The sequence below is a fragment of the Ammospiza nelsoni genome, chromosome 26 (assembly GCF_027579445.1).
Source record: "Ammospiza nelsoni isolate bAmmNel1 chromosome 26, bAmmNel1.pri, whole genome shotgun sequence".
Classification (NCBI taxonomy): domain Eukaryota; kingdom Metazoa; phylum Chordata; class Aves; order Passeriformes; family Passerellidae; genus Ammospiza; species Ammospiza nelsoni.
Window position 1 is genome coordinate 5,187,330 of NC_080658.1, and position 131,538 is coordinate 5,318,867.

At 54.0% G+C, this 131,538-nt stretch overlaps 5 protein-coding genes across 5 annotated transcripts; 1 reads left to right on the forward strand and 4 right to left on the reverse strand.

The window, feature by feature from the left end:
* Positions 1 to 22,577: 22,577 nt before the first annotated feature.
* LOC132084334 (somatotropin) lies at positions 22,578 to 27,634 on the reverse strand. Its single transcript, XM_059489404.1, has 5 exons — positions 27,625 to 27,634; positions 26,624 to 26,787; positions 25,659 to 25,775; positions 25,152 to 25,313; positions 22,578 to 22,831 (listed from the first exon to the last, which is right to left on the reverse strand). The coding sequence occupies exons 1-5, from the start codon at positions 27,632 to 27,634 to the stop codon at positions 22,631 to 22,633; spliced, it is 654 nt and encodes a 217-aa protein (XP_059345387.1). The 3' UTR covers positions 22,578 to 22,630.
* Positions 27,635 to 30,602: 2,968 nt separating this feature from the next.
* Positions 30,603 to 38,540, reverse strand: CD79B (CD79b molecule). Its single transcript, XM_059489394.1, has 6 exons — positions 38,401 to 38,540; positions 36,579 to 36,620; positions 34,628 to 34,936; positions 33,257 to 33,375; positions 32,975 to 33,016; positions 30,603 to 32,654 (listed from the first exon to the last, which is right to left on the reverse strand). The coding sequence occupies exons 1-6, from the start codon at positions 38,465 to 38,467 to the stop codon at positions 32,556 to 32,558; spliced, it is 678 nt and encodes a 225-aa protein (XP_059345377.1). The 5' UTR covers positions 38,468 to 38,540; the 3' UTR covers positions 30,603 to 32,555.
* Positions 38,541 to 41,021: 2,481 nt separating this feature from the next.
* Positions 41,022 to 83,601, reverse strand: SCN4A (sodium voltage-gated channel alpha subunit 4). The gene is made up of 25 exons (XM_059489135.1): positions 83,338 to 83,601; positions 81,904 to 82,022; positions 80,539 to 80,628; positions 78,940 to 79,068; positions 78,770 to 78,861; positions 76,554 to 76,880; positions 74,837 to 74,900; positions 73,917 to 74,058; positions 72,966 to 73,178; positions 70,461 to 70,616; positions 70,138 to 70,261; positions 68,937 to 69,175; positions 65,901 to 66,074; positions 64,151 to 64,507; positions 59,599 to 60,030; positions 54,342 to 54,471; positions 53,497 to 53,651; positions 51,076 to 51,249; positions 50,305 to 50,427; positions 49,804 to 50,082; positions 48,031 to 48,084; positions 46,424 to 46,561; positions 45,801 to 45,905; positions 44,837 to 45,107; positions 41,022 to 44,054 (listed from the first exon to the last, which is right to left on the reverse strand). Exons 1-25 carry the CDS (start codon positions 83,599 to 83,601, stop codon positions 42,865 to 42,867), a joined length of 5,541 nt encoding a protein of 1,846 aa, XP_059345118.1. The 3' UTR covers positions 41,022 to 42,864.
* Positions 83,602 to 103,107: 19,506 nt separating this feature from the next.
* Positions 103,108 to 115,435, reverse strand: LOC132084260 (vasoactive intestinal polypeptide receptor 1-like). Its single transcript, XM_059489329.1, has 13 exons — positions 115,367 to 115,435; positions 112,351 to 112,462; positions 108,517 to 108,624; positions 107,680 to 107,789; positions 106,947 to 107,044; positions 105,793 to 105,925; positions 105,051 to 105,204; positions 104,545 to 104,605; positions 104,184 to 104,250; positions 103,985 to 104,076; positions 103,645 to 103,774; positions 103,373 to 103,414; positions 103,108 to 103,200 (listed from the first exon to the last, which is right to left on the reverse strand). The coding sequence occupies exons 1-13, from the start codon at positions 115,433 to 115,435 to the stop codon at positions 103,108 to 103,110; spliced, it is 1,269 nt and encodes a 422-aa protein (XP_059345312.1).
* Positions 115,436 to 119,689: 4,254 nt separating this feature from the next.
* PRR29 (proline rich 29) lies at positions 119,690 to 129,018 on the forward strand. The gene is made up of 6 exons (XM_059489330.1): positions 119,690 to 119,761; positions 120,565 to 120,832; positions 124,372 to 124,481; positions 126,701 to 126,834; positions 126,928 to 126,995; positions 128,909 to 129,018. The coding sequence occupies exons 1-6, from the start codon at positions 119,690 to 119,692 to the stop codon at positions 129,016 to 129,018; spliced, it is 762 nt and encodes a 253-aa protein (XP_059345313.1).
* The last annotated feature ends 2,520 nt before the right edge of the window (positions 129,019 to 131,538 follow it).

Genomic DNA, 131,538 nt, shown 5'->3' on the forward strand with positions numbered 1-131,538 from the left:
TTGGAAACACTACCCATGGACTGAGACCTTGTAAGTGCCCTGCAGCATTTCACATGTCAGGAGTGTGGGGAGTTTGCATCCTTTGGTTTGGGCTTGGAGCAGCAGCTCCCACACCACCCGCTTCCACTGGAATTCCAAGCTTGGCTGCTCTGCCAGGAGGGGTGTGAATCACCACAGCTTCCCAGCATGGCAAGAATTGCCTTGAATCTCTTGCAGCCAGGGCACCATCCCCATGTCTGTCTGCCCAGGGATCAAGCTGTGGTCAGCGTCAGCCGGCCAGGAGCAAGGGCCTGCTCTGGCCAGGAGTGGGGAAGGTCCCTGCAGCGGTGCCCCAAAGAGATGCTTCAGTCAATCTGCTGCAGGAGATTTTCCCATGACAATGCCATTTGCTGCTGGGCTGTGGGCGCTGTCACAATGTCCCTGTGTCCCCTTGCAGAGCGCTCAGGGACAATGAGCTGCGGGCAGTGAAGAGGCATTCCCTGGAGGGGCTGTTCCTGCTGAAGCACCTGTAAGCACCGTGCCCTGCCCACGGCGGGGGGGCTCCTGCCTGCCCCTGCCTGGGGCCCTGCTGCTCAGGCCAGGCATGGGCACGTGGCCTTTGTCCCTCCTGGGATCCAGGCTGCAGAGGCAGGTAAACTGAATAGGGCAAATCGAAGTGACATTTTTTGTACTGCCTGGAACAGGGATTTGTCCTGCAATGAGATCATGTCCATTGAGGAACGGGCATTTGAGCCACTGCCTTTCCTGAAGTTTCTGTGAGTGATCAAGTTTCTCTCTGGTGGTTTTAGCTTAGTCTGTGCCTGGGCACCCTTCCTGTATAGGCAAAGGTTGCTGTTGTTTTCCCCACAGTCCCTAAATCTGCCCTGCCCAGAGCCCAGCTGAGCTGCAGAGGTCAATGCCGATGGCTGGGCGGCCACGCCAGGGGACAGAGCCCAGCGGGGTTGTCCACACACAGCCATCAGAACAGCCACTTCTTGCAGCCTTGGCTGCATCCTGGAACAGAAATAGAGTCAGCACGTGTGCCCTTCTCTTGCCCTCCTGGGCAGGCTACAAACAATAGGAAGCAGCAGTTTCCTCCCTCTTCCACCGTGGATTGTCAGCCTTCCTGCAAAGGGCTCCTTCTTTGCCCCCTCTCTCTGTAGGGCAGGCCTGATTTCTTTGTGTGACCTCCTCTTTCCCCAGAAATCTCTCCTGGAATGGCCTCACAAAGATCGGCAGTGACACTTTCCAGGCCTGGCATGGGATGCAGTTCCTCCAGGAGCTGTAAGTGGCACCAGGGCTAAAGGCACGGCAGGGCGAGTCTCTGCAGGGTCTCTGCAGGGTCAGTGGGCAAGAGCAGATTTGCCCTTGGCAAAGTCCTGATTCCAACTGTGGATGTCAGCCAGGGAGCACCAGGAGTGTGCAGCTGCAAAGGCCCTTTCCCCTGCCCTGCTCCTCCTCAGCAAGGCTTCCTTCAATGGGGCCAAGCCTTGTCAACGTACCCGGCACAGCCAGCTCACATCCTTGCCATGAGCCCTGACAGAGATCTGTTGTTTCTCAGGATCCTCAGCCACAACCCGCTGGCTGTCATTGATGATGCTGCCTTCTTCAAGCTGCCCTCAGTGAGCTCTCTGTAAGTATTGGCTCATTTGGAGCAGATGCACAGAGAGCTGTGTCTCTCTGGAGTGGCCTGTTCTCAGGAAAGCAGCACAAGTGGTGCAGGAGCAAATCTCCCTCTTAGCCAGCCTGAGTCTGCTGGAGCCACAACTTCTCTTGGAGCAGGCAGAAGTGGATGCCTCTGCCAATAGCAGCACCTTCATCAGGGCCCTGAGCTTGCTCTGAGAGCAGAGTTGTGGCAATGTCACCACAGAGTTTCATCAGCTCTTTCCAATGTTTGCAGAGACCTGAGTGCCACCCAAGTGAACTCGCAGACGCTGCTGCAGCTGCTGCAGACCACAGTGAGCTTGGAAACCCTGTGAGTGTGTGGGACTGGGCCCCCGCCACCAGCAGGGCCAGAGTGCTGGGACAGTGGCTCTGCTTGGGAAACAAATCCGTGTGCCACAAAACCAGAACAAGCCCAGTAAGCTCAAGAGCTGCTGTTTCCTCCTGGGCAAAGTGCCAAAGCTCAGCAGCTCAGAGGCAGAATGTCACCTTTGGGGTGACTTGCTTCAGGCTTCTCCAAGAGGAGTTTGAACTACTGGCGGGTGCATTTCTGTGTCATGTGGAATTTTGGGAGCAGTTCTACTTTCCAGGATAAAATCCCCTTTTTAATGTTTTGCCTTGGGAGTCAGGGCCCTTTCCCAGAGCTGTGGCACACAATGAGGCACAAGCCCCAGGCGTGGTATGGGTGTGTTCCCTGAGTTGGGCTCTGAGCCATGCACTGGGTGGCCAGGTGTTCCTCCAAGAATCCCCTCTTGTCTGCAGCCAAGTGCCCAAGGAGGCGGCCTGCTGCCTGTGCCAGGAGCGTCCCCTGCCCGAGAGCCCCTGCAGGACCATCCAGTTCCTGTGCCAGAAGCTGTGCAGCACCAGCGCCCCGCAGTGCGGTGAGTGTGCGGAGCGGCTGGGGGAGCTCCAATCTGCCCCTTCTCCTGAGCCTGGGCAGATGCTGCAGCACTGCCCCGTGCTGGGGCGTGCTGACCTGCCCTTGCAGTACAGGCCTTGGACACAACACCTTGGGATGGAAAGTTCCTGGTGATTGTACATATCTTGTGTGTCACATACTGTCTGGAGAAGGAACAGCTCACTGGGCCCACCAAACCTACCCATTTCCTGCCCACACCATGGCCCCAGGCAAGGAAAGCAGGAATGCCCCGTGCCCTTCCCTGGTGCTGGAAGGCAAGGTCTGCCCATAAAGGCCCCAAATTGCCCTAACAGCCTGGTTTCTGTGCCACCCCAGTGCCCACTGCAGGGCAAAGGGCAGGGCCCCTGATGTGCTCTGCAGGGTGAACACCAAGCACTGTCATGCCCCGGTTGGCCTGTGCGGGGGCAGCAAAGCCCCGTCCTGCTCTAGCTGGGCACAGGGCACAGCACATGCTGTGCACAGCAGGGCCAGGCTGCCCTTCTGCAAACAGAGACAGCCAGGTTTGCAAGGGCCCCAGGGAGCTCGCTTCTCTCACTGCCTCAGCCCCAGGTTTCCCACAGCACAGTCCCACAGCTCTGGTGCCCTTGAGGAAGTTTTTCATGCTCTGACAGCTTCAGCTGCTGCTCTTGGCAATGGCCCTGAAGCAAAGGAGTCCCTGGGCATTCCTCCCCTGCCAGTGTGTGCCCCCCTTGCAGTGCTGATTTTTCCTCTGGGGTCTCTGCCTCTTCACTGGCTCCTGCAGAGCAAGCCAGGCCTGCTCATCTGGAGCTGTGGGAACGTCTCTGACAGCAATCCCATTCCCCTGCGATGTTTCCGTCCCATCCAAAGAGAGCCCCAGGAGACACCAGGAAAGAGCCAGCTCTCTGCTCTGCCCCAAGGGGATAATGGCATGGATTGAAGGGTTCTCCTCCTCACCACAACACATCCTCCACTCTTCTCTTGCGCTCCCTGGCCTTGAGATGAGCTCCAGCTGCTTGGGGTAACCTCTGAGCCTGTGTTTGTGCCCAGCTGCTGATATGCTCTCTTGCTGTTCACCAGCTTACACAACTCTTCTACAGAGTCAGGGAGAAATAATGGACATGGAACAAGGCAGAGAGCTGAACAGCATCCCAGTGCTGAGCGTCGAGGCCAATGAACCTTCAGTGGGTGATGGTGAAAGTGTAACGCTTGTGGTTGCCCTGACCCTGAGCACTGAGGGTGATGTCAGCAGCCTGGACAGTTCCAGAACAAATTCACATCCCCCTCAGCATCTCTTGGGTCATGAAGGCAAAAGAAGCGCTCATGACCTGAGGGCCAAGGTCAAGAAGAAGCTGCACAAGGCTAAAAGCATCAAGACTGCCAAAAGCAATGTGGTGAAAAAGACACCCTCAAGCTGGCAGCAGGAGAAAATGGAGCCACGTTTCTACCAACAAGGATCAAAGCATTCAGCGGTAGCTGATCGATTAAAACGTGCTGACGATACCTCCATGTCTGCACAGCACAGAGATGAGGAGGAGGAAGATCCAGCTGCCAGCAAGTACTACAGCAAGAGACACAAATGGCACAAGAAGCAGGACAGCCAGTATGGGGTTGGATATAATCATCTTTTCTACCAGGTTTCACAACCTGTGAAAGTGGAGCAAAGGTCCAGATCTGACCAGGGTCTAAACAAGAATCTGGATTTCCTCTCTGACCTCTTGATTGGGAGCCGCCCCGCTGCGAGCAGGAGAGGAACAGCCACAGTTGAAGAGAAGCACTCCTCTATAGGCAGGCACCTCCTGATGATGCCTGACACCACACAGGAGGAAGACTCCGTGTTCCTCAACAAACCAGGGAGGCCCCTAAGTCCAGACCTTGCGCCAGTTCCAAAAGGACGGGAAACCAACGTTGATCATCACCGGCCGCTGCAGGAGGCACACAAAGGCCTGCGAGCATTCACGGCCCACATGGAGCGAGCCCTGAACAGGGACTGCAGCCTGCCCCAGCTCAAGCACGCCTGTGCCAGGATGGTCATGAAGACCAGGCTGCTTCTAAAGCTGCTCACTGAGAGGCAAGAGAACCAGGGAGCCTATGATCCCATGGGCCAGTGTCGTCTGCAAGAGAGGATGATCATTCATATGGCCGTGGGGAATGGCAAGGGACACACACGGAAGGTAGGAGAGCTGCTGGGCACAGCTGCACATGTCCTTGTGGGCAAAGGAGAATGGAAGGATCAATCTTTTTACCTGCGTGATCTTCGTTTCCTCACAGCGCAAATTAGGAGTTGTGTTGTTCATGGTCAAGTTTGTGCTATTGCTGCTTTTCTTCATCTTCGTTTTCCTGATCCTGAAGTGCATCTTCCACGTAAGCCAATTTCTTGTTTGACACAGAGCTGTCTGCCTTGTGGCTGGAGTGCCCAGGTGACAAGCCCCACGTGCCACTGCAGATGGCCCTGCATGTGCTGGCTACCACAGGAGATGTTGTTCCAAGCCTGGAGCTTGTGGCAGCATCCCCAGCAGCCAGCTCAGCAGGGTCCAGCCTGCCTGAGGGAAGCTTGTCCTGCCTCCTGTCCCAGCTCTCCCCAGCTTTGCTTTGCTCTCCTGCCTTCAGCCACACAGCAATGAGAGCTTTTGCCCTCTCCTGTTTGGCGAATATGACAGGAAAACTGATGTTACAAATCTCCCATTTTCCTTCCCCAGAAGTGCTCTCAACGTTGTGAACTTGAGTCCAAACTCCGCGACACCGGGAATTTGTGTCTGAGAAGGTAACTGCTCCCTGCCCCTGCCACTGCTGTGCCACCAAGAGTCTTTCCCGGGCAGAGCAGCTCCTCCTGGAGCCCCGCAGCCGTGCAGGAGCCGCTGCCCAGGACTCTCCCGGCTGCGTTTCCAACACGTCGCGTTTGGGGCAGTCCCGGGCGAGTGGCTCCTGAGCGGCAGCGCTGGGCACGACCGGGGGCTCCCAGCCCAACCAGCCCTTGCCACGCCGGCGCTGGGATGGATGTCCTGGGCCCTGGTGTGCTCCCGAGTTTCTGTGAGCACCAGCAATGCCTCTGTGTTCCCACAACAGTCTCCTCTGCTGATGGCTCTGCCCTATTTCTCACCGCTCCCTCCCCACAGTGGCTGCTGAAGAACTCACTCCCATCCTCTCCACTTGCCTTTTGCATGCAGGGCTCATTCTCTGCATTGCCAGCCATTGCCATCCCTGCTGGGGCTCCCCATCTTCCTTGGGCTCTGCTGGCACAGCCCCGAGCAGGGAGAGGTGCTGGCACCTGTTGCAGCCCTCCCTGGCCAGACCTCCCTCCCTGCTCACGGAGCGGGAGCTGGGAGCTCTGGGCATGGGATGGCCAGAAGCCTTTTTGTCCCCATTCACCTCGCTCACTCCATTGCTTTGCAGCGTTGGAAATGCCCCTTCCCAACTCCTCCAGCGGCTGCTGCCCACACAGGGCAGAGCACAGGCAGCCCGGTTGCCCACAGCCTCCATCACCAGCTGCCTTCTCTCTTTAACCCTATTTTCCCTTTCTGATTTTTTCAGGCTCTGTGTAATACTGCGGCAGAGATGGAGGAAGGATAGTGAGATACTGAGTGTAGAAGAGAAAAGGGCAGACAGCTCCCTTGTGACTTGCTCCTGTTCCCAGTCCGGTCAAGATGCTTCTCCAAGCTGTTCCCCGTGCTATTCTCTGTTCAGGAAGTCGGAATTGCCATGGCTTCAGAGCCTCAGGGATTCCTATCGATCCCATAGATAAGCATCCCAGCAAGAGACATAGTGTGAAGAACTAAGGTGGAAGACTCCGAAAAATTTACTGGGATGCCAGCAATTTTTCACTTCCCATTTTAGCTGAGGCTCTCCTTGGATGCCGTTTGATTGGTTGCTGTTATTTCCATGGATGCTGTTTCCTTGGTTGTTGTTATTTCCATGGATGCTGTTTCATTGGTTGTGGTTGTTTCCTTGGATGCTTTTTCCTTGGCTGTTATTTTCTTGCTGCCCCTGCTGAGGGAAGGCCGGAGGGTGCTGCAGGCAAGCACAAGCTCTGGACACCCAGAGGAGGCATCTCAGGGTTTTCCTCTTCCCTTGAGGCAATGTTTCCCCCTGCATTCAGTAGAAATAAAGTTTCTTCTTCTTCCTCCTGGTGTTGCTGTTGTATTTGTAAAAGCAGTTTCTGATGCCCCTTATGGATTTGGCCAAATTCAGATTGAGATTGATGTGGGTTGACCCCAGCCAGATGCCGGTCACTCCCAAAGCTGCTCATTCACTCCTCTCTGCAGCTGGACAGAGGGGAGGAATATTAACAAAGGTTCATGAGTTAGGGACCAGGAGAAAACACTCATCAAATACCATCAAGTACAAAACCGGTTCGACTTAATGATATTAAATGAATTTATTACTAACACAACCAGAGCAGGATAATGAGAAATAAAAGAAGCCCTTAAAAACACCTTTCCCTCACCCCTCCCTCCTTCCCAGCACTATTGCCTACACCAGCAGCACAAGGAGACAGGGAATGGGAGTAATTCCCCTGCACTCAGAGAGCAGATCTATCACCCTGCTGCACCACGGGGTTCCTCCCATGGGAGACAGTTCTCCAGGAACTTCTCCAATGTGGCTCCATCCCACCAACAGCAGCTCACTGCAAACTTCTGCAGCATCAGTCCGTCCCACAGGCAACGTTCCTCCCAGAGCTGCTGCGGCATGGGTCACTCTCCCACAGGTGCAGTCCTGCAAGGACAGGCTGCTCCAGCCTGGGAGCAGGGCCCCTCTCTCCACAGGTCTCCCACAGGATCACAGCCTCCTGCAGGCATCCAGCTGCTCTGGTGCAGGGCTCCTCCACAGCATGCAGGCGAATCTCTGCTTCCCCGTGCATCCCTGCAGGCTGCAGCCACACTGCTGCCCCACCATGGTCTCTCCACTGCCTGCAGAGGAATCTCGGCTCTGGAGCCTGGAGCATCTCCTCAGCCTCAGTCTGCACTGCCCGTGGAGCCTGCAGGTGGTTCTCTTCACATGTGCTCACTCCTGCTTTTCTCTAGTCCAAATTAAAATTGTGTCACAACTTGATTTTGCTTTCTTCTGAAATCTGTTACCACAGAGGTGTAATGGCCATTTCTAATTGGGCCAGCCTTGAGAAGGTGCCAGAACCTTCCATCATGTCTGGCAGAGCCAATGCCAGTGGGCTCCAGGGTGGACAAGCACCTTCAGGAGCCATCAGGGATTGGTTCTGGTGGAATTTTTGTGGAAGCTGGAAGCTTCCAGCAGCTTATAAAAGAAGGAATTGTTATGAACAAAAATTCGGTTAATGTTTTTTTTATGAGAAAAAGTTTCAAAAAGGCAGCCAGACCACTGGCCCTGCCCACGTTCTGTTTGTTTTGTTATTGTAATCACTGGTCGTTGAGGCTAATCGCTCCTTTTGTATCAGCAGAGCCTTGCCCGAGGCTAAGTTGTACCTTTCTCATAGTGAAGACATCTGAGAAGGTGGGGGGGTTATGCAAAGTGACTCCAAGACCAATGCAGCATGGTCTTCCACTGTACTGAGAAGACCCCAAAAACAACGAGCCAAATAAGAGTTGAGAGACTGGAGTGATGACGGGATGTGAGGAGCAGGGCGCTGGGCCTGCAGAGATACGGGAAACCTTCGTCGTTCCTCACCCTGTCCTTGAGATCTCCCGGGCCAGGACTGGGAGGTCTGGGAGACCCGGGCCGAAGTACCATTTGACAGGGTTCAGGAGAAGGCCCTAAAGGCTCCCAAGAGGATCTCATCCCCAGCTCTGCCCCTGGTGGAGAGAGCTGTGCATATCCTCCTCTGAGTCGCCCTGGGAGAGAGACGACGGACGCTGCAGACCGTCGAACCGCCCAATCCTGAGCTGATCACTTTTAATAAAGGCATTAAAAAGGAGAAGAAGTCTCCTGGCCCTTGTTTATTTCAGGAATCTTCTTGAGTCCGTGCCCAGGACTGGAGGCCGCCCTGGCCCAAGCGCTGCCGCAGCCGCCCCGGCCCGAGCTGTTGTCCCGCGCGTTTCCCCTCAGGCCGGGGCGGCCCCTGCCGGTGCCGCTGCCCGGAGCCGGAGCTGCCCGTGCGGCGGAGCGGCCGCGCTTCCCGGCCGGGCCGGGCCGCCTCTCTGGCCGCTGCTTGCGGCGCCGTGCCGGCCTTGCCCGAGCTGCCCGCGGCTCCCTTTGCACGGCGCTCGCTGCCGGGGCCGGCGCGCTCAGGCGGAGCTGCCGCCCCTCAGGCTCCCGGCGCTTCCCGCCGTTGCCGCTGGGGCTCCCTCAGCCTCTGCCGGCGGCCGTGCCGACACTGCCCGCCTTTCGGCAAGCTCCCCGCGCCCTCCCAGCGCCAGGCGGCCTTTGGCCCTGCCTGCCTGCCGCCTGCCCGCCAAAGGCGCTCTCAGCGCTCCGCACAAGTGGAGAGGAGAAAAAGGACAGCGAAAGGCTCATGAGTTTACAGTAAGGGAGGGAGAGATCACTCCACGGTCACGGTCAGGCAGGCAATGGACGGATCTTGGGGATATTCATTACATTTATTACCCATAAAATCAGAGCAGAATAATGATAGGGAAAGGAAATTTCAACAGCACCTGTGGCCCCAAAGCCATGCAAAGCCAGGCCACACCAACCCAATACAGATGGGAATGGCTTCACAGTGACACAGGGCAGGCTTAGATCTTGTCCTCAGGAGAAATTCCTTCCCTGGGAGGGTGGGCAGGCCCTGGCACAGGGTGCCCAGAGCAGCTGGGGCAGGCCCTGGATCCCTGGCACTGTCCAAGGCCGGATTGGATGCGGCATGGAGCAGCCTGGAACAGTGGAAGGTGTCCCTGCTGCCATGGCAGGGGTGAAACCGGACGGGCTTTAAGGCCCCTTGCAAGCCCATCCATTCCATGACTCTGCAGATTGATGGCTCTGAGACAGAGTCATTTGGTGACAGCATGGTCTGAAGTGCGGTTTGCTGCAAGCTCTGATGCCAAGCACCCTCACAGTGACAAGAGCATTGCTAGAGTGTCATCACAAGGACCATTGTGACATTGGCAGCAGCACTGTGACACAGGAGCTGCCACAGCTGCAGCTCAGGTCAGCGTCCCAGGTGACTGCAGCCAGTCCTGCCTCGCCATGGACATGGTGATGCGTCTGGTGCGTGCTCTGCTCCTGTTGGCCCTGCTGCTGGCAGGGGCCCCCTCGCCAGCTGTGGGCAAGGAGTTCTGCCCAGAGCCCTGCCACTGCCCAGGCCGTGGGCGGCTGAACTGCGGCCACGCCGGCCTGGCCACCGTGCCCCCGGGCAGCCGCCGCCGAGCCCTGACCTTCCTGTGAGTGCCGCGGCCCCTCAGAGCCCTGCAGCTGCCCCTCCCTGGCTCCCTGGCTCTGCAAACCCCACCTGGGACACCCGGGGCACTCCCTGGCCGGAGACAGGGGGGGTTTGGGGGCCTGAGCTCAGTGTGAGCCAGGTGAAGCCAGGCTGGGCACGCTGCACCTTCTGCAGGCAAAGCCCAATTCCAGCTCAGCAGCTGAAATGCAGCGAAACGGGTTTTCCTGACGGGGACTGGGTGTTTTGTTTCTTTGCAGAGATTTCACTGGCAATTCCATTGCGGATATTCGAAAACGAACCTGGAAGCACTACCCATGGACTGAGACCTTGTAAGTGCCCTGGCACATTTTAAATGTCGGGAGTGTGGGGAGTGTCCATCCTTTGATTTGTGGTGTGAGCAGCAGCCCCCACACCACCTGCTTCCATTGGAATTCCAAGCTTGGCTGCTCTGCCAGGAGGGGTGTGAATCACCACAGCTTCCCAGCATGGCAAGAATTGCCACGAGTCTCTCGCAGCCAGGGCACCATCCCCATGTCTGTCTGCCCAGGGATCAAGCTGTGGTCAGCGTCAGCCGGCCAGGAGCAAGGGCCTGCTCTGGCCAGGAGTGGGGACGGTCCCTGCAGCGGTGCCCCAAAGAGATGCTTCAGTCAAGCTGCTGCAGGAGATTTTCCCATGACAATGCCATTTGCTGCTGGGCTGTGGGCGCTGTCACAATGTCCCTGTGTCCCCTTGCAGAGTGCTCAGGGACAATGAGCTGCGGGCAGTGAAGAGGCATTCCCTGGAGGGGCTGTTCCTGCTGAAGCACCTGTAAGCACCTTGCCCTGCCAACGGCAGGGGGGCTCCTGCCTGCCTCTGCCTGGGGCCCTGCTGCTCAGCCCAGGCACGGGCACGTGGCCTTTGTCCCTCCTGGGATCCAGGCTGCAGAGGCAGGTAAAAGCAACAGGGCAAATGGAAGTGACATTTGTTGTTGTACCTGGAACAGGGATTTGTCCTGCAATGAGATCCTGTCCATTGAGGAACGGGCATTTGAGCCACTGCCTTTCCTGAAGTCTCTGTGAGTGATCAAGTTTGTCTCTGGTGGTTTTAGCTCAGTCTTTGCATGGGCACCCTGCCTGTGTAGGCAAATGCTGCTGTTGTTTTCCCCTAAATCTGCCCTGCCCAGAGCCCAGCTGAGCTGCAGAGGTCAATGCCGATGGCTGGGCGGCCACGCCAGGGGACAGAGCCCAGCGGGGTTGTCCACACACAGCCATCAGAGCAGCCACTTCTTGCAGCCTTGGCTGCATCCTGGAACAGAAATAGAGTCAGCACGTGTGCCCTTCTCTTGCCCTCCTGGGCAGGCTACAAACAATAGGAAGCAGCAGTTTCCTCCCTCTTCCACCGTGGATTGTCAGCCTTCCTGCAAAGGGCTCCTTCTTTGCCCCCTCTCTCTGTAGGGCAGGACTGATTTCTTTGTGTGACCTCCTCTTTCCCCAGAAATCTCTCCTGGAATGGCCTCACACAGATCCGCAGCGACACTTTCCAGGCCTGGCATGGGATGCAGTTCCTCCAGGAGCTGTAAGTGGCACCAGGGCTAAAGGCACGGCAGGGCGAGTCTCTGCAGGGTCTCTGCAGGGTCAGTGGGCAAGAGCAGATTTGCCCTTGGCAAAGTCCTGATTCCAACTGTGGATGTCAGCCAGGGAGCACCAGGAGTGTGCAGCTGCAAAGGCCCTTTCCCCTGCCCTGCTCCTCCCCAGAAAGGCTTCCTTGAATGGGGCCAGGCCTTGCCCACGTACCTGGCACAGCCAGCTCACATCCTTGCCACCAGCCCTGACAGAGCTCTGTTGTTTCTCAGGATCCTCAGCCACAACCCGCTGGCTGTCATTGATGATGCTGCCTTCTTCAAGCTGCCCTCAGTGAGCTCTCTGTAAGTATTGGCTCATTTGGAGCAGATGCACAGAGAGCTGTGTCTCTCTGGAGTGGCCTGTTCTCAGGAAAGCAGCACAAGTGGTGCAGGAGCAAATCTCCCTCTTGGCCAGCCTGGGTCTACTGGAGACACAACTTGCCTGGCTTCTCTTGGAGCAGGCAGAAGTGGAAGCCTCTGCCAACAGCACCACCATGATCAGGGCCCAGAGCTTGCTCTGAGAGCAGAGTTGTGGCAATGTCACCACAGAGTTTCATCAGCTCTTTCCGATGTTTGCAGAGACCTGAGTGCCACCCAAGTGAACTCGCAGACGCTGCTGCAGCTGCTGCAGACCACAGTGAGCTTGGAAACCCTGTGAGTGTGTGGGACTGAGCCCCAGCCACCAGCAGGGCCAGAGTGGTGGGACAGGGGCTCTGCTTGGGAAACAAATCCGTGTGCCACAAAACCAGAACAAGCCCAGTAAGCTCAAGAGCTGCTGTTTCCTCCTGGGCAAAGTGCCAAAGCTCAGCAGCTCAGAGGCAGAATGTCACCTTTGGGGTGACTTGCTGCAGGCTGCTCAAAGGGAGTTTGAACTCCAGGCGGGTGCATTTCTGTGTCATGTGGAATTTTGGGAGCAGTTCTACTTTCCAGGATAAAATCCCCTTTTTAATGTTTTGCCTTGGGAGTCAGGGCCCTTTCCCAGAGCTGTGGCACACAATGAGGCACAAGCCCCAGGCGTGGTATGGGTGTGTTCCCTGAGTTGGGCTCTGAGCCATGCACTGGGTGGCCAGGTGTTCCTCCAAGAATCCCCTCTTGTCTGCAGCCAAGTGCCCAAGGAGGCGGCCTGCTGCCTGTGCCAGGAGCGTCCCCTGCCCGAGAGCCCCTGCAGGACCATCCAGTTCCTGTGCCAGAAGCTGTGCAGCACCAGCGCCCCGCAGTGCGGTGAGTGTGCGGAGCGGCTGGGGGAGCTCCAATCTGCCCCTTCTCCTGAGCCTGGGCAGATGCTGCAGCACTGCCCCGTGCTGGGGCGTGCTGACCTGCCCTTGCAGTACAGGCCTTGGACACAACACCTTGGGAAGGAAAGTTCCTGGTGATTGTACATATCTTGTGTGTCACATACTGTCTGGAGAAGGAACAGCTCACTGGGCCCACCAAACCTACCCATTTCCTGCCCACACCATGGCCCCAGGCAAGGAAAGCAGGAATGCCCCGTGCCCTTCCCTGGTGCTGGAAGGCAAGGTCTGCCCATAAAGGCCCCAAATTGCCCTAACAGCCTGGTTTCTGTGCCACCCCAGTGCCCACTGCAGGGCAAAGGGCAGGGCCCCTGATGTGCTCTGCAGGGTGAACACCAAGCACCGTCATGCCCCGGTTGGCCTGTGCGGGGGCAGCAAAGCCCCGTCCTGCTCTAGCTGGGCACAGGGCACAGCACATGCTGTGCACAGCAGGGCCAGGCTGCCCTTCTGCAAACAGAGACAGCCAGGTTTGCAAGGGCCCCAGGGAGCTCGCTTCTCTCACTGCCTCAGCCCCAGGTTTCCCACAGCACAGTCCCACAGCTCTGGTGCCCTTGAGGAAGTTTTTCATGCTCTGACAGCTTCAGCTGCTGCTCTTGGCAATGGCCCTGAAGCAAAGGAGTCCCTGGGCATTCCTCCCCTGCCAGTGTGTGCCCCCCTTGCAGTGCTGATTTTTCCTCTGGGGTCTCTGCCTCTTCACTGGCTCCTGCAGAGCAAGCCAGGCCTGCTCATCTGGAGCTGTGGGAACGTCTCTGACAGCAATCCCATTCCCCTGCGATGTTTCCGTCCCATCCAAAGAGAGTCCCAGGAGACACCAGGAAAGAGCCTGCTCTCTGCTCTGCCCCAAGGGGATAATGGCATGGACTGAAGGGCTCTTCTCCTCACAATAGCACATCCACCACTGAGTTCTTGTACTCCGTGGCCTGGAGATGAACTCCTGCTGCTTGGGGTAACCTCTGAGCCTGTGTTTGTGCCCAGCTGCTGATCTGTTCTCTTGCTTTTCTCCAGCTCACACAACTCTTCTACAGAGTCGAGGAGAAATAATGGACATGGAACAAGGCAGAGAGCTGAACAGCATCCCAGTGCTGAGCGTCGAGCCCAAGGAGCCTTCAGTGGGAGATGGTGAAAGTGTAACGCTTGTGGTTGCCCTGACCCTGAGCACTGAGGGTGATGTCAGCAGCCTGGACAGTTCCAGAACAAGTTCACATCCCCCTCAGAATCTCTTGGGTCATGAAGGCAAAAGAAGCACTCATGACCTGAGGGCCAAGGTCAAGAAGAAGCTGCACAAGGCTAAAAGCATCAAGACTGCCAAAAGCAATGTGGTGAAAAAGACACCCTCAAGCTGGCAGCAGGAGAAAATGGAGCCACGTTTATACTGGCAAGGATCAAAGCCTTCAGCGGTAGCTGGTGGTTTAAAAGGTGGTGATGATACTTTCATGTCTGCCCCACACAGAGATGAGGAGGAAGATCCAGTTGCCAGCAAGTACTACAGCAAGACACACAAATGGCACAAGAAGCAGGACAGCCAGTATGGGGTTGGATATAATCATCTTTTCTACCAGGTTTCACAACCTGTGAAAGTGGAGCAAAGGTCCAGATCTGACCAGGGTCTAAACAAGAATCTGGATTTTCTCTCTGACCTCTTGATTGGGAGCCGCCCCGCTGCGAGCAGGAGAGGAACAGCCACAGCTGAAGAGAAGCATTCCTCTATAGGCAGGCACCTCCTGATGATGCCTGACACCACACAGGAGGAAGACTCCATGTTCCTCAACAAACCTCTGAGCCCCCAAAATCCACACCTTGCGCCAGTTCCAAAAGGACGGGAAACCAACGTTGATCATCACCGGCCGCTGCAGGAGGCACACAAAGGCCTGCGAGCATTTACGGCCCACATGGAGCGAGCCCTGAACAGGGACTGCAGCCTGCCCCAGCTCAAGCACGCCTGTGCCAGGATGGTCATGAAGACCAGGCTGCTTCTAAAGCTGCTCACTGAGAGGCAAGAGAACCAGGGAGCCTATGATCCCATGGCCCGGTGTCGTCGGCAAGAGAACATGATCACTTATATGGCCTTGGACAATGGCAAGGGACAAACATGGAAGGTAGGAGAGCTGCTGGGCACTGCTGCACAAGTCCTTCTGGGCAAAGGAGAATGGAAGGATCAGTCCTCATACCTCCGTGATCTTCCTTTCCTCACAGCGCAAACTGGAAGTTGTGGTGTACGTGGTCACGTTTGTGCTTTTGCTGATTTTCTTCATCTTCGTTTTCCTGATCCTGAAGTGCATCTTCCACGTAAGCCAATTTCTTGTTTGACACAGAGCTGTCTGCCTTTTAGCTGGAGTGCCCAGGTGACAAGCCTCATGTGCCACTGCAGATGGCCCTGCATGTGCTGGCTACCACAGGAGATGTTGTTCCAAGCCTGGAGCTTGTGGCAGCATCCCCAGCAGCCAGCTCAGCAGGGTCCAGCCTGCCTGAGGGAAGCTTGTCCTGCCTCCTGTCCCAGCTCTCCCCAGCTTTGCTTTGCTCTCCTGCCTTCAGCCACACAGCAATGAGAGCTTTTGCCCTCTCCTGTTTGGCTGAATATTACAGGAAAACTGATGTTGCATATCTCCGATTTCCCTTCCCCAGAATCGCTCTCAACATTGTGAACTTGACTCCCAACCCCGCGACACCGTGAATTTGTGTCTGAGAAGGTAACTGCTCCCTGCCCCTGCCACTGCTGTGCCACCAAGAGTCTTTGCCGTGCAGAGCAGCTCCTCCTGGAGCCCCGCAGCCGTGCAGGAGCCGCTGCCCAGGACTCTCCCGGCTGCGTTTCCAACACGTCGCGTTTGGGGCAGCCCCAGGCGAGTGGCTCCTGAGCGGCAGCGCTGGGCACGACCGGGGGCTCCCAGCCCTACCAGCCCTTGCCACACCGGCGCTGGGATGGATGTCCTGGGCCCCGGTGTGCTCCCGAGTTTCTGTGAGCACCAGCAATGCCTCTGTGTTCCCAGAACAGTCTCCTCTGCTGATGGCTCTGCCCTATTTCTCCCCGCTCCCTCCCCACGGTGGCTGCTGAAGAACTCACTCCCATCCTCTCCACTTGCCTTTTGCATGCAGGGCTCATTCTCTGCATTGCCAGCCATTGCCATCCCTGCTGGGGCTCCCCATCTTCCTTGGGCCCGGCTGGCACAGCCCCGAGCAGGGAGAGGTGCTGGCACCTGCTGCAGCCCTCCCTGGCCAGACCTCCCTCCCTGCTCACGGAGCGGGAGCTGGGAGCTCTGGGCATGGGATGGCCAGAAGCCTTTTTGTCCCCATTCACCTCGCTCACTCCATTGCTTTGCAGCATTGGAAATGCCCCTTCCCAACTCCTCCAGCGGCTGCTGCCCACACAGGGCAGAGCACAGGCAGCCCGGTTGCCCACAGCCTCCATCACCAGCTGCCTTCTCTCTTTAACCCTAATTTCCTTCTCTGGCTTTTTCAGGTTCTGTGTCATACTGCCACAGATTGGGAGGAAGCATAACAAGAAGGCACAGCATGTAGAACAGAAAAGTGCAGATAGCTCCTTCGATTGTTTTCCCTGTTTCCTGCCCATTCAAGGTGCTTTCCCGTGCTTTTCCCTATTCAAGAAGTCTGAATTGCCATGGATTCGACGCATTAGGGTTGTCTATGAATCCGAGAGACAGGCATCCCAGGAAGAGATATAGTTTGAAGAAGTATGGTGGAAGAGTTTTAAGAAGTTAATAGGATGCCCGCGATTCTTCCCATTTTAGCTGAGGCTCTTCTTGGATGCCGTTTGATTGGTTGCTGTTATTTCCATGGATGCTTTTTCCGTGGTTGTTGTTATTTCCATGGATGCTGTTTCTTTGGTTGTGGTTGTTTCCTTGGATGCTTTTTCTTTGACTGTTATTTTCTTGCTGCCCTTGCTTAAGGAAGGCCAGAGGGTGCTGCAGACACACACAAGCTTTGGACACCCTGAGGAGGCATCTCAGGGTTTTCCTCATCCCTTGTGGTAATTGTTCCCCTTGCATTAGTATAAATAAAGTTTGTTCTTGTTCTTCCTGGTGTTGCTGATGTCTTTGTAAAATCAGTTTCTGTTCTCCCATATGGAATTCGCCAAATTCAGTTCCAGCTGGGCCTTTGCTTTTCTAACTTTCTCCCTGCATGCCCCAACAATATTCTCGCCATCTTCCTGTGGTGCTGCCCTTCTTCCACAGCTGTCAATTCCGTGTTTTCCCCGAGTCCCAGGCAGAGCTCCCTGCTCAGCCGCTCTGCTTCCCCACCAGCTCATCTTTGGGCACACGAGCATGGCCTGTTCCTGCCTGTGCCTTCAAGGATTTCTCCCTGCACAATGTGCAGCCTCCCTGGACTCCTCTGCCCCTCAGCACAGCGTCCCCAGGGAGCCTCTCAAACAGCGTGGCTGGACTGACTCCCCTGGGCAGCCCCTCCAGCCTGGATGCAGCTAGTCCACACCGTGATTGTCCCGGCCCCAGAGGCCCAGAGCCACCACCTGTTGTGCAGAGGGAGCTGGGAAGGTGAGATGGGCCAGGAGGGGATTCCCCTGCTGTACCCCCAGCAGGGACCTGTTTCCATTCCCCCTGCTTTTTGGGTCCCCTCCTTCTGCCTGCTGTCACACCCTTGGTGATCCTCAGCTTCTTGGCAGGTGTCTGTCTGGGACATTTGTCCAATGGGTGCTTCAGAGTGGCTCCAGCAGTCCCTCTTCCTCTCCTAAACCCTGACACTCCTTATCTTTCCACTTCCCCGTTTAGTATTACTTCTTTCACAGTTCTTTCCTTGGAGGTTATTTGCTAGTTAATGTTGGTTTTGTGCAGCCAGAGTGTGCTGTGAGCTGTGAGAAATATCTGTGTATGTTCAGGGCTGTGGATGTGGTTTTTTGTGAATGTGTGCGTGCTCGTTTGTCTGGTGCCAGAAGCAGGACTCACATTTGACCTGGCAGGGATTAAACCCCTGGGATGGAGTTGGTGGATCAAACTCCACTGATTATGAAAACCCCATTGAACTAAAATTTTCCCTGTTAGTCCCCATTTTGCTGGTATGTTTGTGAAAGCAGTCTCCTCTCCTCTCCTCTCCTCTCCTCTCCTCTCCTCTCCTCTCCTCTCCTCTCCTCTCCTCTCCTCTCCTCTCCTCTCCTCTCCTCTCCTCTCCTCTCCTCTCCTCTCCTCTCCTCTCCTCTCCTCTCCTCTCCTCTCCTCTCCTCTCCTCTCCTCTCCTCTCCTCTCCTCTCCTCTCCTCTCCTCTCCTCTCCTCTCCTCTCCTCTCCTCTCCTCTCCTCTCCTCTCCTCTCCTCTCCTCTCCTCTCCTCTCCTCTCCTCTCCTCTCCTCTCCTCTCCTCTCCTCTCCTCTCCTCTCCTCTCCTCTCCTCTCCTCTCCCTCTTGCTGAGCTGTTTAGCCTGAACAGAAGGAGGCTCAGGGGGCACCTTCTGGCTCTCCCTGACATGAGGGACTGCCTGGAGGGACGAGAGGAAATGGCTTGAGTTGTGCCAGAGAAGTTTAGGTTGGGCTTTAGGAAGAATTTCTTCACAGAGAGGAGGATTAAACATTGGAATAGACTGCTCAAGCAGTGGAATCACTGTCTGTGGAGGTGCTTGAGATCTGGCTGCCTGTGGCACTCAGTGCTCTGGGCTGGGGGACAAGGTGGGGATTGTGGGGGTACCACTTGTTAGTTTCTGTGGGTCTGGATGGATGGCACTTGAGGCAGTAATTAATGTTTGGACTCAGGTGTTTATTATTTCTTATCAGTAAAACATCTCATTATTATGAGTTCTGCAGCTTTTCTTTAGAAGGCACAAAATGGCCAACAATCTCTTGGTACAAGGTCTTTTAAGGCTAAACTATCCAATTAAGAACTGACACCTAGATTATTTTCTCTTTTAACCCAAGAACTGATCCCACAGAGCCGACAATGCAGACTTTTCTGTCCAATTGCAAAATGCCACCCAAACCCACGAAGAAGAAGGAAGAAGAAGAAACCCAGGATGACACCCTGTGCCCTCCATCTTGCTTCCATCCACAACATACTAAAAATCCCAAAACCTCAATTTCTCACCCAGTGATCCACCTACACTATTCTCTATAATCCATTTCACACTTTTGTGGATTCCAGTCTAGCTTGAAGTCTGGGAAACTTTCTCCTTGAATGAGGGTCAAACTCAGTGCTGCCATGGGGGTCAGGGCACCCCAGAGCAGAGAGAGAAATATTCCCTGTGGTGCCCTGGGTTTCCACAGGGATGGACACAGGTTGGACTCGATCTGGGAGGGCTTTTCTGACCTCACTGACTCTGTGATTCTGTTACCATGACAGGAGCTAGCCCTGCCCCTACTGCTCAGTCCTCTGCCAGGGCCTCCCCACCCTCACATGGAATTTTGGGAATATTCCTTCCCAATGTCCCATCTAACCCCGGGGAAGCTACTCCCCCTTGTCCTGTCCCTCCATCCCTTGTCCCAAATCCCTCTCCTCTCCTGGAGCCCCTTTAGGCCCTGAAGGGGCTCTGAGCTCTCCCTGGTTCCTTCTCTTCTCCAGGTGAGCACCCCCAGCTGTCCCAGCCTGGCTCCAGAGGGGCTCCAGCCCTCAGAGCAGCTCCGTGGCCTTCTCTGGACTCACTCCAGCAGCTCCACGTCTTTCCTGTGTTGGGGACCCCAGGGCTGGAGGCAGCTCTGCAGGTGGGGTCTCACCTGAGCAGGGCAGAATTCCCCCCTCACCCTCTGGTGACACTGCTGGGGATGGTGATAATTTCATATTTTGATGCATTTATAAGCCAATAGACTATAGAAATTGCCCCAGCAGGGACATACCTTCACAGATACCAGGCTCCCTGGTTACTCCCTTATGAATCACCACATCTTCCCACTTGGAGTTCCCCAAGTTCTGTGTCCACACACTGGATTTTGCTTTATCTTTGCCTTTGCAGTTCAAGCTCAGCCAGGGCCAGGTGATTTCTCCTGTAGCAAATCACCCCTTTGCTCTCTATATTTGTTAAACAGGTTACATTTCTCTAATTTCAAGAAGGATTTCACATCATTCCTGTGGCTCATCCCTGAGCTTTTCTTTATGCAAAGCGAGGTCAAAATACCTGGGCAGGAGTTTGTTATGAATTAAGACACCCCCCTCCCTTCATGATTTGGTGAGCTTGGTGTCCCTTCCCATTGCTTGAGCTGCCTCAGATGGTTATTCATTACCAGGTTACACAATCTCATTTCATTTAATGGAAAACATGTTTGAAAGTAGAAGGAACCTTTGTTTTACGTAATGTTAATGCCCCAAATACTTGGGGTTCAACACCTGTGGTTCACAGGACTCTTGTGGCTCAACACATTTATTACAAGGCTTTTTTTTTTTCTCTTCTTAGAGAAATACTTTTTCTGTGCCTGTGCAAATAAGTCCCACAGCTACTCCTGCTGGTAAGACACCTTCCCCCTCCAGTTTTCTCAGAGCAGCTCTGGGCTTTACGTGGGCTCCTGCAGGGAGGGTTTGTTCCTTTTGTTGTTCTGGAAGTGCTGCACACGTCTGATATTCTGTCTAAATAATCCTGCAGCTCTGCTGGTTCCAGATATAGCTGACCTCAATAAGTTGACAGGAAAATACCTCCTTTCTAAAACCAGCATTTATTTGGGGGCTTAATTTTAGTAGCATTTAGGTTTATTGCCCATTTCTGTTGCTGTTACATATTTGGAGGAGAAGCAGACATTGGATGTGACGCACATGGTGTCTCAGAACATTAAACTTTCATCCCTAATAAAACACTGCAAAACTCTTGGAAACGATGAAGACAGAGCTGCTTTAATTCTGTGGCATCATTAAAACTGAGATCAAATAAAACTTCTTCTTTGAGGTCAAACTGTTCCAAAGACAATTCATTGGCCTGGGAGAGAAATCAAGTGTAAATTCCTCTCTACGTGTTTTAGTTTCCTCCCTGTGCACATATTTTTGTCATATATGAGGGGCAACTTCCCCAGAATTTACTACTTGGGAATGTTTCTGCTTTGGAAGGACTGACTGACATCACGAGGCAATGAGCCAGGAGGACACACAGCCACTCTCATCCTGAGCAAGTCCTTCCAAATCCCCGTCTGTTCCTCTTTCCATCGGGCTGGACAGTGCCTTGTGGAGGGTGGGTTCTGAATCCCCTCCCACCCTGTCCCAAGGGAAGGGAGCAGGCAGGGAGCTGAGGGATGGTTCTGCAGGAACAGAGCTTTCTGTTTGACTCTGCTGCTGCCTTCCCTTGGGGGCAGTACTGGTCACAGCTTGCTGTGCCTTTGGTAGGGGCTGGAGAGCAGGGCCTGTAAGGGGGAGTGTGGAGAGACAGCAAGCCAGCAGAAATTCCATCTTCTCAACAAAAAATCTGATAGGTATTGGTTGTGTCAAACCCCAAAAAGCTCCAGTTTTGCTGCTGCTCTTCAGTAAGGATCCATGCCCAGGGACAGCAGGTGACTCAATGTCACCACAGGGAAGTAGGTGTCACAAGGGTGGGCAGACACTGCTCCAGGCAAACTGCAGGAAGAGTCAGAATATCCTGAGTGGGAGGGACCCCCAAGGATCATCCAGTCCTTCCCCTGGCCCTGCACAGACACCCCAACAATCCCACCCTGGGCATCCCTGGGAGCTCTGGCAGCCTGGGGACTGGAACCATTCCCTGGCAGTGCCCAGGGCTGGCTCATGGCAGGAGCAGCTCCAGAGAAGCCAAAGCCACCATGGAGTTGGCTCCTTCCAAGCAGACAAGGAAATGCAAAACCTTCTTTTAGTGGGGCAAGTGAAAGCACATCAGGGTCCCAGGAAATGGCACCACAAGGACAAGCACTGATGGAGCTGAGCACTGGGAATAAGTAAAAACAACTGAGGGGATTTGGGGACACCTCTGTGTGCCCTCATTTCAGCTGCTTCGATAACAAGCATGACCCTGCAGGGCCAGGGCTTCCCTTGCTGTCAGCTTTTCCCCCTTTGCCATGAGGTTTGTGGTGATAAGTGCCTGCACCTGTGGAGGTGAGTGGGCTGTGGCACAAAACTGTGCCTCCCCAGGGAAGCTGTGGTGGTCCCAAATGCAGTGACAGGAAAATCCTCTGCTCAGGGCTTGTGCCAAGGCTGGTGCCAGCACCCACCTCATGAGTACCACCAACCAACCACCTTGGACTCAGCACCTTCCAAATTCACCCCCTGCCCCCACCCTCCTCAGACCCCAAATCCCCCTTCCTAGCCCCAAATCTGCCCCCAAATCCCTTCCAAGCCACAAATTCACTCCCCTCAGTCCCAACTCCGCCCCAACCCTAAATCCAAGCCCTAATTCATCCTTGCAGCCCCAAACTGCTGTTCAGCCCCAAATGCTCTCCCCAATCCCCCTCACAGCCCTAAATCCACCACCCAATCCCAAATCTACCCCTAAATCTCCCCCAAAGCCACAAATCCACCCATCTCAGCCCCAATTGTGCCCCACCCCATATCCACCCCGTAGTCCCAAGTCTATCCCCAAATCTGACCTCCCAGCCCCAAATCCTCATCCCCGACTCCCAACTCCACCCCAAATTCCCCCAGCTCCAAATTCAAGCAAATTCTCAGACCTAAATCCCCCTTCCTTAGCTCCAAATCCTCCTCTTCCAACCCAAAATACACTTCCCAGCTCCAAATCACACCTCCCCCTGCGGCATCTCGCCCCTCCCATCCCCCGAACATTCCATGCCCCCCAAAACCCAGATTCACGTCCCCCAAAACTCAGACTTGTGCCCCCCAAAAGCCAGACTCACGACCCCCACAAAATCCAGATTTGTGCTCCCCAAAAGCATGACTCGTGTCCTCCAAAACTCATACTTGTGCCCCCCCCAAGAGCCAGCCTCGTGCCCCCAAAAATCCAGATTTGTGCCCCCCAAAAATCCAGACTCGTGTCCCCCAAAGCCAGACTCGTGTCGGCAGTAGCAGGTTTTATTCTCTGGTTTCTTCTCCCTGGAGCGGGGCGGGCTCAGAGGGCGCAGTTCCCCTCTCCGTAGCGCCGGCACCTCATCACCTTCAGGTAGGTCTCCACCTTGTGCAGGTCCTTTTTGAAGCACGAGAGCAGCCCGTAGTTCTTGACCAGCGCATCCTCCCCGCGCAGGTGGAGCTCGAATTTCTCATAGGTGGCTTTGAGCACCTGCGGACCCCGCGGGCTGCGCTCCTCCAGCTCCTGCGGGACAATGGGGACACTCCGGGAGAGGCAGGGTTGGACAGGGGCGTCTCCCAGGGACAAACCTCCTGCCAAGCCCTGGGACAGGTCAGGGGCATTGTCCCCCGCTCTTAAATGGGGTTTCAGGTGGGGTTTTGTGTAGCAGGAGTCCTTGTAAAGCATATGGATTGTATAAGTGGCTGTGCCCCAGTCCTAGTTATTCTAAATGAGTCACAGCTGCTGCCCAGCTAAGGACTTCACAGCTGTAGCTCATTTAGAATAACTAGGACTGGGGCACAGCCACTTATACAATCCATATGCTTTACAAGGACTCCTCCTACATTTCCCCCTTTTTCTTTTACTGACAGATGTTAAAATATGATACAGATATTTAAGTACAAGACATACATTTCCCACAATACATATTTTACCCCGAGACTCAAAGGCCTCGTACAACATACACACAGCTCTTTGCTCAAAGGCTGTATTCTTCACAGCTCTTGGCTGTTACAGCTCCTTGACTCAAAGGCTATGTTCTTCCACAGCTCTTGGCTGTCTTTCCCACAGTCCTGGCTCAAAGGCCATCCACAGCTCTTGGCTGTTCTTATCTCTACCAACTATCTCATCAGGGATTACGTCGGGATCACCACTCATTGTAATCATATTGTTGTTCTATTATTTCTAGAGTCTGTACCTTCTGGCTGGTTTTCTCACATGCATCTCTTCTCAGAAGTGTAATTCCTTGTGCTTTCATCAGGGCTCCTCCAATGCCCTCAACCCACCCACCCACCCCTTTACCCTAGTAGCCTTCACGAGCCACAGCTGCTGCCCAACTAAGGACTTCACAGCTGTAGCTCATTTAGAATAACTAGGACTGGGGCACAGCCACTTATACAATCCATATGCTTTACAAGGACTCCTGCTACCATTTTGAGTGCAGGTGGAGGTGATGCTGTGGGGTGGTGGCACACTGAGAGTGCCAGTGACACACACAGGGCTGTGGGGAGGCAGGAGTGTCCTAGGGGGGCTTAAAATAAGGGCAAAATCACAGAAATACTGGTGGATCAAACCCCACTGACAGTGAAAACCGCATTGAACTGAAATTTTCCTTGTTGCTCCCCTTTTTGCTGATGTATTTGTAAAAGCAGCCAAAGGGATGGGGAACTGCACAAATAATTCTCTCTTCCCCCACTCCCAAAGCTCTGATCCAGCCCCATATCTCCATATGGAGATCTGTGCTGAGCCACTCCCCCTGCTGTGCTCAGCATCAGAATGGTTTTGGTGAAGTAGAAAGTGTCATCAGTTGGTGAAAAAGGAATATTTGTGTCATTTCAGTGTGTGGCTCCCCAATGCCCAAACACACATAGAATGCAGAGCAAAATCTGCAGTGACCCTGATTCCTTTGCCTTCTTACTCCAGCACAGAAGCTCTGGGTGTGCTCACAGGGCCTGACTTGAAGAGTTATTTAACAGCTAGAAGATGTAAATAATGGCTCAGACTCATTTCTCACAGCTACAGCTTCAGGGTGACTCTGGTCGATAAACTTACAGAATAAGCATAATTGGAGGGTGTCCTGGCAGATAATGGGCGATTTAATTTAAAACAACAAACCCAAAATTAAGAAGACATTAAAGGGGCTTTAAAAGAGAGGGAGAGTGACAAGGGGGAATGGTTTTAAACTAAACTCCCTCTCTAGGAGGGTGGTCAGGCCCTGGCACAGGATGCGCAGAGCAGCTGGGGCTGCCCCTGGATCCCTGACAGTGTCCAAGATCAGGTTGGAAAGGGCCTGGAACAATCTGGGATGGTGGAAGGTGTCCCTGCTTATGGCAGGGGTGGCACTCGATGGGCTTTGAGATCCCTTCCCACCCAAACCTTTCTGGGGTTGTCTGACAAGATCTTCCTTGGAGAGAACCCCCTCCAGCTCTCAGCTTGGAGTGTTGTATAAATGGAAGAGGAAAACATCAGAGCAAGTCCTTCCCTGCGTAAAATGTGTTTATAAAATGTTGTGAGGTTTCAAACCTTGCAAAATTTGCCTGTTTCAAAGTACTTTGCCTGGAGATGTAACAGACATTGTGCTGCTGTTTGTCTGATGTTTGGTGCTGGGTTTGGAATGTTGTGATTCCTGGTGGAATCTGCTCCCTGAGGGGTGCTGGTAACACCTGTCCTGTGTTCTTACCCTCCTCAGTGGTGGGACCTGTGCACTTGGGGGGACATGATCTTGTTGTCTAAAGGGAAACAAAGCCCAAAGGATGTGGAATTCAGGGAGATTTCTCGTGGTCTGTGGATCCCTGAGAGTGCCCCGTGCCTGGAAGATCTCTGTTATCCCACAGCTGGGACTTACCCTCATCAGAGCTTGGATCCCTTCTTCCAGGTCCTTTAGCTTTTCATACACCCTGTCTGAGGTGCCAAAAACCAAGTTGTTTGTGAACACCTTGCTCAGGTACTGCACTGGGGTCAGCCAGGACTGGATGAGAACCAGGGAAAACCGGAGAAGCTCCATGTCCTGAAATTGAGGCAGGAAAGGGTCAAAGCTGAGTAGGTGTGGTGTTTGGTGGAGTGTCCTGCTCCCTGTGGAGCAGCCTGGAGTGACCCAGAGAGGGACACTGCTCCTGCAGCTCAGTTTGCAGGCTGAGGGCAGCACACAGCCCCAGGTCCTGTGCAGACAGCAGGGTTCTCATGCTGGAGCTGGGAATATGATTTATAGTGTAACCAGAAGAGTCTGCAGGGTTGAAACAGCAAAGAAGAGAGAGGAGGGTGAAAGCACCAAAGGTTTCACAGGTGGAAACACTCTGATCCTGCAGTGGGGACTCCACAGACAGGTCTGTGCCTGCTCCAGGTCAGAACTCACCGATTTCTGCTGGGCATCCTCCTTGCCCGTGGGAGCAGGGATGGTTTCTGAGTAGCAGTAGGCTACCTGGGAGTTTTTGTTGGTGTGCCTTTGGTCCTCTGGGATGTAGCTGCGTTCCTGTGGAGACATCCCAGATACACTCTGCTGCCCGTGGGCTGGAGAAGAGCACAGAGAATTTCCGAGCTGTCCTGCATGATTCCTCTTTGCAAGGAATAAATGGGAGACAGGAGGTGCCTCTGGACAGGGTGGGAAACAGGAGTTTGTGTGTTGGCACAACAGCTGCCCTGAAATTCCCCCTCGCCCTAGGGCAAGGTGCTGCTCTTCAGTAAGGGTCAGCTGTGCCTGGGGGTCACCAGAGGGTGTCACAAGGGTGGGCAGGCACTGCTCCAGGTGACTGCAGGAGGAGGAGGAACAGAACACACCTGGGACAGGTTCTCCTGAGGAGGAGATGATCCCCAGGGACAGTGTGTGCCAAAGGGACAGCCCATGCCAGATCCTGGGTAGCAGCAGAACACACCTGGGACGGGTTCTCCCAAGGAGGAGATGATCCTCAGGGATAGCCCGTGCCAAAGGGACATCATGTGCCAAAGGGACAGCGTGTGCCAAAAGGACAGCCCATTCCAGCTCCTGGGCAGCAGCAAACACTTGCCGGGTTTAAGCACTCAGAGCCTCCCCAGGGAAAAAGGCAACAGGAAAATCCTGCAAATATCTGTGCCACCTCCCATCTACCCCTGTGCAGGGGGTCTGGACACAGGTGGAAATGGCCCCAAGGAGGCATCAGAGAGGGGACAGAGAGGTGACAGTGTCCAGGCTGGTGGGACACAACCTGCCCTATCCTTTTAAGGTTCCTTCTCCTTGCTGAGAGCTGGCAAAGACACCAAGAGCTGGGAATTCTCTGGGAAGCTTTACAGCCCTGGAGCCACCAAGGAAACACAGAGGAGATGCCCTCAGGCCACAGCACTCACAAACTCCTTGTAGGTCTCAGCAGCCAGGAGATGAAGGTGCTGAGCCCTCAGCACAGCGTTGGCAAACAGGCTGGACAGGGGCATGGCCGGGAAGGTGGCAGCTGCCTGTGGCCACTGCAGTGCCACGGTGATCACAGCAATGGCCAGAGGAGACAGCCAGGAGCCTGCAAAGTGGAGAGGAAGGTGTTGGGAGTCCTTGGGACTGTGCTGAGGAGGAGGTGGCACCTGGGAGTTCATTCCCAGCCTGTTCTGCCCGTGGTGGATCCATGCTCACCTTCCATAGTGCCCTGTTGGACACTGGGTGCGCTCAGCCCTCCCAAAATTGAGGGACACCCTTTCACTGGACCTGCCCTTGGGGCTGGGGCTGCTCCCACTGAGACCAGCAGTGCCTTCCTGGCTGGAATTGTGGTTGCTCCATGAAAAATAAGGGGTGTCCCTGTGGTTTTCCCTGATGTTTTCCCCTAGGCCTTGTCTCTGCCCTGGCTGGCATCACCTGTGCTGTGACCAGCTGCGTTTGGTCCCTGGGTCACACCTTTAGCATTTGGTGATCATGGTCAAGACACCCAACACAAATGTCCACCTGTGCTCACACAGACCACAAAGCTCATCTGAAACAAAAACCCTCAGGAGGAGGAATGCCCTGGAGTCTGTAGGACTTGGGCATTATTAGACATCATCCTCATCCCTGTCTGAGGTTTGGAATATGAGTTATTATCCCTGCCAACTTTTATGCTAATAGTAACTATTACAACTGGCTTGATCTTTTCTTTAAGCTCACAACACTCTCCTTGCCCACTTTAACCTAAATATTAATTAGTGGATTAGAGTCATACTTCAGGGAAAGGTTTTCTTTTTCATGGATTTAGAAATTGACATATTTTAATTTAGGAATGGTAAGAAGTGTGTGTAGCCCACCACAGAACCACCCCATCATCATCATCATCTCCTGGTACCCTACACACCCAGCACTGGAAATCCTTTAAAACTGAAATAAAATGTACCTGGAGCCATTTCTGCTGGTGAGTTGCTCAGGTGTGGCTTGGTTGGGAATGTTTCCTTCTCTCACCTGGTGAAGGAAACTGTGGAGCCCCCCCTTATATAGCAGGGGGTCTGTTTAAAATGGATCTGTGTGTCCATGATCACAACAACAGCTCTGCACCTTCCCCCTGCATAAATGCATCAGTGTTCACGGTGGTGCTACCTCATCCCAGGCATTTTCACAGATGTGCAGCTTGGGGATCTTTGTTTGCCTCAGGATGAGACCAGTGCTCCATGATTTCGCCATATTCTCCTGTTTATTGCAATTCAAGATTTCCTCATGACAGCAAGGCCCAGATGAGATCGCGGTGGGATTGGTTGTGTCCTCCTGGTCTTCCTGCCTGGCTCTGCCACCTTGGCCCACAGGAATGAGCACTCACCCTGGGACATTTCTGGCTTAAAGCAAGTGGAGAGTGGCACCAGGAGAGGTTTAGGTTGGATATTGAGGAGAAGTTCCTCCTGAAAGAGGTGTCCAGCCCTGGCACAGCTGCCCAGGGCAGTGGTGGAGTCCCCATTCCTGCAGGGATTTAAAGCAGTGTGGATGTGACACTTGGGGACAAGGGTTAATGGTGGCCTTGGTGGTGCTGGAGGAATGGTTGGACTGATAATCTTGGAAACCTTTTCCAACCTAAAAGATTTGTAATTGTGAGATGTTTTCCTCTCTATTGTTTGTGGGGATAGAGCTGGCTGGATGTTGTCAGATGAATCCCATTTCTGCCAAGGAATTGCTTCCAATTTCTCCCAAAATGTCAAAAGTTCAGCAAACACTTTTGCTGAGCTGGTTTGCCACAGGGGAGACAAGGAGCTGTCCTGCCCTTGGTGCTGGTTTGGATTCCAACCTGCCCACTGCAAATCCGGAGCTCTGGGAGCTTCCTCTGATCCTCAGCTGGACAAGGATGGGGGAAAACCTGGTCATGAGCATCTTCCTGCTCTGCCTGAGATGCAAATATGAAATACCATGGGATTAAGGAGAGGAATGGTGGGGAAAGCAGATAGGAGGGATGGGGAAGAGGAGATGGGGAAGGGAATCAGAGAATCATGGAGTGGTTTGGGTTGGAAGGGACCTTAAAGCCCACCCAGTGCCACCCCTGCCATGGCAGGGACACCTCCCCCCGTGCCAGGCTGCTCCAAGCCCTGTCCAGCCTGGCCTTGGAGAAGAGAGGACACAGCCCACCCATCCCTGCTTTTGAGAAAAACAAGACAGAACGTGGGATGGGCAGTTCCAGGGGTATTTAAAGGATTTTTACCCCACATAAACCCCCCATTGCCCCAGACCAGACTGGTTTGGCCTTTGTTTGGTGTTCAGGGGGTGTCCTGTGTCCGGGGGTGATTTGGCTCCCCCAGGCCCCCCGCTTGCTGTGTGTGGCTCTGGTTTCCAAGCAGCAGCATCACCCCCGGAGCCGCTGGAGCCGCGGGAGGAGAGCGAGGAGCGCTGCTCGATAAACATGAGGGGAGCAGGGCTGTTCCGAGAATCCCCGGGTGTTGCTGCTGGAGACGCGGAGGTGTCACAGGGAAATGTCACTCCCGGCAGCGGAGGGAACAGCGGGTCCTGCGCTATCAGGTGTCCCGTCACCCCCCGGCGGCAACATCTGGGCGTGTTTTTGTGTTTTCTGCTCCAGCTCGTGTTTAAACCCGTCAGGGCTCAGCCCAGCCCAGCCCCGCATGACGCCGCTGTGTCAGTGGAGATCCCGCGTCCTGCGCTGCTCTGGGTCAGAGCCGTGCTAAACCCGCATGGTCCGGCACGGAGGGGCCGGGCTGAGCCGGGCCAGGCTCTCCGAGGCCGGCTTTGTCCCGGCGCGGAGCTTTGTCCCGGGGCTGGCTTTGTCCCGGCACGGAGCGCTCCGCTCCCCCAGGCTGGCTTTGTCCCGGCACGGAACGGAACGCTCCCCCAGGCTGGCTTTGTCCCGGGGCTGGCTTTGTCCCGGCACGGAACGGAACGCTCCCCCAGGCTGGCTTTGTCCCGGGGCTGGCTTTGTCCCGGCACGGAACGGAACGCTCCCCCAGGCTGGCTTTGTCCCGGGGCTGGCTTTGTCCCGGCACGGAACGGAACGCTCCCCCAGGCTGGCTTTGTCCCGGCGCTGTCCCGCAGTAAATGAGGCAGAAGCGGCGCCTGACGAGCGCTGGGTCAGAGGCAGAGCCGCGGTTGCACAAGCGTCTCCCAAACCTCACCCGGGCCAATTTTTGGCTCTGCAATTCCTGCATTCCCGAGCCATCTAAAGCAGCGTCACACTGCATGATTTCCACATTCCTCGGAAAACAAAAAATCCCTCCATTCTCTTCAGGATGGCTCCGTGTCCACCCACCTTTCCCCGAGGTTTTAAACAAGAGAAGCAGCTTTTCCTGGGTGTGCTCCCGGGATCCTGGTGATCCCCAGCCAGGGGAATCCTGACCCAGGAGCTGCTGCTGATCCACAGCCCAGCTCTGCAGAAGGTTTGGGGTGTGGGGAGTATCTCTCCTAACTCACTGCTCAAGGACAAATTCCATTTCAGATTTATGGGGATTATTTGCCAGAGGTGGAACTCCTGGGTTTTCCTGTGAAAAGATGAGGGTGAACCCCCAGGTTCAGCTCCCCAGGCAGCCCCACCTGTCTGCCTGAGCATCCCCATGGAAAACAGGGAATTTCCCTCCCTACTATTACCTGGAAGGAGGTTGTAGCCAGGTGGGGTCGGTCTCTTCTCACAAGGACAAGAGGAAACAGCCTCAAGCTGTGCCAGGGGAGGTTTAGATTGGATATTAGGGAAAATTCCCTTACTGAAAGGGCTGTCCAGCCCTGGCAGTGGTGGAGTCCCCGTCCCTGGAAGGATTTAAAAGGTGTGTGGATGTGCCACTTGGGGACAGGGGCTAGTGGTGGGGACACAATGATCCTAGAGGGCTTTTCCAGCCTGTGTGATTCCATGACTCAATGACAGAAACCAGAACAAAATACACGGCCTGGGCTGTATAGACTGATATATTTATTTACATTAAATGTGTTTTAAACGCAGACCACTCTCAATATAGAATGAAATGAACCCCAGGCATCTCCAGGCTCCTTAGAAACTACTCCAGGCAATTCAAATAAACCAACAACACTACAGAAATTTTTATTTACTTCTGGCATTTTAAAGGAGGCCAAAGCCCTGAGCTGAGAGAGCAGCAGAGCAGGACTGGGGTCACAAAAACTGCTTTTGACACAAGTGGTTCCTCACCAGGTGCAAACAGCAAATTGTCTTTATTTTTTTCTATTATTCTGTTGAGTCACTTGAGTGAGTTATTTACAGAGATCTGAATCTGAGAAATCTGGAGCTGGGAAGGCCAGCAAAAAAAAAAAAAAAAAAAAAACAAACCAACTTCCATCTTTCATTTGGAAACTGAAAACAAGGAATGGAGGGATGAGCTCTGCTAGTCCTAAAATCTTGGCAAACATGGAAACCAGGAACAGCCAGTTCTTTTCTGTCCCTGTGAATGTTCCTTTTTTTTTAATTAACCAATTTTATAAGTAAAATATGCTTAAATAACTTATATATATATATATGTGGCAGAACTAATTTGGGCTAGTTTTATTTAACTAGTACAAATCAATTCCAAAATGCTGGGTTTTGTGCTGTTTAAACTGAATTCCAGTTTTCCACAGAGTTGCTTTACTGGTGAAGAATCATTCTGTTACTTCTCAAAAGCCTTTTTGGCTTAGAATTTTACCCTTTTCTGGCTGTTTTTGGGGTGCAGAGCAGTTGCAGGAGCTGCTTGGAGCCCAAAATGTCATGAAACACCAGGACAGAGAGGCCTTGGGACAGTTTGAGCCACAATGTCCTTGTCACCCTTGTCCAGCCAAGCCCCCATGCCCTGGTTTGGGTGCCCAGCTGGCCCTGTGCCCACCACCCTCAGCTGTTGCTGCCATGCCAAGATAATTTAATGACAAACCCAATCTCCAGATGTTTTTTAGCTTCTCCTTCAAGCCGCAGATGTAGCTGAGAGTGGAGCTGCTGGTCCTGTTCTACTGCTCTGGAGCCTGGTGATTCTCTTTGTCCCATCCCAAACCGATGTTTTGGCACTGTTGAGGTCCCCATGGGTAGCCTCACATCTGCTCTTGGTTTTCCACCCCTGCCTGCCCTCTGGGTGAAGTTTGAAGAGGTGAAGTTTGGTTTCCAGCTAAGCTGGACCCAAAAAGCTGCTCATTATTCCCAGGAAATCAGCACCAGGGTTGTGGGACACCTCTGGACTGAGCACAGCAGGATGGAGCAGGATGAGGATTCACCCATTACCTTTATTAGGACTTCAAAAGCAGTTGGAGGTTTGTGTCCCACAATTTACAGTTTTCCCAGATGTTCTGAGGTCACACATGTCCCTCACCATGGGGACAACCTCGTGGCAGGGGCCAGCTCTTGCTTGGGGAGCAGCAAGCCTTTGGGAGAGACCTTTCTGCCCAGCTCTTCCATAGTCTTTGGAGAACAGGAGGTGCTTTTGGGGATCCTGCACCTCAGACCTCTGCCAGCTGGGGCTCTGGACACAGCCTTGGCTTTGGCAGCTGGAGAGTGGCCTGAAATTCACTTCTCACAACAGCCCCACGGTGCTGTTGGCAGTGTCCCTGCAGTGCCTGCTCCTGTCCTTCCCGGGGTGGTGGGGCTGGAGCAGAGCCCTCATTCCCAGCCATTCCTGGGCTGTGTGACCAGTTTGATGCTGGGGGATCACAGGTGGCTCCTAATTTCTACAGAGGCTTTAGGGGTCGGTCAGCGGGGTGGGGACAGTGACAGTGGGGCAGGGCAGCCTCGGGGACACAGCCCAGACACATGAGCACCCCAGACGGGCTCCCAGCCCCGGGCTGTGCAGTGTTGGCAGCCTGGGCTCCAGGCAGAGCCGTGCTCCAGGGGATCTGTCCCCACGGGGGCTGGCAGGGCTGGCAGGGGCACAGGACCCCTCACTCTTCACCTGGGCGCTCCCCCACCGTCCACTTGGCCTTCACGTCCCGGAAAGGAGTGATGTCCTCGTAGGTGGCCATCTGCTCCACCTCCAGCCCCTGCAGCAACAACAAGGAGGGTGGGACATGGCAGGAGGCTCCAACCATGGCACATCCCTCGGACACCCAGCTGGGGACCCTCCCTGAGCCTGGAGCAGCTTCTGACAGGGACAGAGGATGGGCATGGTTGGGTGTTGGATGTTGGATGTGCACTGGGTGCTTCCTGGGGCAGCTCAGCACAGCTGATGTGTGATTTGGGAGGAAGGTGCCCTGATCCTCGTCCCAAGGAGCCCAGCAGACACCCAGCAGGGGCACAACGCCCTGTGTGAAGGCTCAGGTGATGTTAGGGAGGTCCTGCTATCATTATTAATGATAATTACCTCATAGGTGTGGTCCTCCTCTGGGCTCTTCTTCTCTTCACCCTATGGAGAGTCACAGGTTGGGGTCAGCACCCTCCAGGATCCCCTGTCCCCAGCCTTGCTCCCCCAGGCCAGGTCCCAGCACTTCCATAGGCACATCCATGGAGTCCCACACAGCATTTTTTCCCATTTCAGATATCCACATCCCACCCACAACCCCAAACCCATCCCACAGCCTGGCCTGCCTGGGATGTACTGCAGGACATTGGGGACATCCCCTCTGCTGGAGGCACTGTCACTTGCCTTGTCTAGGAAGAGGAGGATGGGGATGCTGATGAAGATGACGAGCAGGATGGACTGGATGATGATGATGGCATCTTTCAGCGTGTTCCTGTTCTGGAACTGCTTGATGCTGCTGGTACCTGGGAGCAGCACACAGGGAGAGCCCAGGTCACCTATGGGCCAGGCTGCAAGGGCAGGGATGAGCTCTCCAAGGCCAGAGTGTGTCACCAAGGGGGGATGTGGGGACCAGAGTGACCTGTCCTCTGCATTGGGAGAGACCAGAGCACTGCAGCTGCCCCCAGGATTGGCATCAGGAACCACCAGGAGCAGGACAAATCTGATTTATTAGAGGAACATGTCCCTGGTTTGTGCAGGATGGCTATGCCAGGGCAGACCCAGGGAGGTTGTCCTGCTCCTTGGGGCTGGCAGTGAGGAATGGAACCTCTGGGGTGCTACAAAGCACCCACAGCTGGGTCAGAGAGGGTCCCACCAGCACAGGGGGTGTGGGAGGTGTGGGAGCACCATGGAGGGGGAAATGGGAGAGTGTTGGGGAAGATGAAACAGGAAAACCTCATAAATATGATTGTTTGGCAAAAGATTTTGAGAATATGGAAACTATAAGCGAGATTGAAATGAAAGCAAGCTTTGAGATCCCTCAGTTACTGAACAACTGGAAAACAATGGTGTGGCCAGCTGAAGGTGATCCAACAACACCCTCTGCTTGCAGACAGGCCCAAGGGTCAGAGCAGACCCTACAGCTTGGCAGAAGGGGCCCAAAGAGGAGTTTTTAGGGTTTAAAATGTAACACAGTGTGGTAATGTAATGATTCTTATAGGCTGCATGTGAATGCTATAGGATTTGTATCTTGTACTGGATTGGTTAGTGAGAAGGAGAATATTCAACACAGAAGATGATTTATTGTATTGTAGCAGAAACTTCACTCTCTTACCCCTTTTATGCTCTTACCTTTTTTACTCCCTTACTCTCTCACCCTCTCATCCTCTCTCCCCCTCTCTTCTCTCAGCCTGCTCTGAGCTGTGTTTGGCAGCTCCCAGCAGGGCCCTGCACCCAGGCCCTTTGCAACAAACCCCAAGTTCCAAGACCAGAAGAAGATTTATTGTATTGTAACAGGAACCTCGTCCTCTTTTACTCTCTCTTTACCCTCCTTACTCTTCTTCACTCTCTCATCTCTTTACCACACTCTTGCCTTCTCTCTCTTTACCTCTCTCTTCTCTCGGGCCTGCTCTGAGCTGTGTTTGGCAGCTCCCAGCAGGGCCCTGCACCCAGGCCCTTTGCAATAAACCCCAAGTTCTCATCTCCATCCATCCTGACCATCCTACCTCTGTGATATTCCTACAGACTGGTGCCCAAATGGAGCTGCCACTCACTCACCCATGACCCGGAGCTCTGTCCCACACGAGTGCAGCTTCTCCTTCTGCCGCAGGCCCTTCTTGTCACACACGTAGATCCCGTTGTCCTCGGAGCTGGTCCTGAGGAGGGTCAGGTTGATGGAGGTGTTTGTCCTCTCGACGTGGTACCTGGCCGTGTTCTGATCCAGCACAGAGAGGTCCTCCCTGTCCTTTGCTGTCTTGTACCACTGCATGTCCTCGGGCTCCTGGGAGTAGCACACGAAGTAGATGGGCATGTTCTTCCTGATGGCCACGTACCGCACGTTCTGGTGCACCGAGGGACACATGCCATCTGCAGGGGACAAGGCTGTCACTGCAGACACCCATGAGAGCCCCCCCCTTCCTGTTTTCATGCTGCTTTTGAGCATCCAGCTTGGTTTTGGTGAATTATCCTCATCCCAGATCCCCCAGGGAATGGTCCCAGAGCTCCAGGAGGGTTTGGACCCCGATCCCAGGGATACCCAGGGTGGAATTGTTGGGGTGTTTGGGCAGGGCCAGGAGTGGGACTGGATGGTCCTTGGGGGTCCCTTCCAATCAGGATATTCTGTGATTCCATGAGATCTGAGGCTTTTGGTGGAAGTCTGCTTTTAATTGATGCCTCAGGTTTTAACTTTTATATTTTTCTGCTTTAGTGGTGACTCTGGGCTTCATATTAGGGGATAGTGAGCTCTGTGCACACAGCAGGGAGACAAAACAATTCCTTCTCTAGCTGGGGACCAAGGACAAACGATCCAAATCTCAGGCCCAAGAGCACAAACAACGTGAGCTGAAGAAAAAAAACAAGCAGGATGGGACTGCATGGGCTAAAGCTGGAATTGGACAATGAACAATGCAAATGGAGCAGAACTTATAAAAGTGAGAGACCCCATGGCCAGTGACCTGGGGTGCAACCCTGGCTGGGCTCTTGTGCAGCCCAAGGTGGATCCATTGAGGCCTTCCAATAAATAAATAAGCCTGTGTGGTATTCACATGCCCTCTGAACAGAGAGAAGCTGTGAGAGAAGTGGAGAAAAGAATGATCAAAGCAATTCTTATCTCATTTGCTGCTCCTGTGCTTGTGAACATGTGGAATGTGTTGGAAGATTATTTACCTGAAGGGATTTGGTAATTGGATTCTGCTGAGGATTGTTTTGTTTCCTTGGCCAAATCATACAAAACTGTGTCCTGGCTGTCGGGAGCCAGTCATGAGTTTTCTTGAGTATTTTTCAGTAGTTAGAAATAAGTATTATATAGTATAGTATGTATCTCTTTAATGTAGTTGTGATGTCTTATAGCATAGTTTTAACAAAGGGAGGGTTCAGCATTCTGAAGCCTTGGAGTCAGATGCCAATCATTCCCAGATTTGGGATTGCCCTGATATCCTTCAGCTCTGTTTGGTCTCTATTCTTGGTCAGCCTTCACAAGGCATCATAATGGAAACTCCAATTTTCTGTGGGAATACCCTTGATCCAATACTTCTGTCCTGCTCCCACCCCTCTCTGTGCACATTGAGTTAATCCCAGCTCCAAAATTACAGCCTGTGGAATCCCAGCTGGTTTCTCTTTTTCTTCCACATTTTTTGGCCTTTTGCTTTATTATGTATTTTTTTGGCCGTGCTTAGTCCCAGAGTGGTGACTTTAGGAGCCTGTTTGGGTTGCAGAGGTCACCCTTAGGGCTCCATGGGTGGGAATGGCCAAGGACAGTGGCACAAGGCCACTGCCTGTCCCAGACTTGGCCATGCAGAGGGAAAACCTGTGGGTGCTCGGGAAAATCAAAGCAGATCTGGCTTTGCAGAGGGAGAGGAAGGAGCAGGATTGGGGATAATCCATGGGGATATCACAGCCTGGGAATGGCCTTTGGGATGGAAAAGCCCAAGGGGGGTGGGACAGCAGCTCTGTGGGACAGGGGGACCCTGGGGACACACGGAGGGGAGGAGCCCAGCGGGTCTGGGGGTACCTGTGCTGTTCTCAGTGCTGTTCTTCTCTGCTTGGGTCCCACCTGCAAGAAGACAGGAGAAGGGCCTGAGAGCGTGGCCAGGAGCCCACCAGGATGTCCCCAGAGGGACAGATGTGCCCTGGTCCTTCCTGCCCACTCCATAGGGATGGAGCAACAACAGGACAACAGCTGCCTCCTGCTCAGAGGGCCTGGGGCAGCACAGATTTGGGTACAAACCCTTCGGTTTCCATCCTGTCTCCTGAAAGTTTTCTAGCTTGTTTTCTGGTTGATACCCCAGTGAAATCTGCTCTCTATAATGTCCCTGAGGCTGGTGCCTCTTGAGAAGGCTCCAGATACTCCGAGCTCTGCATCCCCACTCCCTGACCCAACCAGGAACCCTTCCCTGCTGGGATTTCCTGGCTCAGAGCCCTGTGGGGGCCAGGGGTGTCCCCAGATCCCGTGGCCACACAGCCCCCTGGGACAAGGGCTGGTGCTGTGGGCCTGCAGTGCAGGAAGCAGGGGCAGGTGGGGACCCCCCCAGCACCCACGGGTGCCCGGCCCACAGCTCCAGTGCCTCTGGGCTGGTTCCTCTTGCTGCAGCTGGGCAGGAAGCCCCAGCCCTGTTTACTGCCCCGCTTGAGTGCCCCGTTCCCTCCTCTCGATGGAGATTCACCAAACCCTGTGGAGGAGCTGGCACGAGGTGGGGCTGCAGCACCTCCCTGCAGGGCAGCTGCAAACCTCCCCATCCCCAGAAGAAGGAACAGAAAAAGAAGAAGAAAGGTTCGGTTCCCCAGGCTGAACTCTGTGCCAGCCTCCTGCAGACTCCTGGCTTGGGCAGGGGCTCCTCTCATTGCCCCAGAGCCCCTTCCAGGTCCCTGCTGCCCTGCCCACGTTCAGCACCAACACCTCTGCAGGCAAATCCTCCCTTCCAGCCCCATTCCATTGTGTTCCAGGCTGAGAGATGCCCTTTGTCCTGGCTGTGTCCCTGTCACCTGCAGTGTGACCAGCCAAGGCTTTGCTCCCCAGGTTCTAAAGGAAGGCCAGGCTGGTCCCTCACACCCCTCTGAGGGTTCCACTGCAGCCACAGGGGGGCTGAACTTCCCCATCCTCCCCCAAAATCATCATGAGAGCCACGTTCAAACCCTGCAGCCTTGAATCCATGTTGGACTGTGTGGCCACTTTTAAATTCCTGTTTAAAAATTCCTGTCTAAATCCCCTGGGCATGTGTTTCCTTCTGAGGGTGGGATCTGCTGCAGGTTCTTGTAGCTGTCCCTGCACCAGGCAAGAGGAGCTGGAAGGGGACAGGAGCCATGTCCTGGCTGTTGCTGCTGCTTCTCCAAGGGGAACAGTGCACATGTTCACATAGACTCCACAAATCACCCCAAAAGCCTTTTTCCTGCCATTTCTCCTCTGCTCCTGGGCCCTGAACCCCACAGAGCAAAGGGCATACCAATGGCAATGTGCCAGCCCCATCCCCAGGCCTCTGAGAATAATAAATGGTTAATAAACCTCAACAACCCTTCTTTCCTGCCACCTGCAGCCCCAGCCGGGCTGGCTCTGCACCCGCTCAGCCCAAGCCACCTGCCTGCCCCACAATGTCCTGCCTGCACACCCCGAGGGAAGCCAAACCCAAACCCCAGGCAGGCACTGGGCTCCCAGCCCTGTGTGCCCTCCTGGGCTCCCCGTGAGGCTCCCAGCACAGAGCAGGACTGAGAGAGACCAGCACAAAAGTTAAAATCATTGCACTGAGAGGCAGAGCAGGGGAAGGCCCCGAGCAGCGTGCACAGCCCAGGGCACTGTCCTGGCTCCTTGCTCTCGAGTGCAGAGCCCGTTTGGTGCCTACCTGTGAGCAGAGGCAGCAGCCAGAGGGTCACCGGGAGCAGCCAGAGCCTCGTGCCCAGAGCAGCCATACTTCAGTGCCCAGGGCAGGAAAACATCCAACCTGTGCTTCCGCAGAAACAGCGGCTGCTCCACCACCCTGGCCCCAGCACCTAAAAATGGCAAAGCTGCTGCTCTGAGCACGGCCCCTTTCCTGCTCATGTAAATCCTCCCCGCCGGGGACTTTCCCTCGGGGCTGGTTTTGAATGTGGTGCAGACGCTGGGGAGCCTGTGAGCCCCAGAGCCCTGGGCATCGTCTATCCTTGTGTCTCTGGGCATTGTGCATCTCTCTGTCCCTGGGCATTGTCCATCCTCCTGTCCCTGGGCATTGTGCATCTCTCTGTCCCTGGGCATTGTGCATCTCTCTGTCCCTGGGCATTGTCCATCTCCCTGTCCCTGGGCATTGTCTATCCTTGTGTCTCTGGGCATTGTCCATCCTCCTGTCCCTGGGTATTGTCCATCTCTGTGTCCCCGAGTATTGTCCATCTCCGTGTCCCTCAGCATTGTCCACCCTCCTGACCCTGGGCATTATCTATCCTTGTGTCTCTGGGCATTGCATCCTCTTGTCCCTGGGCATTCTCCCTCTTCTTGTCCCTGGGCTTCATCCACCCTCCTGTCCCTTGGCATTATCCATCCTCATGTCCTTTGGCTACATCCATCTCCCTGTCCTTGGGCATTGTCCATCTCCCTGTCCCAGGGCACTGTCCACCCTGGTGTCCCCTGCTGGCTCCCTGTGGTGCCCATATTCCCTGGGGGTGGCCAGAACTGGCCCTGCAGCAGAGCTGGGGATGAGCCCATCTGCAAAGCAGGAGGTGCCAAACCTGGCTGAGCACAGGATGTGCCCAGGGAATGGGATTGGTGCTGCCTGGTCACATCTCTGGGGGCAGGACAGGATGGGAGTGACCCCCAGGGCTGCCCCCCAGCTCCACAGATCCCCCCAGGGTGTTTGGCTCTGAAGGGGATGGGCAGGGATTGATGGTGGCCCAGAAGCCAAGAGCTGCAGCAGGAATGGGATAAGAATTGGGGGTGTTTGTGGGGTTGCTCGTTGTGGGATGAGTTCCTCAGCTCTCATTCCCACATCCCAGGGAGTCCAGAAATGTAAAATCATAGAAGCATGAGTCAGTCACAAAATCATCATGGTTTGAAAAGACCTTTAGGATGAGCAGACTACCATGATCACCACTAACCCATGTCCTCAAGTGCCACATCCACGTTTTTTGAGCCCTTCTAGGGAGATGATGAGATGGGGAAATGGCCAAAACAAGGAGTTATTTGGGTACCAGCCATGCCCACCCTTCTCCACTTCCAAGATCCTTCTCCATGAGACCTTTGGCACAGCCAGGCCCAGGGAAGATCAGCAGGACCCTGAGGTGAGCTCTGCTGCAGGAGCATTTCCCCCAGGCTCTGCCCCCCCGTTGTTGCTCGTTGGGTGAGCACTGAACTGTAACTCCAGTGAAAAACACCTCTGGGTACTTCTGCCAGTCCTGCTGGTCCCCAGGGCCTGGTGCCACTGCCCGGGGCCTCCCCAAACCTTCATCTTCTGCAGCCTGGCTGGGGTTTTTGCCAGTTCCGAGCATCTGATGGGTGCTGGGTACCAGCCCCAGCCTGACTTTGCATGCAAAGGGACAGGAAGCAAAAAATAAAATTTTCCAGAGAAAAACTGGCTCCATAAGGGCATGATGATGGGACAGTTGCCTTCTCCTGGTTCTGTATACAGGGCAGTGCTGCCAAGTCCCTGCTGCCATTACCCCTGGTCTGGGTGGAAGAGCAGAGCCTGGCCCTGATACCCCAGCAGAGCAAAGGGAAAGGGATGCCCACGTGCTTGGCAGACACTGGAGGGGTTTTTATGGGGTTGTGGGGCTGCAGATGGAAGCTGGGCTGCTGGAGGTGCCTGGGAAAGCCCTGGGAGGTAAAAGCAGGAGTGGGGCACAAACTGAAGAGGGTTTGCAGTGACAGTGGCCAAATCTGTGCTGCCCAAGGGCTCCCTGGCACCCCTGAAAATGCACTGGGAGGCTCAGTCACCCCTGTGCTCACAGCATGACAGGGATTGCAGGGGAACCTGGTGGCCCCACGGGGAGGGTCCCACATCCCCATGCCTCCAAACCCTCCTCTGTCCTTGGTGGAGCCCACAGCAGCGTCTCCTGTGGCTCCCGGTGAGCACCGAGGGCTCCAGGGGATGGGATCATGAGCAGAAGCTCTGGGAGCTGGGCTGGAGGTCCCAGGGGACAACCTGGAGGTTCCTGTGCAGGATGAGACCCCCAGGTCCTGCTGAGGTTGGCTGAGCACAGGGAGCCAAGGGAAGGGGTGTTCACCCCTCCCAGCACAGGGGTGTTGGAAGGTGTTGCTTGTGAAACAAATCTAAGTTCCCTCTTAATTCTTCTCCAAGGAAACCTAGTGAAGGGAATTAAAGGCAATTTAAAGGGGGTACAGCTCCTTTAAAAAAGAATACAATCTCTACAAGCAGATAAATATTGACTTCTCAATTATACTGTGGGTCCTCATCAACAAAGTGTGTTAAAGCTCTGCACTACAAAAATATATCCCCCCCTCAAGATGCCCCAACAAACTTGGTACCATAATAACAGATCATTTACAGTTGTTTATTGTAAGAAATGTACAAAGAAAAACGGCTTTAGCTCGCACAAACCCTGCTCTGGGGCATTTCCCCATCCCCGACGACACAAACGTAGAAGCAGCATCGATTGTGAACTGCGGGCCGGGCGGGGGCTGCCGTGCCAGGGATGCTTCCCATGGAAATGCTGGCCATGAAAAGTGGCTCAGCACCGCTCCCAGCCAGCCTGGCCGTGGGGCACCTGGGGTGGCAGCGCCCGAAGCAGCCCAGGAAGAGAAGAGAATCATCTGAGTACAAAAAATCAGAGTTTTTGGCTACAGGAACAGCCTTGCTTGAACTGGAAGAGGTTTTGGTTCATGTTTGTTTTGATCTCAAGAGGGATTTTTCCCCTTTTGAAGGCAGAAGGTGGTCAGAGGTGAACTCGGGGCCTTTTGCCCATTTTTCACAGAATCACAGGATGGTTTGGGTTGAAAGGACCTCAAAGCTCGTCCAATGCCACTCCTGCCGTGGGCAGTGACCTTCCACTGTCCCAGGGTGCTCCAAGCTCCATTCAACCTGGCTTTGGACACTTCCAGGGCCCCAGGGCAGCCACAGCTGTGCCTGGGTGATTTTCCTTGATTTACTTTCATTTTTGCTCACCTGTGTAAAGAGCAGCAAATCCCTTTTCCCCCTGGGAAAACGCTCCTCTGCCTGGAGGTTTCCTGGTGAGGACCTGCCTGGCCCATCCAGAACGTGCCACCAGGGCCTCTCTGCAGCCCCAGCCCAGGGAAGGATGCTCTGCCTGAGGATTTTGGGATTCACACCCCGATGGGATCGTTTATTCCATGCAGCCACCTGGGGCTTGGGTGGGATTTCGGGGATCCCTAAGGCAGCTGATGGAAAGGATCATTCAAACATCTGCTCTGATCCCTGGGGGTACATCTCATTAATTAACACGAACGAAGAGGACATTTGGAATGCCAACCAAGAGCACTCCAGTGGGACGGTTCCTCTTGCAACAGGGCTAGGAAGAAAACCCTGGAGAGTTTTGTCCCGGGGACTGGGGATTCTTGGAGGACTTTTTCCAAATCCTATCTTTGCCCATTGCTTTCCTGCCACAAAACCTGGATGGAAATGGGAAAACACAGTAAAAATACTGACTATAAATAGTGTTTACATTCGTCCTATAGAGATCTGAATGATTCCTGCTTTCAATGCATATTCAGAGACTTTGAAAACCTGATATTTAACCCTGAGAACAAATTTGCAGATGCTTTGCTTTGGCTTTGCAAACCAATTTTTAAGACATAATTGCACTTTCTCTTGTAATTAACAAAAAATAATCATCAAGCTTATTCAGAGGTTCAAAAGAAAGGTGCTGCTTTAAGACTTTGGAGATTTTTGTTCACAAAATCTTCTGTTTTCCGTAATTATTCTTAATATTATTTCACTTGGCTCATCTTTACTGGTTGCTTGGCTGCACTCTGGAAGAATAAAATACAGGAAAATCTCTTAATTGTGAAATAACATTAATAAATAATTACTTTAAGTGAAAGGACAACCATACTCTCTGTTCACGCCTGAAAACCATCGTTACCGTGATGAGATGATTTCAAAACTAACTTGTTTCTCTTTCACCGACAACAGATTTCACATTTGAGTTCTCATAGGAAAAAGAATTTAACTCTTTTGCAAGTGCAGTGGGCTGTAAAACCCAGGATCAGGAGGAGATCCTGCTTTGAAATTCAAGGTGGTTGCTTGAAATGTCTGAAATTAGCTCAATATCTAAGATCTAGAGATCTGTGCATGGAAGAGCTTTGAACAGGAGATACAAATGAAGTCTCTTCAGGCTGGGCCAGAGGTGGAACCTCCTCATGGTTACACCAGCGACTCTTTCACCACGTGTTCCTTATGCCAAACCTGTGCTTCCTCAGGAGCATCCTGGGGCGTCTCTGAGCTGGGAATGGGCTTGAGGCCCAGGGCAGGGGCTGTCTCCACATCTGTCCCAGAGTTCCCATACATCTCCTGCATTTTGGTGGCGATCAGCCCTTCCTTCTCGGGCGCGTCCTCGCCCAGCGTGTCCTGGCTGTGCCTGTACATGTAGGAGGCCTGCTTGACCGAGCGCCGCAGGAGGTACCTCCGGAACGCCCTCTGGATCCTGGTAGCACACACCTCCTCGTGCTTCCTCTTCAGGGTGGTGGTGATGGGCTCATAGGAAACCTTCGAGGGGTTGGCAGCCATGAACTTCTCCTCCATAGTGGCCTTCAGGGCATCCATCTCGCCCGAGTCTCCCAGCACTTCCTTAGTCAGGGCAAAGAGGATGTCTAGGCAGTGGATTTTGTCCCCAGCAACCATTGGTAGATCCATGGTGATGAGTTTGATCTTGTTGGGCTTGGGAACTCGAAGTGGCTCCTGCAAGGTGTCCACAAAGTCAGACAAGGTGCTGTAGGCGATGAACTGCGTGGCGTCAGGGTCGAACTTCTCCCAAGTTTCATAAAACATTTCAAAATCATCTTCACAGAGGGGCTCGCTGCTCTCCTCCGTGGCCACGCTGAAGTTCTCCAGGATGATGGCGATGTACATGTTCACCACGATGAGGAAGGAGATGATGATGTAGCTGCAGAAGAAGAAGATGCCGATGGCGGGGTTCCCACAGTCTCCCTTCACCGAGCTCCCGGGGTTCTCCAGCTCGGGGTCGCAGTCCGGGGGGCCGCTGTTGAGGATGGGGTTGAGGAGCCCATCCCATCCCGCTGACGTGGTGATCTGGAAGAGGCAGATGATGCTGTTCCCGAAGGTTTCGAAGTTGAAGATGTCATCGATCCCCGACTCCTTCTTGACGTAGGCGAAGTTGGACATGCCGAAGATGGAGTAGATGAACATGACGAGGAAGAGCAGGAGGCCGATGTTGAACAGGGCGGGCAGGGACATCATCAGCGCAAAGAGGAGCGTGCGGATGCCTTTGGCTCCTCGGATCAGCCGCAGCACGCGCCCGATCCTCGCCAGCCGGATCACCCTGAAGAGCGTGGGGGACACAAAGTACTTCTCAATGATGTCTGAGAGGACGATACCTGTGGACGGATGAAGGGCAGATGAGTTTGATGTGCCACCAATGGGAGGTGAAGGGGAGATGCTTGGCTCCACCTGGGCAGACACAGAGAGGTGAGGCCACCCCAATGGCTCCTCCCGTGACAGGGAAAACATTAAAAAAGAACCTCTGGGCACAGACCCAAGGGTTAAACTCTGGCTGCTCTGTTTCAGAGAAAGAGAACATCAAGGGAAATAACAGCAAGGAGTGTGGCAGCAGCTCTCTGGCCACAGAGAGAAACACAACTTTCCCAGGCATCATTCTGGGAAAAGGCTTTGAGATCAAAGAAAAGAATAAGAAACAATTCTTATCTTAACTTGCTGCACCTGGTGTTGTGAACATGTAGAATATGTTATGGAGATTTGTTTACCAAAGGGTGGTTCCTTAACTAGCCAATAATGATGGTGTTTGAATTAGAGGACCAATTAAGTCCAACTGTATCGTAACTATCTATAAGAACAATAAGTTTCTTAATAAAGATTATTATTAATCAACTTTCTGTGAATATTAAAGTCTATACTAATTATTACCTGGCTGGGGCCCATTACAATGATGGGGAGGAGCAGAGATATCCCTAGCCCCTCTGCCAGCCTGGAATGGCCTCACATCTGTCATGTCCCAGGGTCCTGCTGGCTTGGCCATGCTCAAAGGATGGGTGCAAGCAGGGTCCAGTGACAGGCCGGTGGGTGTAAACTGGTGAGACCACTTCCACCCATCACTGTCCTGTGGGATCCCTGAGGGACTGGTGGGAGCAGCAGGACTCACCAAGGATGGAGAGGATCACCACCACAAAGTCAAAGATGTTCCAGCCCACAGTGAAGAAGTAGTGGCGCAGGGCGAACATCTTGAGCACGCACTCGCCGGTGAAGATGACGATGAAGACCAAGTTTATCTTGTAGAGGACAGAGGTTTTGAGCTCGCTCTGGTCATCTGTTTCCACCATCATGGTCACCATGTTCAGGCAGATCAGGATCATGATGGTGATGTCAAACACTTGCTTGGTAACGAAGTCAAACACCTTCCCTTGGATTTTGTTCTGCAGTGAGGGACACAAGGGCGACGATGGAGCACCAGAGAAGAGGTGGGGACACAGGACAGACACAGCAAAACAAAAGCACAGCAGAAAGAGAAGAAGGAACCATATTTACAGGTGTGGGAAACCTCAGGGCTGTGGCCAGCATGGCTCTCACAGCCCCCAAAGTTATGGGGGGAGGATTCCCAGCACCTCTCAGGATGGAGCACATCTGGGAACGCCACAGCCAGGAGGAGTGGGCAAAGGGCACAGCCACTTGCTAATGACACCCACAGCTAATAGGGCACAAATTAACACGTGGGAAGGACCTCCCTTGTGCAGGGCTGCAAAACCCAAATCACAACTGAGAATGTTTTGGCTGGACCAGGGTCCCTTCTGGGGCATTGAAAGCTGAGCTTTCCCTGAGAGGAGAGAGAGCCAGAGAGGAGCTGAGAGGCAAACCAGGAAAAAAACCCAAATTCCTGCAAAAGAAACCCCATCACTGCCCTTGCCAGCAGACCAAGGGATAAAGGGCAGACCCAAAGGAGGTGGCATGATGTCAGCCTCTTCTGAAGCCCCAGCTCTTGGCCAGGTCCTGTCAGAGGAACAACAATGGGGCAAATGATCTTCCCTGGACCCTTTTTGTTCCCTTAGGGACAGCTGGTGGCTTGAAGTGTTCCCTGTGTGCTGCCCTCCAGGAGGATGAGCCCAACGTACCGCTGGCCTGGGGATGGGCTTCTGGGGTTTCTTGGAGCCCAGCTTCTTCATGGCATTGTAGTATTTCTTCTGCTCTTCTGTCATGAAGATGTCTTTGCCTCCAAAGTATAAAGGGAATCACCACTGTTAGTCTTGGGAATTCTCTTCCCACCAAGTGTGTCTGACCCTGTCCCTCCCCACCAAGTGTCTCCAGCCCCAGAGATCCTGCTGGGAGCAAGGCATCCTCTCTGTGTCCTGCAGTGCCTGCTCAGCACCACCAGTGTGCTTGGCCCTGCCCACCCTCCTCCCCTGCTCTGGGCGGGCAGTCCTGACCTACTGGCTTGGAAGGAGAAGTTGAGTCTCAACCTCATGCATGGGAAAATGATCCAGGTTGGGAAAAGAAAATAAAAGTGATGGCCCAGGCAAGTGATGGCCCAGCCTCCCTTTGCTTCCTCCCTCTGCACCCATAAATGAAGTCCTCTGTAACTGCTGTGACCAGGACACAAAGCTCCACGTGCTGTTTGCCCAGTGCAGGACACCACTAATGGATAAGAATCCTGGGATCCATCCCAGTCCCACCACCCCGCTGCTGTGCTGGCCCCCTGCAGCCCAGAGCAGCCCCTCAGGAGCCAGGAAATACTCATCTTTTTCTTCTGCTGGTTGAAGTTGTCGATGATGACGCCGATGAAGAGGTTCAGGGTGAAGAAGGCCCCGAAGATGATGAAGATGACGAAGTAAATGTACATGTAGAGGTTGATCTCGTACTGTGGCTGCTCTTCAATCTGGCCAGGAGAGATGGGAAATGTGAGGCTGACCTTGTCCCAAAAAGGTGTCCCCAAGCCCCCAGACAGGGGTTTGTGGCGTTTGGACAGAGCCAGGGCGTGGCTGCTTCAAAACTTTTGGCTGTGTGTTCCCAATGGGAGCAGCGCCAGGAAAGGACATCCCTGTGACACTGACTGAGGGACAAGGACATGCTGCCCCACAGCATGGGCTGGGCAATGGGAAAGGATGTCCTTTGCAGTGATATTAATGAGCAGATGAGTTTCTTCCCTATAATCAGCATTCCAAGGGCTGAAATATATCTGAGAGGGGAAAGGAAAAGTGGATTAATTTGTCACACCAGCACAGCTGGGTGACAGGCCCAACATCCTTGGACAATGCTCCTCATCCCAAGGAGCATCCCTTAATTCCACTCTGTGTTTGACCAGAGACACCCCAAGGTGACCCCATTGGCTTCCCCCATTTTTGAGGAAAGCTCTGGGCAGAACAGGGAGGTTTTTCTCCCAAACCAGCTTTGCCCCAGGTGGGGCAGAGGCCTGAGGGATTTTCAGAAGGTGATGAAAGGGAGCTACAAAAAGGGCAATGAAAATCACTCCTTTAGGTGTGTGGGGTGACCCCCAGTGTCATTGGAGAACAGTAGGAAACCCCTTCTGCTGTGAGGACACTTTTGGGGGGTGGGTCACAGTAGGAACAGCCTTTGCATGTCACTCTTCAAACACTTGGGGTTTTTTAATAACTCTTTGAACCCCATGGCTGAATGCTGGCTGCTCTATTCTCATAACCCACTGATTGCTCAAGGCAAGCCAGGTATTTTCTCCAGGATGGGATGAACATTCCCAGCTGGAGGGGTCCCAGAGGACACCATGTCACAGCAGGCAGAAGAACGAGCCCTCCAGATTGGAGCAGTGGGGGTATAATATAATATAATATAATATAATATAATATAATATAATATAATATAATATCAGGGGATTTTGGCCCCTGGAACTGAAGCTGAGTGGAGCAGACTCAGCCCCAGCTGTGGGGTGGGGTGGGAGCCCAGTGTGGGGCCAGGCTGCAGGTGACAATGACAGGGGTGACACAGGGACACATGGCTGCCCTCTTTGAGGCTGTACACTTCAGCAGGGAGATGTTGTGGCTGCCCAGGTGTCCAAGGCTGGGTTGGACAGAGCCTGGAGCACCCTGGGATAGTGCAAGGTGTCCCTGCCCATGTCAGGGGGAGGCACTGGGTGGGCTTTAGGGTCACTTCCAACACAAGCCATGCTGGGATTCCATGATCTGATACATTTTGGGGGTTTCTCCACCCTGTAGCCTTCATGTCCTGGCTGAAGTCACGGGTGGGATGCAGCACCACAAGGCAGAGCCAGAGGTGATGCTGTAGCCAAGGATCCATCCCAGCCTCAGCTCTGGGCTCCTGTTCCCAGTGTGCCAAGGGGAATCCAGCCTGGAGCCAGCCCTGTGTGTCCCTCACCTCACGGGAATCCACGGCTGCATACATGATGTCCATCCAGCCTTTGAAGGTTGCCTGTGGGAACAGGAATGGTCAGACCTGGGGTCTTTTCCAGTACAAAGGATTCTGTGATTCTGTGGCAGTGGAGAATGTATTTTCTGGGAGTTGTTTGTGGCTGGGAACAAAGGGAAGGTGGTGGGGGCATGTCTGGGGTTTAGCTCAGAGCATTCTGGCTTCTCTGTGGGAATGGCAGGAGAGGAATGGATGTTGAATCCACAAGAAAAATGTCCCAGAAATATGGAAATTCCCAGGAATATACACGGACTATTCTGGGGCGGAGGCTACCAGTGACTTTCCAAAACACCACTGCAAACAAGGCAGAGAAAAGAAGTAATTGACTCTTTTCTCCCTTCTGCTCTTGACTTAGAAGTCATTTTCCCAAAGGCAGAGCTGTGCCAGGGCCAGCTGACTCCTTTCCAGTCCCAAACTGTGCCGCCTCCATAGCCCTGAGTTCCACATCCTGCCTCTGCTTCTGCTGAATTCCCATCCCAGCACGGTGGGGGGACCACACCAAGTCTTTTACAGGGTCTCCCCTGCATCTCTTACAGCCTTTGGCTGCTGATTTGTTAAACAAAAGGTCTGCACATTTTGTTTCCTGAATCTGATGGAACAACAAGGCTGAAGAGGAAGCTGAATTTAGAAGCAGAGTCATCAGCTGGGGTTGTTTTCCGATTCTGCAGCCACCAGTTCCCCTGGATCTGATGGGAGTAGCCCCAGCCTGCCCAATAATGGAGCCCACATCTATATTTTTATCAAAGCTGTGGGGAGCAGTTCCCCTTTGCTGCCTGGCCCAGCTGTGGGGAGTTCAGTGGAACCCCAGGGGACACGTGTGTCCTTTTTCCAGTCGTCACCCGCCCCACGCACGGCCCCACAACCCATGGCTGGAGCAGAGTGAACTTTCCAAAGGGCTGCAGGGGTACCAGAGCCTCCCCTCCTGACTCCTGCACCCCGTGCTGGGCAGGGGCTGCTCTGCAGTGTCAGCCTTGGTGCTGCAGATGGGTGCAGCAGCTCCCTGGTGAAACCTTCCCCACCTTCTACCCCATCCCTTTTCCTCTAGGCTAGGAGTTTCCCTCCTTTCCTAAGGGGCTTTTTGGTGTTAAAAACCAGTATGCTGGGCAGGGGCTGCTCTGCAGTGCCAGCCTTGGTGCTGCTACTGATGGGTGCAGCAGATCCCTGGTGAAACTTTTCCCTTCCATAATCTACCCTGTCCCTTTTCCTCTAGGCTAGGAGTTTCCCTCCTTTCCTAAGGCTTCTTTGGTGTTAAAAACCAGCCCATGCTGGGCTGTTTTTAAGTGCCAGCCTTGGTGCTGCTGCATCCATCTGCAGCAGCTCCCTGATGAAACTTTCCCCATCTTTTACCCTGTCCCTTTTCCTCTAGGCTAGGAGTTTCCCTGCTTTCCTAAGGGGCTTTTTGGTGTTAAAAACCACCCTGTGCTGGGCAGAGGCTGCTCTGCAGTGTCAGCCTTGGTGCTGCAGATGGGTGCAGCAGTTAGTTCCCTGGTGAAACCTTCCTCATCTTCTACCCCATCCCTTTTCCTCTTGGCTAGGAGTTTCCCTCCTTTCCTAAGGGCTTTTTTTTTTTTTTTTTTTTTTTTTTTTTTTTTTTTTTTGTGTTAAAAATCAGCTTTGGAGCTAAGAAGCAGCTAAGAAACCCCATCCCACACCAGCCCTGATGCTCATCCCACTGCCCTGCTCCACACATCCTGGATGGTGACACCCGATGTCATGACGTACCACCTGCAGCAGGGACAGGTATCCCAGGCCCACGTTGTCGAAGTTGACCTTGACATTGACCCATCTGACCTCGTTGGTGTGGAGCAGGGCCATGCAGTCGCTCTTGTTGTTGACCACGTCGATCTCGAAGAGCTCCCCGGTGGTGGTGTTGACACACCTGTAGTACTTCCCTGCAAATAGGTTCACCCCCATGATGCTGAAGATCAGCCAGAAGATGAGGCAGACCAGCAGGACGTTCATGATGGAGGGGATGGCACCCACCAGGGCGTTCACCACCACCTGCAAGGACAGAAAAGACCTTGGGGGACCTGGAAGGGACCTTCATGTCCCCATGCCCAACGTCGCCCTCCCCAGCAGCACTGAGTGAGGTCAGACTGGACCAAAGGTACCTTAGCATTGATCCCACCAGTCTGGAGCCCCTGAAAACCATCCATGATGTGGAGGACTGCTGAGGGCTCTCATGTCTCTGTCAGGGCCGGCAGCACACGGGGACACACTCACCCTCATGCCCTCGAAGCGGGACAGAGCACGCAGGGGTCGCAGAGCCCTCAGTGTCCGCAGGGATTTGATGGCTCCCAGCTCGGAGTATCCCAGCCAGTTTGCTGTCAGGCTGACCAGGGACACCTGGAAGGAGCAGCCCAAGTGATCAGCAGCACCTCAGGTGCAAACACAGCTGCAGCTCCTGCCCTTCCCTCTCTCCCCAGTCCCTCAGGTTGGTGAGCATCCTCTAGCCCTGGGACAGAGACATTGAGTCCTTGGGGTTCCTGGTGACCAGACACCTCAAGGGTCACAGAATCCCAAAATAATTTGGGTTGGAAGGGACCTTAAAGCCCACCCAGTGTCACCCCTGCCATGGACAGGGACACCTCCCACAATCCCAGGCTGCTTCAAGCCCTGTCCAGCCTGGCCTTGGGCACTTCCAGGGATCCAGGGGCAGGATGATACCTCTTGAGTGTGAGGTTGGAATTGATGTGAGGCACAGAAAGGACAGATTGCTCTGTCATGGACCATTTGGGAGACCCTGTGTCCCTTCACAGCTCTGCTGGGCCTGGTGGAACTGCTGGGCCTGGTGGAACTGCTGGGCCTGTTCTTGGCTTGGGTGTAAGACACAACGGTTTGAAAGGTTCCTGCAACCAATGAAGTGTTCCATCTTGTGGGGGACCATTATTCCAAGTAATGCTATTAGCCCTCATTCCAGAGCCACCCTTCTATCCTCTAAAATACAATCTGGGTTCATTTACAGCAGCCCCCAAAGCCCTGCACATCACGTACATCCACGATGAGGAAATCCAGCCAGCACCAGGCATTGGTGAAGTACACCTTGAAGCCATAGGCCACCCACTTGAGCAGCATCTCGATGACAAAGATGTAGGAGAAGACCTTGTCTGCGTATTCCAGGATGGTGCGGATCACCTTGCGCTGCTCAATGTAGATGTCCTCAAAAGCCTGCAAGGGGCACGGAGCTCTGTGACAGCCACATCCTTCTGTGGGACCCCATGGAGTCTGTGACAGCAACATCCTTCCACAGGGCTCCATGACAGTCCCATCCTTCCACAGGACCCTACAGAGCTCAGTGACAGCCCCATCCTTCTGTAGGACCCCATGGAGCTCTGTGACAGTCCCATCTTTCCATGGGACCCCCAGAGCTCTGTGACAGCCCCATCCTTCTGTGGGACCCCATGGAGCTCTGTGACAGTCCCATCCTTCTGTGGGACCTCAGGGAGCTCTGTGGCAGGGAGTCCCATCCTGCCATGGTACCTATGGCATCCCAGAGCACACCTTTGCGGCATCTCCCTGCCTTCCTCTCCCATGGATACACAGCCCAGAAGCTGTTGAATCATCCAGGGATGCAAACCTTGGAGCATTGTTGAGCTTTGCTTCTCATCCAGGTTCAGAGGAACAGAAGGTCCCCTGATCCCAGCCCTGCTTTCCAGGGCTCAGGAAGCTGGAGCCCAAGGATGGCTGGTCCATGAGGAGCTGATCCCCTGGGGTCCAGCTCCTGCTTGGCTTTGTGGGGTTGGCCCCAAAGCAGAGCTTCACTGAAGCCAAGGTCCAGCTGCATCCTGCTCCCAGGTGTCTCAGCTCAAAGCCAGGATACCAACCCACACCTTGGGATGCTTTGGGAATTTTGAAAATGCCCTGAGTGCCACACCCACGTGTTGAGTAAGCACTGGAGGTAGGGGTGTGGTGACCAGGTGCTGCACAGCTGGGGTAGCACAGCTTTCAATTCCTGCACCAGCTACAACCTCAGACATCCCCAAACCACCTCAGAGCGAGCTGCAGACATGTAAAGTGTGTCTGAAAAGCCTCTCAGTCCCTCTGTTCTCCTTCCCTCTCTCTTCACCTCCAAACCTGCAGAGATATTTGTATTTCCTGGGTTAAATCCAGCCCAAACACTCAGAGAAGAGCACCAGGCAAACACTGGTAATGAATTAGGTTGTTTTAAAAGAACACCCAGGTTCTGAGAGGGGGCACCAGGCACTGATGGAGGTGCTGAACAGCAGAATAAAAAATATGAACTGTTTGTCAAGCACCTCCTGACAGCTGGTGATGGAGGTGGTGAAATGAGGAACCACATGAAGCTCCATAAATGGTTCAGATGGTTCATAGTTGGCATCAAGAGCAGCAGTGGTGGCTGTGGGCAGTGGATCCCCTTGAGCCATGGACCACAGCCTGTGGATGATGGTCCAGGAATGCTGGGGAGGGTGACCAGGGCTCCTGGAAGGTGTTAGAGCTGAGCCAAATGGGGTTTGAAATCAAACATCTGCCCACAGCTGGATTATTGGGCACAGGAGATGCCCAGAGCCTGGCTTTTGTAAAGTGTTTTACTAAGAGCAAGAATGTCTGGCACTGGGCTTGATTTTTCTGTTTGTTATTTTGCTTTTTATAAAACATTTTTATTTCCAGCACTGCCACAGAAGCCATTCTGCCGATTTTTATGCCTCCAAGGGTAGCTGAGATATCTTGGGTGTCCAAGAGTTTATTAGACCCGGCTTGAAGAGGTAAATATAACACCCTCTGTCGGGGAAGATGAAACAGGAAATCTTTATAAATATGATTGTCTGGCAAAAGATTTTGAGAATATGGAAACTATAAGTGAGATTGAAATGAAAGCAAGCTTTGAGATCCCTCAGTTACTGAACAACTGGAAAACAATGGTGTGGCCGGCTGAAGGTGATCCCCTTTTGATGGAACAACACCCTCTGCTTGCAGACAGGCCCAAGGGTCAGAGCAGACCCTACAGCTTGGCAGAAGGGGCCCAAAGAGGAGTTTTTAGGGTTTAAAATGTAACACAGGATGGTAATGTAATGATTCTTATAGGCTGCATGTGAATGCTATAGGATTTGTATCTTGTACTGGATTGGTTAGTGAGAATCAGAATATTCAGCACAGAAGAAGGTTTATTGTATTGGAATGGGAACCTCGCTCTCTTACCCTTTTACTCTCTCACCCTCTCATCCTCTCTCCCTCTCTCTTCTCTCAGCCTGCTCTGAGCTGTGTTTGGCAGCTCCCAGCAGGGCCCTGCACCCAGGCCCTTTGCAATAAACCCCAAGTTCCAACACCTGGCTGCAGAGATCTCTCATCTCTGTCCATCCTGACCATCCTACCCCATCAATCCTACAACCCTCCCTGGGCTCCCCCAGGCTGGGAAGCTGCTGCAGAGCCCTGCGGGCAGGGGAAGGTGGCACCTACCAGAGCTCCACTGCTGAGGAGGATCATGAAGACGATGAAGGTCTCGAACCAGTCGTGCTCCACGATGCGGAAGCAGGTTTTCCTGAGGTTCCACCAGATCTTCCCCTTCTCACTGGTGATGTCCACATAGAGGCAGGGGAACCTCTTCACACAGCCTGAGGACACAGGGCTGAGGTCACTCCTGGCTAGGGTGTTCTCACTGTTTCTGCTTTTATTGGCATTTTAAACCCTCCCTGGTGGAAGTTGGACCAGGATCTGTCACAGACATCTTTTATGGAAAATCCTTTCCTTAGGATTTTTCCTCCTGAGAAGCTGGGAGGCCTCAGGAACAAAATGGAAACATTGATTATCTGCTGGTGTGGAATGCAACAGGTGCAGCTGTGATTGGTCTCATGTGGTTGTTTCTAATTAATGGCCAATCACAGTCAGCTGGCTTGGACAGAGAGTCAGAGCCACAAACCTATGTTATCATTCTTTCTTTTTCTATTCTTAGCCAGCCTTCTGATGAAATCCTTTCTTCTATTCTTTTAGTATAGTTTTAATATAATATATATAATAAAATAATAAATCAGCCTTCTGAAACATGGAGTCAGATCCTCATCTCTTCCCTCATTCTCAGACCCCTGTGAACATTGTCACAGGGATCCTGCTGGGTTTAGGTGAGGTGCACAAGGGGAGCTCTATGGGGATCATCTCTGGGGTGTTGCAGGAGGATTTGGGGCTGAGCTCAGAGAGCCTGGGGGTCCCTGTGCTGCAAGAACTGCTTGGCAGAGGCCCCTCCAGCCCCATTTTCCCCTCTCCACACCCATCTCCCATGCCCACAGGGTCTCCAGCCCTGCTCTCACCTTCAGTGAAACACTCCTCAGGCTCATTGCTCTCCTCAGCCTCTTCTGCCACCTCCTCCTCCTCGGGTGCAGGGGGTTTGTAATCCACCGTGCTGCACACGGACGAGGCATTGTCGCTGCTCAGGGGGTTCTGCAGGGGGACAGCAGCTCAGGCCGGGCTCCTGGCCAGCTCCAGCCATGCTCTTCATGCCCCAGAGAGCCTGGCAGGACTCCTGGGTGGTGGGAGCCCCTTGTTTGGTGGATGCTCTGAATCCCCTTCTATGGACACACAGCCCAGAAGCTGTTGAATCATCCAGGGATGCAAACCTTGGAGGATTGTTGATAGCTGAGCTTTGCTTCTCATCCAGGTTCAGAGGAACAGAAGGTGCCCTGATCCCAGCCTTCCTCCCAGCGCACAGCTCCATCTCCCATCAACCTGTGCCACCACCTCAGGCTGATTCTGATTGTCTCACCTCCTCCTCCTCCTCCTCTTTGTCCCCATCCAAGCCTTGCCCTGCCAACCCCCCTTTCGTGCAGAAACCCAAGCAGCCTCTGCTCTCTCCTCCCTCTGGCTCAGCTCGTGCTGCAGGGCCCTCAGCCCGAGGTTCACCCCAGTTCCAAACCTGCATCCCAAATTCCTCTCCCCAGTTCCCAACCTGCATCCCAAATGCCTCTCCCCAGTTCCAAACCTGCATCCCAAATTCCTCTCCCCAGTTCCCAACCTGCATCCCAAATTCCTCTCCCCAGTTCCAAACCTGCATCCCAAATGCCTCCTCCAGTTCCAAACCTGCATCCCAAATGCCTCTCCCCAGCTCCATCCTGCTCCCAGCTCAGCTTGGCTCCTTCCCAGACACCACTCAGCAAGGCCACAGGGGCTGATAACAAGGGACAGCCTTGGCAAGCCCCTGGGACTCTTTTTCCTCTGTTGTTCTTTTTGGCTTTCTGAGAAGATCCTCATGCAACACTTGAGGAAGGAGCAGATCCCCAGCCCTGTCCATCCTGCCTGGGAGCAGCAGGAACCAGAGGGTCCAGGATGGTATTTCCAGCACAGGAAGGTGTTGGCTTACATGGGAAGGAGATAATCCTTCCCTCAGGCTGCTCCTGCTTTTGGTAAATCCATAAAGGAGCTGCTCCATCCTCCAAAAACCAGGGAGGAGCCCCTGGGGTAAACTGAGGCACAGTCAGGGGCCACAGAGGAGATGTGGCTGTGGGGACCTTTGGGGACAGGCAGGAGAGGACACAGCAGCAGGGGTGGCACCAGCTCCCAGCTGGTGGCTCTCAGGGACCACCCTCAGTCTGGGGGCAGGGACAGGAGGGCTGGGGGGATTAGGGAGGCTCAGCACAGAGCAGGCCAGCTGTGACCCCAGAGAAGGACACACAGGAGCCATCTCCCTCCAGGACAGCCTTAGAGAGGGTCAGGGTGGGGACAAACCAGAGCAGCTGCCCTGGAGTTGTGGGGGAAGGTCCAAAAGGGCCTTGGATGGCTCAGGGAGCCCAGGAGATCTGTGGGTGGAGCTCAGGGCTGGTTCCGCTGGGTGGGGACAGGGATAAAACCCACCCCTGGGGAATAGGGACGGGGATAAAACCCATCCCTGGGGAATAGGGACGGGGATAAAACCCATCCCTGGGGAATAGGGACAGGGATAAAACCCACCCCTGGGGAATAGGGGCAGGGATAAAACCCACCCCTGGGGAATAGGGGCAGGGATAAAACCCACCCCTGGGGAATAGGGACAGGGATAAAACCCATCCCTGGGGGCTCCTGAGCCCTGCCACACCTGGAACCAGCAGGTCTGGGGGGGAAATTTCCATCCCACCCCTGGAACCAGCAGGTTTGGGGGGCAATTTCCATCCCACCCCTGGAACCAGCAGGTTTGGGGAGCAGTTTCCATCCCACACCTGGCACAGCATCTCCAGCCTGCCTGGGGCTGTCCCAGTCTCACTCACCTGACCCCACAATCCACAGCCCTGAGAATCACAGAATTGTTCAGGTTGGAAAAGCCTTGTGAGACCATCGAGTCCAGCACTGCTGAGGCCACCACTGTCCCCTGTCCCCAAGTGCCACATCCACAGGGCTTTTAAACCCCTCCAGGGATGGGGACTCCAAACCACCCTGGGCAGCTGTGCCAGAGCTGGTCACCCCTTTCCATGCAGGAATTTTCCCAATATCCAATCCAACCTGCCCTGGCCCAGCCTGAGGCCGTTCCCTCTGCTCCTGTCCCTGTTCCCTGGAGCACAGCCCGGCCCCTGGGCTGTCCCCTCCTGTCGGGAGCTGTGCAGAGCCACAAGGGCACCCTGAGCCTCCTTTGCTCCAGGCTGAGCCCCTTCCCAGCTCCCTCAGCCCCACTGACAGAGCCAGGAGCATCTCAGAACACAATCCCTGCCCAGCAGGGTGGGAGCCCCATGGGAAGAGCCCCTGGAAGAGCCCTGAGCCCTGCACGAATTCTGCAGAGCCACACGGTGGGAGCCAGGGGATGCATTAAAAACAGGCAGGGGGGGAATGATGGGCTGCGATTTACCGTGAAATCACAAATTTGAGAGTCTCAAAGACCGTGTAATTCCAATCTCCTGCCATGGCAGGGACACCTCCCACTGTCCCAGGTGGCTCCAAGCCCCGATGTCCAGGCTGGCAGCTCTTCCCTGCTCTGAGCTGCCAAGAGAAACCAGCTGCGATTGTGGCTGCGATGATCCTGCCCCTGCCATTTCCCCGAAAATGAGCTTTTCCTTGCACAGCAGCTGCTGTGGAAATGGGGAGGATTTGCCGGGGTGGTTGCAGCTGCTGGGGTGGGAGCGGAGCGGGCGCAGGCGGGGCTCTGGCTCCATCTGCAGCTGAGCCCGGCTGTGAACGCACCCGGCACCGGCCCCGGGACAGCGCAGGGATCCCTCCCTTCAGCGCCCGAGTGCTGAATTAAATCATTGTCATTTCACCTGGTGAACACGGGCTGGGAGAGCTGGGGGGGCTCACCTGGAGATGGGGAGTGGCTGGAACAGCTCAGAGCCCCTGCGGGGCCCAAAGGGGCTCCAGGAGAGCTGGAGAGGGACTGGGGACAAGGGATGGAGGGACAGGACACAGGGAATGGCTCCCACTGCCAGAGGGCAGGGATGGATGGGAGATTGGGAATTGTGAATTGTTCCCTGTGAGGGTGGACAGGCCCTGGCACAGGGTGCCCAGAGCAGCTGGGGCTGCCCCTGGATCCCTGGCAGTGTCCAAGGCCAGGCTGGATATTGGGGCTTGAAGTGACCTGGGACAGGGGAAGGTGTGGCACAAACATGTTTTATGAAAAATCCTTTCCTTAGGGTTTTTTCTCCTGAGAACATGAGAGGCCTCAGGAATAAAATGTAAACATTGGTTATCTGCTGCTGTGGAATGCAACAGGTGCATTTGTGATTGGTCTCATGTGGTTGTTTCTAATTAATGGCCAATCACAGTCATCTGGCTCAGACTCTCTGTCCCAGCCACAAACCTTTGTTAGCATTCCTTCTTATTCTATTCTTAGCCAGCCTTCTGATGAAATCCTTTCTTCTATCCTCGTAGTATAGTTTTAATATAATATATATCATAAAATAAATCAAGCCTTCAGATCCTCGTCTCTTCCCTCATCCTCAGACCCCCATGAACACTGTCACAAAGCTGTCCCTGCCAAGGCAGGGAATTGGAATTACACGGTCTTTGAGACTCTCACCAACACAAACAATCTGTGATTTCATGATAAATTGCAGCCCATCATTCCCCCTGCCTGGGCAGGGCCCCTGTTTTTAATGCATCCCCTTGGCTCCCACCTGAGTCAACTTTGGCTGAATTTAGGCACCAAACCAAATAGCCCCAATGGGCTGAACTGTTATTTACCGGTTGAGAGGTGCCCTTTGCCTTTGCTGAGCCCAGAGTTTTCCCACGCAGTGTTTGGAGTGGGTGCTCTCTGTGAGCACACCCTAAAGCCCAGAGCTGTGCCAGGACAGGTCCCATGGCTGGACCCCAAGGTTTTCCTAGCTGCTGGGAAGCACTTTGGGGTGACAGGGAGCTGAGGTCCATGGGGACCCTGTGTGTCCCCTCCCATCATGGCCAGGCTGGCATTGGCATCACCTCTGCAGTGTGCCCAGTGTGCTGGGCACTGCTGCTGTGGGACTGGGGTTGGGTAGGAAAAATATGGGGGGAAATGCCAACTCTCAGCCCTCCTGGTGGCAACTCTGAGGGAGCTGAGAGCAGCAACTCCCCTGGCCCATTCCCTTGACCAAGGTGCTCCATGCAAGTTTGTCCCCTCTGTAGGGCTTGGCAGTGAAAGGGGCCAGCCTCACTTTTCTCCTGCCCCCCTCTGCACCCCAAATGCTGAAATCTCCCTGTTGCCCCATATAACACTAATTAATCATGGTTGTCCCCTCTCCTTGCCCCATTTTGTGCCAGGCTGGGTCCCTGTCACCGTGCTGAGCTGTGAGGAGCCTGCAGAGGGGAGGGAGGTGAGAGGCTCTGCAGTTTTGGGAGTGCTGCTTCATTTTTCCAGCCTTTCCTGTGCAGTCCCACCCAGGTGCCTCCTGGGCCTGGCAGGGCTGGTTGGGATGGAGCTTTCCAGAGTTCCCTCAGCTCCTGGAACACCTTTGCCATCCAGTCACGATAAATCCCTGCTCGGAGGTGTCCTATTGCCCAACAAAGCCCCTTCCCAGGCTGATGCACCTGATCCTGTTCCCCTCAGCACCTCCAGCTGCCCCCTGTGTCTCCAGGACTTTGGTGTGAGCAGTAATTTCCCACCACACCCACACCCTTTCGTGTCCACTCGGGTCTTCCCAAGTTTCTTGTCCCCCTGTGGACCCCATCAGTGCCCTGGAGACCAGGCTCAGCTGTCTCAGCTTTGGAACCCCCACCCCTCGCTTCATGTTCACCCCTGCTAAGCTCCTCCATCTGGTCTGGGCCCCTCCAGGATGAGGCATTAGCAGTGGATCCAATGATAGTGCCATCAGCAGATTTCCTGGCATCGGGTTCCTCCGGGACATCTTTAACCCCAAACAGGGTGCTCTGACCCTTGCACTGCCCTGTGCTGCCCCTGTGGGGCCCTCTGGCATCAGCAATGACCCCACAGCCTGACCCAAACCAACCAAAACCCTGCTTGGACCCTCCTCTCTCCTCCAGCTGGGAAATGCCAGCTTGGAAAACACCAAATGTGGCCCATGCCGTGCCCTGTGGGAAAGCTGAAAGCGACCCAAACCAACATCACTCTTTGGGCAGCACAGCAAGAACGGGCCAGCCCCAGTTTTGGGTGAAACCCTTCCCTCCCACCCCCTCGCTGACCTTGCTGGTGTCCTCGGTGTCAGACTGGGTGCTGGTCTCCTCGTAGAGGTCGGACTCCTCAGAGGCGATGGGGACCTGCACCGTCAGGCTGGGGTTGTTGATGAAGTTCATGTGCTCCAGCTCGTCCATGAAGATGTGCTCCTTGCCCGTGATGCCGTCCAGGTACCCCGACTTGGGCTCCAGGGCCGTGTCCAGGTGGTTGAGTGCGGGGTTGTCCCTCTTGCTGGGCTCCTGCTCCTCCTCGGGTGCCACCTTCTTGCCCTTGCAGAGGCGGCGCAGCAGTACCAGCAGCGCGGCCTTGCCCAGGGCGATGCCGCGCGTGATGCGGCCGATGGCGATCTGCAGGTTGTTCATCTCCCCGTCATCGTCCGATGCTGCCAGGCTGTCGGCGCTGAAGGAGCTCAGCAGCAGAGCCAGGAACAGGTTTAGCACCTGGGGGGACAAAGCAAACATCAGCCCTGAGCTCCAGTGGATGCCGAGCCTCAGGGTTTCCCTCTGCAGCTGCAGGGATCTGTGGCATTCACATTTTCTGGAAAAATCCCTTCGCCCAGTGAAAGGGTGTTCACAGGGGTTCTTGGATGAGGGAAGAGACAAGGATGTGACTCCATGTTTCAGAAGGCTTGATTTATTATTTTATGATATATATTATATTAAAACTGTACTAAAAGAATAGAAGAAAGGATTTCATCAGAAGGCTGGCTAAGAATAGAAAAGAATGATAACAAAGGCTTGTGGCTCGGATTCTCTGTCCGAGCCAGCTGACTGTGATTGGCCATTAATTACAAACATCCAAGATGGGCCAATCACAGATGCACCTGTTGCATTCCACAGCAGCAGATAACCATTGTTTACATTTTGTTCCTGAGGCCTCCCAGCTTCTCAGGAGGAAAAATCCTAAGGAAAGGATTTTTCATAAAAGGTGTCTGTGACAGCCCAGGATTTTTCTCTGGGGAAGCTGAGAAGCCTCAGAGAAAAATGAAAACAATAATTATCTGATTTGCTTCTCCTGTATTTTCGTCCTTTGGGATGTGTTTGGAGATTGTTTACCCACAGGTGATTGTTCCATTGGATTCTGCTGTGAGTTGTTTTCACTCTTTGGCCAACCAGGGCCAAGCTGTGTCAGGACTCTGGAGAGAGTCACAAGTTTTCATTATTATTTTTTAGCCTTCCCTAAGTTTCCTTTCTGTATTCTATAGTATAGTATAGTATAGTATAGTATAGTATGGTATAGTATAGTATGGTATGGTATAGTATAGTATAGTATAGTATAGCATTCTTTAATATAATACAGTATCTTAAAAAAATAAATTAGCCTTCTGAGAACATGGAGTCAGACTCATCATTCCTTCTTTCCTTTGTCTGGGGGTGACCCAAATACAATAGGGATCGCTGGTGGCTTCAGCCCCTTCACTGAGCACCTCGTGGGCTCTGCCCTGCCCTCACCAGCTCTGGGGGCTGCAGAGGTGCCAGTCCCAGTTCCTGGAGGGCATGGACATGCTCCTCCTCAAACCCCCGGGCTCTGATGCCTTCCACCTCACCCTGGGCTCCCGCGGTCCTTCTGATCCTGCTGCAAGTGATGCCAGCCATGGTTTCAGCTCCCCTCAAGCTGTCCTGTGGATCTGTGAGTGTGTCCCTTCCTTTGGTCCCTTGGAGCTCCAGGAATCCCATGGGGGGCTGCTCAAGCCTCTGCTGCTTCTCCCCATCACCCCCAAGGATGCAACTCAGCTCTTGTGGCTGCCCCTGGATCCCTGGAAGGGTCCAAAGCCAGGCTGGATGGGGCTTAGAGCAGCCTGGGGTGGCGGAAGGTGTCCTGGCCAAGTCACAGGGTGGGGCTGAGTGCTCTTCAATGTCCCTTCCAACCCAAACCAGTCTGGGATTCCATGGTGCTGTGATTATGTCCCTTCTCTTCCCCAGAATGAAACCTCCTGCTTGTCCTCTCAGCTGCAGCTCTTCCTCTCCTCTTCCCTGGCTTTGGCAGCCCAGATTCCAAGCAAGCCCCAGTAATTCTCAGCAAGGATGGATGATGGACTGTCCTGAGGGTCTCCCACACCCTGGGGCCATGGAGGAGCCTGGATTGGCTGTGACCCCATCCCTGCTCTGCTCCATCAAAGCTGTGTTTCACACCAGCACAAGCCAGGAAATGCTCAGTGTAAATCCAGGCATGGGCTCGTGTGCTTCCCCTTCTACTTCACCATCCCAAAACGTGCCTGGAGCCCACCACAGCCTCTCCTGGCACAGCTGGGGCTGCTGCCTGCCAGGAGCAGGAGCGGAGGGGTGGGATGGGCACCCCGAGGGGCAGAGCAGGGACGGAGCCAGCCCACAGCTGTCGGTGTTTGTGCCGCGGTGCCAGCAGGCATCTGAGACGGGAATTAGCTGCTATCCAAGGACACTGCTGCTTTCACATGGCTCATGCCATGTGCCTTAAAGCACGTCTTTAAATAAATCCCCGCGGGCCCAGCAGGCAATTACCCCATTAAGCACCAGTTACAGTTAATGGGCGCCGCTGGCTTTGTAGGACAGGACTCTGTTACCTTGTCACCCGACTGACTTCCTCCCTTTTCCCTGAATAACCCCAAAGGAAATGCTCAAAGTGTCATTAAGAGCAAAGGACAGGTCACCTTCTTCCTGCGTGAGAAACACACACCTCCCTGCACGGGGAGCCTTGGGAGCCTCTGGGACAGACTCCAGGGCTCGGAAATACCTGAGGCATGGCCAGGAGAGCCTGGCAGAGAGGAGGAGGAGGGCACAGAGGGCCCTGGCCGTGTTTGTGCTCCATATTTCTCTGCTGGGCTGTAAATGGAGCCCTGCAGGAGCTGCAGAGCTGCCCCGAGGGCTGGGGTGCACCTTTGGGAGGGGACAATGGCACCTCTGGGATGGGGACACCTGCAGCTCTAGGATGGGACAATGGCACCTCTGGGATGGGACAGTGGCACCTCTGGGAGTGAGACACCTGCACCTCTGGGATGGAGACACTGGCATCTTTGGGATGGAGACAATGGCACTTCAGGGACGGGACACCCACACCTTTGGGATGGGGACATTGGCACCTCTGAGATGGGGACAGTGGCACCTCAGGGAGGGGGACAATGGCACCTCTAGGATGGGAACAGTGGCAGCTCTGGGAGAGGACAATAGCACCTCTGGGAGGGGACAATGGCACCTCTGGGAGGGGACAATGGCACCTCAGGGAGGGCTGTCACTGACCCCACCAGCTGCAATTGTCCTGCCCCTGTTTCTTCCCCACAGCGGTGCCCTGAAGAGGTGGGCAGACTGTGCTGCCCCAAAAATGACCTCCAGAAGAGGGAAACCTCCCAGAGCCCCTTTTGGGAGGGCTCTGCAGGAACTCCCAGCTGGGATTCCCAGTCCAGACTCCTGCACTCCCTGCAGATGGCTCTGGACAGGCTCCTGCTCCTTACAGGGGCCCTTGTGGGTGGTTTTCAGGCTTACCATCCCCTGGACAGGTGGCATCACCAGCCTCTGCTGGCTGTGGGAGATGGGCACGGGGCTGCTCCCCTCTCTGCCCAGCACCTCCCTGGGGCTCTCCCTTCAAAGCCCCAAATCCCAGGGAAGCCAAGAGGCACCCAAATCCCAACTTTCTGCCCTCAAAGTGGGACGCTCCAAGCTGACCCCAGCCGGGGGCTGCTGTGGGCTTCTCCTCAGGCTCCTTTCAGAGCCTCCCTGGGGACAGGGGTCAGCGGCTCCCGGGGGCAGATAGTTTTTCAAAGCAAATTCCAAAGGGATTACACAACCGCGGCAAGTAATAGGAGCGAGTCGGCGCTTCCCTCCCCTGCCCTGCTCCTCAAGAAGGGAGAGCAGTGCCCACGCAGGCTGCAAAACAAGCTCCAGAGCTGCCAGCGACGGGGTTACCAAGTTTAGAAAGGATTTCACGCTCGCCTGGAACTCGCAAACCTGCGGCTCAGGCAGCACAGGCAGCCGGGGGGAGTGGGGAGGGGGGGGTGTAGGGTGGGGGTGAGGGGAGAACAGGGTCCCACAGACTCAGAGAAGGAGGTTGGCATTCACCTGGAGCACGGTGAGGGCTGGGGAGGTTGGGGATCTGCAGGAACCTTGTGGGGGGGTATGCTCCAAAAGCACCTGGAGCAGAGGGTGGGATGGATGGATGGATGGATGGATGGATGGATGGATGGATGGATGGATGGATGGATGGATGGATGGATGGATGGATGGAGCTCTGCCTCCATCCCTCATCAGGAGAGTGGGAAATGGGGCAGGAAAGCAGGAAAAGCCAAGTGGAGGACACAGGGCAGCTTGAAGCTGAGCTCTTTTATCCCAGAGTGGCTCCTGCCTCTGCCTAAAGCCCATTTGTGTTTTCTGTGCCTCAGTTTCCCCCCAGTTCCCAGTCTGGTTTCAGCTGGGGGTTCCTCAGGAACATTTCCTTCCCCTGTCTCACACAGAGCTGACACAGCCCACCCGCAGGGCCTGGGCAGGGAGGAGAATCCCTGTGCTCCAACCAGACCCTGCCACGGTCACAGCCCTGAGCTGCACAGAGGCGTCCCCAGCCCAGCACCCTCCGTGTCCCCAGCCCCAGGCTCACCACGAGGTTGCCGATGACCATGACCATCATGAAGACGATGAGGCACATGGTCTGGCCGGCCACCTCCATGCAGTCCCACATGGTCTCGATCCACTCCCCGCAGAGGATGCGGAAGACGATGAGGAAGGAGTGGAAGAAGTCGTTCATGTGCCAGCGGGGCAGGGTGCAGTCCACAGAGATCTTGCACACGCACTCGATGTAGCTCTTGCCGAAAAGCTGCATCCCCACCACGGCGAAGATGAAGACGATGATGGCCAGGACCAGCGTGAGGTTGCCCAGGGCGCCCACGGAGTTGCCGATGATCTTGATGAGCATGTTGAGAGTGGGCCAGGACTTGGCCAGCTTGAAAACCCTCAGCTGTGGGGGGCAGAGAGATTCTGCTTAGCCAATACCAGCTATGAACGAACCCACAGCCGAATCCTCTTACTTACACGAGGGCTTCAACCCCTTCTACCACTCATAGCCACCTGATGACTCCTAGCCAACCTAACAAACATGGCCCTTCCCCCAACAACAAAGTTCATAGCAGAACTAACCATTGTAATCGCACTTTTCAACTGATCTGCCTTCACAATTATCCTTCCAGGGGCTGCAATCTTACTTACTGCCTCATACATACTAATAACAACACAATGAGGTACCCTCCCATCCCAGATCACAGCACTCCAAAACTCCTCCACACAAGAACATCTCCTCATAGCCCTGCACATAATTCCCATGATATTTCTAATCCTTAAACCCGAACTAATCTCTGGCATTTCCATATGCAAGTATAGTTTCAACCAAAACATTAGACCGTGACTCTAAAACAGAGAACTCCTAACTCTTGTATCTGAGTATAAAACCTCAGACCTCTCACTTTCAAAGGATAACAGTAATCCAATGGTCGTAGGAGCCACTTATCTTGGTGCAAATCCAAGGCTGTGCCACTGCCATTGCACCCTCCTGGGGCTGTTTGACCAAGGCAGGAGGGGTTGAACCCACACTGTCGGAACTCAGGACACCCCTCTGGCTGTCCTGGATTGCCCAAATCCCTGCCAGAGGGCTCAGAGACCTTGGCACAGAGCCCAAGACACCTGTGACTTTGATTATGACCCATGGAAAAAAATTACCAACCTTACATGAGGATCTGCAAGCCACAGAAGTCTCAAGTAGAATAATCATTACTTTGTCATGGGGTGAAAAATAGATTTTTTGGGGTTTTTAGAATGGGGGCTTAGAGTCCCAAGATGGAGAAATTTGGGAGTACCCTGTCCTTTTTCCTTCTTCTTCTTGGCCTCCATCTTCTGCTGTGATGGTGGCACTTTTGGATTGTTTAGAGTAGAAGTTCACTGTCTAACACAGGTGATAGGTATTGGGAAGTAATTGTAAATATTGTACACATAGTTTTCAGAATAAAAAGATAACACCAGAGTGTCTCTGTCTGACCTGCTGAATGGACCTCGGCAGGCCAGAGAAATAATTTTATAGATAAGAAACAATAAACAACCTTGAGAACAAGAACAGAAGAGTTCTGACTCCTTTGACTGCTGGGCTGGGAAAACAGACTTTCTAACACATCTTGGGGTCACTCTGACCAGCAGAAGCCCTGAGACCACACCTGCTCTGACTCCAACTTCCCTGAATATTTAATTCAGTCTTGTCTTTAACAGGGGCCAAGCTGGGCCCTCCCAAGCTGAGCCCCCACCATGAAGGAGGCTGGAGAAGCCACACCTGTCCCTGTCACCTCCCAGGTGTCCCCAGCACGTACCAGGCGGAAGGAGCGCAGCACAGAGAGCCCCTGCACGTTGGCCAGGCCCAGCTCCACCAGGCTCAGGGTGACAATGAAGCTGTCAAAGATGTTCCAGCCCTGCTGGAAATACTCGTAGGGATCCAGAGCAATGAGCTTCAGGACCATCTCTGCCGTGAAGATGCCTGTGAAAACCTGTGGGAAGCAGCACCCTTGACCACTTGTTCATACACCAGGGCTGAGCTGTGGAGTGGCGTGGGCAGCATCCCTCTTTTTTGGGGTATTCCCAAAGCATTTCACCCTGTTAGGGCCAGTCCCAGTTGGGAACAAGCTCCCCAGGTGCTGCCCAGTGGGGTGGTAAAGCCAGACTGGGAATACTGGTGACTGATTCCTCTGGAGGGACACTAAGGTGAGTGTTGGCAGCTGAAAATTAAAAATAAAATTTCCTTGGCAAGGAGACACCTTTGGAATGACTGGGAAATCACAGATCCCAGCACTGGGAGCTGGGCTGCTGCTGGGATGCCCCTGTCCCTCCCTGAGCCCTGGGAGAGCTGAGCTGGGTTTTACACATTGTTCCTTTCCTGGGACCACAGCAGCACCCGCAGCATTGTGTCACTGCAGAGAGGGCTCAGCCAGGTGACAGTTACCATCCCTGCTGCCATTCCATGGCACAGCACATGCAGAGGCTGGTGACAGATGGTGTTGGGACAGATCTGTCCCTCACAGAGCAGGGAGGAGCAGCAGGGAGGCTCCTGCATCCTGAGGGATGTCCCCATGTGTCCCCAGCATGGCCACAAACATCTCCTGTTCTGTTCCAGTGATTGTCCCCACGTGTCCCCAGCATGGCCACAAACATCCCCTCTCCTGCTCCATTGTTCCAGGGGATTGTCCCCATGTGTCCCCATCATGCCAGCCCACAAACATCCCCTGTCCTGCTCCAGTGTCCCAGGGGATTGTTCCCACACATCCTTTACATGGCCACAAACATCCTCTTGTCCTGCTCCAGTATCCCAGGGGATTGTTCCCACACATCCTTTACATGGCCACAAACATCCTCTTGTCCTGCTCCAGTGTCCCAGGGGATTGTTCCCACACATCCTTTACATGGCCACAAACATCCTCTTGTCCTGCTCCAGTGTCCCAGGTGATTGTCCCCATCATGCCACCCCACAAACATCCCCTGAACTACTCCAGTGTCCCAGGGGATTGTTCCCACATATCCTTTACATGGCCACAAACATCCCCTGAACTACTCCAGTGTCCCAGGGGATTGTTCCCACATATCCTTTACATGGCCACAAACATCCCCTGTCCTGCTCCAGTATCCCAGGGGATTGTCCCCATGTGTCTCCATCATGCCAGCCCACAAGCATCCTCTGTCTGTCCTGCCGGTCCCAGCTGGCCCTACCCTGTCCTGCACACCCTGGGGTGGCACAGGCAGCTCCCCCCGGGCACGGGAGGGGATTTGGGGCAGCCCAGGGCTCTCAGGGGTGTCTCCTCCTCCTGCTGCTCCATCCCCGCCCGGCCCTTCCCCTGCAGATCATCCCCGGATCCGCTCCTGGCTCGGAGGAAGCCCCGGAGCCGCCCGAGCCCGGCCGTGCCTTGAGCCCCGGCCCATTAATCCCCTTGTGTTTCCTGAGTGAAACCGGAGCCGGTGCCGCCCGCCGGACAGACAGCGGCGTCCGTCATTCCGGGGCTGCGCTCCGGGTGCTGGGGCAGCCCGGGGGATGGGAGCGCTCCCATCCTCAGAGCATTTCCACCCCTGCCAGGGGCTCCGGCCTTGTCCCACCACCGATCCATCCAGCTCAGAGACATTTGTCATAGACATATTCTATAAAAAATCCTTTTGCCAGCATCTTTTCTCCTGAGAAACTGGGAAGCTTCAGCTTCAACTTCAGCTTCTTCATGTTTTACTACTTTAGGATGTGACATAGTGAATTGTTTACCCAGTATGTGAAATTGTTTTTACTTGATGACCAATGACAGCCAGCTGTGTCAAGGCTGTGAGCAGTCACAAGATTTTATTATTCATTCTTTCTTTGCTAACCTTCTGATAAAATCCTTTCTTCTATTCTTTCAGTATAGTTTTAGTATATAATTTTCTTTTAATATAATATATAGCATAAAACAATAAATCAGCTTTCTAAAACATAAAGTCAAGATTCTTATCTCTTCCCTTGTCCTGAGATGTGATGGTGTTCACAGGGGTCCCAGGGTGAGGGAAGAGAGGAGGATCTGACTCCGTGTTTCAAAAGGCTGATTTATTATTTTATGATATATATTATATTAAAACTATACTAAAAGAATAGAAGAAATTATTTCACCACAAGGCTAGCTAAGAATAGAAAAAGAAAGAATGATAACAAAGGCTCTAAGACTCTCTGTCCGAGCCAGCTGACTGTGATTGGCCATTAATTAGAAACAACCACATGAGACCAATCATAGATGCACCTGTTGCATTCCACAGCAGCAGATAATCAATGTTTACATTTTGTTCCTGAGGCCTCCCAGCTTCTCAGGAGAAAAACTCCTAAGGAAAGGATTTTTCATAAAACATGTCTGTGACACTGAGACACTTACAAACACAAACACATTTAGTGACCTCAAATGAAGAACCACCACAGACATTTGCCACCAGCTCCAAGCAGGAGCAGCCACTAAATGCACCTATAAAATCAGGACAGCTGAGATTTGCAGTGATTCCACTGGACAAACCCTTGATTATTATTAATTTTAATGCTGCATTGTTGCTTCCTGCTCAGCAGGGATCTGTTTGTTCCCACAGTCTGGAACACCCTCTGCTCTGCCCCGTGGCCACCCAACCTTTCTGTGGGGACACTGTGGTGTCACCCAGGGCTGTGGTGCACAGGGTGGCTCAGGATGCAGCAGGAGGGGAGCAGGAATGGTGGATCCCAATCCCATCAGAGCCCTTGGTCCATCCCAGAGCCCAGCCCTGCTCAGGGATGCTGTGAGCAGAGCCCTGGGATGTCTCACACAGCAGTAGGGGAGGATCTGCCCTTTGGGAGGGGGTTTGAAGGAGGGAATGGAACTCCCTACCAGGTTCCCCACGCTCAGCACATTCTCGAACTCCTCCGTCATGGGGTAGTGCTCCATGGCCATGAAGAGAGTGTTGAGCACGATGCAGATGGTGATGCCCAGGTCCACGAAGGGGTCCATCACCACCAGCTTGACAAACTCCTTCAGCTTCACCCAGGGAAGGCAGCAGTTCCAGACCAGGAATGTGTGGGCGAATTTGTACCACCAGGGTGGGCATTTCTGGTGAGCTTCTTCCAGCTCTGTGGGTGGGAAAAGAAAAGTGTGGAATTATCTTGTCCTCACCTGGGTGGGCAAGTGCTGACATCTAGGAGAAGTTCTCCTCACTCCCACCTGGGCATCCCTGGCAGTGCTGTCCAAACCCTCCTGGAGCTCTGGGACCATTCCCTGGGGAGCCTGGGCAGTGCCAGCACCTCTGGGGGAAGAACCTTTCCCAATATCCATCCCAAATTCCCTTGGCATGGCTCGTTCCCTTATTCCCAGGGAGCAGAGATCAGACCTGCCCCTTGAGGTCTGACCTCAGGCTCCTCTTCTGCAGCTGAACAAAGCAAGTGACCTCAGCCACTCCTCATGTGGCTCCTCCACATCCTTCATCATCTTCTTAGCCCTCCTCTGGATACTTTTAAAAAGCTTTAGATCCTTTTTGTGTTGTGGCACCCCAAAAAATACAGGGGCTAAAAGGAGGAGCTTTCCCATGCCCGGGCATGGAGATGATGCAGACCCTCCAAACTGGAGAGGGATGGAAAGGCAGATCAGACAGGGAATTGTGGATCCAATCCTGCTCCCAGCCCCTGGGCAGGATTTGAGGTGTCCCTGGCACCCTGAGATTGCCAGGACACCCAAGGGGACTGCTCTAGGCTGACCAGGGCGTTTTCTGCCTGTTCTTGGGGGACAGGGCACATGAACTGCTGAGTTCATGGTGCTTTTTGCTGAAGCTGACACTGCAGCTCCTGGGGAGCTGCTCAGCAGTTCCCAGTTGGCTCTGGAAACTCCTCTGACCAGCTGCAATCTCTTTAATTTTGTGAGATTTTGGATTATTGCCTCCAGGCATCATCCCAGTGAGCTGGGATGAAAAGTCTGGCTTGCGCATCACTGATCCCAGGGCTGGAGCCATCCCTTGTGTGGGGCTGGGAATTTGGGACAGCCACTGTCACCAACCCAGGCCCTCCAGCACTGAGCAGGACCCTAACCCAGCAGGACATACCTTCCACAGCGTTGGAGATGACACTGATGGCACTTCCCACCCTCTTCTCCAGCCCTGGCCCATCCTGGTTGCCCACAGTGAGGTGATTGAGGTCTGGCTTCTCCAGCTCATGGGTGGAGTTGAACTGGGAGGAGAGGAGGGAGGGATGCAGAGTTATTCCATGCTCTGAGAGACAGAGCAGCAGAAAACAGGGAATGGTCTGGAGAGACCTCTGAGTGCAAGGTGGGCACCCCAAAAAGGCTTGTGGGACCCAACCCACGGTGGGGTGGGCACTCAGGGAGGGGGGCACCCTCGGGGATGGCAGGGGCAGGGCTGGCACCTACATCAACCACAGTGTCGGCTCTCTGCAGGGTGATCTTGGGCACCACCTGCCCGTTGCAGTCCTTGGCCTTGTCCTGGTCACTGTTGAGGTCTGAGTCCTGTCCCTTCCCGGCCACGCTGCTGGGCAGGGAATTGCTGCTGGATGAGCGTTCCTGCAACTGCACAACTCTGTCACCCCTGTGCCCGCAGCCATGGGGACATCCCACCGTGGCTGGGGGCTCCGGGGGCTGGGAACATTCCTTCCCTCCCTGGAAGCGGTGGATGGAGGAGGCTTGGAGCAGCCTGGGCTACTGGGAGGTGTCCCATGGCAGGGGGGGCTGGATGAGCTTCCATGTCCCTCCCAACCCAAGCTGTCCTGGATTTCCAAGCCTTTTCCTTTTCCTTTTCCTTTTCCTTTTCCTTTTCCTTTTCCTTTTCCTTTTCCTTTTCCTTTTCCTTTTCCTTTTCCTTTTCCTTTTCCTTTTCCTTTTCCTTTTCCTTTTCCTTTTCCTTTTCCTTTTCCTTTTCCTTTTCCTCCTCTTCTTCCTCCTCCTCCTCCTCCTCCTCCTCCTCCTCCTCCTCCTCCTCCTCCTCCTCCTCCTCCTCCTCCTCCGCTTCCTCCTCCTCCTTCTTCTCCTTCTCCTCCTCGTCCTCATCCTCTTCCTCCTCCTCTCCTTTTCCCTTTTCCCTACAAAATGTTACCATACAACAAAATAACAACCCCCAATACCAAACATATACAATACAACAAACACCATTTTATAACCACTAAAACTGCTGATCTCCCACTACACACCACCTCTAACCACTTCTATTTTCACAAATAAAAAAGTTTTACACAAAATTACACAAATTACAGTTTCCCCTTTCCCTTGCACCCCCTGCACTCAGCTCTCCACAGCTGAGTTGGGTCTGTTCAGGTTTGGTCAGGGAGAATAGTTCCTGAGGGCAAAAACTTGAGCAAACCTTGGTCCTTCAAGCAGGAAACTTTGCCCTTTGCAATGAGCTCTCATCCAAAGTGGCAAAGAAGCAAAATCCTCAAAGCTCTTGCTGAAATGTGACCTCCAGGATTTTTGCACTTGCGCTAAATGTTGTATTAACACATTTCCATTGCAGGCAAAAAAAAAAAAAAAGTATTTTTTTGTCCTTTTTTTTTTCTTTTCAACAGTGCTATTAAATTTGAAGTTTATTACACCCTCTCATAGCACTGAGGATGCCACAGTGGAGTGGGAAATTCTCTGTTCTCACAGCACATTGCTGAAATCCAGGACATTTTCCACCTTTAATAATGGGAGATTAAATATTAATATAAAAATTATAATTATAGTTTCTTGTAGGTGTTTTGCCCTCACTCTCAGCTTAATTCCCTCTGTTTTTTCCATTTCTCTGTGTGACTCTAAAGGAAGACATCCCTTAACAAAGCCTTTGGGCACTTCCCTGCTGGATTTGCTCAAGAAAGGGGACTCAGCACCAGCCTGACCCTCGGGCAGGGCTGGCTCAGACCCTTCCTGCAAACAGCAGCAGCCAGAGAGGAGCAGCCACTTCCCAGGGGATGCTGTAGCTCTGGACAGATAAGAGAAGAGAGATAAGAGGTCTGGAGAGAGTCAAACATTGGTCTGTGTCTCTCTACATGTGAGGGAGGTGGTGACCTGCCCAAAGAGATTGTCTGGGATGTCTCCTGTGGATGCTGCTGACACGGACCAAAAGGATGGTTAGAGCTGGAAAATGGCTGGGCTGCAGCACCAGAGGCTTTTGGCCGTGTTTTTATAGGAATGTTGCACTGAAAAACGTTGCCAAGGATGGCAAAGGGGTGAAGATAAAATCGTGGCACCACAGGGGGACATCTCCTGTCCAGGTTGTGCTTTGGCCAAGCAGGGCTGGAACAGATGATCCTGGAGGTCCCTTCCTACCTGGTGCTCATTGGATCCCAGGGTGGGAAAGGGACAGAAAGACCATCAGTTTCCAACCCTCCTGCAATGAGCATGGACACTTCCACCATTCCAGTTTCCTTGGCTGCCACAAGGACACCAGGAGCTCCCTGGTGAGGCTCAGGGTGTCTCCAGCCCTTGATTGTGCCCCCAAAGCCCAGGGTTTGCTGACACACTGAGCTGAGCTGCCCCATCTTCCCTGAGTGCTCCTTTGGGCCCTGGTGACACTGAGCTGGGCTCCTGCCGGCCTTTATGATGTGCTGCAGGAGATCCTCTGGAGCTTCTGAGGTCTTTTCTGTCCCTCACCTCCTCCTCCTCTCAAACATCCCTGTGCTGCTCCCCTCTGCGCCTCCCAGTGCACCCTGGGCTGGGATTTGGATGTGGAAATTTGATCTTTTCAGCCTTTTTTGTCCCCACCCATGATAGTATCTCAGTTTTCTGATTCAGATGTGATGCCCAAAACAGTTGATCCATTTTTTCTCTACTTCCTATGGACCAAAGGGAGTTTTTATTCAGATTTTACACCATGCTTGTTGCTGCCTCCATTTCCTCTCCCTATCCCCAAGACCCCTCATTTTGGCCTCCACTCTTCCAACTCACCAGCCTTTCCTGCTCCTCTTGCTGCTTCTTCAGCTGCTCCATGAGCTGCTGGAATTCCTCCTCCTTCTGCTGCTCCTCCAGCATGGTGGCATCATTCTGCTCGGCATAAGCCATGGCCACCACGGCCAGGATGAGGTTGATGAGGTAGAAGGAGCCCAGGAAGATGACCACCACGAAGAAGATCATGTAGGTTTTCCCTGCTGCCCGTAGTGTCTGTGGGGAGAGGTGGCAGGGATGTCACCGTGTCACTTTGGTGGCGCTCCCAAGAGAAGGTGCTGCTCCTCCTCATTGTGGTAGGAGGGAAGTATTTTGCTCCTGTCTTCTCCAAGGGTTGGTCATTGGCCAATGGACCTTCCTGCAGGCCCTGGCATTGGGATGGGATTGGTGGGAGGCAGGGAGAAGCTTTGGTTCACAAAGTTCCTGAGGGCTGGGAGTGATGGCGGTGGGGTCAACATTCCATCACTGACTCGCTTTGCTCAGCCCCCACCTTCTCAGGGCTCACTTTCAGGACAGCAGGGTCCTTTTATGACTCTGATCATCTGGGCAAACCTTCAGAGGACAGGGGGAGCCTCAGGTGTGGGATCCCTTTTACCTGGCCAGCCTCTGGGGCTGGGGTCAGCTGGGGTTCTGTGGTGTCTCCTTAGAGGACAACTCAAGGTGGGGACAAGTGAACCCTGTCCCTCAACTTGAGCCAGAGGTGCTCTGGACAATCTTATAAATCCCTGATTTCCCTGCTAGAGCTGGCAGCACCTTGGGAAATACACTGCACTGAAACACAGTGTCTTCCATGTTAGGGAAGCAGTAAATGGGACCATCTCCACTTCCACTGATCCTGGCTGGATCCACTAAACCTCAGAAGGACCCACAAGGTTCCAGTCAGTGACTTTTCACCTCAGGGGCAGCACAGAGACGAGAGGAAGGCTGGCACAGGGGAGGAGGGGCGGTGCCTACCAGCTGGAAGAGGTTCTCCCAGAAGTCCTGGGTCATGAGGCGGAAGAGGGCCAGGAAGGCCCAGCTGAAGGTGTCGTAGCTGGTGTAGCCATAGTTGGGGTTCCTGCCGGCCTTCATGCACTCGTAGCCCTCAGGGCACTTCCTGCCAGGGGGGCAGCAGGAGTGAGACCCTGGCATGGCCCAGAGCCAAACCCATCCCTGAGGGAGGGGATGCAGGGGGGACCCTCCCCTCAAACCCATCCTTGAGGCACGGGGTGCAGAGAGGGACCCTCCCTTCCAGGATGGGACAGGTGAAACACCTGGACTGGCAGCACCTGTGTGAAAGCTGATGCCCCCCAAAGCTGACACAGGCAGGGGGCTCAGACTGAGACCCCTCAAGCTGTAAGTATACATATTTGTTTAAAGTGGGAAAACACATTTTGCTTGGGATTGGGTTGTACACTGAGGTATTTAGGGTTTGGGGATTTCTTTGGGAAAGGTGTTTTGTTGGGGATTTCTTCCCTTCCCTTCCCTTCCCTTCCCTTCCCTTCCCTTCCCTTCCCTTCCCTTCCCTTCCCTTCCCTTCCCTTCCCTTCCCTTCCCTTCCCTTCCCTTCCCTTCCCTTCCCTTCCCTTCCCTTCCCTTCCCTTCCCTTCCCTTCCCTTCCCTTCCCTTCCCTTCCCTTCCCTTCCCTTCCCTTCCCTTCCCTTCCCTTCCCTTCCCTTCCCTTCCCTTCCCTTCCCTTCCCTTCCCTTCCCTCCCCTCCCCTTCCCTTCCCTTCCCCTTTTACCTGTCACACACACAAAAAAATTGATTACAGTGAATTAAGGCAAAAAATTAATGAAAATACCTTAATCTCATCCCATTACTTCTAATAGATATGTACTATTTCATTTTAAATAATATAAATTTGGGGTGCAGAGGGAGGGGGTCTCACCCACCCAGCGTCGCTGCTGTTCCCGCAGAGCAGGGCATCCAGGGCTCCCTCCAGGAAGTAGTAATTGGCTTTGCAGATGGGGAAAGAGCAAGGAATAAAAATAAATGGATGAATAAATAAATAAATAAGACAAATATTGATTTTCAAACTCTTGGGTGCAACTTGCTGTCAGGGAAATTCTTAAATCCCAGGGGAATTTGTTGACTCCCAGTGTCAGGCACGTGGTGGTTATCTACTCTCTGTTGACTTTGTTGCTTGTCTTGGCTCTGTCTCAGGGAGCTCCTGGGATTGTTTCATCAATCCAGCCAGGTCCCTCCCAAGCCTGGAAACCCCTCTGGATCTGGCCAGGGCCAGGACACCTGGAGAATGGAATGGGTTAACACGAGGTCCAAGGATCAAGGCTGGGCTGTTTTCCTGGCAAATTGGGGCATTGGCAGGAAGCACCAAGCATGGGGCATGGCAGGAGAACCAGGACAACCTGGGGAAATGCTCCTGCTCCATGGCTGCAGCTCCTCCTGCTGCTCCCATCGCTGGTGGGGACCCCAGGGGTCCTCACAGCTCCTCCTGAGGGATCCACAGGAGCTGCCAAGCAGGGACACCACAGTGACCTGCCCAGGGACACAGAGGCACCTGCAGACACCCACAGCTGGATGTGGCAGAGGGCAGCTGGATCCAGTCCTGGACATCACCCAGCACAGCCCTCCCAGCATTTTGGGCCTTTCTGGGTCCTCCCTGGCCCTGCCTGCCTTCTTGCCATGGGGCTTCTCTTTATCCTGTGGGGGCTCAGGGAGGAAATACCCTGTTTGTGCAATTCCAGGTTTTTGGGCTGGCCCCAGCAGCTACTCTGCTACACTCCTGGTCTTGGGAATTCCTCTTTGCTTAGAACTCATCATGGATGGAAGATCCAAGATCCTATGGATGGAACTTGTCCCCTACCAAAACCTGCCTGTGATGAATGCTGGAGCTGATTGTTGGGCCAAGCAGCTCAGCTGAGACCCAGCCCGGCCTTCTGAGCTCTGCTGAGTGTCCTGAATGAGGTGTGGAGCATCCCTGTGGGGCTCCCTGCAGCTCTACCAGACAGATTTGCTAGATTCTTACATTCTTGTGGAGTTTAAAAACACAAAACTGAAGAACAAGCAAAAACCCCACCACACTTCAGGGAAAATTTTCAAAGGGGTAAGGAAGGAGAAAGGTAGATCTTCCTGAGGAGCTGTGCTGGTTCTATCCCTCCATTTGTCTCTCCCTGCCTTCCTGTGGCTTTTGTGGTGTTGCATGAAGGGTTCATTGGGCACTGTGGAAGGATCCAGATAGTAAAAAGTGGATTCAAAATGTTATTCTTGCATCTTTTCCTCTGGTTTTTTGGAGTTTTTCCCCCGGTTTACCAGAGGAACAGGGAACCCAAAGTTCCACCTGCTTCTCAAAGGTTTGGTCTCCCTGCTGTAACCCCCTGATGGCACATTGGCCCTGACCAGCAAGTGACAGGTGGAGACTCTGGTCCATCACAACCTTCCTGTCGTGAAACCATCCTGGAAGAGCTCAGCTTGCCCAGGTGGACCTCACTGTCCTGTCCAGGGGGATTTGATCCTGTCTGTCCCTTTGTGAGGGTGCACAGCCTGGGCAGGAAGGTCCCTGTGAGCAAAACTTGCTGTGGCCAGGAGGAGCAAGAAACTGAGGAGCAAACCAGGGTGGATGTCAGGGGAGAAGGGGTGCAGGAGCTTTACCTTCATCGCTGATGTAGGCCTCAAAGTCAAAGGTGCTCCCGGTGAAGTTCCCGGTGAAGTTCCCAGTGAAATTCCCGGTGAAGTTCCCGGTGAAGTCATCCATGAAGTCGTAGAAGGTGGAGTTGGCTGAGGTGTCGTTGTCCAGCCCCAGGTCCTGCAGGAAGGTGCTGTTGGGGGGAGGCCAGCGCACGCACTTCTGCCGCAGGTTGCCCATGAAGAGCTGCAGGCCGATGAGGGCGAAGACGCTCAGGCAGAAAACCGTGAGGATCATCACGTCCGAGAGCTTCTTCACCGACTGGATCAGGGCCCCCACGATGGTCTTCAGCCCTGGGGAAGGCGCCACCACTGAGCTGACTGCTCTTGGTTAATTGTGGTGTCCCCAGAAGGTACTGGCTGTCACCCCTGAGTGACCCCCAGCTCTGTGCTCACATCACAGCCCAGCTCTGTGCCCACACACAGCTGTCACCCGTGGGTTGGTGCTGGTGACTTCCCCATCCCAGCCTTGGCATATCCAAACCAACACCTATCTGAGCCTGGCAGCCATCATTTCCTTTGCATTTTCTTTTTTTCCCCCTAAATCTGGCATTTTTTTGTACCAAGCCACTGGAGTGAAGCACTTCAGAGTGGGACGTGGAGAAGATCTTTGCTGGCCCAGCTGTTTGATGCTGTGCACCTCTCCCATCTCCAGAAAAGCCTCCCTGGCCTAAATGCTGTCCCTGGGTGTGACAGATGTCTTTTATGAAAAATCCTTTCCTTAGGATTTTTCCTCCTGAGAAGCTGGGAGGCCTCAGGAACAAAATGTAAACAATGGTTATCTGCTGCTGTGGAATGCAACAGGTGCATCTGGGATTGGTCTCATGTGGTTGTTTCTAATTAATGGCCAATCACAGTCAGCTGGCTCAGACTCTCTGTCTGAGACACAACCCTTTGTTATCATTCCTTCTTTTTCTATTCTTAGCTAGCCTTCTGATGAAATCCTTTCTTCTATTCTTTTAGTATAGTTTTAATATAATATATATCATAAAATATTAAATCAAGCCTTCTGAAACATGGAGTCAGATCCTCATCTCTTCCCTCATCCTCGGACCCCTGTGAACACCGTCACACCTGGGTGGTTGAGAGCCCTGCCAGGCCTCTCATCCTGATCCCTTCAAGCTGGCAAATCCCTGGTGTGCCCCAGTGAAGGTGACAAAGTGACATCTGCACCTGGATTAACTCATCTCTCCCTACACCATCACCAATCCCTCCCCAGGGAGGCTCATCCACAGATCCTCAATGGGGTTTTTCCATGGAGGATGGAGTTTCTGTCAGTCAAGGTCTACATGGGTGATGGACAATGCTGGGACATCCCAATGTTCATCTTTAGAGCTTTCTCACATGGAAAAATTCTCCAAGAAAATGACTTTTAGCCCTGACCTCCTGCCAGGTCATCGTTCCCCAAACTATTTAAGTAAAATCCTGTTCTCTACGGGCCTGACCAAGGTCAGATGTTCCAAACCAGCTTATTTTTTGCCACTGCTATTTCTGCAGAGCCCTTGGGGATGTCATTCCAGAAAGAAGCAGCAGTTTACATTTTGCTCAATGCAATTTTTAGCCTGTTTGATGAAGGAAAAAAACATTCAAATGTGAACCCTCACGATCTGGAGCCTGCAGGGACACCACAAGGATTTATTCACCACAAGGAATTTTCATTTTCAGTTCAATCTCACACTTCAGATTTCTGTGCTTGCACCAGGTGTTGAAACGGTATCAAATTTGGAAATGAGCAATCATAGGGATTTGATAAGGTGCTCCTCACACGAGTCTGGGTGTTTTGGGTGATGTTAAACCAATACCTGTTAAATATCTCAAGCCTCAGCACCAGACAGCTAACAATGGGCAGAAAACTGAGTCCATAGCTTCAAAAATGGAGAGATTTGGTTTATCAAACCCATAAATCCACTGGGAGCACAAATTCCCTTAATCCATCTCCAAGGAGCCCTAAAAACATCACACCTGCCTCTTCAGCAGCTGCCAAACAACCTGATGAGTGCAGCTGATTTCAAGATGTAAAATCAGCAGGACCTGGCCCAAAAGCTGAATTTACGTGGAAAATTTATGGAATACCTAATTTTCTTTGTTTTCCCTTGGAGCTGGCCAAATAAGCAGGAATTTCTGGGAATGGTGGGAACACCTGAGCTCAGAGGAAGGCACGGAGGGGAGGCCCCAAGTCCCACCTGGTATCACCGTGATGGTTTTCAAGGCACGGAGGACACGGAAGGTCCTGAGAGCAGAGATGTTCCCCAGGTCCACGAACTCGGTGATGTAGCTGTGGGACAGGAGAGGGAGGAGCTGCAGGGGCTCTGCCCAGAGCACTCCTTGTTCCTCCCCATCCCACAGGACTCACGCCATGGAGATGACCATGAAGTCTAGCCAGTTCCACGGGTCACGCAGGAATGTGAAGTCATCGATGCAGAAGCCTCTGGACAGGATCTTGATGAGAGACTCGAAGGTGTAGATCCCAGTGAAGGCGTATCTGAAACAGGACTGGTCACCCGGGACACACTTGCCCAGGTCCAAGGTTTGCCCACCCCTGCCAGGGGGAATGTCTTGAGGAGCTGACTCTGGGGGCTGATGTGTTTTTGGGGTGCTTCAGCACTGGGAGAGGTTTTCTCCTCTGTTGTGTTGTGATTTCAGGGTTTACCCCAGAACCTCGAGTCCCTCCCCTGATAATTCCCTCCCAGGTGTGTCAGTCACCTCTCCTTTCCCCTCCCAGCACTGTCTGTCACTCCTGGCATTCCAGAATGGCATCGAGTGATTGGCAGATTCAAAGGATGCCCTCTATCCCTGGGGGCATTGGGCCATCCGGGTGTCCTTTGTCCCTTTGTCCCTCCCCTCCTGTCCCTGCTTGGTGGCTCCCTGCCCCTTCCCTGCCCTCTCCCCGTGGTTAAAGGAGCAGCAACCACGGGCTCAGGGAGTTCTGTTGGAGCTGGTGCTGCATTCAGAGGCGTGTGGGCCAGAATAAAGCTCTGCATCCAAACCCTCCATCAGAACCGACTCCTTTCCTTCACCATCGCCTTAAAGCTTCTCCAGCAGAGGGAAACCTGAGGAGCAGCCCCTGTTATGGGGGGAAGCTCCATCCCAGCACCACCAGAGCTCCTGCAGGCCTGGCCTTGTCCCCACGGGCCCAGCTGCAGCACCCAGCCAGCCCAAAGTGTCTGTGGGGTGAAACACCACACACCCAGCCAGCCCAAAGTGTCTGTGGGGTGAAACACCACACACCCAGCCAGCCAAAAGTGTCTGTGGGGTGAAACACCACACACCCAGCCAGCCAAAAGTGTCTGTGAGTGAAACACCACACACCCAGCCAGCCAAAAGTGTCTGTGAGTGAAACACCACACACCCAGCCAGCCAAAAGGGTCTGTGGGGTGAAAACACAGTTGCTGCTATTTGGTTCAGCAGCAGGGCCAGACAAGCCAAGGCACATCCCGTCCGGCTATATTGGTAAATATTCCAATACTCCTCACCTTGTAAGGTGGGTTGGGACATCTTGAGGTACCAATCTCTCTGTTGACCATTCTGTATCACCTCTGTTCCTGATGATGTCCCACCACCCCCAATGCTCCCTGCTGAGGCCTGACTGTGCAGAACCACAGCAGAAAATGCTGGATTTCCCCTCTCCCCTGTGTTGTCCATGGACAGGTAGATCAGCTAAGCCTCTCCAGACAGACAGTGCTAACCTAGCCCAGCCCAACCTGCTCTTCAGGGCTCTCCAGACATGGGGATCCCACCAGAATTTGAGCAGCTCTGAAACATTCTCACTCTTCAATGCCCTATGGAGAATGTGGACATCCCTTCTGAGGGCCACCAGCACCTCCCAGTGACACCTCCCCTGTGCTGAAGGGTGCCTGGATCCCCATCCCCTCTCTCAGCCTTGGTCTTGTCCCCCCTGGGGGACATTGCCAGGCTGGGCTGTCCCCATGGCCAGGGGAGGTCTAGGACTCACTCCACGTTCTTGGACCACGGCGGGGGGTTGCTCATCGTCATAAACACGCAGTTGGTTAAAATGGTGATCATGATGAACATGCTGAATAATTTAAAACCTGGTCAAGGACAAATGCTATGGATGGTGCCTGGATCCCCTCTCCCCATGGTCAGGAAGCCAAGAGTCCCTGTTCCTCTTGTCCTGGCTGCCACTTTGGTCCCTCACCCTGTTCTGCTTCTACTGTTGCTCTCCTGCCTCAGTCCTGTGCTCACACTTCCCTCTTTTCCTCTTTGCTTCCGTGTATGGTCCCAGCCCCTTTCCTTCCTTTCTGCTCCCCTTCCCAGCTCTGTAGTGCTGGCCCTTCCTCCCTTTCTGTCCCCTCTGCTCCTTTCTCTCCATCATCTTTGGATCCAGCCTTCCCTTCCCTTCCCTTCCCTTCCCTTCCCTTCCCTTCCCTTCCCTTCCCTTCCCTTCCCTTCCCTTCCCTTCCCTTCCCTTCCCTTCCCTTCCCTTCCCTTCCCTTCCCTTCCCTTCCCTTCCCTTCCCTTCCCTTCCCTTCCCTTCCCTTCCCTTCCCTTCCCTTCCCTTCCCTTCCCTTCCCTTCCCTTCCCTTCCCTTCCCTTCCCTTCCCTTCCCTTCCCTTCCCTTCCCTTCCCTTCCCTTCCCTTCCCTTCCCTTCCCTTCCCTTCCCTTCCCTTCCCTTCCCTTCCCTTCCCTTCCCTTCCCTTCCCTTCCCTTCCCTTCCCTTCCCTTCCCTTCCCTTCCCTTCCCTTCCCTTCCCTTCCCTTCCCTTCCCTTCCCTGTCTCTCCAGATTTCAAAAACCTTCATCTCTTTCTAGAAAGCTCTAACTCTTAGGCTTAGCCCTCTCTGCCTGTTTTCCTTCTCCCTTAAGGCCATGAACCCCCACTTCCTCCAGAGCTCTGCTGGGATCACTTCCAACCACCCTGCAATGCTCTTGGGCTCCTTTCCTGCCTTTCCCCCTCTGTCCTGGTTCCTCTGCTTCCCTCTCCCAAAGCCTCCTTGGAGCTCCCCTGCTCACCCCCTTCCCAGTGGGACCAGATCTGACCCATGAACATTTCCCTTCCTTTCCAAGTCTCCCCAGACCTCAAAACCCTTCATCCTCTCCCTAGGAAGCTTCACCCCTTGGGCTTCTTCCCTTCTCCATCCAAACTGATTCCTCCCTTCTCCAACCAGAGCAAGGTTTTGGTGCCTCCAAGGTGCCCATCAAGGACCTGCTCCTTGGGGTAAAGCTCTGGGCAGCAGGTCCTGCCTGTGCTGGGGGCCCAGGAGGTTTCCACACCACTCCACCATAAACCCCTTCACTTGCCCCTCTCCTGGGGCTGTTTGGGCTCTGAACACCAGGGTTTGACCAAGACCAAGGATATGAATGGATGAGGACTTTGATGGCTCCTCTGCGGATGGGGTTGAAGGGCCCCAGCATGTAGAGAGCAGGGGTGGCCGAGAAGCGAAAGATGGACTTGCCCTTGTTGAGGACTATGAACGTCTGTGGAGAAAAGAGGGAAGGGGGCGTTAGTCCTTCTACACCCCCCAAACACCACAGACCAAGGGCTGCCCTTGCAGGGATGATTTTTCTGTGTGTTTGGAGTTCCAAAGGCTCAGGGATGCTCTCTGCCTTGGGAGAGAGGCAACCACAGCAGTCTGGGGTGGTGGATTGTGGAACAGCACACAGGGAATATTTCTCTGTCTGCTCTGGGGTGCCCTGACCCCCAGGGGAGCACTGACTTTGACCCTCATTCATGGAGAGAGTTTCCTAGACTCCAGAATAAACTAGAATCCACAAAAGTGTGAAATAGGTTATAGAGAGTAGTGTAGGTGTAACACTTGGTGAGAAATTGAGGTTTTGGGATTTTTAGTGTGTTGTGAATGGAAGCAAGATGGAAAGCACAGGGTGTCATCCTGGGTTTCTTCTTCATGCTTCTTCTTCTTGGGTTTGGGTGGCATTTTGTAATTGGGCAGAAAAGTCTGCATTGGGATCAGTTCTTGGGTTAAAAGAGAAAATAATCTAGGTGTCAGTTCTTAATTGGATAGTTTAGCCTTATAAGATCTTGTACCAAGAGATTGTTGGCCATTTTGTGCCTTGCTGCAGAACTCATGGTTGTGAGACTGTTTTACTGATAAGAAATTATAAACATCTGAGTCCAAACATGAACTACCATCTCAAGTGCCTTCAATCCAGACCCAGAGAAACCGATAGTGGATCACCAGAATGGGCTCAGGTAAGCACAGGACGTCCCTGCTTGGGTCTTTTTCTTGGGACTTAGCCCTAAGGCCAAGCCTATGAGACAGAGTAGAAATTCTCCAGAGTAGAAATTCATTTTGATTTAGGTGAAATGTACATCTTTGAGTCTGTGGTTAGAAAACATAGCTATGTAGCCTGACTCAAAAGCCTAAGCTCAAAGAAACTAATTCAATGAAAGACAGAGATAAAGGAGTAGAGACAAAGAGTGATAAAAAGAGACAAAAAGGCTGCTGTGAAAGCAGGTCAACCTGGAATTGTTGACCTGGAATTCTTTCTGATAAAGAAGAACTAGCTGCAAATATCACGCAAAATTTGTAAAAATGAATATGTATGAACCTATGGTGAAATTCTATGCATATGGATTTGAGAAGAAGGTAAAAAGGGATCTGAAGTTCCCAGAAGTACACATGTCTTTTAAGGAGAGTAATCTCCGCATGCGTCCAGCGCTTGTAATAATAAACATAATAATAAACATACTGGCTTTACAACTTTTACAGAGTTGTGGAGTTTTTAGCTATCTCCACAAAACACCTACCACGGTCAAAGCTCCATCCCTCACCTTCTTGTCCTTGTAGAAAGGGTCCAGGTCCTCCAGCGGGGTCCCGATGAGCTCCGCGGGTGGGTCGCCATAGATGAGGGGCAAGTTCTTGCCGGCTTCCAGGTCACTGCTGGGCTTGATCTCCTCCTCCTCGGGCATCTCCACCTGCTGCCTCTTTATGCGGAGCGCCTCGGCCTCGGCCATGCGCTGCTCGATGGCGGCCAGCGAGGCGGGCGTGAAGGGGCGCAGGTTCTCGGGGCCCGGGATGTGCGGCAGGCCGGCCATGCTCGCATTCTGCTCCCGGGCCCGCCGCGCCCGGCCTGCGGGGACAAGGGGCTGCTGCACCACCTGGGGATGTCTCAGGAGGGGGGTTTGGGGGGCATCTTGGGGGGGGTTTAGGAACATCACCTGGAGATATCTCAGGGGGGCTTGAGGGCCTCTCAGGGGGGTTTGGGGGCATCTCGGGGGGGTTTAGGGTTTGGGAACACCAGCTGGGGGCATCTCGGAGGTGTTTGGGGTTTTAGGAACACCACCTGGGGACATCTTGGGGGGGTTTGGAGGCATCTCGGGGGTGTTTGGGGTTTTAGGAACACCAGCTGGGGACATCTCTGGGGTATTTGGGGTTTTAGGAACACCAGCTGGGGACATCTCTGGGGTGTTTGGGGTTTTAGGAATACCACCTGAGGATATCTGGGGGCTGTTTGGGGTTTAGGAACACCACCTGGGGACATCTTGGGGGTGTTTGGGGTTTCAGGAACACCACCTGGGGACACCTTGGGGGCAGTTGGTGGCAGGATCTCAGTGGGGTTTTAGGAACACCAGCTGGGGACATCTCAGGGGCAGTTGGTGTCAGGATCTCAGCAGGGTTTTAGCAAATGCATTTATGGCAGAAATGTTGAGCTTGTAGGGAAGGTTATTGTGCATGGATCACAGAGCACCCAGGGTGCTCCTTCTCCTCCCAGACCCCCATTCCCATCTGGAGCTGGGAAACCTCAGGCTGGAGAAGGCCCAGGAGGGACCTTCTGGTTCCCCACAAGTCCCTGAGCAGTGACAGGAAAAGGGGACACAACCTTAAGCCGCACCAGGGGAAGTTTATGCTGGACATCAGGAGAAATGTTTTCCCAGAAAAATGGGGCACTGGAAGGGGCTGCCCAGGGGAGGTGGTGGAGTCACCATCCCTGGAGGTGCTTGAGGAAAGCCTGGATGTGGCACTGAGTGGTGACAAGGTGGTGTTGGGTCATGTATTGGACTTGAAGATCTCAAAGGTCTTTTCCAACCTCATTAATTCTGTGATTCTGTGATTCTTTGAGGCTGTGATTCTGTGATTCTCTGATTCTGTGATTCTCTGATTTTTGATTCTGTGATTCCACCTCCAGTCAGGAGGCACCATGAGGCCGGGACACCTGGTGTCCCTGTCACCACCTGGCAGTGCCAGTTTCACACTCCAAACACGGTGTTTCAACACAACCAAACACCTTGGGAAGCAGCAGCCCTGCTCCAGCTGCCTCCCCTTGGCACAGCATCAACAGCTTTGCTCCTGCAAGGGGCCTGTGGTGCCTCCAACAGGAGGTTCCTTAGCCAGAGGATCTGGGTCCTTCCTCGTGGGAAGCACAAGGAACCTGTCCTGCTGGGTGGCTCTGCTCCCAGGAAGGGTCAAAGGCTTGTCCTGAGCCAAAAAGGGAAGCAGTAATGGCATTTTTGGATGTCACAGGGATTGGGATGTCTTCCCAGAGGGAATAGGGTGGGTGGGTTAGGAGAAGTAAGGATGTTCTGCTGCACAGAGGCTGACATGCCCTGGGGGAGGTGGAGGTGCTGGCAGAGGCTTCCCCAACACCACAGAGGTTCCTGTGCCTTGGCAGTGTCCCATGACTCCAGATTGTGTGGGATATGAGCCCAACATCCCATAAAACTCAACCCTGCTTCTCATGGACACTGGGGACAGCGGCACCTCTGTGCCTCACCCTCCCAAACCAAGCATCCCACTGGAAACCCAAACTTCCTGTGGAACTGCCAAGCACCTGCCCCCAAAAAACCTTCAGGATCAACAATCACCGGAGCTCTGCTGTGCTGAGAGCAGGAAACCCTCAGCCCTTTGGTGTCACAGACATCTTTTATGAAAAATCCTTTCCTTAGGATTTTTCCTCCTGAGAAGCTGAGAGACCTCAAGAACAAAATGTAAACAATGGTTATCTGCTGCTGTGGAATGCAACAGGTGCATCTGTGATTGGTCTCACGTGGTTGTTTCTAATTAATGGCCAATCAAAGTGAGCTGGCTCAGAGCCACAATCCTTTGTTATCATTCTTTGGTATTCTATTCTTAGCTAGCCTTCTGATGAAATCCTTTCTTCTATTCTTTTAGTATAGTTTTAATATAATATATATAATAAAATAATAAATCAGCCTTCTGAAACATGGAGTCAGATCCTCGTCCCTTGTCCTCAGATCCCTGTGAACACGGTCACACTTTGGGATTAGGGAGAACTGGACATTTACAGCCCTGATGGGAAAAGAGACTGGAAATGGAGCTGGGAAGAGGCTCAGCCTGGAGCAAAGGAGGCTCAGGGGCCCTTGTGGCTCTGCACAGCTCCTGACGGGAGGGGACAGCCGGGGGGGTCAGGCTGTGCTCCAGGGAACAGGGACAGGAGGAGAGGGAACGACTGTGCCAGGTTTAAATTGGATGTTGGGAAAATTTCTTCGTAGAAAAGTTGGCCAGACTTTGGAAAAGTCTGCCCAGGGCAGGGCTGGAGTCGCCATCCCTGGAGGGGTTTCAAAGCCCTGTGGATGTGGCACTTGGGGACAGGGGCCAATGGTGGGGGCACAGTTGGGCTTGATGCTCTCTGAGGGTTTTTCCAACCTGAAAACCCGATTTTCTGACTCCATCTGATTCAGGGAGAGCTCTGTCCTTGCTGCGTGGGGTAATTTAATTGCACAAACTGAGTCACATCACTGCAAATGGAGTCTGGTCCCAGCCCAGCTTGTGGCCCCAGCTGGTCCCCCACAGGTGGGGCAGGGGATGGACCCCAGAGGTGGGACCCCATCAAAGCAAACAAAAAGGGAATTATGGATCTCAGGTGTGTCTGAGAGGGGACAGTGCCTGGGCAGGGGACAGAGGTGCCACCAGTGCTGCTTCTCATGGACTTGCTCAGGACTTACACCCAGCTCCTGCTCCACTTGAGCAGCTCTGGAACCTTCTCCTCAGTAACAGTAAGCTCAAAAAAGCCAAGAAGCACAAGGCTGTGGCTGGATTTATCACCCTAAATCCCAGGGGGAATGTGCTGGTGCAGGGGATCACAGAACAGCTCAGCTGGGAATGGATCCATCAGGGTCATCAGAGGGAGCAGCACCCAGGCTCCAGCAGGAGCCACAGGGCTCATGGGGGAACCTTCACAGAATTCACAGAATGACAGAATTCAAAGAGTCACAGAATCACAGAATCACATAAGCACAGAATTCACAGAATCACAGAATTTACAGAATCACAGAATTCACAGAATCACAGAATTAACAGAACAGGGTTGGAAGAGACCTTTAAGATTATCAAATCCAACCCAGCCCCAACACCTCAACTAACCCTGGCACCCAGTGCCACATCCAGGCTTTGTTAAACACATCCAAGGATGGTGACTCCACCACCTCCCTGGGAATTCCCAAAATTTCTCCAAATTCACAGAATTCACAGAATCACTGGGCTGGAAGAGACCTTCAAGATCATCAAATCCAACCCAGCCCCAACATCTCAACTCAGCCAGCGCCACATCCAGGCTTTGTTAAACACACCCAGGGATGGGGACTCCACCACCTCCCTGGGCAGCCATTCCAGAACTTTATCACGCTTTCTGTAAAACACTTTTTCCTCATATCCAGCCTATATTTCCCTTGGTGCACCTTGTTACTCGGGACAGTCTCAGTTTCCCTGGCAATGGGCAGAGCTGTCGGTGCAGCCGGTGCCAGGGGCTGTGCCATTGCTGTCCCCGCTCATGCCGGGGGTGCTGCCCGGGTGCTGCCACCGCGGTGCCCAGCGCTGTCCCCGCTGCCGGAGGTGGCTCTGCCTCCAGCTGCCACCAGCGATCAGCGCCGGGCTCAGGTTTCTGCAGCCCCATGACTCTGCTCATTCCTGTCCCGGGGAGCCGCTGCGAGCAGCCACAGCTCTGCTCTTGCCCGGGTTCCTTCTCGTGTCCGCATCCCTCTCCTGTCCCTGTCCCCTCTCCCTGCTCCTGTCCCCTCTCCCTGCCTGTGTCGCTGCCCATGTCCCCTCTCCTGTCCCTGTCCCCTCTCCCGGCTCCTGTCCCCTCTCCCTGCCTGTGTCGCTGCCCCTGTCCCCTCTCCTGCCCCTGTCCCCTCTCCCTGCTCCTGTCCCTGCCCCTGTCCCCTCTCCTGTCCCTGTCCCCTCTCCCTGCTCGTGTCCCCTCTCCCTGCCCCTGTCCCCTCTCCTCTCCCTGTCCCTTCTCCTGCCCTGATTCCCTCTCCTGGCCCTGTCCCCTCTCCAAGCCCCTCCCGGGCCATGGAGCAGCACCAGGAGCGGGCTGGGAGATGCTGGGGCAGGGCAGCACTGCCTGAGGCTACACTGGGAGGCTCAAAGGAGATGTTACCCCTGGCATGGGAATTCTTTGTGGCTTTTCAGGGTCTTTTGCAGCTCCTGGTGCTGCTCTGAGCCCTTTGGGGCCACTCAGAGGGGATGGGGTGGCCCCAGGGAGCAGGAGCAGGGCTGATCCCATGCCCAGATCCCACACAGCACAGGGGAGAACCCACTAGCATCTCTGGTGGCCTCCCAGCCTCAGAAACAAAGCCAGACCAAACTCCTTGTGCTGCCACAGGTAAAGTCAGTGACAAATCTGGCACAAGTCACCCATGAGGTCCCTCTCCAGCACCCGAGTCCTCCAAGAGTCCCTGATTAAGGAAGATCCCTGCCCCTCATCTTTCCTGCTGGGCAATCAATCACTTTAAAATGTCTCTACAGAACACTGATTTATTTGCTTCCTAAATTTTGGCCACCCAGCTGAGATGAATGGCTCCTTTTTGCTGTGATGCTCTGTGGCACAGAGAGCAACAGAGAACTTTCCCAGGGAAAGGCTGTGAGAAGATCAGAGAAAAGAATGATAAATAATTCTTAACTTATGAACATGTGGAATGGGTTGTGGAGATTTGTTTACCAAAGGATGATTTGTTAATTAGCAACGGTGATGGTGTTGGACTGGAGAACCAATTAGGTCCAAGAGTATTGTAACTGTCTATAAATAGACAGTTTCTTAATAATGATGTAATAACAAAGAGATTGATCAGCCTTCTGTGAATCATGGAGCCAATGCTAATTGTCACCTGGCTGAGGGCTGCTGCTGTGACATGACACAGGTGAGCTGCAGCTTTGGGACCCTGCCCAGGGCATGTCCTGGGTGAGAATCTCAACCCCCAGCAGGGAACTGGGAGCAGCTCCTGGCTCAGGGGTGCCCAGGCTGCACTTGGAGAGAAATTCAGCTCCCCTTGATATTTTTGCTGCTGAGGGCACACAAAGGAATCAGGCACCAGAGTAAAACAGGACTGGTTTGGGAGCTCCCAGGGATGCTGTGTAAGAGGATCTGTGTAACAGGACAGTGAGGGGTCTGAGGCTGCTGGTAAAGCCACCCCATCCAGGCACTTCATTCTGCCCAGAAAAAAACCTCCATGGGTTGGGGAAGAGAGAGGGAGGGAATTCTTAGCTCTGGGGGACACAGGGGCTTGGGATCGCCCTCACCTGCCTGATCCAGGCTCCAGTTCCTCCCTAAGGCATTTATTTTTTGGGGGAATCACCTACCAGCCTGTAGCCTCCTGTGCTCTTGGGTGTTGTATTTGCTGAGAAATGCCCTGGCAAAGGCAGGAACGATGCATCTGACTCCATGTTCTCAGAAGGCTAATTTATTTCTTTATTATACTGTATTATATTAAAGAATAATATACTATATAATATTATATACAATATATTATTATATTATATACTATATAATTATATATTATCTATTATATATTATTATATCTTATATATGCTATATAATATTATATATAAATATATTATATAGTATACTATACTATAAAGAGTACAGAAAAGATACTTACTGAATGCTAAAAAAATAATAATGAAAAAATTGTGACTCTTTCCAGACACAGCTTGGCCCTGATTGACCAAAGAGTGAAAACAACTCACAGCAGAATCCAATGGAACAATCACCTGTGGGTAAACAATCTCCAAACACATTCCCCATGAGCAAAATACAGGAGAAGCAAATGAGATAAGAATTGTTTTCCTTTTCTCTGAGGCTTCTCAGCTTCCCAGGAGAAAAATCCTGGACGAAGGGATTTTTCAGAGAGTGTGAATGCCACACTGAGGGGCACCTGCAGCCCTGGAGTTTCCCAAGGGACCAGAAAAATGCAGATTCCCCCAGGCACATAGGGCTGGGTGAGGACAGGACACAGGGAATGGCTCTCATTGCAAGAGGGCAGGGATGGATGGGATATTGCGAATTGCTCCCTGTGAGGGTGGGCAGGCCCTGGCACAGGGTGCCCAGAGCAGCTGGGGCTGCCCCTGGATCCCTGGCAGTGCCCAAGGTCAGGCTGGACATTGGGGCTGCATCAGCCTGGGATAGTGGAAGGTGTCCCTGCCATGGCAGGGGTGGATTTAAATGGTTTTTAAGGTCCCTTCTGACCCAGCCCTTCCCATGGTTATCAGATCCCTGAGCCATTCCTAACCCTGCTCTCCCAAACCTGCTGCATGTCCAGGAAATCTCCTCTCCACCCCTGCATGCTTTGAACAGGTTTTAAAACCCAAAATTTCCATAGATTAAGCTCCCAAGAAAACACAAATTTGCTTCAAACCTAGCCAGGGCAGCAGGAGCCTGCAGAGTGACCCGAGCTGTGTTGGAAAATCTGATGGGTGCAGAAAACCCTCCTGGCATGGTCCCAGGGATGCCACGACCTCAAAAAGTCCTGTAGGCTGTTTGTTTGTTTAGTTTCTACTGTATTTCCCACAAGTTTTAGGGAAAAACATGGGAATATTGAAAAAATCTGATGTGAAATGTTTTTTTTATATCCACAAGTGGCACAGGGAGTGGAGAACTCCAACCCTGCAGGTGGGGGAGATTCACCTCAGCTCCTGCAGAATATTCCTGTGGAATATTCAGGATTATGGGAGTTTCTATCCAGGGATTCTGGCACCCTCACTTGTGCAAGACAAAATCAACCATTTAATAAACAAATTTGCATTCTTTTCTGTGCTGTTTAAGAGTTTGATGCGTCCACCCCTGGAGAAGTTGTGGTCCCTTAATTCTGTGCTGTAACTCCATTACAAAAACCATCTGGAAAGATGCAGGAAATCTCCAGGATTTCCTTTCACACACAAATGGCTCTTAGGATGCTGCTGTGGGAATTCCAGCAGCATGGTGGTTCTGGAAAATTGCTGGGTTTTCAGGCTGCTTTAAAGGCAGAGGGTGGGAGATTTTAATGAGAAAACAACACCTTTAAGAAAATTAAGTGACCCCAAGCCTTTTCCCACTCTATTTTAAAATAGTGATGGGCTTTAGAGTGAGGAAAATTTTTTTTTTTTTTCCCAGCGTTATGCTTTGAATTGCAGATGGTTTAAGTGCCCGGTGTGGCTGTGACACCTCTGGCACCAGTGGCTCTGTGAGTGACACTGAGTGACACGTCCCCTGGGCGGGTTCCTGTCACCACCGCGGCTCTTTGCCCTGCTCTGGGGGGGGGTTTGCTGCTCTCTGCCTGCAGCGTGGCCCAAGCCAGGCATGCCAGCAGGGATGGGGGATGCTTCCAAGTGCATCCGTCACCAAGGGCTGCCTGGAATGCCCCCGAGCCCAGCCAAAAGGAAGGTCCTTCCTTGGGAAACGCTTCCAGAGCCAGCCCAGCACTGCTGGGTGCCTCTTCCCAGCCAGAGCAGGGCACTGAGATGCTGCAGCAGCTCCTGCTCCTCGTGTGCCACCTCTGCCCCCCAGCCAAGCCACTGTGTGTCACCCACGGGTCACCAGGGCAGCAGCACAGGGTGATGGAGACAAGGGACAGAGGGACAGGACACAGGGAATGGCTCCCACTGCCAGAGGGCAGGGATGGATGGGAGATTGAGAATTAGGAATTGTTCCCTGTGAGGGTAGGGAGGGGCTGGGATGGAATTCCCAGAGCAGCTGGGGCTGCCCCTGGATCCCTGGCAGTGCCCAAGGCCAGGCTAGAGCAGCCTGGGACAGTGGGAGGTGTCCCTGCCATGGAAAGGGATGAGCTTTAAGGTCTTTCCAACCCAAACCATTCCCCAATTTCATGGTTTTAAGCACACAGAGGATGAATTCCCTGCTATGGGAATGATGCTTTTTGCCTGCCTCGAGCAGAAAGGAGCCTTCCCAACACTGCAGCTTTTTCCTGGGAGCATCCAAGCTGCTCCAGCCTGGGTGCTGCCCTGGGACAGGGACACCCTGCAGCTGTGCTGGGCATTTCCATGGAATGGGATGGATGCAAAGTTCCTTTGGAATTGTGTCCCATTCCAGCAGCACCTTTGTGTGCTCTGCACAGCTCTGGCTGCTCTGCACCTGCCAAAATCAGCGCTGCTCCCTCCTCCAGCTCCTGGCAAATCCCAGCTGAGCCCATCCCAGCTCTGCCTTCCTTTAGAAAACCAAATCCTGTGTGCTGAACCTCTAGGGAGCCACGGCTCTTCCAGGGACATCAGCCCCGAAATTCCAGCCCTGCAGAGGCACCTCCGCTCCTGCAGCAGCACCAGCCCCACGTGGGAGGGAATTCCCCGCAATTCCCGGATCGCTGCTGCCCCGCAGCTCCCGGGGCTCGCCGCCCTGGGGCTGTACCTGCTGCGCTCAGCGTGGGGGTGGCACACACGGCCCGAGAGCTGTGAAATCCTGGGATGCTCTCCCCGGCCGCAGATGGAAATAGGAGGTTGCACCATCCTGCAGCCACGCACTGACCCGTTCCTGCCCGCAGCCGGGGATGCCACCCCAACCCCACTGCCGCTGTCCCTGCCGGGGGACAGGGCATTGCTGGAAAGGGGACACCGGCCTGGGTGGCGGCTCGGAGTTATTTTGGGGGGATTTGGCAGTGCTGGAGGCTTGAGCAGCCAGGGAAGGGTTAAAGGGGACCCTGCGCTTGCCCACTGCCCACCCTGCACTCGGGTGTCACCCGGAGCTGCGGCTCCTCCCGTGTCAGGCTCGGAAAAGATCTGAGCCGTGCCGGGAAGGGAAAGAGACAGCGAGGGGACAGCGACGGGACAGCGAGGAGAAGGGAGGGTGGCGTAGGGCTGCAGTGACCTCCTGTTCCCCAGGCTCGGGGAACAGCAGCAGGGATGCCCCCAGCCCTGGGGGATGCCAGGAGAGGCAGCAGCTCCCGCAGGGATCCACAGCACAGCACCAGGAGCAGGTCCCAGCCCTGCTGCTCCCGTTTGCAATATTGGGATCCCTGCAGCTGGAAAATGCTCCTTTCCCACTGCAGCCTCTGGATCCCAATGCCCTGGAGCAAACCCTGCCAGTCAGGACCAGCACGGGGCACCTGGAGCTGGCACAGATGGTGAGCCCATAACCCCAGGGATCTCATCCAGATCCACCTGGAAATGGAGAAGGGGAACCCAAAGATGAGATGTTCCAGGGATTTATGGATCCCAGGAAGGAGGCAGCAGGACAGGCACAGAGGCTGAGCACTCTCCCTGCCCTCTCCTGTGCTAAACTGGGATCTTTTCTCTCACAACTTCCCAAAGCATCCACCACCTTCTCCCCTTTCTGCCCTGCATAGAAACCACCTCCTTAATCCAACCTGCTGCAAACAGAACCTCATTGATCCAACCAGCTGCAAACAGAACCTTATTTATCCTACCTAAACAGAACCTCGTTAATCCAACCTAAACAGAACATTGTTAATCCAACCTAAACAGAACCTCCTTAATCCAACCTAAACAGAACCTCCTTAATCCAACCTGCTTCAAACAGAACCTTATTAATCCAACCTAAAGAGAACCTCATTGATCCAACCTGCTTCAAACAGAACCTCGTTAGTCCAACCTGCTACAAACAGAACCTCATGAATCCAACCTGCTCCAAACAGAATATCATTAATCCAACCTGCTCCAAACAGAAACAGTGCTGGGCGTCTCCTCATGGCTCTGCTGCTCGCTCTCATAACCCCAAATCCAGCAAATTTCCCTGAGTGGAGCTGGAGCTGCCCAAGGGACTCCACAGAGCCAGGCAAAATCCTGAACTGGACCCTTTTGCACACATTACAAAATAGAAAATGCTATTTAAATATTAGCACAGCACGGTCAAGGCAGGACTTTGTGCTCGTTAACCAGTTCCTGTAAATATGCTCTTTCCCCCTCAAACCATTATAAATAAAACATTTTTTTTCTGGAAAGAACCAGAGGGGACAGCTCCAGCGCTGCCTCAACCCATTGAGGATCTCCCCGGGATAATGGGAGTGACTGGAATGTCCTGCTGTCCCCAGGGCTTTGTGGAATTGTTGTTCCTTGGTGGTAGCCGCAGATCCATCCCTCGCCTGCTGCGGGCTGATCCCTGACAGCTCCATCAGTGCCCCGAGGGCAGGAAATGCTTGTGCTCCTCGGAAAACGTCCCTCTGCAGGGACGGGGAAATGGGGGGAATGGGGAAAATGGGGGAAATAAGGGGAATGGGAGAATGGGGATAATGGGGAATGGGGAAATGGGAGGAATGGACAGAATGGGGAAATTGTGGGAATGGGTCTATGTGAGGGAATGGGGGAATGGGGGGATTGGAGGGAAATGGGGGAAATTGGTGAATGGGGGAATGGGGCAATGGGGGAAATGGGCAGAATGGGGGGAATGGGGCAATGGGGGCAATGGGGAAATGGGCAGAATGGAGAAATGGGGGGAAATGAGGGGAAGAGGGGTATGGGGGAAAGGGGGGAATGGGACAAAGAGAGTAATGGGGGGATGGGGTGAAATGGGGGGAATGGGGAGATGGGAGGAAATGGAGAAATGGGGAATGGGGGAAATAGGGGGAATGGGGGGAATGAGGGAAATGAGGGGAATGGGAGAATGAGGATAATGGGGGATGGGGGAAATGGGAGGAAGGGAGGGAATGGGGAAAGGCGGGGAATGGGTGAATGTGAGGGAATGGGGGAATGGTGGGAATGGAGGGAAATGGGGGAAATGGGCAGAATGGGGGGAATGGGGAAATGGGGGGAATGGAGAAATGGGCAGAATGGAGAAATGGGCAGAATGGAGAAATGGGGGGAAATGAGGGGAATGGGGGTATGGGAGAATGAGGAAATGGGGAAATGGGGGTAAAGGGGGGAAAAGGGGGAATGGGGGGAACGGGGGAATGGAGGGGAAGGGAGGGAATAGTGCTGGCTGCCCCTGGACAAACCCCAAAAGGGCTCTGGAGGAGCACAGCGGGCCCTGACCATGTGGCAGGGGATGGCAGCTGGCACAGGGGGGATACAGCACCCAAAAACCCCGAGCTGAACCCCAGGCTGGCACTGTCTGATTGCCGCGGGGGATCCAGCTCTGAACCCCACCCTGGGCTGTGCCTTTGTGCCCACAGCCCCGGGGTGGGAACAGCCTCCCCTTCCCTGGCACCCCATTCCCGCATGGCACAGGGGTTCCAGCACCCCCGCTGCCCTGGGGGTCCCCCCTGCCGCCCCATGGAGCACGGGGGCTCTGCAGGGACAGGGCCCTTCCCGAAAGGAGACACTGAGAGCACCCGCAGACCTTTCCTGCAACCTTGGCTTGCCCAGGCCGGGGTTTATATTTAGACCTGCAGGAGGAGAAGCCAGGAGAAAGGAGCCTGAGACTTGTGCGCCCTGCCCGTGGCTCCTTCAGTGATATGGGGAAGGTGGCTCGGGAGCCCATGGCCTGGCTGGCCCTGACTGTCCCCTCTCAGCCCGACACAGCCCTGTGGCCACCGAGAGCCCGCTGGCTGCTGCCACCCTCATCCGTGCCCTGCCTGCACGTTTGTGGGGACTTTGTCCCCTGTCCTGGACAGTTTTCCATGCAGGGGGGTCCAGCAGGTGCTTCCAGCCCTAAACAACCCCCCAGAGCCTCCAGAGTCCATCCTGGTCCTGTCCACCTCCAGCACTCAGACCGCAAATCCCGGGACACTGCCGGTACCGCTCCAGGCACGGTGACAGTGACAAACCTGGGCACATCCCCGACCCTGCAGCCCCGCCTGGGGGCCTGGCAGCCGCCCAGCGCTGACCCCGGTACTTACTGTCGGGTGGAGAGTGCGAAATCCCAAGGAGAGACCTTTTAGGGCCTGAATTTCCCTCTCCTTCGACTCCTGGAGCCTTTGGCTCAGCAAGTTGGCAGCGCAGCTGCTGCTGCTGTCAGATGGTCATGAGTGAAACCTGAGGACATGCGGGCTCCTTCAGGTAGCCTGGCCCGTCTCAGCTGCGGCATTTGTTCCGTTCCGTTCCGTTCCGCTCCGTGCCAATCACGGCGGTGGCGGGGCCGGAGCCCCCATGGCTGCATCGCCCCCATGGCCCCCATCACCCCCATGGCCCCCATTGCCCCCATGACACCAGCCCCCATGGCCCCCATTGCACTGCCCCCATCACCCCCATGGCCCCCATGGCATCACCCCCATGGCCCCCATAGCCCCCATAGCCCCCGGCCCCCATGGCCCCCATGGCCTTGCCACTATGGCCCCATTACCCCCATTACCCCCATTACCCCCCATGGCCCCCATGGCCTTGCCACTATGGCCCCATTACCCCCATTACCCCCCATGGCCCCCATGGCCCCCATGGCCTTGCCACTATGGCCCCATTACCCCCATTACCCCCATTACCCCCCATGGCCCCCATGGGCCCCACAGCCCTTATGCCCCCCATTGCCCCCATGGTGCTCACGGGCCCCATGGCCCCCATTGCCCTCCATCGCCCCCATCACCCCCATGGCCCTCATCACCCCCATGGCCCCCATCTCCCCATGGCCCCCGTCGTGCCCATTGCATCGCCCCCATCATCCCCATCACCCACAGGGTCCCCATGGCCCCCATCGTCTCCATCACCCCCATGGCCCCCGCAGGGAGTTCTGCCCAGGCACAGTGCAGTGCCCCAGGTGTGCAGCGGCTCCGGGCCGGCTCCGGCACCCCAAGGGACACAGGGAGGTGGAGGGGAGGTGGGAGCCACCCTGGCCAGCGCCTCCCCGGCAGTGATGGGCTGGGAAGAGCAGCAGGACAAGTGTGAGGGCCAGGGGGCAGCCGGTGCCAGCGGCGCTGCCAGCGCTGTGCCCGAGCCCAAAACTTATTGCTGACCCTCCAATCCACTGTCACTTCTGGAAATCTATAAATGTTGGACAGTGCCACCTCTCCAATGACACTGGACAAACCAGCAGTCCATCAAATTTCTCCTCCTTCATAAAAGAATGCAAAACAATAAGTTATTTACATAAAGTGTGTGAGAAAGTTTGTTTCAAGAATGTAAACATCAGAAGGCTTAGAAAATCTTAAAAAATCAGGGCCACAGAGACCAAAGGTGTGTTTTGGGAGGCATCACTTGGATGTCTTCAATTAAAAACCAGGGCCCTTCTGGCTGGCTTGGAGCCCTGAGCAGGCTCAGAATGGATAAAACAAAGGCAAGGAGGGAGAAAAGAGCCCAGAGCAGCTCCCAGGGGTGGCTACAGGCATGGCTGGCACTGGGAGCCTGTGGACAGTTAGCCACTGATCTGTATTGTCTCACCCTTCACATGAGACTGAAAATAGAATAAAAGTTTTTAAAACACCTCTCATTTACCCCATCTCTGAGCCAGAAAAGGGCTGAATCCAACAGGAGCCCACACTGGGGGCTGAGCAGCAGAACAACAGCCACGATCCAAGGGCATGGAGCATTCCCAGTGCATCCCAGGATTTGGCTGGGAGGACAGCAGGGACAGGGACAGGCACAGGGCCACCCTCCTGCTGTGCCTCTGGGGACTTTCCACTGCTCTGTTGGTCACAGCAGGAAATTCAGGGGATGTTTGGTGGCTCCCAGCAGCTGCCTCAAGCGCAGCCTTGACACTAAAGGGGGACTTTTTGTGTTCCACGGGTCCATTTTTGCTTTTCCCAGCCCAAGAGCAGGCCTGGAGTGAGGCTGGAAACCCTGGGATGTGTCTCCTGCCCTGTGGGATGTGGGGACACCGAGGGTCTGTCTGCAGTTCTTCTGCCTGCAGAACCAAGGAAATCCCAATGGGAAAGGGAGCTTGGGGCACCCAGAGGCACTGACCACACTGATCAGGGTGGGAAAAATGTGTCCTTGGATTTCCAGGGTGGAATCAGGGCCATGTTTGGTCCAGCTTTGGGTATTTGAGGTGCCCGGCTTGTGGTACTGCATCCACCACAGGATTCCAGAATCAGGGAATGGTTTGGGTGGGAAGGGACCTCAAAGTCCACCCAGTACCATGGCAGGGACGCCTTCTACTGTCCCAGGCTGCTCCAGCCCCAGTGTCCAGCCTGGCCTTGGGCACTGCCAGGGATCCAGGGGCAGCCCCAGCTGCTCTGGGCACCCTGTGCCAGGGCCTGCCCACCCTCCCAGGGAACAATTCCCAATTCCCAATATCCCATCCATCCCTGCCCTGTGGCACTGGGAGCCATTTCCTGTGTTCTGTCCCTCCATCCCTTGTACCCAGTCCCTCTCCAGCTCTGTTCACTGCCATCTCTGTCCCCGCTGTGTCCCCATTGTGTCCCAGGGTCTCTGCCTGTGGCAGTGTTCACAGGGGTCCCAGGATGAGGGAAGAGAAGAGGATCTGACTCCATGTGTCAGAAGGCATGATTTATTATTTTATTATATATATTCTATTAAAACTTTATATATATTCTATTAAAACTATACTAAAAGAATAGAGGAAAGGATTTCATCACAAGGCTAGCTAAGAATAGATAAAGAAGGAATGATAACAAAGGTTTGTGGCTTGGGCTCTGTCCGAGCCAGCTGACTGTGATTGGCCATTAATTAGAAACAACCACATGAGCCCAATCACAGATGCACCTGTTGCATTCCACAGCAGCAGATAACCATTGTTTACATTTTGTTCTTGGAGCCTCTCAGCTTCTCAGGAGGAAGAATCTTGAGGAAAGGATTTTTCATAAAATGTGTCTGTGACAGCTGCTGGTCCCTGTGCAGGCAGGGAAGGGGCAATCCCGGTGTGCTGGGACATGGGGAGAGTGAATTCCCCGAGCTGTAGCACTGGGACCATCCCGGAGTGGGAGGAAGGAGGGGATGGAAGCTCAGGGCACCCTCTGTGCCGGGCAGGGAGCCCTGGCAGCTCCAGAGGATCAGGGAACGTGGGCAGGGCACCCCAGGCACCCCAGGTGTCCCCAGCCAGGGGTCTGTGCACAAATCACCAACGGGACGGGGCTGCTGTGGAACTGCCTTGAGCTGTTTTATTTTCCAGCATCAGTCTCATTACATGGTGATGACAATGGGAAGATGCCAGCAGTCACATCCCAGGCAGCAGACTAAGAATTTAATGTTACAACTCACTTTTTAAGTTTTTTGACCAATCACACAAAGCAAAAGCACATTGACAGTAGTTCTATCCAACCACTATAAGCACATGGACCTGTGGTTAAACAATGCTTGCTTATTTCAAATACAATACCTGCCTGTAAGTCATAAAACACAATGCACAGAGCTCCATTATTAAGCTTCAACCTTCCTAATATCTTGCTAGATAAACTTTTCTATAGCTTAGAGAGTTATTCTAGACAAGCATTAATACACAGACCATTGTTCTATTTGTCCTTGCTTTTCTACTTTTTAAATAATTTTTCTGCTGGCCTATCTCATGGCTGCTGCTTAGCTCTAAGCACAGTTTGCTGTCTCTGGGGCCTGCCTTTTGCAGCGTTTCCAAAACCCTCTGATTTTGTGGATTCCCACACCAGGCACCGCAGGTTAACCCGTGCCTGGCCGGGGCTGCCCAGCTGTTCCTGAGTGCCCAAAGCAGTGCGACCCATTCCTCACCCTCTGGGGCTCTCAGGGCCAATAACCCAATAACCTTCTGCCGTCTATCACAAATCCTGTTCTGAACCCTACTTGCCAACATCCTCATTCTAACCTGATATGGGGTTGTGGGGTAACTCTGAGAAGGGGTTTAGTTTTCAGTCTTTGGCCAGTCCTTCTGGGCCTAATATTTTGTATCAGGAGAGGTCAGTTGGGTGGGAGGCAATGTTTTGTCCTCCGTTGAGGAAGTTGGTTATGCTTAGGCAGTGGATTAAGGGGTTAAAGTACCCTAGGGATGTTGAAAAGTTTGAGAGAGGAGTTTGTTTTGTGAGGATGAGTGTTTGGGCTATTTTTGAGATTTTTAGGGCTGAAACGATGCCTAGGGCTGTTACCATCAGGGCAGTTATTTTAATGGGCAGTGGTGTGGTTGTTGGAGGGGTTTCTGTGGGGATGATGTCCCCCCGCTCCAGCGCTGCCATCCCCACCGTGCCCGCGCTGCGGAGGGGCCGCAGTGCCACCCTCCGGCTCCGGGTGGGCAAAACTGCGCCATGCCCGGGCACTGCTGGGGACACACGGGACACACTGGGGCTGCGGGGACACCGGGGGACACCGGGGGACACACGGGACACGCTGCGAGAGGAGGGAGCCAGGATGGGGCACTCCTGGGGGAGGGATGCGGGAAGCCTGACGTGTTGGGGAAGATGAAACAGGAAAGCCTTATAAATGTGATTGCCTGGCAAAAGATTTTGAGAATATGGAAACTATAAGCGAGATTGAAATGAAAGCAAGCTTTGAGATCCCTCAGTTACTGAACAACTGGAAAACAATGGTGTGGCCAGCTGAAGGTGATCCCCTTTTGATGGAACAACACCCTCTGCTTGCAGACAGGCCCAAGGGTCAGAGCAGACCCTACACCTTGGCAGAGGGGGCCAAAGAGGAGTTTTTAGGGTTTAAAATGTAACACAGTATGGTAAGGTAATGATTCTTATAGGCTGTATGTAAATGCTATAGGATTTGTATCTTGTACTAGATTGGTTAGTGAGAATCAGAATATTCCACACAGAAAATGATTTATTTTATTGGAACGGGAACTTTGCTCACTTACTTTCTATACTCTTACTCTTGCCTCTTAGCTCTTGCCTTTTACTCTCTTACCGCTTTTACTCTCTCACCCTCTCTCCCCCTCTCTTCTCTCAGCCTGCTCTGAGCTGTGTTTGGCAGCTCCCAGCAGGGCCCTGCACCCAGGCCCTTTGCAATAAACCACAAGTTCCTGACCTGGCTGCAGAGATCTCTCATCTCCGTCCATCCTGACCGTCCTAACGCCGTCAATCCTACACTGACCCTGCTCTGCCTGGGCTCAGCACTCCTGAACACACCCTCAGCAGCCTTAGAGTGGAAAAATCTGTGAGATTGTGACGATCTTCGGAAGAAATTCCTCCTTGTGAGGACGGGCAGGCCCTGGCACAGGAGCCCTGGATCCCTGGCAGTGTCCAAGGCCAGGCTGGACGGGGCTGAGAGCAGTCTGTGATAGTGGAAGGTGTCCCTGCCCATGAGATTTAAGGTCTCTTTCAACACTTTAAGATGCCTTTCCATGATCTTTTGTAGCTGCAGGGCATGGTCGGTGCTGGGAGCCTTTGGAAAACCTTTCCTGCAGGCTGAGGGCGATTCCCAGTCCCCTCCTGGAGCCACCCTGGGCTCCTGTCCTGCAGGGGCTTGAAAGCCCAGCCAACCCCAGAGGGTCATTTGGGGTAATTTATCACCCCAAAACGCCATCTGCAGCTGGAAATAGGTGCAAATCCGGAGTTTTTTAAAGGTTTATGGAAACAGGCTTTCCCACTGAGCATCCCCAGTCCTGCTCAGTCTGCTGCTGTCTCATCCCATCCTCACTGATGATGCAGAGGGATTCTCTTCACCTCTGTCCCTTCCTGGCTGCAGACAGGGATTTATTTGACACCTTCCAAAACCCTCTGATGGTTCAGGATGTGCTGGCTCTGGAGGGATTTTTAATGGAACCTCTCCCATCTCACCCCAGATCAGCTCTGGGCCTCTGTTTCCCTCTCGGTGCCCTCCCAGATGGGATCTCTGGAGATCCTGCAGCTGGACTGGGGCCAGCAAGTGGGGTTTATTTAGGGAAGGACACGTGGCACCCAGGCAGGGTGAGAAGCAAGGCTGGGATCGGGTGGCTCCGGTCTCAGGAGCAGAGGAGAGGCCAGGAAGTTTGGAAAAAGGGCATTTGGGGCCTCTCTCCCTCCTGGAGGCACCATTTGGAGGGCAGGAGCTCAGCTGGGAGGGTGAAGGATGTTCATGGTGCTGGAACAGGCTGGGGGCACCCAGAGGGCACCCCAGGACGTTTGGGACAGCTTGTGGTGCCCCCACCTCGAGATCTTCCTCACCTTCCTCCTCCATCTCCTCTCTGTGAGCTTCACCAGGCAGGGGAAAAGCAGAGATTGCCTGGGAGGTACCTCCAGGCATTACATCATGGGCAGGGTTTTCATCCTGCAGCACCCCCAATCCCAAATCCTCTGGGTTTGTGGAGCAAAACGAGACACTGAAAAGTGAGGCTGGACTTGGAATGAGATTTTATTGGGAAAACCCTTCCTGACCCCCAGGAATGCCAGGTGAGTCCCATTCCTCAGAGCAAAGGGCTGGGAGAGCTCTCCTGGCACGGGAACATCTCCAGCTCACTCAACCCCCATGGGAGAAAGGGAAGAATTTTGGGAATGGGGAGGAACTGGGTCCAGAGGCCATTTGCAGGGGTCTCTTGTAGAGGTTTGGGATTTTGCCTCTCTCTGTATCCTCCCCCCATCCCCAGGGGGCTCCTGGCTCTGTTTGGGAATCTTCCCAGGCAGGAAATTATTTTGTAAACCAAGGAAAGGGGAAAACATCCATCAGTGAATCCCTTCAGTATCGGCGCTGCTCCTTTTCCTTCAGTGCAGACAAAACCCACCAGCTGTCCTTGGGTGAAGGATTTCTGTGTTTCCTTCCCAGTTTCAGGCAGAAAAGTGCAGAATTTCCCTTCTCTTTGCCTGGAACTCTGCCCCAAAGCAGTGAGAGCTCTGGGGGTGAGGTGCTACCACAGGGTGCAAGATCCACCAGCGCCGAGCATGCAGAGCCTCTCCCATGGTTGTTCCCAACACCCTCTGAGGGTGGCAGACCCAGAACTCCCAAAATCAGGGGAGTTGGGTCTTTCTGGTTGTTCCCAACACCTTCTGAGGGTATCAGACTCAGAGCTTCCAAAATCACAAGGGGTTGGGTCTTTATGGTTGTTCCCTTTGAAGGAGTCAGACTCAGAACCCCCAAAATCAGAAGGGATTGGGTCTTTCTGGTAGTTCCCTTTGAGAGTGTGAGACCCAGAACTTCCAAAATTGGGGGGGTTTGGGTCTTTCTGGTTGTTTCCTCTGAGACTGTCAGACTCAGAACCCCCAAAATCAGAAGGGATTGGGTCTTTCTGGTAGTTCCCTCTGAGGATGTCAGACCCAGAACGTCCAAAATTGGGGCAGGGTTGGGTCTTTCTGGTTGTTCCCAACACCTTCTGAGGTTGTCAGACTCACAACCTCCAAAATTAGAAAGAGTTGGGTCTTTCTGGTTGTTCCCTTTGAGGGTGTCAGACTCAGAACCCCCAAAATCAGAGAGGGGTTGGGTTTTTCTGATTGTTCCCAACACCCTCTGAAGGTGTCAGACCCATAACCTCCAAAATCAGTAGGGGTTGGGTCTTTCTGGTTGTTCCCAACACCCCCAAAATCAGAGTGGGGTTTGGGTCTTTCTGGTTGTTCCCTCTGAGGGTATCAGACCCAGAACCACCAAAATCACAAGGGATTGAGTCTTTCTGGTGCTGCAGCCCTGGAGCTGCTCCTGCATCAGCCCCTCTCCTGTCCTGCTCACGCCGTGAAGTCCTGGGTGGCCAGGTTGAAGACGTTGCTCTCCATGGACCTTTGCCACGTGCCCCAGTTCCTCCTGATCTCAGCCTGGACCTGCACCAGTGTGGCACTGCTGGCACCCAGGGACGCCAGACAGCACCCAACAGAGGGGACTGGGGGGCAAGGGGAGGAGGAACTGACCCTGCCCACCCCAGCTTTGGGGCACCCTTGGGGTGTCCCCGTGCCCGCTGTGGTGCCTGGGGTTGGGGTGGGGACACACACTCACCTCCCCATTGAGGAAACAGTAGAGCAGAGCCACCAGGAAGCCCTGGAGAGGACAGGCAGAGCAATTTGCACCCAGAGGAGGGGGCTGGACCCCTCTGTGCTCATCTTCTCCCTACCTTTACCTCCTTCCACTGGAGAATCAGTGCCAGGTTCTCCAGGCCCTGCCCCAGGTGTTTGGGGGCACCCTCTCCCAAAAGAGGCCAAACCCCCACGTTCCAGAAGGTCCTGGTGAGATTTGGGATGGGGCCATGGGGCTTTCCCTGCCCATCTCACCTGGTAGGAGCCCAGCACGAGCTCGAAGTAGAGCCGGGCTTCCACGCCCACGTGCTCAGGGAAGAGCGCGAACACCACGTAGTGCACCCCAAAGAGGGGGATGAGCAGCAGCGTGGACTTGGTCAGCCTCCTGTGGAGAGGGACAGGGCTCTGGGGGCTCCTGCTGCCCCCTCAGACCTCCCCAAAACCTTGGAGAGGTTCTGTGAGAGACAGGTCCTGGAGGCTCCAGGGCTGAGCTCTGTGCTCCTCCAAGGGAGGTCCCTCTGCCCTGGGACTCCGGGGTGGGCACAGCCCTGTCCCCATCCCAGACCTCACAGTGGGCACAGCCCTGTCCCCTTACATGTACTGCTGCTTGTGGGTTCTGCTGAGGTCCGGGCACCGGATCTTCTGTGCCAACATCCTGGTGACGTTGAGGAAGATGAGGAAGTTCACCTGCCCCAGGAGGGAGGCCACATCTCAGGCCCTGCACAGTCCCTGGATGGGTCCCCTGGCCGTGTGGGACCCTGGCTCTGGGGGGGCCTCTCAGGGGGCACACTCACAAATATGGCCAGGAGGATGGGAGCCTTGATCACCCACCAGTACACACTGGAGTAGTCATCCCAGCACCTATGGGACAGCAAGGTGGCTCTGGCACCCACGGGGACCCACATGGCCCAGCTGTCCCCCCGCCATTTCTTTGGCCAGACCCCTGACCCCTTTGCACCCCTCCTGCCACAGGACCCACCAGAAAACAGAAATAACATTGAAATGAAGGCTGGCCCAGTCCTGCCCTCCTGAGCATCCATCCCATGCCAAGGGTTCATTTCCCAGCCCTTGGACTGGGACACGTGGCTGGGGTGGCCTGGACGAGGCCAAGGGACAGTTTGACAACCAGAAAGACCCAACCCCTCCTGCTCTTACCCGTGGTTGTCATACTGGAGCCTGGTGAGCACCCACACCCCGACTGTGACCATAGGGACACCTGCAAGGACAGGACACAGGCAGGGATGGCCCCTCCAGTGCTCTGGGAAGCCCCCGTGCCACCCCTCTGTCCCTCGTCCCCAGAACACATGTCCAGCTCAGTTCTGGGTGTGGCAGGAAGGTGACAACCATCCCACCTTCTCCAGGAGAAGGAAGTGGTGGTGCCATGTCTGTGTCACCCTCCTGTCCCCACGCTCTTCCATCACACCCTGGCACCTGGGATGGGCATTCCCAGCCCCAGGTGGGTGTGGAAAGAAAGGAGGAGCTGTCCTGACCAGGCCATGCTTCCCCAGCAGCTCTGAGCTCTGGCAGGAGCAGGTGGGTGCCCACCAAGGCCATGCAGGAGATGGGGTGGGGAGATGCTGGACTCTGGCCAGGTGGGTCCCAGATCAGGCTGTTCCTAGGTGGTTCCTGCCCAGGGATGTCCGGGATGTCCCCAGGCTCACCCCAGCCCATGAGGACGTAGCCCCAGGTGTAGCTCCTGTCGCAGGTGAAGGTGAGCAGCAGCAGCGTCTGCAGGTACAGCCCCTCCACCAGCAGCCAGTAGAAGTTGGCCAGCACTGAGTACTGGAAGAAGGTGATGGCTGCCTTGCAGGTCACCTGCCAGGGGAGGAGGGGACGGCTCAGAGTGCAGCACAGGGACTGTCACCCTCCTGTCCACCCTCTTGAGGACACCCGTGATGGCCTTTCAGTGATGGCCTTTCAGTGATGGCCTTTCAGTGCAGCCCCAGGGACTCTGCCCCAGCCCCTCACACCACCTGCACCAGGTTCTGCTCTGCCTGTGCCCCATGGGCAGGTGACCACGGGCTGGTTTTGTAGGATCTTTAAAAACCCCGTGGTTGTGTCTGTGGTGTTCTCAGTGCTGTGTCTTCGCTCAGGGGTTCCTGTTTTGATTGAAAACTTCAGATCTGAGCAGTACCTGGTGCTGGTGGGGCTGTGCTGAGCTTTAGCCCCACTGGGGACACCTAGCCTGAGGCCAGAGCAGTTTTGAGGACAGAATTTATTCCCTGCACAAAGGGAAATGCAGAAATGTTGAACCTCCCCATGGCCACCCAGGACAGAATTTCCTCCATCTCACAGCTTCTTTCTTCTCTCTGCAGTGACAAATTCCCCCAGGTCCCACCAGACCCCTCCCAAAGAGCCCCTGCTGTGCTCCAGGGCTGGGGTTTGGAGCAGTTTGGGATTCACCGTGGACATTGTGCAGTGGTCGATGGACTCGTCCGAGAAGAGGACCCTGTCCTTGATGAACACGGCCGTGCCCCGCAGGATGAAGGAGGTGAAGAAGTGGATGTGGATGGAATTCCTGGTGCAGTGCAGCTTCCTGCAGGAGGGAGAGATGGGCTGGGCCCAAACAGGGGCAGAGAGGGTACTTTGTTGTCCCCTTCCCTGGGATCACTGCTGGTGATGGTCACAAAGCCCTGGAGAAGCTTTCCTGCTCTAAAAGCAGGAAGGGCAGGGCTGTGCTGTGTGGCATTCACATTCTCTGAAAAAATCCCTTCACCCAGGATTTTTCTCCTGGGAAGCTGAGAAGCCTCAGAGAAAAGGAGAACAATTCTGATCTCATTTGCTTCTCCTGTGCTGTGCTCATGTGGAATGTGTTTGGAGATTGTTTACCCACAGGTGATTGTTTCATTGGATTCTGCTGTGAGTTGTTTTCACTCTTTGGCCAATCAGGGCCAAGCTGTGTCGGGACTCTGGAAAGAGTCACAAGTTTTCATAATTATCTTTTTATCCTTCTGTAAGTACCCTTTCTGTATTCTTTAGTATAATATAATATAATATAATATAATATAATATAATATAATATAATATAATATAATATAATATAATATAATATAATATAATATAATATAATATAATATAATATAATATAATATAATATAACATAATATAATATTGTTTAATATAACAATATGAATATAATATTATTATATTATTTAATATTATATATTAATATATTATTATACTATAATATAATTTAATATAATATAGTGTAATAAAGTAATAATTTAGCCTTCTGAGAACATGGAGTCAGATGCATCATTCCTCCATTCATCAGGGCATTTCCCTGCTAATACAATAGCGCTGTGCTTGGGGCTGCTCAAGGACCTTAAGGGAACATCCCAGAAACCTCTGGAGAGCCCAAACCTGCAGCACGGGGACATGTGCAAAACCAGAACCCAAGAGGGCCACCAGGGAAGGACAAAGCTGCCATTGCTCTCCTGTTTCCCTGTCGGCTGGGATGGGTCCTGGCTGCTCCAGGAGGGGCCAGGCTGGGGGCAGCCGTTCCTGCTGGGGTTTGTCCTGTGTCCCTCCAGCCCTGGAGCAGCTCCCAGCCCTACCTGAAGCAGCAGAAGATGCCGATGGCCAGGAGCAGCGCTGCCAGTGACGTGGAGTAGCCGCAGGTGTAGAGCACCTTCATGGTGACAAAGTGGCCTCTCTGCAAAGGACAGCACAGTGGAGGGAGGGGACAGGGACAGGCAGGGGCGATGGGATAACCCAGGAGCATCTCCATGGTTCTTTGGCCAGTGGGCAGTGTGGGGACACAGGGACAGGGGACAGGGGACACGGGGCCAGTGGGCAGTGAGGGGACATGGGGACACAGGGACATGGGGCAGTGTGGGGACACAGGGCCATGGGGACATGGGGAAATGGGGACACAGCCATGGGGACATGGGGCAGTATGGGGACATGGGGACACAGGGGCATGGGGACATTGGGAAAAGGGGCTGTTTGGGGACACAGGGCCATAGGGACATGGGGAAATAGGGACATGGGGACACAGGGACATGGGGCAGTGTGGTGACATGGGGCCATGCGGCTATGGGGCAGCGTGGGGACATGGGGCCATAGGGACATAGGGAAATAGGGACACAGAGCTATGGGGACATGAGGAAATGGAGACATGGGGTCATGGGGGCTTGGGGACATTGGAAAATGGGGACACTGAGCCATGGAGACAATGGGGACAATGAGCCATGGGGCCATGGGGACACGGGGCCATGTGGGGACGTGTGGCCAAGGGGAAATGGGGCCATGGGGACAGATCCCCACAGCCCCAGGTGTCCCACGTGCCTTGGCCTCGGTGTCATTGCTGCTGCCCAGCATCTCCAACTGGCAGGCGCTGTGGTAGGGGGGGCTGGGGGGGCTCCAGCCCCACTCGGTGCAGTTCCTCTGGATCAGCCCTGCAGGACAAGGGGGGACCTCAGGGGAGACACGGGTGTCACCTCTGATGGCACCCCCAAAATGGCCGGTCTGGAACAGACAGGGACAGCAGCGTGGTACCTGTGGGCTGCCCCGTCCCTCCTGGATCCCATTGCTGCTTCTGGACCCTATCACTGCCCCATCCCTCCCCAACCCCACCCCTCCCTCCCAAATCCCATTGCTATCCCATCCCTTCTGGATCCCATGGCCCCATGCCTGGAGCTGCCAGGAAAACTTCTGACAGGGTGTGAAAACAGGCACAGATCCCTCCAGGGGAAGGGAATTGGGAATTAAGGCTGTAAAAGTGCTCAGTCATCCTGTGAGGGCTCCTTCGAGCCTCTCCTGAGCTGTTCCTACCCCAAAGCAAATATTTCCCAACATTTCCTGAATTACTCCTGTCTGAGGAAGTGCTGGAATGTTCCAGTGGGAGCTCGGGAGCCCTGGGATGGGAAGGGAGGGCAGTGAGGGGACTGTCCTGGTGCCACCAGGATGGAGGATGAGGTCCCCAAGAGCTGCATCCACAGAGGGATGAAAGGATTTGGGTCCCCGAATCTCTGTTTTCCTGTCCCTGCTGGGGCTGCAGTTTCCACCGAGGACATTTTGGGACGGGCAGGAGCTGTGGGGCGGGAGGGAAGGGCTGGGGTGGCTCTGGGGGCCCTGGCAGGGCGGGTGGGGCCGTGGGATGAGCGATCCCCGCTGGATTCAAACCTTTGGGCTTCTTGAAGACACTCAGGATCTCGGGGCAGGTGACAGCTCGGGACTGGCCCTGGGGCAGGGCTGGCCAGCAGCTGAGCCCGTCCCACTCGGTGGGGCAGCCTGGGGAGGGAGAGGACGCCAGGGCAGGCAATTCCTGCTGTGCCTCAGTTTCCCCGCTGATGCCATCAGCCTCTAAAGCCCTGCAAGCCCCCAGTGCTCCCTCAGCCCAGCTTCCCCTTCCCCGTCCCCTTCCCCCCTTCCCCTTTTTTCTCCTTTCCCCTTTCCCCTTTTTTCCCCTTTCCCCCTTTTACCCCTTTCCTCTTTTTTCCCCAACCCCTTCTCCCCTTCCCCTTTTCCCCTTTTTTCCCCTTTTTTCCCCTTTTTTCCCCTTTCCCCCCTTTCCCTCCCCTTTCCTCTTTCCCCTTTTTCCTTTCCCTTTCTTCCTTTTCTATTTTTTCCTTTTCTTTTTTTCCTTTTCCCCCTTTCCCTATTTTTCCCTTTTCCCCTTTTTTCCCTTCCCCCCCCTTTCCCCTTTTTTCCCTTTTCCCTTTTTTCCCCTTTTCCCCCATTCCCTTTCTCTTCCCCTTTCCCTCTTCCCCTTTCCCCTTTCCTTTTTGCTTCTTTTTCCCCTTTCCCCTTCCCCTTTTCCTTTTGCTGGAGGCTCAGCTCAGGATGTGTCCCCAAGGACAGAAGGAAGTCGTGCAAGGGTTTCTGCATGACTTAAGCTTAAACAACTTTTGCTTCCCTATCCAGCACTGAATTCCTGTTTAAATCATTCTCAGTTTTCTGGGGAATGAGCACAGCCAGGCAGACTCAGGGCCTGGAGGAATTTATGATGGGACAAGGAGATCCCAGTGCCGGCCAGCTGCTGTCCCAGCCTCCATCATTAACCCTGCAGATCCACATTATTCATGGAGCCATTCCCAGCAGGGAATGTGGAACTGGACAGGGCTGATGAATTTCCTCTGATTTCAGCCTGGGGGTGGCAGTGCTGGCAGAGAGGGATTTGCATCCACAATGTCAAAGTGGGGCTGGGTTTTTGTTCTGGAGGATCAGGGAAGTGAGCACAGAATTGGGATCGTCCCTGAGAGCAGACCCTTCATTTCTTGGGGTTTTGGGAGCAGGGAATCCTGGAATGGTTTGGGTTGGAAGGGACCTTAAAACTCATCCAGTTTCACCCCTGCCATGGCAGAGACACCTTCCACTATCCCAGGCTGCTCCAAGCCCAATGTCCAACCTGGCCTTGGGCACTGCCAGGGATCCAGGGGCAGCCACAGCTGCTTTGGGAATTCCATCCCAACCCATCCCCACCCTCCCAGGGAACAATTCCCAATTCCCAATCTCCCATCCATCCCTGCCCTCTGGCAGTGGGAGCCATTCCCTGTGTCCTGTCCCTCCATCCCTTGTCCCCAGTCCCTCTTCAGCTCTCCTGGAGCCCCTTCGGGCCCTGCAAGGGGCTCTGAGCTCTCCCTGGAGCTTCTCCTCTCCAGGGGAGCACCCCCAGCTCTCCCAGCCTGGCTCAGAGGAGCCTTTGGAGCCTCTCCAGGGCCTCCTCTGAAATTTTAGCCCCCATAGTCCAGAGGATACCATGGATACGGTGCAAGGAATGGAAGAGATGGAAGAGGAAAGGCTCGGAGAGCTGGGGGTGCTCACCTGGAGAGGAGAAGCTCCAGGGAGAGCTCAGAGCCCCTGCAGGGCCTGAAGGGGCTCCAGGAGAGCTGCAGAGGGACTGGGGACAAGGGATGGAGGGACAGGACCCAGGGAATGGCTCCCACTGCCAGAGGGCAGGGATGGGTGGGAGATTGGGAATAAAGAATAAGGAATAAGGAATAAGGAATAAGGAATAAGGAATAAGGAATAAGGAATAAGGAATAAGGAATAAGGAATAAGGAATAAGGAGATCCCAGGGCCCTCCCTCCCCATGGATGGGATCTGAGCCTGTCCTGGAGTCAGGCTCCCCACGCTGGTGCAAGCAGGGAAAGGGATGGATGCAGCTCAGGTGGACAGGGACAGCAGAAGCCCCAGGATTAAACCCAGATATTAATTATGCATTCCCACATCTCGGATATTTTCCTGCAGTGAGGTTCCTTCCCCTTGGCTGGCACAGTTCAGGTTGCAAAATGGACCTTTTCCAATCAATTTGGCTTTTCCCTGCTAAGCTGAAGGATAAATGACATTTCTGCAGAGTTACTTAAGCAATTATGCACCTTCATATGCATTTAGTGCTTAATTTTTCCACTGCTATGAGATGAAACCCCTGGAATTATGCCTTCCTTATTCTCCAGGTGACAATTTTTGCCTGGGATTTGGGCCATTCCACTTTTGGATGGAAACTGAGATGCAATTTAAAAAAAAGGATGTCCAAAAGCAGCAATTGAAAATTGGTTTTTCAACCAGTTAATTCATTTAAAACCCCAGATATGGGAAAACTGAGCTGCTCAAAAAAATGTTTGGCAGTAAAATTTACTGAATTAGGAAGGGGAGCAGATGTGAGGTGGTGACACCACAGAGTGACCCCGGTGCTGGTGGCCACAAGCCTGGCATTGGTGCAGGGGGATGGAGGGGACTCTACCAGGGGCAGGGACCAACCCAGCACTGCCAAACTCCATGAATCCCTCCCTGGGGGGGTGAGGAGGCTCCAGGGAGAGCTCAGAGCCCCTTGCAGTGTCAGGACCCAGCACATCCCTCTGTCTGTCCTGAGCAGCCCAGAGCCCTGCCAGGGGGCTCAGAGACCCTGGCACAGAGCCCAAAATGCCCCTGTGGGTTTGGTTATGACCCGTGGAGCAAATTACCAACCTTGTATGAAGACCAGCAAGCCACAACAGTTTAAGTAGAATAATAGTGAAGTTATCACAGGGTGGAAAAGTAGATTTTGGGGTTTCTAGAATAGGGGTTCAGGGGGCAAGATGGAGGAATCTGGGCATGTCCAGCCTTTCTCCTTCTTCTTGGTCTCCATCTCCTGCTGTGATGGTGGCACTTTTGGATTGGTTTAGAGTAGAAGCTCACTGTCTAACATAGGTGATAGGTATTAGAAAGTAATTGTAAATATTGTATACAGTTTTCAGTATAAAGACATAACACTGCCCCAGGGGCAGGCAGAGTGCCTGGACTGTCTTGCTGAGCTGACCTCGGCAGGGCAGGAGAAACTTTTTTATAGATAAGATGCAATAAACAACCTTGAGACCAAGAAATGAAGAGCTCTGACTCCTTCTTCAAGCGCAGGGCTGGGAAAAGAGACTTTCCAACTTTTCTTGGGGTCACTCTGAGCAGCAAGAGATCCTGACATTGCAGGGCCCAAAGGGGCTCCAGGAGAGCTGGAGAGGGACTGGGGACAAGGGATGGAGGGACAGGACACAGGGAATGGCTCCCACTGCCAGAGGGCAGGGCTGGATGGGATATTGGGAATTAGGAATTGTTCCCTGGGAGGGCGGGCAGGCCCTGGCACAGGGTGCCCAGAGCAGCTGGGGCTGCCCCTGGATCCCTGGCAGTGCCCAAGGCCGGGTTGGACATTGGGGTTGGAGCACCTGGGACAGTGGAAGGCGTCTCTGCCATGGCAGGGGTGGCACTGGGTGGGCTTTGAGGTCCCTCCCAATTCCAAACATTCCAAGATTCTCTAAACCCACCAGGGCTGAGTTCTGGCGGTTGTTTGCATCCCTCAATCCCCTCTATCCCATCCCAGCAGCATTTCTGGCACTCTCCGGGGATCCTCCTTGACCTTTCCTTAGTGCTGTTCTCATTTCCCTGGAAATCCCACACCCACGAGTGCTCTGCAATCCCCTCCCATGGTCACCCTCCAGACACCCCTCAGGATTCCCCCCTGCTCCCAGGGAGCTGATCCAGGCTCACCCTGCCCTGCCTGCCCCGGGCTGGGGCTCTCGCTCCGGATCCTCTGCAGACATTCCTCCTCCAGCTGCTGGAAGTGGAGCACGATGGAGCAGTCGGGATGAGTCCCCTGCACCTTGGAGAGGGGAAAGGGCAGGCAGGAGAACCGTGGAATTGTGGAATTGGAGCCATGGAATTGTGGAATTGGAGCCATAGAGTTGTGGAATTGGAGTCTTGGAACTGTGGAATTGGAGTCATGGAATTATAGAAATGGAATAATGGAATTGTAGAAATGGAATCATGGAATTGTAGAAATGGAATCATGGATTCCATTGAAGGGACCACACATCCATCCCAGTCCCCACCTGCCATGGAATTGTGGAATTGGAGTCATTGAATTGTGGAATTGGAGTCATGGAGTTGTGGAATTGGGGTCGTGGAGTTCTGGAATTGGAGTCATGGAATTATAGAAATGGAATCATGGAATTGTAGAAATGGAATCATGGATTTGGGTTGGAAGGGACCACACACCCATCCCTGTCCCCACCTGCCGCATTCCAATTGAGGAATTGGAATCATGGAGTTGTGGAATTGGAGTCTTGGAATTGTGGAATTGGGGTCTTGGAATTGTGGAATTGGAGTCGTGGAATTGTAGAAATGGAATAATGGATTTGGGTTGGAAGGGACCACGTACCCATCCTAGTCCCCACCTGCCATGGAATTGTGGAATTATGGAGTAATGGAATTGTGGAAGTAGAAGCATGGAATTGTGGAAATGGAATAATGGAGTTGGGTTGGAAGGGACCACAAACCCATCCCAGACCCCACCTGCCATGGAATTATGGAATTAGAGTCATGGAATTGTGGAATTGGAATCATGGAGTTGTGGAATTGGGGTAATGGAATTGTGGAGTTGGAGTCATGGAATTACAGAAAGGGAATCGTGGAGTTGGGGTGGATGGGACCACAAACCCATCTCAGTCTCCATCTGACATGGAATTATGGAATTGGAGTCATGGAATTCTGGAATTGGAGTCATGGAATTGTAGAAATGGAATCATGGAATTGTAGAAATGGAATAATGGAATTGGGTTGGAGGGGACCACACACTCATCCACGCTCATCCCAGTCTCCACCCGCCATGGATTTGGGGAATTGGAGTAATGAAATTGTGGAACTGGAGTAGTGGAATTGTAGAAATGGAATAATGGATTTGAGTTGGAAGGGACCACAAACCCATCCCAGTCCCGCCCTGCCCTGGAATTGTGGAATTGGAGTAGTGGAATTGTGGAATTGCAGTAATGGAATTGTGCCCATTCCCTGGTGTTTGTGCCCATTCCCACACATCCCTGCCCATTCCCAAGTGTCCATGTCCATTCCCATGTATCCCTCCATGCCCATTCCCACATCCCTGCCCATTCCCAAGCATCCCAGCAGGTTCAGGACTGTCTGGAACAGGGATCTGGTGCACCTGGGTTTGTGTTGCTGATTGTTTCAGTGAGAGGCCAGAGGTGTAGGAGCTGCAGGAACAGAGGGATGAGGGCGGATCCCTGAGCTTCCCAGCACAGGGAATGTGGGACCTTGGAGCATCCCTTGGCTGAGCCCTGCCCTGCCTGTCCTGGCCATGCGCCCGCTCCTCAGGGTCCCTTCACTTCCCCCAGGAGATTTTGTGTCCTTTTCCTGCTGAATACAAGATTTCAAGGGAATTTCAGCCTGGAAAAGGCGTTTTGGGGATGGCTCTGGGCACAGCACTGGGAAGGCCCAGGAATTCTGCTCCTCCTCCATCCTTCCAGTGATGGGGGCATGGATGGGGCAGGGGGGTTTCTCTCACCCCTCTTGGGCTGCAGAGCTGCTGGGTTTGGTTTCTTAGTTATGGCAGCAGGGCCAGGATGCTGAAGCAGGAACAGGGAATGTGCTGGGCTCCCTTCCGAGCTCCCTGCAGGGCAGGGATTTCCTGCTGTGCCTCAGTTTCCCTACTGATGCCATCAGTCTATAAAACCCTGCAAGCCTCCAGTGCTCCCACAGCCCAGCTTCCCCTTCCCTTTTCCTTTTTTTCCCTTTCCATTTTTTCCTTTTCCCTTTTTTCCCTTTCCCTCGCCTTTCCCTTTCCCCTTTCTCTTTTTTTCTTTTCCCTTTTTTCTTTTTCCCTTTTCCCTTTTCCTTTTCCCTTTTTTCCTTTTCTTTTTTTTTTTTTAGTTTTCTCTTTCTTCCTTTTCTCTTTTTTTCCTTCTCCCTTTTTCTCTTTCCCTTTCCCTTTTTTCCTTTTCTCTTTTTTTCTCTTTTTTTCTCTTTTCCCCCCTTTTCCCCCTTTTTCCTCTTTCCCCCTTTTTTTCCTTTTTCCCCTTTCCCTTCCCCTCCCCTTTCCCCAGCACAGCCTGACCACCCCAGCGCTGTTTCTCTCCCTCTGGCAGCACAACTGCCCCAGTGCCCCCATTCCCACAGGGATTTGGTGCCAGCCATGCCCATATCCCTGTCCTGGGGGTCACCCGTGGCTGTCCCTGTCCCCTGCACCCCCTGCACCCAACCCCTGTGCTGGGGGTGCTCTGTGTGGTGTGGGGTGGAGGAGCCGTTCCCAAGGGATCATCCCTGGGACCTGAACCCTCGGGACCTCTGCCCTGGGGGGTCCCTGAGCACTGCTGGGTCCTGGGGGTCCCAGCTGAACCTTTGTCACCACATTGTCCCCAGGAGCTGCGGGAAAGTCCCCAAGGGGAGCTGGCAATTTTGGAGCACCACAGATGGGGATGGGATGGGATGGGATGGGATGGGATGGGATGGGATGGGATGGGATAATGGGATGGGATGGGATGGGATGGGATGGGATGGGATGGGATGGGATGGGATAATGGGGTGGGATGGGATGGGATGGGATGGGATGGGATGGGATGGGAGGGATGGGATGGGATAATGGGATGGGATGGGATGGGATAATGGGATGGGCACCCCCACCCTGGACAGGAGGACCCCTCACTCCTCCCATCCCCACAGGTGTCTGGCATGGGGGACCCCCGGTGCCCCCCATCCTGTCCCCAGGGTCGCTCACCTGGAGCATGGGCAGGAGCAGCAGCAGCAGCAGCGAGCGGGGCCGGGGTGGCTGCCAGGGACCCCCCATGGCTGAGGCAGCGGGGTCCCGGTTCTGTCCCAAAGGAGGGTCTGGGGACAGCCCGGCTGCTCCTTCACGGCCCGGGGCTCCGGGGATGCCCCGCACCTCCCTCTGCCCTGTCCTGTCCCGTGTCCCTCCGGACCCTTCCCTTCCCTGTCCCTGTCCCTGTCCCTGTCCCTGTCCCTGTCCCTGTCCCTGTCCCTGTCCCTGTCGCCGCCGGGCTCGGTGTCACCGCTCGGGGATGCGGAGGCTCCTCCCTCCGCCGGGATGGATGGAGCAGCTCGGGAGGGACCCCGGGCTGGCGCTGCCCCCCCACCCTCGGCACCACCGCCCTCGGCACCCCCAGGGGGACACCGAGCCCCTCCCGGCCCCTCGGGGCAGCCGGGATGGAGAACAGCTGGAAAACAGCTGGAGAAAGGCTGCGGGAATGGGGTGGGGGGTGCGAAGGTCACATCCCTTGGCGGGGACAGGGACGGTCCCTCCAGCCCTGTCCCCAGCGTGACTCTGCTGTCCCCAAGATGTCTCTGCTGCCCCCAAGGTGTCTCTGCTGTCCCCAAGGTGGCTCCAGTGGCCCAGGATGGCTCTGCTGTCCCCGGGGTGACTCTGCTGTCCCCAAGGTGTCTCTGCTGTCCCCAGGGTGGCTCTGCTGGCCCCAAGCATCACCTGGGCTGTTCTTACAAAAAAAAAAAAAAAAAAAAATCTGCATCTGTAAATATATAAATATGGATAAAATCCATATAAATATGTATTGGGGATATGTAAAATAAATCCATTTATAGAATTCTCTCTGCTGGAAAGCCCCAGCCCCCTCAGTAAGGAGAATTTTGACTCAAAAGTCACAATTTTAATTATTTTAGTAATGGGAACCCCAATTCTGAGGAGAATTTAGGGGTGCTGTACCAAATTTTGGGGGGACTTTCGGGTTCCCACTCTCAGTTTTGGAGAGATTTTGAGGAAATTTCTCTGGTTCCAAACCCCATTTTTGGGGAAATTTTTGTGGATTCCTGGAGTTCCCACCCAAACTTTAGGGGAGATTTTAGGGGTCCCATCCCTGATGTTGTGGGAGGGTGTCTCTGTGGGTCCCATCCCAAATTTTGGGGAGACTTTTGGAGTTTTTTGAGACCCCCATCCCCAATATTAGGGGAGATGTTTAGGGTCCCATTCCCCATACCCTTGGGGGAGTGTCCGTGGCTCCCATCCCCAGTTTTGGGGAGACTTTTGGGGGTTTCCTGGGAGCTCCATCCCCAATATTAGGGGGACATGTTTAGAGGTCCCATTCCCAGTTTTGGGGGAGTCTCTGGGTGTCCCATCCCAAATTTTTGGGGGACTTTTGGAGTTTTTTGAGAGCCCCATCCCCAATATTAGGGGAAATGTTTAGGGGTCCCATTCCCAATTTTGGGGGAGTTTCTGTGGGTCCCATCACCAATTTGGGGGAGACTTTTAGGGTCCCATTTGGTGTGGCCGTGTCTGGTGACAGTGACAGTGGTGATGAGCAGAGGGAAGGGAAGGGAAGGGAAGGGAAGGGAAGGGAAGGGAAGGGAAGGGAAGGGAAGGGAAGGGAAGGGAAGGGAAGGGAAGGGAAGGGAAGGGAAGGGAAGGGAAGGGAAGGGAAGGGAAGGGAAGGGAAGGGAAGGGAAGGGAAGGGAAGGGAAGGGAAGGGAAGGGAATGCGCTGGTGCCAGCTGCCGTCCCCGCCCCGCGCCAGCTGCATCTTCTGGTCTTTTCCTCTATAGAAGGAGACAAGTCTGGGAAGGGGAATTCCGAGGAAGAGGAGGCTGGTGACAGCTTGGGGACAATGAAGATCAAAGCGCTGGCAGCGTGAGACCTCCTGGGAAGGGAAACGGGATTTTTGTAGTTATCGTTCAAAATAATTATAGTTCATAAATATGCAACAGGCTGTTGCTTTAAAGGGTTAATCCTTTGTTAATGGGTGTCCTTTTTTGGGCTTATGCTGCCCAGAAAGAGGTACCTGGACTGTCTGTAACTCTTTGTCTTTATTGTCTCATATTGTCCTAACCCAAATTGTCCACATTTTTATTACTCTAACTATATTGCTATTTTATAACCATTTTATTACTCCCATGTAAAACCAGGACAGGAGCTTAAACCCACTGACAGCTCCGGACGCAGAGAGCGTCCCCAGAGGTGTGTCCTGAGTGTGACAGTGATGGCGGGCAGCCCAGGGGCCAGCAGCTCCCTCTCTGCCAGGGTTTGTCCCGGTGTGCAGTGACAATCTGCTCTGGGCTGGTTTGGGAACCCCGGGATGCAGCAGCAGCTCGGGGGATGCGGTGCCTCAGCCGCAGTGTTTCTTCATCTCCCCCGAGGCTTGGGCGAGCCTGATCCTGCCGGGGTTTGCTCACTCTGGGAATCTCTCGGTGTCCCGGGAAGGGAAGAGGCAGCAGGGATGTGCCGGCACCTCCAGGGCAGCTCAGGGCTCCGTTCCTCCCCTCCCCTCCCGGTCTGAGCCTCCCCCACGCCCTGCCCGCCTCTGCCCTGCTCTGCTGCCAACGCTGAGTGATGCCCAGAGAGGGGCTGGATCTCCCTGATCCCATTGCAGGGATCCCTCTGATCCCATTGCAGCGATCCCTCTAATCCCATTGCAGGAAATCCCTCTGATCCCATTGCAGGGATCCCTCTGATCCCATTGCAGGAAATCCCTCTGATCCCATTGCAGGAAATCCCTCTGATCCCATTGCAGGGATCCCTCTGATCCCATTGCAGGGATCCCTCTGATCCCACTCCAGGGGATCCCTCTGATCCCATTGCAGGGATCCCTCTGATCCCATTGCAGAAAACTTCCGAAATTCCTCCTTCTCCTCCTCCTCCTCCTTCTCCTCCTCCTCCTCCTCCTCCTCCTCCTCCTCCTCCTCCTCCCCTCTGTCCACAATGTCCCCCCAGAGGGCTCAGGCTGCCGTGGGGTGCTGAGGACACCCCGAGCAGGTCCCTGTCACCCCTCCTGTCCCTGGCACGAGGCTCCCTTGCACTCCCCACCCCCATCCCGGTGTTTGAGCCCCTCCTCAGGGGAGATAAGATCGGGATCAGCCCAGGCCGGCTCTGCCAAAACGGGCAGGAAGCAGCACGGTAATTAAACGGGCAAATAATGGGAATTTAGGATTCTAACAAAAGGCAGAAAAGCAATCCAGAGGGGGTCGGGAAAATCAGGAACACAGAGAAAAACCCAATCAAGCAGAAAATAGCCCGGACTGGAGCCAAGGGAGGGGCTGAGGCAGCCGGGCTCGGGGGGAGGAGGAGATTTGGGGGGCTGGGGGGGGGATTTGGGGGCTGGAGGGGGAATTTGGGGGGGGGGTCTCTGGTGCCGTTCTGGGGCAGAATGAGAGTTTTGGGAGAGATTTGTTCCTCAGCATTTTTTCTATGCTTTAATCGAATATAGATATATATAAAATAATGTGAAAAACGCCAATCACTTGTTTTTTAAAATTTTAAAAGTTGAATAGTAATAAAATGCTTATGAAAATAGTAATACAATTGGAGCAATAACAATTTGCACAATTTGAATTAGGATAATATGAGACAATAAAAACAAAGAGTTACTGATGTCAGGGTACCTTTTTCTGGGCAGCAGGAGCCCGAAAATGGACACCCGTTAACAAAGGATTAACCCTTAAAAGCAATAGCCTGTTGCATATTCATACACTTCATACATGATGCATAAATTCCATTCAAACACAGGATTCTGTCTGGTCATGGCCAGCTTCTTCCTCCAAATCCTGACAGAACCAAGAGGCGGGAAGAAGTTCGTTTCTTCTGATAATGGAACAATAAATTTTTTTTCTCTGAAAGATTCAGGTGTCCTGTGGCTGCTATCTCGCTGCGAGTCCTCTCTTAAAAAAAAAAAATCCTACACAGCATAGTTTCTATTTTAACAATTTTTATAACCTAAAACTATATTTAACACAGTACTTAAGAGAATTAACGCAGCATTACTTTCTAACACAACACATATAATATTCATTTGAATATTTGTAAAAAGCCAATCATAAAATACAAGAATTTTTCACAGTAATAAATCAGCCTTTTGAAACATGGAGTCAGATCCTCGTCTCTTCATGCTGGCACCCCTGTGATCACTGTCACACTCGGGGACAGGCCCAGCCCGTGGGGACCCAGAACAACCCGGGCCGGTGTCCCCAGGGCCTTTCCCGGGCATTTCCCGCCGGGAGGAGCCGCCCGGGACATTCCTGGCTCGGCCGAGCCTCCCTGGGCCGGGTTTGTTTGTCCGGAGCCCTGGAGACGATCCCGAGCCATGGAGCGGGGAGCGGCCCGGGGCCCCCGCGGGCTCTGGGGGGACCCCCGGGCAGGGACCGCCCTCCTTGGGGTGAGCCCGGAGCGCTCCTGCCTCGGGATTGATGGGATAGGGGTGGAGAGGGGCTGGGAGAGGGGCTTTGGGTGGGCTCGGGGCTTTGGGTGGGGTACGGGCTTTGCAAACGCCCCGCAGACCCCGAAAGGTGCCCGGGTCCTGTCCCCAGGGGTGGGGACACTGCGGGTCTGGGAGTGACCCAGGATGGGAGGGCGCTGTCCCTGGAAAACCAAGGGAGAGAGAATTCCCATCTCCAGGGCTCCCGTCCTGCTCCCCTGGGCCACCCGCTCGTCCTGCCACCACCCCTGCCCCCTCTGTCCTGCCACCAACCCAGTCCCGATCCCGCCTGTCCCCAGACGTGTCGCCCCTGTCCTGCCACCACCCCCGTTCCCTCTGTCCTGCCCCCAGCCATGTCCCCTCCATCCTCCCACCATCCTTGTCCCCTCTGTCCTGTCCCTTCTGTCCCCTCTGTCCTGCCGCCATCCCAGTCCCCTCTGTGCCACCCCAAGCCCCATCCTCTCTGTCCTGCCACAACCATCCCCCCTGTCCTGCCATCCTTGTCCCCTCTGTCCTGCCACCATCATCCCCTTCGTCCTGCCACCACCCCTGTCCTGCCCCCAGCCCCGTCCCCTCTGTCCTGTCACCATCCTAGTCCCTCCTTCCTGCCACCCCTGTCCCCCTGTCCTGCCACCATCCTTGTCCTGCCCCAGGCCATGTCCCCTGCATCCTGCCCCCACCCCAGTCCCCTCCATCCTCCCACCATCCCTGTCCCCTCTGTCCTGCCAGCCCTGTTTCCTCTGTCCCTCCTGTCCCGCCCCCAGTCCCGTCCCCTCTCCTCCCCGCCACCATCCCGGGCCCGGTCCCGCCTGTCCCCAGCCATGTCCCCCCTGTCCCCCCTGTCCCGCTGCCGGGACTCCGCATTAACCCTTGAATTCACAATCCCCGTTCCCTCCTCTCCTCCGTCGCAGCCCCGCGCCCCGGGATCGCCGCCCGGAGCGTTCCCGGAGCCTTCCCGGTGCCCGGTGCTGATCCTGCAGCCGCTGCCCGGGCCCGGCGCCGCCCCCGCGGGACCCCCGCCCGCCCGGCCAGGTTCGTGGGGACAGAACCGGGCAGGGCAGAGCCGAACCGGGCCGGGTTCGTGGGGACAGAACCGGGCAGGGCAGAGCCGAACCGGGCCGGGTTCGTGGGGACAGAACCGGGAAAGGCAGAGCCCAACCGGGCCGGGTTCGTGGGGACAGAACCGGGAAAGGCAGAGCCGAACCGGGCCGGGTTCGTGGGGACAGAACCGGGCAGGGCAGAGCCGAACCGGGCCGGGTTCGTGGGGACAGAACCGGGCAGGGCAGAGCCGAACCGGGCCAGGTTTGTGGGGACAGAACCGGGAAAGGCAGAGCCGAACCGGGCCGGGTTCGTGGGGACAGAACCGGGAAAGGCAGAGCCGAACCGGGCCAGGTTTGTGGGGACAGAACCGGGAAAGGCAGAGCCGAACCGGGCCGGGTTCGTGGGGACAGAACCGGGAAAGGCAGAGCCGAACCGGGCCGGGCTCAGCCGCTCCTGATCCCAGATCCCAGATCCCAGATCGGGCCCTTCCCGGGGGACAGCCGCGGGCAGAGCCACACTCAGCCGTGTCCATCCATCCTTGGGTCCTCGGGTGGGCGTTCAGCCCCACGGGCTGAGAATTTTGGGGCTTTTACCAACTCTGGGCTCCAAGATGCTCCCAGGGAACAGTTTTTGGGTTTTGGGGTTTTTTGGTTGTTCTACTGATTTTTTGGGGGAGGGCGGGGGAGGGTTTTTGTTGATTTTTTTTTTTTGTTGCTTGTTTTGGGGTTTTTTTGTGTTTGTTTTTCTGTTTTGTTTTGTTTTGTTTTTTTTTTCTAGTTTTTTGTTTTGTGGTTTTTTTGTGGGTTCTTTTTTGTGGGTTTTTTGTGGGTTTTTTTGTTGTTTTCTGGGTTTTTTGGTTGTTTTTGTTTGTTTGGGTTTTTTTTTTGTTGTTTTTGGGGTTTTTTTTGTTTTGTTTTTTTGCTTAGTTTTTGGTGGGTTTTTGGTGTTTTTTGGTGGTTTTTTGGGTTTTTTTCTGTTTGTTTTTTGTTGTGGGTTTTTTTGTTTTTGTTGTGGTTTTTTGTTGCTTTTTGGGGGTTTTGGGTGTTTTCTGGGTTTATTTTGTTTGTTTTTTGGTGGGGTTTTTTGTTTGGTTTGGTTTTTTCTGGTCTTTTTTGTTGTTGCTGTTGTTGGTTTTTTTTGTTGTTGTTGTGGGTTTTTTTGGTGGTGTGTTTTTGTTTGTTTGTTTGTTTGTTTTTTGGGGGGGGGTTTCAAAATTCTGTTGTTTTTGTTCTCCAAACCCCCATTTCCTGCTGGCATCCATCCATCCCCAGGGAACACCGGGGTGTGACAGACAGACTCCTGGAACTGCAAGGTGGGATTGAGAGGGACTGGAGCCCTGGGCTGTGCCCCTGCCCGGGGGGGCTTAATCCACCCGGGTACCCCCAGACTGAAATCTGGGCTGGGGGGGCTGGCAGCAGGGACAGGGGCTGTGGTGACACCAGGGACAGCAGGGACAGCAGGGACAGGGGGCTGTGGTGACACCAGGGACATCAGGGTGAGGGGTTGGGGACAGCAGGGACAGGGGCTGTGGTGACATCAGGGACAGCAGGGACAGGGGTTGGGGTCAGTGGGGACAGCAGGGACAGCAGGGACAGGGGGCTGTCATCGCTGGGGACAGCAGGGACAGTGGCTGTGGTCACCAGGGACAGCAGGGACAAAGAGCTGTCATCACTGGGGACACACCACAGGCAGAGTCACCTTGTGCTGTGGGGAGGGGGGAGGTGGAGCTGTCCTTAAAAATCCAAGGAAATCCTTAAAAATCAGGGGGAAAAGGATGCTTCAAATCAGTGTGGAAGCAAACAGAGCCAGGCTGGCCCCGGTGGGATGGGTGGACCCACCCAGAGCTGCCAGCACCCCGTGTCCCACCCCAGTTCAGTCCCTGGGGTGCTGGGGTGCTCCTGCCGGGAGGGACAGCCACCTCCTGTGTCCTGGGAGCCAGCCTGGCACCTCTGGAGCCTCTGGGGATCTGGCTCTGAGCCCTTATGGGGTGGTCCAAACCCTTTTTTACTCCAGAGAATCCCAGAATGGTTTGGATTGGAAGGGAGCTCAAAGCCCGTCCAGTTTCACCCCTGCCATGGCAGGGACACCTTCCACTGTCCCAGGCTGCTCTGAGACCTGGCCTTGGGCACTGCCAGGGATGCAGGGGCAGCCACAGCTGCTCAGGGTGGATGAAGCCAGCAGGATCTCAGGGGATTCCAGCAGGTTTATAAGAATTTTCCATGGGAATTTCACACCTGCAGAAAATGGGGGTGTTTTTCTGGGGTGCAGAGGCAGATTTGGGGCTTTCTCCACGTGGATGGGCCTCAGCAGCCTCACACCCTCAGTGTGGCCTCCAGCCAAGGGAACAGGGAGCGGCAGGAGCTGAGGGGGCACTGAGCATCCACACCCTGCTCCTCCCTGGATCCCAGGAGTGGGGATTGGAGTCCTGGGCTCACCCCTGCCCTGTAAGAGCATCAGGGTAGGATGGTCAGGACGAACAGAGACGAGAGATCTCTGCAGCCAGGCTGTGGAACTTGGGGTTTATTGCAAAGGGCCTGGGTGCAGGGCCCTGCTGGGAGCTGCCAAACACAGCTCAGAGCAGGCTGAGAGAAGAGAGGGGGAGAGAGGGTGAGAGGGTGAGAGAATAAAAGGGGTAAGAGCATAGAAAAGTAAGAGCTAACAGGCAAGAGGTAAGAGCAAGAGTAAAAGAGGCAAGAGCAAAGACAGCAAAGTTCCTGTTCCAATACAATAATTCTTCTTCTGTGTTGAATATTCTGATTCTCACTAACCAATCTAGTACAAGATACAAATCCTATAGCATTCACATACAGCCTATAAGAATCATTACATTTCCACACTGTTACATTTAAAACCCTAAAAACTCCTCTTTGGGCCCCTTCTGCCAAGCTGTAGGGTCTGCTCTGACCCTTGGGCCTGTCTGCAAGCAGAGGGTGTTGTTCCATCAAAAGGGGATCACCTTCAGCCGGCCACACCATTGTTTTCCAGTTGTTCAGTAACTGAGGGATCTCAAAGCTTGCTTTCATTTCAATTTCACTTATAGTTTCCATATTCTCAAAATCTTTTGCCAGGCAATCATATTGATAAGGCTTTCCTGTTCCATCTTCCCCAACACTGCCCCTCATGTCCAGCGTGGGGCTGAGCCTGGCATGCTCTGAACGTGGTGCTCTGCCCCTCAATGCCCTGGGCACTGCCAGGGCTGCAGAAACTCTGCCCAGAATGGGAGGAATATCTGGTCCCTCCAGCCCCATTAACCACTGACCACAGCCCCTGTCCCTGCTGTCACTGCTCAGCTCCCCCACATGAGCCAGCAAGGAAGAAAAGCCTCAAATGTGGCAATTTTCAAGTTTTAGCCAAACAAAATAATTTTTAAACACCACATGAGGCTTCCAAAGCGGGGTGGGGGAAGGCTGGCTGTGCTCCCACTGCTTGGGAACAGGGAGGAGCCTGGGGGCCGCCCCATCCCGGGCACTGATCCCAGGCCCTGCTCCCTCTGCTCCCTCTCTGACGCACAATCTCCCACCCTCGGGCAGGTTTGATGGAGCTGATGGTGATCCAAGGCTCCCAAATGCACCAGCTGGTGATGCACGGCCTGGCCATGGCAGCTCTGATGCCCCTCGGGGCAGGGACAGCCCCAGCCCAGGTGAGGCTTGGGGGGGCAGAGGGGACAAAGAGGGGGCAAAGGGACTAAAGATGGGGTAGAGGGAGCAAAGAGGGGGCAGAGGGGGCAAAGAGTGGGCAAAGAAGGGGCAGAGGGACCAAAGAGGGTAAAAGGGACCAAGGAGGAGGCAAAGGGACCAATTTGGGGCAGAGGGACCAAGGAGAGGACAGAGGGACCAAAGAGGGGCCAAAGGGACCAAAGAAGGGGTAGAGGGACCAAAGATGGGGCAGAGGGGACAAAGAGGAGGCAAAGGGAGCAAAAATGGGGCAAAGGGAGCAAAGAGGGGGCAGAGGGGACAAAGAGGAGGCAAAGGGAGCAAAAATGGGGCAAAGGGAGCAAAGAGGGGGCAGAAGGACCAAGGAGGGGGCAGAGGAACCAAAGATGGGGAAAGGGACCAAGGAAAGGACAGAGAGACCAAAGATGGGGCAGAGGGACCAAAGAGGGGGAAAAAGGATGAAAGAGGGAGCAGAGAGACCCCCAGGGCTGTTCAGGGTCACCACGTCCTGCTTTGGGACCCTCTGGGGGCAGCACCTGGGTGGTCCCAGCCCAGCTCAGAGCAGCCCTTTGGGGTTTTGGGGCTTTGTTTGGAACCCAGCTCTGACAGCTCAGACGGCAGCCAGGCCTTGGGCAGAGGCTCTGCCCAGCTGGGACCCTCTGGAAACACAGGCCAACCCATCAAGAGCTCTGCAGGGGCTGCCATTTAAAAATCCATCTCAAACCACAACATTTCATCTCCTTGGGGGGAACAATGCAGCTTTTGGGGCAGGGCTGGGCTGTGGCAGCTGCTGAGCTCGCTGCCAGCTGGCACCTCCTGGCACCCAGCCCTGCCCTCCCATTGCCACCAGGGCTGGGCTGGCCAGGACTGGACCCTGCCCAATTGGCTCTCAGCAGATCAAAGGCTCTTCCCACGGGGTTTGGTCGCATCTGTGGGGCTGCCACCCCCCGTGTCCCCCAGGGGCTCTGTTGGGACTGAGCCCAGCCAGTGGGAGCAGCTGGGTGTGATCCCGGTGTCATGTTTGCCCAATTATTCCATCATTAAAAAAACCAAATAATGTGACAGTGTTCACAGGGGTTTTCAGGTGAGGGAAGAGATGAGAATGTTGACTCCATGTTCAGAAGGCTTGATTTATTATTTTATGATATACATTACACTAAAACTATACTAAAAAAATAGAAGGAAAAGTTTCATCTCAGAAGGCTAGCTAAGATAAGGATAGAAAGGAATGAATAGTAAAGGTTTGTGTCTTGGACAGAGAGTCCAAGCTAACTGGGCTGTGATTGACCATTAATTCTAAACATCCAAGATGGGCCAATCACAGATGCACCTGTTGCATTCCACAGCAGCAGATAACCATTGTGTACATTTTGTTCCTGAGGCCTCTCAGCTTCTCAGGAAGAAAAATCCTAAGGAAAGGATTTTCATTAAAAGATGTCTGTGGCAAAATAATATTAGAGGTAGCAGCAATTTTAATTGAATAGTTTAGAAAATATATAGAATCGGATACACTTCAAATATTGACAATATTATTTGATTAAAATAAGGGATAATTTGGTTCCAATAATAGCGCATAAGCAAAAGATAACTGCGGGGTAGGGAGTGCAGGGGTCATGGACCCTTGCCACCTCATGTACAAGCTTCCTAAGCGAAGATTTCCCCTTTATATGCCATGTGTCAATGCCATCTCCTCCCATTTTCGATTCATCACACTTCTACCTCTGCCCTCATCACCACCTTTACCACGCATGCGCCACCACTCATTTTGGTGGTCGCACAAGTCTTTGGGGGTCGTTTTTGATGAAGGCCTCTCCTCTTCCTCGATGTCCTTTAATTCACCCTTGGGTTACACATGCGCACCAAGCCAAGATTAACATAATATTATATTTAAGCATCAAAGCAATAAATCTCTTATGGCTGGCATTTTCCTGGGACCCAACCAGATTTTCCCTTCTTTCTGTTAATTTTTAGTAACTGTTATCTCTTGCTTTTTCCTGTCCTTGAACATCTGCAGGAAAGGGGGGGCGGTGGAGCCCCTCCTCTCCCTTTCTTGCTTGGCATTATACCTTTTAACTGTTTTATTATTATTTCCAAATATTAATTGCTGCATCAATATTGATTGCTGTTTCAATCATACCTATTTACTACACCGGCCAGTGGCGCTTTGGGAGCCCCGGCCCAGCCCTGCCTCTGTCCACCTCCCCAGGCGCTGGCAGGGCCTTGGCAGGACGAGGATGAGGAGGAAGAGGAGGCCGTGGTTTTCCACCATCATTACCTGCCCTGGACCCCTCCCCGCCTGCCCCCCGTGCGGTTCCTGCGCTGCTCACCTGAGGAAGGGCGGTGAGTGCCAGGGGGTCGGTGCCATCCTGGTGTGGCAGCGCCTCCAGGGACACCATCCATGGTCACTGAGCTGTCCCTGCTCCTCTCTGGCAGAGCTGTGCCCCCTCCGCCGCCCCCCAGCGCCACCGGCACTGTGGGACCCGGTGTGTCCCCAGCAGAGGGTAAGGACAGCCCGGGGACACCGACACTGTCCCCATGGCCCCCACAGGGCAGCTGTCCCTCGGGCTTCCGTCACCCCAGGCTGAGCTTCCCTGCTGCCTATCTCCATTCCATCCTGTCCTGTCTCATCCCATCCCAATAATGTCCCATCCCAATAATGCCCCATCCCAATAATGTCCCATCCCATTCCAATAATGTTCTGTCCTGTCCCGTCCCATCCCATCTCATCTCATGGATCCTATGGATCCCATCCTATCCCATTATCCCATCCCATGGATACCATCCCACCCCATCCCATCTCAATAATGTCCCATCCCATAATCCCATCCCATCCCAATAATGTCCCATCCCACCCCATTATCCCATCCCAATAATGTCCCATCCAATTTTCCCATTCCATCCCATCCTATGGACCCCATCCCAATAATGTCCTATCCTATCCCATTATCCCATCTCATTATCCCATCCTATCCCAATAAAGTCCCATCCCATCCCAGTAATGTCCCATCCCATTATCCCATCCCATCCCAATAATGTCCTGTCCCGTCCCATCCCATCTCATGGATCCCATGGATCCCATCCCATTATCCCATCCCATGGATCCCACCCCAATAATGTTCCATCCCATAGTCCCATCCCATCCCACTAATGTCCCATCCCATCGATGTCCTATCCAATCCCAATAATGTTCCATCTCATTATCCCATCCCATCCCATTCCATCCCACCCCACAGAGTTTTACACCATGGAGCAGCAGAGGGGGCTCTGAGCTCTGCCTCCCTGGACCCCAAAGATCCTGGATGGATGCTCCACCATTCCTGTGCTTTTGGGGTTTTGGGTTTTGGGGTGGTTTCCCCTCTGAGCCCCCCAGCAGGGCTGTCCCAGCCCCGGTGTCACCCCAGTCCCCTCCAGGCCGTGCTGTCCCCGGGGTTGGGACAGAGGATGGTCCCCACCTCCATCTGTCCCTCCAGCTCCCAGCACAGCATCGCCTGTCATTAATGTGCTTTGTTAAGAGAGCGCCCTGCTGTGGCTAATTAAGCATCTGTAATTACATTAATTGCACGTGTAATCTGTAATGGGCTGGTGGCTCCGTGCCCGGGTGCAGGGGCTCCCTCGGGGCTGGGGGAGCCCAGAGCTGTATGTGGGGGGGGGGGGGGGGGTTTGGCAGTGCCTGGGGGGGCTGAGAGGAGACCTGGGGGGGTCTGTGAGGCCTTGGGGGGCTCTGTCAGGTCTAGGGGTTCCTGTCAGGTCTAGGGGGGTCTCTCAGGTCTGGGGGGTGAGGGGGTGCTGGGGGTCTATCAGAGCCTGGGGTGCTGAGCGAATGCTGGGGGGGGGTCTGTCAGGTCTGGGGGGGTCTGTGAGGTCTTGGGGAAGTGAGGGAGTGCTGGGGGTGTATCAGATCTGGGGGGGTATGCCAGGTCTGGGGGTGCTGAGGGGAGGTCTTGGGGGGGGGTCTATCTGAGCCCGGGGTGTTGAGGGGGTGCTGGGGGGTCTGTCAGGTCTGGGGGGTTCCTGTCAGGTCTGTGGGTGTAAGGTGGTGCTGGGGCAGTGCTGGAGCTCCAGGCTGAGATCTCCTGGCTGAGCAGAGGCAGAGCTGGATTTTTGGGGGGGCCGTGGTGGGGAGAGCAGCCTGAGAAGGAAATCCCAGAGTTCCCCAGCATTCAGTGACCCCTGAGCTCCCCGGGAGCAGGAGGAAGGGGCAGAGGAGGCTTTGGGTGCTGGGAGCTGTTCCCTGCCCGTGCCACCCCCCAGCACTGCTGTGCCCTGGGGTCTCCAGGACTTTCCCTGGAAGAAGGCCTCAGAGCCGGTGGTCTGGAGCTCTGAGGATGCAGAAAAATCCCTTCTTGGACTGCTCTGCCCGGTGGAAGGTAGGATCTCCCTTCCCTGAGCTCTGCAATGGGCAGATCCTCCCCAGCCTGGCCCCTGGAGGAGCTCCCAGATGTGGAGCAGAAGGATCAGGTGGGTTCCAGCAGGAAGATGCAGCTCCTCCAACTGGGAGGTGTGACAGTGTTCACAGGGGTCTGAGGGTGAGGGGAGAGACAAGGATCTGACCCCATGTTTCAGAAGGCTTGATTTAATGTAACATAATATAATATAATATAATATAATATAATATAATATAATATAATATAATATAATATAATATAATATAATATAATATAATTTCTATATTTGTTATATATTATTTTATTATATTATTATATGATATGTATATATATATATATATATATATATATATATATATATATATAACTATACTAAAAGAATAGAAGAAAGGATTTCATCAGAAGGCTAGGCTAGGCTAAGAATAGAAAAAGAAAGAATGATATCAAAGGCTTGTGGCTCTGAGCCAGCTGGCTGTGATTGGCCATTAATTAGAAACAACCACATGTGGTTTGCATGGACAAATGAGCCATCCATGGGGCTGAATTCCTGGGAAATCCATCTCCAAAGGAGCTGGAAACCTTCTGTATTGGTATTACCAATATTGGGGATGGGATGTGCCTTGACTTGTGACCGTGTTCACAGAGGTCTTAAGTCGAGGGAAGAGATGGGGATCTGACTCCATGTTTCAGAAGGCTGATTTATTATTTTATGATATATATTACATTAAAACTATACTAAAAGAATAGAAGGAAGGATTTCATCAGAAGGCTGGCTAAGAATAGAATAAGAAAGAATGATAACAAAGGGTTGTGGCTCTGAGCCAGCTGGCTGTGATTGGCCATTAATTAGAAACAACCACATGAGACCAATCCCAGATGCACCTGTTGCATTCCACAGCAGCAGATAACCATTGTTTACATTTTGTTCCTGAGGCCTCCCAGATTCTCAGGAGGAACCATCCTAAGGAAAGGATTTTCCATAAAAGATGTCTGTGATGGAGGGGACTGAAGGAGGCATCCAGAAGCAAGGCTGGGATGGATGGGAGAGCAGATGGTGCCCAAAGGATCCCCCAAGGACACAGAATGGGGAGGAGGAGTGAGGAGTCACCTGGAATGGGCAGGGCAGGAAGGGTGGGCTCGGGATGTGACCAATCTTTGCTTTAACATGAGAATAATGAGAGGAATGGGAGGGTGAAGCAATGGGCATTGCAACAGCCCTGCTGGACGTAACCCTGGTCAAACTGGGGCAGCTCCAGCCTGGCCAGAGCCTGGGGACAGCTCTGTCACCTCCAGGGTGGGAGGGAACGGGGGTGGTGTTTGAGGGTCCCCAGGACGAGGGGAGAGATGGGAATCTTGACTCCATGTTTCAGAAGGCTGATTTATTAATTTATGATGTTATATTATATTAAAAGAAAATTATATACTAAAACTACACTAAAAGAATAGAAAGGAGACATCAGAAGGCTAGAAAGGAATGAACAATAAAATCCTGTTAAGAAAGGAATTAATAATAAAATCTTGTGACTGACCAGAGCCCCGACACAGTTGGGCCTGTGATTGGCCATTAATTAAAAACAATGACACACGCTGGGTAAACAATTCTCCAAATCACATCCCAAAGCAGTAAAACATGGAGAAGCTGAAGCTCCCCAGCTTCCCAGGAGAAAAGATCCTGGCAAAAGGGATTTTTCAGAAAATATCACAGTGTCAGGGCAGTGATGCAGAGATGCTGGGCTGAGGCTGGGGCCTGCCAGGGAGGGCTGGGGGTCCCAGCAGAGGTGGCAATGCCCAGGTGTGCCTGCGGGGACTGGCAGACCCCAGAGAGGCACAAGGGGAGGCACAAGGGGATTTTGCTGCTGCTGGGTCAAGGCTGAGCCCAGGGATGGCAGCAGCACAGGGATGTCCCCCCTTCCCCAGCCCTGCGGGTGCCCCAGGCCAGGTGGGAATGGTCTTGGAGGCACCTGGGATGGTGGCAGGTGTCCCTGCCATGGCACTGGGTGGGCTGTGAGGTCCTTCCCACCCAAACCCTCCTGGAATTCTGGGATTCCTGATTTGGGAATGGACCGGAGGGGCTGGGGGCTGACACCGGCCCAGTGTCCCTGCTGTCACCAGGACTTGGTTCTAGGAGTTTCCAGGGGGCTGGCCTGGATCCTGCAAGGCACCAGAGCAGGAGGAGAGGTTAATTACAGCCTGTGCTAATTGCACCCCTGAAAACACCTCATGCAACACGGCCCCTGGTTGCCAACTGGGCCAAGGGCTGCCACCCCTACAGGACTGGCAGAGAGGGGTGACAGAGCCACCCCAGTCCCCAGGCACTGTGGGACCCTGGGGACACAAGCTGGGCACTGGAGGGGAAGGGCAGAGGGGCTCCTGCTGCCCAAACTGAGCAGGGGAGGGGAGCAGGAGTTCCTGCTGCCTTCCCAGGTGGGAGATGTGTCCCAGCCATCCGAGGCTCTGCAGGGGGAGGTTTGGGTGCCCAGCATGGACCGGAGCAGCTCCTGCTGTCCCCACCAGCTGAGCCTCCCTGTCCCAGGGCTGGCAGCCCCTGGCCAGGACTATTGGGAATCAAAGTGACTCTGATGTTGGTGAGGGAGAGAGAATGATGGATCTGACTCCATGGACATCAGAAAGCTGATTAATGACTTTATATTATTCTATA

Coding starts and splice junctions, on each gene's coding strand:
- CD79B (XM_059489394.1), bottom strand. CDS start 38,467: ATGGCTGCTCTGGGCACGAGGCTCTGGCTGCTCCCGGTGACCCTCTGG. Junction 33,017..33,256: donor TCCTCCTCTTCCTAGACAAG/GCAAGTGACAGT, acceptor GACTCTCCATAG/GGTGAAGAGAAGAAGAGCCC. Junction 32,655..32,974: donor AGGAGGACCACACCTATGAG/GTAATTATCATT, acceptor TTGTTGCTGCAG/GGGCTGGAGGTGGAGCAGAT.
- LOC132084260 (XM_059489329.1), bottom strand. CDS start 115,435: ATGGGGGGTCCCTGGCAGCCACCCCGGCCCCGCTCGCTGCTGCTGCTG. Junction 108,625..112,350: donor CCCGGGGCAGGCAGGGCAGG/GTGAGCCTGGAT, acceptor CTCCCTCCCCAG/GCTGCCCCACCGAGTGGGAC. Junction 104,606..105,050: donor CTACGTCCTCATGGGCTGGG/GTGAGCCTGGGG, acceptor CTGTCCTTGCAG/GTGTCCCTATGGTCACAGTC.
- PRR29 (XM_059489330.1), top strand. CDS start 119,690: ATGGAGCGGGGAGCGGCCCGGGGCCCCCGCGGGCTCTGGGGGGACCCC. Junction 119,762..120,564: donor CAGGGACCGCCCTCCTTGGG/GTGAGCCCGGAG, acceptor TCCCGCCCCCAG/TCCCGTCCCCTCTCCTCCCC. Junction 126,835..126,927: donor TGCTCACCTGAGGAAGGGCG/GTGAGTGCCAGG, acceptor CCTCTCTGGCAG/AGCTGTGCCCCCTCCGCCGC.
- SCN4A (XM_059489135.1), bottom strand. CDS start 83,601: ATGGCCGGCCTGCCGCACATCCCGGGCCCCGAGAACCTGCGCCCCTTC. Junction 48,085..49,803: donor ACCTGTCCCTGCTGCAGGTG/GTACGTCATGAC, acceptor CTGTTCCCACAG/GCAACCTTCAAAGGCTGGAT. Junction 44,055..44,836: donor GGTGATCCTCTCCATCCTTG/GTGAGTCCTGCT, acceptor ATCCGTCCACAG/GTATCGTCCTCTCAGACATC.
- LOC132084334 (XM_059489404.1), bottom strand. Junction 25,776..26,623: donor CTGAGACCTACAAGGAGTTT/GTGAGTGCTGTG, acceptor ATGTCTCCACAG/GAACGCAGCTACATCCCAGA. Junction 22,832..25,151: donor GGATCCAAGCTCTGATGAGG/GTAAGTCCCAGC, acceptor ATTGTCCCGCAG/GAGCTGGAGGAGCGCAGCCC.